Genomic DNA, 144,179 nt, shown 5'->3' on the forward strand with positions numbered 1-144,179 from the left:
ATTTATCTTACTTTTCATGTTTAACTTTTGACAGACATCAGGAAGCAGTAACATAATATAGTCCTTTGTTAGTCCTGCTTGCAACAAGGAAAATTTTCATATTTTGCCCCTGCTTCCCCAGTTAGCTCAGCATAAATATTTTCAGGATCCAGGTTTAGATGTTTTTATTTGAATGTGGGCTTATCTCTTTAAATTTGGATGCAGTTTTCAGGATTCAATTTTTGCACCTGAGACTAAGGATATCATATACACTGATAAAAACATTCAGATCCAGTAGATAAATAGGTAAAGAAAACAAACAGAACATTTATAAGACACTATTACTAGTCAAGATGTAGGAAGAAATTTAAACCTATTACAAATAACAACAACAAAATACCCTGTCACAGGAAGGGTGGGAATAAATAAACTAGAAATCTCATGTTGCTGGACCAATATAATATGGAACAGCCCTTATGAAGATCTTTTTGGTCCTGAAGTGTTCTTATTCTATGAGTATATCTTATGGAACTTATACTAAGAAAATGGCCTCAAACACAATGTTTTCCAGTGTACTGGATTACTGTAGAAACCTCCTCAGTGAGCTTCCTGTTTTTATCCTGGCTCTACACTGCCCCAACCCCTCACTTCCAGCACAGTCCATTTTCAACACAGCAAGCAGTGACCTACTCTTCTGCTTAGGACCCTTCATGGCTCCTGATTTTATCAGGGTGTGAGGCCAAGTCCTTACATGGGCCTACAAGGCCCTATTTGCTCTCTCTCCGTAACCTGTGGGACCTCATCTCTGCAACTCTGGCTGTTCCTCCTGCCAGTCGGCCATACTCCTGCTTCAGGGCCTTTGTTCTTGGTGTTCCCTCTGCCTCAGTGCTCTTCTTCCCCCAGACACCCACGTGAGCCCACTCCTGCTTCTCAGCAACCCTCTGCCCAGCTGTCGTCTTCCCAGGGAGGCCTGTCCTCACCTACTCCATTTAAAATTCCACTTCACACTCTTACCCCTGGACCCAGGCTGGATTGCCCGTGTTCACCTTACCCTGTTCTTGTTCTTCCATATACAATATAAATTACCTACGATGTTCATGATCTGTCTTCCCCACGCAAATGCAAGGTCCACAAGGGCAGGGACTTTTGTATGTCTTGCACTGACATAGCCGAAGAACTTGGAATAGTACCTGGCACATATATAGGTAGTCAATAAATAATTGCTGAATTTTAAAATAGCAAAAAAGAGGAAGCATTTCTAAAAACAGAGGGTTGGTTAAATAAAATCACTATAACCAGATGCATTCAGGATTGATGTAATTAAAGCCCTCTAATCTTTCGGCAGGCTTCAACCCTTTGCAACGAGGTACTCAGAAAGGGGAAAGAGTCCTTGATGTGTTGGGTGTTCCTACTAGAGAAGGGACGCACTGAAGCTTTCCTCTCGGGGTGCGCCAGGATACCTTGAGTCGTGGCATTCAGAGTATGACTGACAGATGCATTGTTGGTCCTGACACAGAGAGCTCAATTTTGACCGAAGCCAAGAGCAGCTTATGCCTTCCCTCCTGGCTGCAGTGGGCTCCTGGCTCCCTTTGAGTTGGGGGATAATATGAGAAGTGGAGTTTGTTCTCACAGGTCATCCAAATAGGGTAACGTCAGGTCAATGGCAGAAGCCCTGACCCGCGGCCAGCCTCACACATTTTACAAAGCTCTCGTCTTGTCGCCGCGCGGTCTCCGCTCCTGTCAGAGCGCAGCCAGCCGTCTCACTGCTGCGACTTCTCTGCGGCTGTCCCATCAGAAGCAGAAGCTTCTCTGTCACTGGGCCTTCAGAAGACAGGTGCCAGGTGTGGTGCTGGCGGGGTGGCCGATTCCTGTGGGCTCAGGCACTTTATCCAACCAGTTTGATTGATAACTTAGAAATCAAAAGTTATTCCCATCAGGTGTAAATTTTTCTGATTTGAAACCAAAAACACATTTAACACTAAACTTAGTATTAACTTTATTCCCTTTAGTTTTTTTTGTCTTTTTTTCCTACCAGGAGGCAATGATAACCTTCTGTGCACAAGCCCACTACAAAGGCAGACATCTAGTTTTCTTTCTCCTCTTCTTAGGGGAACAGTCTCAAACAGAACATCAACTGAGAAATCCCCAGTATGATGATCTATCCCTCGATTATCTAAACCAATGGGTTTAAAATTTGAATATATAAGACTCATGGGGATGAGGGGAAAACATGTTTGGGGCCCCCTTCCCCCAATTCTGACTTAACAGATTTTTAGGGAAAGCTGGAAAGATTTTTAAGAAGCATTCTAAGTGATTCTGAAGCTGGTGTTTCAAAGACCCCCCACAGGCGAACCCTGATACACACCTTGGACACAATGTACAAGGACGATGAAAAAAGACACTACCCAGAATTTATAGATGTAATCCACTCTATAATAAGATAGTAATAATAAGTAATAAAGATAAATGAGCAGTCACAAGACATATCTTTATCTATGACAATATTCCCTCTTCTGGGAATAAATCATCAAATGCTGCTCTTAATGAGTATACACACTGCTAAACATACATGTAGTCCTTGATGGAGAAATGGGTTTTATGAAATTCAATGCACTCCTTCTGCACAATGGGGTGAAATTAAATGTCCCATGTATGAAATGAATTCTGTCTGTATGTGAAAAATAAAACCTCAGAAAAATTTCAGATACTTATAATAACAGCAAGTTTGAGAAAAATGAATCATCGATAGTCTACCTCTGATTTTTCACATCCACAGTTACTGCTCTAGTAAGTGTTACCTAAACCCATCCACGGGTCACTTTTGGTTTCCTAATTTGTCGGAGGCAATTTTAACAATGATTTACTCCACTTTTTCCAGGAGTTTTCCTTTATAACTATATAGTATAAAATTTACTAATTGTTCCATGGGAAAGGGCTGGCAAAGATCAGATCAGCTAGTCTGGAAGACACTATGAAACAATCATGAAATAGCCATTCAATTAAATGTAACTGTCACCATTATAATGATGGCCATGTAGCAATGTAGAAAGATGCCTGTAAGAAAAGTTAAAATTCAAAATTATGTATTTATTAAGATTATAACTACGCAAAATCATATACTGTGAAGACAATTTTGATTAACCGTACTGAGGTCAGCAAGGCTCACTAAGTAGCATCTAAGTACTACTAACTTCTAGGAGGGGAGGAGTCCAGCAGGTGTGGGTTGCCCCACCAGACATGGCCTCTCTCTTCCAACTCTTGGGAGATTAATACACAACATGCCACAAGCCCATTAATTTGTCTTTTGATAACTCAGCTTACTGTTTACAACTACTGCAATAATAGTTGTTCCTTATTTCCTCTATGCTTTATTATTTCCACAACATAAAAAAATCAGTGTATCAATAAACTTAAAAACAACAGATTCTCTCCTCACATTCTTAGATGTCCTCCAAAGAAGTTTACATATTCCCAAAGATGTCTCAAGTGAACATTACTATGTCACTTGGGCTAATCACTTTAACCCTCTGTGCCTCTCTCCTCATCTGTAAAACAGGCATACTCTGAGCTTTGCCTACATCACAAGGCGGCTGTATGTGGGAAGCAGCATGCACAGCAGGGTGGAAAAACAGCATTTAGAGCCATACTAATGAGTCAAGAGTGTTAATTCTGGCTCTGAAACTGACTGTGTGACCTAGGGCAAGTTACAGAACTTCTCGGAGCCTCAAAATGAAGTGGGCAATCCCTACCTTATAGGGCTTATGCATGCATGACATCTAAAACCAACGACACAATAGATGCTCAAGAAATGGTAGCTATTGTAACAGCGCTTTGTAAATTTCAAAACAGATTATGCAAATAGAACATGCTCATAATGGTAACAGAAAGAGAAAAGGGGAAGAAAAGATCTGAACAGAACTGGCCAGAGCAGCACAGTAAGGGCGTGTGAGCAGACAAGATGTTCTTGGAGAGGAGTGAGTAGCGTGGCGTAGCTGGAGGGTGGGACTCCTGGGGAAATCAGAGGGTCTGATTCTTCTCCTCCACAACATGGAAAGCCATTGAAGGCATTCTGAGAAAATATAACAAGGCGAGACCTTTGCTTTAGGAAAATAACTGGCCATGTGGAGGATGGCATGAAAGGGAGAAAAAGCCAGAGGCAGAACAACTCGCTCAGGAGACAGGGGGGCATGAACTGGAGCTAGAGCAAAGGGGCTGAGGCGGAGGGCTGGATCCGGGGGCCATGGAGAGGAGCTGGGAGGCTCCAAGGATCCAAGTGAAATCAGGGGGGAAACCAGCACAGGGGCCAGAGGGAGGTGGAAAGGAATGGAGAGGGCCAAGAAACATTTAGATGATCTTCATGAATGAAGACAGAAGGAGGTTGTTCAATATGATTTCAAGGGTTTGAGTGGGGGGGCTAGGAGAATGTGAATTCCACTGCTGAAGAACGAGGGAAGGTAAGAGAGTTCAGTTCTGGACCAGAGGGGTTGCAGACGTCCAAGAGACATCCAAGAGACAGACCTCATGTGCGAGACCTGGGCTTCTTATGAAGACTTCAGCTTCATTGCCAGAGAGGTGAGAATTGAGACTAAGGGGCCTGAATGAGAATCAGAGAGTTTAGGCCCTCTAAAGTAATAAATTCTAGGAAAGAACCTTAATAAATGTAAACACATTACACAGGCCTAATAGAGGACAGAGTTTGGCTAAAGAAAGGTTCCACCAGCAACTTGAAAAAAGATAATGTGGTATGAAAATGAGAGTAATTATCCACAATAATCTAATTAGCTTACTAAATTTGTAATTTCTACATTAACCTACAGAAATAAAAGCTGATAAAATTGATGGGTTCCTTCAGCCACAGAAATTAGAACTGGTCAAAACTCAATGCTTCTAAATTTCTGCTATGAAATTAAACAAAATCTTCTTTTCATATCAATAAATATCCGAGTAATTTAAAAATATCAGTCTTTATTTACATATTGTATATCTCAAAAAACGCTGGGGGAAAAAAGTTTCAAGAGGAAGTCAGTAAATTCTCATAGATCTGCCTGTTGCTAGCACTTGGGGGAGAGGGAGTCGTGGAATTCTTGGAGATTGGAATCTTGATGGCAGAACTTCAAATGTTCGAATCACTTGCCAAGGAAGTGCCACACTTGCTCTGTGTTTGAAATGGGGAAGAGGGTGTCGGGGAAGGGGTAAAGAGGGAGGGAGGGAGGGAGGAGGGAAGACAAATTTAATTCAGACCTTTAGGAAGTATTTAGGCAGAGAAAAACAATCATAAGCTTGGTATGACACATTTCCCTATTTCAAGTTACTCCCCTTTAAACTCTTGTCCTAAGTTCTCTCATTTGGCTCAAGCCTTATATAAAACTGTGCTAAAAATTCCAGAGCCTTCCCATTTTATTCCCTTCATCTTTCTGGATCATTTTAGTCTCTACCGAATAACACAGAAGTTAGTGTCCTAGCTACAGCATGAAAGGTCTAGGAAAACCTTGTACTGCAAAATTTGACTGCCTGTCAAATATCTCAAAATGGGATAGTATTGAAAAGAAACAGTCTGTTAGTTTCCCATATAAGGAATACAGCTTGCTTTCCCATGAAATGTCTACAGATCTGCTCTTTTCTAAACATCATAGAACTTGACACAGTAAATAGTTCTAATTTTTCCTCCAATTTTGCGAGTTGAATGCTCTTCTAATGTTTTATATTAAAACAAAGGATCAAAAATCTTGCAAAGTTTCAAAGATGAATGCTTCGTGCCTATGCTTATATTCTGAAATTCTTACTACACAACATTTTTACTTGTTTCTCAAAACAGCTTCAAATAATGGTTAACAAAAAATACAGTATTTTCAATCCTACTATAAATTTTGATTTTAAGATATTTATTTAAAATGATTCATTAAAATGATGAGATAATAAAGAAAATCTCCCAAATTCAGGTATCTGGAGTCTCATTAAATTTATCAAAAGTACCTGAAACCTCTCAGTACTTCACCAAAAATGTCACTAACACAAACTATTTTCTAGCCTAGAAGTAATATATGTGCTCCTTCTCATTTTCTGAAATTAGGAAATAATTGATTTCATCTGAAAATTTTAATGACTATTTTAAAAAGTATTTTACTTGGTTTATATAACTTTTAAATTAACCTATTGTACTTTTTCTGGTTTCCACCATTATAAACAAATTTATATATCTAGCTCCTCAAGAACCAAAAACCGTACCTTCTTCTTTATTTCTTCCCTTATTTGGTGACGATGACACCTGAAAGATAAAAACAAAGAGTCCCTGTTACGAATATCTAGATGTGGAAACTACATCCACAATGGTTTTTTTTTTTTTTTCGTGAAACTATAAAACAAACTTTATGCGCAATGGTTCTCTAACCTGAGAAAAGTAAGTACTCCTCTCTGCCTCTAATTATCATTGCTTCTTCTTTGGGATAAACAAACCACAGACAGAGTCAAATAAAAAAAGCATGCTTGAAAATATTTTTCTCATTAACCCATGGGAACTACTGAGAATGCAGAGGAGAGAAAGAGGTTTTCTTTCAGTTGCTTCCCTGGCTGAGGACTAGAGGACAAAAATCCAACACACACATTCATAGACACATCATGCACATGCATACACACACACACACACACACACACACACATTATGTAATTTATTTAGCTGTCTTCTAGAGCATTTAATTTTTCTGTTTATTTCCATGACTGGGCCAAGATTTATAAAACAAATGTAGTATAATCTGTGATAGACAAGTTTGAAAGAAAGGCTTTTCTGAGATGCCAGATTTTTTTTCCTAATTAAGAACAATACATTTTTTAGTTTTTTTTTTTTTTTTTTTTTTAACATTTTATTGAGAGATCCCTCATCCATGGAGAGGAATGCACAAAGCCCAAGAATAAACATCTATGTAATCACCACCCAAGTTGAGAAATGGAACAGGCCAGGCCCTTCCCCAATCATAACTTTTTCTCCCCTCGGGATAACCACTACCCTGATTTTATAACACATTTGAGATTTCAAATTTAATAACCAACTTCTAATTCTCTGATTTTGCTCACCCTCAATAGGAAAGATCTGTTTCTAACCTTTGAGGTCTGGGACAAAGGTACAAAGGGAAGACCGCATACCATACATGTGAATACTTAAAAGTTATAAATCAAGCTAACAAAGTGATGAATGGAGTATAAAGTATGCTCCATCCTCCTATCTTGAGAAATATACTTTTGTAACGACTTGGAAGCCCTCGTTTGGCATTCTAGACACCCCAGAGACTGCCTGAATACAGCAGAGTAAGGAAGAGAGGCACGTGGCCCTCATCCTGCCCCACTTCTCTCCCGTTCGCAGGCTCCAGGCTGTAGTGAGGGGCCCCCCTTGCACAAGGGCAGAAATTCCAGCCCACACATTTATGTACTCCCTGCCTCCGAAGAGCCACCCAATGGACCCTGCAGAAGTAACAGTGAGCACACTGTTCACAAAGGAATGAGCATGGACTTGGGGAGATGCCCATGAAGACCCTAGAAACAGGCTTGCAGCTATGTGGGCAAAGGATTTTGAGTAGCTAGAGTGTGGTATGGAATGCGGGGGCTTGGCTCCTGGTGAATGCACAACTTTGGTCCCTTGGTCTTGCCTTATGGGGAGGGACATAACTGATGAAGGCCAAAGCAAAGTAGGGCCCTCCTTGCTTAGGTCTAAGGGCACTACTGAATAAGAACAAGTCAGTAGGAAGAAAAACTTAAATTTCAGCAACAGTAAATAGCCTCTGGATAATTAATGCGTCAACTTGGAAGGTGTCTGTAGCTGAGATTAACATTTAAATAGGTAAACTCTCAGTAAAGCAGACTGCCCTCCTTAATGTGGGTGGGCCTCAACCAATCAGTTGAAGGCGTGACTAGAACAAAAAGACCAGCCTCCCCAAGCAAGAGGAAATTTTCTGGCAAACTGCCTTTGGACTTCATCTGCATCCCTGGCTCCCCTCTGTCTCCAGCTTGCTGGCCTACTCAGCAGATTCTGGACTCACTAAGCCTCCACGATCACTTTTTACATATATCTATACATCCTATTGTTTCTTTGGAGAACCCTAATACATTCCTCTGAACCATAAATAGTGTAAAGTTATTTTTCCTTTTACTCTTTAAGAAAAAGGCTAATCAAATGTACTTTATGTTCTGTCACAGAAAAATGATGTAACAAAAAAACCTCTGTATAAATTCTATACAGAACATCCTTGAGATTTCCAAGTACTTCAAAAAAAACCAAGAAAAAATTCTATTCAGCTTCCTAGCACAAGAAAATGCTTAACGATGGTTGGTTTGGAGGATGACAGAACTTACGTAAACCTGGGTGTGAAAGTACCACCACAGTATAAAAATTATACTCACTGAGAGTAGGCCCCTGGGATTTGATGGCTGTTTTACTACACAGACAGTAAGAGTAACTTCTTTATTCTTTGCAATTGGTATGCTCTTTCAATTGTGCAGGACATCTATTACAAAGTTTGTTGGAAAGTTAGCTGTTTAGCTTTCCTGTTCAAAATGAGCATGTTTCTTGCTGGAGCTGCCAAACATTTCAGAGGAAGGAAACATGTGGTATATAAGCATACATCAGAGATATGCAAGTTTGGTTCTGCCACTGCCATAATGCAAGTATTGCAATAAAATGAGCCAAATGACTTTTTGATTTCCTAGTAAAGGTTCTGTATACACTCCATTAAGTGCACAATAGCATTATATCTAAAATAACAATGTAAATACCTTAATTTAAAAATTATTGCTAAAAAATGCTAACCATCACCTGAGCTTTCAGTGAGTTACAATCTTTTTGCTGGTGGAGGGTCTTGCCTTGATGTTGATGGCTGCTGACTGATCAGGGTGGTGGTTCCGTACGTTTGGGTGGCTTAGCAGTTTCTTAAACAAATAAGACAACAGCGAAGTTTGCCACATTGATTGACTTCTCCTTTCATGAATAATTTCTCTGCAGCATGTGATGCTGTTTGACAGCATTTTACCTACAGTAGAACTTGTTTCAAAACTGTAGAGTTAATACTCTCAAACCCTGCCGCTACTTTATCAACTGAATTTATGTAATATCCTTTGTTATTTCTACAATCTTTACAGCATCTTCACCAGGAACAAATTTCATCTCAAGAAAACACTTTGTTCATCCATAATAAACAACTCCTCATCCATTCCACTTTTACCATGAGATTGCAGCAATTCAGTCCCATCTTCAAACTCCACTTCTCATTCTAGTTCTCTTCCTATTTCCACCACATCTGCAGCTACCTCCTCCACTGAAGTCTTGAACCCGTCAAAGTCATCCATTAAGGTTGGAATCAACTTCTTCCAAACTCCTGTTCATGTTGATATTTTGACCTCTTCCTTTGAAATACAAATGGTCTTAATGAGGTCTAGAACGGTGAAGCCTTTGTAGCAGGTTTTCAATTTACTTTGCCCAGATCCATAGAGGAATCACTTATCTGTGGCAGCTATAGCCTTATGAAAGGTATTTAAGTAGTAAACTTGAAAGTCCAAATCACTCCTTTGATCCATGGGCTGCAGAATGCATGTTGTGTTAGCAGGCATGAAAACAACATGAATCTCACTGTACATCACCATCAACTGTCTTGGGTGACCAGATGCATTGTCAATGAGTAATAATATTGTGAAAGGATACTAGGTCTCAACAGTGGGCTTAAATAGTCAGTAAACCATGTTGTAAACATGTGCTGTCATGCAGGCTTTGTTGTTTCATTTACAGAGCACAGACAGAGTAAAGTTAGTAGAATTCTTCAGGGTCTGAGGATTTGTGGGATGGCAATGAAGTCACTAGCTTATGAGCCCCTGACAAGTCGGCCTGTCCTCTGAAGCTTTGGAAACCAAGCACTGACTTCTCCTCTCTAGCTATGAAAGTTATAGGTGGCATCTTCTTCCAATAGAAGGCTGTTTCATCTACACTGAAAATCAATTGCTTAGCGTCTCCACACTCATTAATCATCTTAGCTAGACCTTCTGCTGACTTGCTGCAGCTTCTTTTCCATCAGCACTTGCTGCTTCACCTTGAACTTCTGTGTTATGGAGATGGCTTCTTTCCTAAAACCTCATGAACCAACCTCTGCCAGCTTCCAACTTCTCTTCTGCAGCTTCCTCACCTCTCTCAGCCTTCACAGAATTGAGAAAAGTTAGGGCCTTGCTCTGGATTAGGCTTTGGCTTAAGGGAATGTTGTAGCTGGTTTGATCTTCTGTCCAGACCGCTCAAACATTCTCCATAACAGCAATAAGGCTGTTTTGCTTTCTTATCACTTGGGTGTTCACTGGAGTAGTCAAGAACTTTTCCTTTGCGTTCACAATTTGGCTTATTGTATGAAGCAAGAGGCCTAGTTTTGGGCCCGTCTTGGCTTTCAAAATGTGCCTTCTCCATTAAGGTTAGTCATTTTTTGCTTTTGATTTAAAATGAAAGACGTGGGACTCTTCCCTTCACTTGAACACTCACAGGCCATTGTAGGGTTATTAACTGGCCTAATTTCAATATTGTTTTGTCTCAGGTGATAGGAAAGCCTCTCTTTGGGCCACATGGGGAACAGCCAGACAGTGGAACAGTCTGAACACACACATTTGTCGATTGTGTCCACTGCCTTTTATGAGTGTGGTTTGTGGCGCCCCAAAACAATTACAATAGTTACCATCAAAGCTCCCTGATCACAGATCACCATAGCAAATATGGTAATAAAAAAGTCTGAAATTTACCAAAACATGACAGAGACACAAAGTGAGCAAATGCTTTTAGAAAAGTGGCACAGAGCCAACAGACTTGCTTGACAGTTACCACAAACCTCAATATGTACACAATGCAGCATCTGTGAAGCACAATAAAGTGGACGGCAATAAAATGAGGTGTGCCTGGACAAAACAGGGTCACTGAGCAACTTCTCCTTAACCTAAGAAGTATTACAGGACAGAAACAAACTACTCCAGCTGAAACATTTATCATTACATTTTATTTTAAAAATAATTTCCAGGGGCGCCTGGGTGGCTCAGTCGGTTAAGTGTCTGCCTTCGGCTCACATCAAGATTCCAGGGTCCTGGGATCGAACCCCGCATCGGGCTCCCTGCTTGGTGGGGTGTCTGCTTCTCCCTCTCCCTCTGCCCCTCCTCACCTCCCGACTTGTGCTCTCTTTCTCTCTCCCTTCCTGCATTCTCCCTCTCAAATAAACAAAATCTTAAAAAAAATAATTTTCAGAATGTTATTTCTTCATTCTTTTTTTTTTTAAAGATTATTTTTATTTTTAAGTAATCTCCACACAGAATGTGGGGCTCGAACTCACAACCCCAAGATCAAGAGTCACGTGCTCTACCAACTGAGCCAGCCCAGCACCCCCTTATTTCTTCAATCTTAAAATATATTTCTTGGTTAGAATATATTCAGTATGTACAAAGCCTTATAAAAAAAGAAAACAAACATCACCAATAAGTTGAACGCTCAGAGATAAGAACTCTTATAGTTTGGGGGTCATTTTTTTTTTTTTTATATTTTTCCATATTAACATATGCCAAAAGAGAGACCAACATTTAAATCTGAGAACAAGGGGTTCATGAGACACATCTGCTCTTCAATTTCTGACCTATAGTCAATGGCTTCCTGATTCTTAAATGTAACAACAAACTACACCTGCTTACAAAAAATGGAAGAATTAAGAGCAGCACAGAGGAGCACCTAAAAGTGACCCAATCCCAACTCTGTCAGAAGTCACCACCACGACGTTTTCATGGTAAGAAATGAAGAAAGCATTTTCAGTTACTTACAGGAAAAATGTGGGCACTCTAATCATCTAATATAAATTCTCCACAAAACAGTATTATTTTATACTCTTATTCTAAAAATGCCATCTCTCCTTTTCCCACTCCAAAAATACTTTCATAAACGAATCTGGAGTTTGCAGTACCAAAGTATTCCTCTTTCTTTTACCCACCAAAGAAAGCTTACTCTAGCCTCTGTCCCAATTCATGCTTAAACTGTATTTTAAGTTGATATGAACCATTAATACAACTGCTCTGTACTTAGTGCCTCTACTTCATATAACCCCACCAGGTCCCTACAAGCATCTTCCATTGCAGGTTACATTTGTTCAACTTAATTAACTAACATGATACACTGATTGAAACACTATAAAACTGTGCTTTCCTATATAAGAATTGATATTCTTTCACTTTATTATTAAATTAATAATAAAAATTAAAGGGAAAAAAAGTTCCCAGTTTTTCATTCAGGTATAGCAGGCTTGTAGTTGATTAATTTAATTAATTAAATTGATTTAATTAAATTAATTAAATTAATTAAATTATCTTGAATATTCTCTTCCTGCATTATATTTCCACAGTTCATAAGGCAATTGCTGTGTATTAGTTTTACTTTTACATTTCTTTTCTGATTTTTGCTTTAGAAACCCAGCAAAATATGACCAATTCTTAGTTATCCATAGACAAAATGCAGAGTATTTTAGGTTATGTAAGTTTAATCTACTTCCTCTTCCTTCCAATAATGTATATAATTGGCTAGAATCAAACAAAATGACCTTATTTTCATTTGTTTCACCTTTGAGTGGTGATGCAGAGTGAGCTTTTAAGAAGTCAAAAAGGAACATCTTTATGATAATTCATTATTAAAATTTTTAAAAATATCTTTTCTTGATAAATCAGGATCTGATTCTAGTGCACTGCCCTTTAACATTCAGCTGAGAAGTCCTGACATCAAATACAAAATCACCGTCCCAAATTTCACACAACACTGCAGATATCACTGCTTCACTAAAGAAATAAAGCCTACCAAGTGTAGTCAGTACATTTTTAATTAAAGTATAAATTTCCCCCTTACTCTTCTCCTTCAACGCACTACTCATGAACCCATGAACCATCATCACGGCCATCTCTGAGCTTTGTGTGCTCCAGGTTTGCCTGAGACTGCTTTTAGGGGAAACCTGGCCAAGGGAAGGCAAAAACAAAGTGAGACTGCTACTGCTGAGACTTCTCTGGGAGGTACTCTCTTCTCCCAGTTCCAGAAGTTTCTAGTGCTTTCCACCACTCCTGTGAGCTAAAGGTTCACAGTATCATGAGACTGGGCCCTGCAACTGAGTGGGAGTGTGCTACTTATTCTCTTTGCCCTGAATCCTAAATTCTAGGAATTTTAATCCCTGAGGCTACCAGGCTGTGTAGGGCCTGAGACAGGTCTGGGAATTTCTTTAGCAATGAGTGTGGTTCTTTCTCAGTCCTACATGCACTGAGTTTGTGTGTGCAACCTCACAAAGGTCAATTTTTTTTTTCCCCCAGCAAAATTACTACAGTCACCAAATAGTAAAAAACCTTACAAATTACCTAATTCAAACTTTGCCCAACTTCGCATGATGCCTAGAGATTTTTCCATTTCCTCACAGAGCAGAATACAAGGAAAGTGCTTAAATAGAAGCATGTGGGAAAATTCTGGGAAAAAAATTCCCAGATGGGAAAAGTGGTTAAGTATTAGAATAAGTTATGTTGTAGAAACTAAATTCTCTTTCCTCTTCCCTTTCTTCCTGTTCAAGTCTCTGAATATAGGACTGATTCTCACTGAATAATTTAAATTAGTCACAATGACTTTTCCAATATCCAACAATGGGATGGGCTATCTCATGAAGGAGTGACATCCTCATCACTGGAAGTATTCAAGAAGCTGGAATAGAAGGGATTTTTCTCTCTGTGGTCCATTGAATTCAACAACATTAATGCCAATAGTGATAATAAAACCCAACGTGTATTGAATACTTTCTAGCTGCTTCACATTTTACCTGAATTATCTCATCCAATTCTCTATAGTAACTCTTATAAGGAAGATATTATTCTTAGCTCCATTTTATAAATAAAGAAACCAGGCATAAATAAGTTAAATAATTTGTCTTAAGTTATGAATGAAAGACCTGATATTTGGACCTAGATGGTCTGACTCTGGAACTTTTTTTTTTTTCCCCATAAAGAAAGTCACGGGACTAACACCAACATAAAATAAATGGTGCACACTCTATTTATATTATCGTTTAGTAAGTTTTGACATATATACACAAAGTCATCATTGCAGTCAAGATAATAAACATATTACCCACTATCCCCAATTTCTTCCTGTCCCTGTAAAAGAAACTGCAAAATCTTTCCTCCCTGGCTCTCTCCCAAACTCTCCAACCAATGATGTTTTGTGTCACTATACACGAGCATTTGCATTTCCTAAAATTTTATATAAATGGTATGATATAATATGTATATGTCTGCCTTTATATACTCAATTTCCTAAATTTTTTAAAATTGTCAGCCATAAAAAAAAAAATAAAAAAAAAATAAAATTGTCAGCCATGTTATAAGCATGTATCAAATATTCATTTCTTTTTATTGCTGAGTACTCCCACTGCTGAACATACGGTCTGAATATACCACAATTTATCCATTCATCTGTTGATGGACATTTGGGTTGTTTTCACTTTTTGTCTATTACAAAGAAAGCTGATATAAACATTTGTGTACAAGTCTTTGTATGGACATATACTTCCATTTCTCTTCGGTAAATATATAAAAGTGGAATGGCTAGATCACATGGTAGGTCTATGCTTAACTTCTCAAGAAAATGCCAGATTGTTTTTTCCATAGTGGTTGTATCATTTTTCATTCCGATCAGCAGGCTATGGAATGACCAGTTCCTCCACATTCTTGCTCACAATTGAATGGCCAATCTTTTATATTTTTAGCTATTCTAAGAAGTGTGCATAAGTATGTCAGGTTTTTAATTTATATTTCCTTAATGACTAGTCAAGTTGAGCATCATCTCACGTGTTTTCAGTATGTCTTCTTTGGCAAAGTGACCATTCAAATATTTTGCACATTTCCTTTGGGGGTGAGGGGATGTTTTATTTTCTTATTAATGAATTGTGAGAATTCTTTATATATTCTAGTACAAGTCCCTTTCTCAGGTGTATGATTTTCAAATATGTTCTTACTGTATGTGGCTTTTTATTGTCTTATTTTTTTACAGAAGAGAAATTTTTAATTTTAATAAAATTCAATTTATCATTTTTGAAAATAGGTTACGCTTTTAGTGCCATATCTAAAAAACTTTGCCTAACTAACCCAAGACCAAAACAGGTTTATAGTTTTATGTTTTAAATTTTGGTCTAGGATGCATTTTAGACAATTATCATATATAAAGTGCAAGGTATGGATTGAAGTGAGGTTTCTTTGGTACCATATGGAATAACCAACTGTTCAAGTACTACTTGTTGAAAAGAGTATCATTTTGAAAATCAGTTGTCCACATACATGTAGGTCTATTTCTGGATTTGGTTTCATTAATTTGTCTAGTTTTACACCATTACTAAAGTCTCTTGATTACTGTAGTTTTATAAAATGTCCTGAGATCAGGAAGTTACTATTCCAACTTTCTTCTTTATAAAGTTGTTTAATTTATTCTAGGTCTCTGGTACTTATGAGTTTGTTACACGAGTTTGTTAATTTCTATAAAAAAGTGTATTAGAATTTGATTGACATTGCACTGAAATCTATATAGATCAATTTGAGAAGAACATCATAATTTGAGTCTTCCAGCCTATAAACATGATGTATTTATGTTTATAAATATATCTATTAATATAGTTCTCTGATTTCTGTCGGCAATACTTTAACAGGTTCTTCACATATTTTTTTCCAGATTTATCCCTAGGTGTTTCATATTTTTGATGCCATTATAAATATCATATTGACTTTTAGTTTCCAACTGTTTATTTCTAGCATATAAAAATATAATTGTTTTTTGTATATTGATCTTGTATCCTGCAACAAACTTGTTAAAATCACTTATTCTGGTCACTTTCAGGTAGATTTTATTGAATATTCTACACAGACATTCACGCCATTTTCCTTTATAAGCTGGATGCCCTTTCCTTCTTTTTATTGCACTGGCTAGAACCTACAATGCGAATAAAAATAGTGGAAGTCAGCTACGCCAAGTATTGTGTTTATGCAAAGATTTTAAGTACACATTTAATTTGTTTATGCCTATTTCTTCTTCAGTGAACTTTGGTAATTTACATATCTCAAGGAATCTGTCCATTTCATCCAAGTTGTCAAATTTACTGGTATGAAGTTTTTCATAGATTTTCCTATTGTTCTCCTAATAACTGTAGAATCAGCAGGGATGTCACTTTTCTCACTCCTGATGCTGAAAATTTGTCTTCTTTCTTTTCTTTCCTGATCATTCTGGCTAAAGAGGTAGCAATTTTATTGATCATTTCACGAACTAGCTTTTGGTTTTACTAATTCTCTCTGTTGTTTTCCTAGGTGTTCAAATTTTTTAATTATGAATACTTCAAACATGCAGAAAATGCAGAGACAATTATAACACATACCTACTCCCTACACTTTTAAAAGAGTTAACGTTGTTATTTCAGAAACTTTACAGAAGTCTCTTTTTCTCCCTACTCATCAGAAATTAAAATTGTATTTATTTCCCTTCTCAGAAGTAACCTGTAACCACCATGCTGACACTGGTGCTTACTGTTCTTTTTTTTTTTTTTTTTAAAAAGATTTTTTTTATTTATTTGAGAGAGAGAATGAGAGAGAGAGCATGAGAGGGGTGAGGGTCAGAGGGAGAAGCAGACTCCCTGCTGAGCAGGGAGCCCAATGCAGGACTCGATCCCGGACTCCAGGATCATGACCTGAGCCGAAGGCAGTCACTTAACCAACTGAGCCACCCAGGCGCCCTGGTGCTTACTGTTCTTATTTATGTTTCTAAAATGTGAACACCATTATCAGTTTGTACCCATAAAAATATATGGTACTGCTTTGGGTGTTTTGCATACTATGCACAATGTCTTGCTGCAAAAGCTTTTTCTGCCCGACACTGCACTTTCAGGTTTTACCCATGTAGAGTCACACAGTTCCAATTTCCATATTTTGCCTGTGGCACAGCATTCCACCACATAAATTTACCATAGTTTATTTACCCAGCTCTTATCCATAGACTTTAGTCAGTTTCCAATTTTGCCATGTCTGATCACATAAACACACATGTGTACTTAGAAGAGCAATTTCTGAGTAGTGGATTCTAAGTATCTTCAACTTTACTTACAATTACTTAATTGCTCTTTAAAGTAGTTGTGTCAATTTATACTCCCATCAAACATATCAACAAATATGAGAGGTCTCCTTTCCCCACTTGCTTAAAAACACCTGGAAAATCAGACTTCTACACGTTTGCCAACATGGTAACTACGAAATTATATTGTGTCTTAGTTTTTTTTTTGTTTTGTTTTTTAAGATTTTATTTATTTGACAGAGAGAGAGACACAGCGAGAGAGGGAATGCAAGCAGGGGGAGCGGGAGAGGGAGAAGCAGGCCTCCCGCTGAGCAGGGAGCCCGATGCGGGGCTCCATCCCAGGACCCTGAGATCATGACCTGAGCTGAAGGCAGATGCTTAACGACTGAGCCACCCAGGTGCCCCTATTGTGTCTTAGTTTGATCTCACTGATTATTGGTGAGATACAGCAAATTTTCACGTTTACTGGCCATTTAAGTATCCTCTTTTGTGAACTGTCCATTTATATTGTTTGGCCATTTTTTTTTCCTACGAGGTTATCTTTTTCTTGTTGATCTGAATAAGTTGTTAAATCTTCTGTCATTTATATGCAGAAATATATGCAATATCTTCTCCCAATCAATGGCTTATGTTTTACCTCATTTTATGGTATCTTGTAACTGTTTACAGTTTTGTTTTTTTTTAAACTTCATTTAAATTTATCAATTCTTTTTAGGTTATTCCCGGGCTTTACTACGCCAGATAAATTTTAGGATCATCCTGTCAAGTTCAATCAAAAACCTTAGTAGGATCCTGATTAAAAATCAAGTGACTTCATTAATTAATATGAGAGAAAAGGCCATTTTCATGATTATGTATATTCATCTTCTATTTTTTAAAAAATTCATTATGCTGTACTTCCCTATTCGTACTTTTCCATTTATTCTTGATTTAATATTGGTAATTTATATTTTAAACAAAATTGTCAGTTCATCTGTGTTTAGAAAGGTATTGCCAAAAGCATCTCACAGTATTCCCTTCTAATTATTTAAATATCTCCTATGTCCATAATTATGTCTTTAATTCTTGACATTTTCATTTGTGCTTTCTCTTTCATCCTTCCTGTAATAGTTTTGTCTATTTTATTATTCTTAAAAAAAGAAACCTAGCTTTTGTTTTAATTGATCCTTGCCATTATCTGTTTTCTTTCATTAAACATTTGCTGTAGGGGCGCATGGGTGGCTCAGTCAGTTAAGCGTCTGACTCCTGATTTCCGCTCAGGTCATGATCTCAGGGTCGTGAGATGGAGCCCTGTGTCAGGCTCCGTGCTGGGTGTGGAGCCTGCTTAAGATTCTCTCTCCCTCCCCCTCTGTCCCTCCCCCGACTAAAAAAAATAAAATAAATTGCTCTACTCTTTGTAATTATCTTTCTTATGTTAAAAGATAAAAAGAACGAGTAACTGTTGAGTTCAGAATCTGGCCTCTCAGTTTTCATTTCTGCTATATCATTTTACTGCTCTCAAAAACTGTTTTTGCTGCATTATGGAAGTTTTGACATATAGCAACCCAGCTGTCACTCAATTTTAAGGATTTTATGATTCCTTACAATTTGTTTTGTTGTGGTATAACTTATTCAGAAGTGTTTTTAGTTTCCAAACATATGGGTTTGGGGTTTTTTCTTTTAATATTTTCATAAGTGATAAGTAAACTTTATTATACTATAGACAAGAGAATGTTGTCTCCATGACATCAACTCTTGGGCTTTTTTTTTTTTTTTTGCAACTCTTTTTGTGGACTAATACTCAATTTTTGGAAGTGTCCACATGTACTAGAAAAAACGATGCATTCTCTAATTACATATGTCTATAAGATTAAGCTTATAAACTTTGTTTCAATCGACTCAACATATTTTCAAAAAATATTTACATACAGTAGAGGATCCTAAAAGTAGCATCTTAAATCCCAGTAGTCAAATAAATTGTCATCAATAGCAATTAATATATCTGGAAGGCAAATCACATAATGCGTGCACATACCTACACAAACACACATTTTTTGTTCCCTATAAATGCTCTGAATCTTGCTCCTGGAAATAAAGCTCCAATTTCTAGTCACACCATCCTCAAGAATTGCAAAGTCCCATATTTTCTGGCTCTAAAGTTACATATAAGTTAAAAAAAAAAAAAAAAGACACAATATCCCCAGACATGTAATTAGGTGGTCCTCTGGTTGAACTATTACAGACTGTTACTCTTGTTGCCAGAGACCCACGCTGTGGTCCGACTCCCAGAGTAACAGGGCAGTGCTCTCTGCCTCTGTGGATCCCCAGTGTGTTGAGATCTGCACAAGTCTTGCTTTTGACACAGCCTTGCCTTTCATGATTGTAAATAATTCAAACATCTACATCCAAAACAAAATCCCATAATTCTTTTGATCATTTCAATTCTCCTTATCCTCTTCAGATCCACTATCCTTCTTAAGACCTGACCTATGCATGACAAATTACTTCTATAGCTATTTTCTGTTTTGTTTCTCACATGCTTCCAAATAATACTCATCAGGCTGTCGGCTTTTATTTTATTTTTCTTGGTTATAATGACAATATTCTTCCTATGACCTGCACATATTGTCAGGTAACTACTTAATGATTTTTTTCTTAATATCTCAATGCTACTTACACTTAATTGCGCTTTCATCAATACATATTCACAAGTATATGCTTCCTGTAACAGTTCTATTAATCACTCAAAAGTTTAATCCATGTTTTTTCTTTTTGTATTTTAAAAGTATCCATTTGCCAAAGCAGTTAATTTATCCTAAAATCTCACCTAATCAACTCATCCTGAGTATTCTATCAATATAGATCTTGTTGATTAAACTTGTTAGAATGCATTCACTCACTCTAATAAAGCCCACTAATAAACTCTGGGGTTATAATTTGATTCTACATAATCCCAGGACTGATGTGGTCAGAATGTGAACAAGTTTGATGGATAACTTCAATGTCTTAAGTTATTTTGAGCAACCAAAGGGCAAACAAAAACTAATAGTACTTTGACATCAATGCAATGCTCAGTATATAGCAAAACAGAGAGATCTGGGAATATATACCTGAATAATTTTGATTCAAACATCTCAGTGTAGTTCTGAAGAGATGAAATGCCAAGTCAAAATACTCTGACTACAAAGAACTTCGTTATTTTAAGTTAGTAAAATTTTCACAAGAAAGTATTATCTAATCTGGGTTCCTGAATCACTAGATGCTGCAAATAGAGCAATTCTTCAACTTACACATTTTAAATGGTGAAATCCCATATACGATATGCTCCATTAGAAGTAGTGAAGAAGGACTGATTTCTCTGCATCTGGATTTTCTGAATAATCAGTTTAGCACTTTCTTCATGATTATGAAGCACAACAAAGTTACCACACCAAGTAATTAAAGCTGGATATTAATGTTTCTGAATTCTAATCTTACCTCAGATCTAACTATCTAAATCACATCCATGTCCTCCAATTATTCTTTTTTCCAAGAGGATTATTTTCCTACTAATATGATAGGAGGCAAATAAAAAACAGGATGTAAGATAGAAACTTTAATCTTGTAGCTAATTTTAAGACAAGAATCTATTATACCTATTATTTATAAATTCCAAACTAAAATGGAATAGTCTTAATCTGAGATTAGCGAGAGACTACTTGGGCAAAGATAAAAAGTTTTTTGTTTTCCTTTTTCTCCTTAAAGAATAATAAATATTGATGAGAACTAAGTTCAGAATATAACCTACATATATACAAAACTGAAAACTTGGGGAAAATAAACTGATATTGTACCCTGCATTAACGAATAATGGCTTCCCTGATCTTCCCTACCTCCCTATAATCTGTTTTCATCACTGCAGCCAGAGTAATCTTGTCAAAATCTAAGTCAATTACTCCTCTGCTTAAAACTAGCTCGTGGTTCCGTATCTCATTCAGAATAAGAAACAAATTTCTTAAGACAGTCTTTACAGACTATTTTACAGGGTCTTTCATAATAATTTGCCACCGCTTCCACCCCTCAGATCCAAACATTTCTGATCTCACCTCCTCCTGTCTCCCCTAGACTCTCTCTACTCCACCAGTCACTGTGTTTCCTTGGGTATTTCTTGAACATGTCAGGCATCCTCTTGTCTCATGGCCTTTGGGACTGTGGCCTGGGATGCTTTTCCTTCACTTGGCTAATACTCTTACCTTCTACAAATCTTGACTCATGTCAGTCTTCTCCTAGTGAGGCTGCCCCTGACTCCCTTTTTAGTAACTACAACTCTAATCCCACTCCTGGCACTTCATCCCCTCTGCCCTGCCCATTTTTCATAATAGCATTTATTGCGTTCAGACACACTACAGTTGATCCTTGAACAATAGGGGTTTGAACTGTGCAAGTCCACTTATAAGTAGATTTTTTTCAATAAATACAGTACAATACCAAATGTATTTATTTTCCTTATGATTTTCTTAGTAACATTTTCTTTTCTCTAGTTTACTTTATTGTAATAACACAATATATAATTCATATAACGTACAAAGCATGTGTGAACTAACTATGTTATCAGTAGTAGTTAAGTTTTGGGGGAGTCAAAAGTTATACATGGATTTTCGACTATGCAGGGGGCTCAGCACCCCTAACCCCCTGCATTGTTCGGGGTCAGCTGTATATATTTTCCTTGTATTTATTATCCATTTTCCCAACTAGAATGTTAGCTACATAAGGGCAGAGGTTTTTCTTGTCTCTTCTTTAATACTGCATGCCCAGTACCTAGAATCTTACCACACACAGCAGGTACTAATTCAACAGCTGATGAATTAGTGGGGAAAAAAATTCAAAGCAGCCACAGTGAGTAAACATTTTCATTGTTCCTGAAGTAAAGATCTAAATTCACTAGTTTCAATTTCATAATTAGTTTAAGATTAAAAAGAAAAAGCTTAATTTATAAATGGGATTTCTAGGCTATGACCAATCCTGAACACACTTTATATAGCAACATTACCTGATTATCTGAATATGAATTTTCTTATTTAGTAGTCTCCAAATCAAGCATTAATTTCCTAATAAATTCAGTTGCCTCCAGGCAGCCTTATCACTAAGATATGTAAAAATCCAAGGATATCATCTTAGCTAGAAGGAAAGCTTGCAAGACAGCCTATAAATGGGGAAAAAAAGGAGAAATAGTCTTCTTCCATTTTTCTTGAGGCAAAATGCACATGCACCAGCAGCCAATCATAATTTTGACAATGGATGGTGGGTCACTCATGGGAACAGGACAGTACAAGGAGAGTAAATACATATAAACAATAAATTGGTGATTTTAACAAAAGTAGCTTCATATGAAATTAGTTAAGTGGTTAATATACCTTAAGGGTATTTTTTAAATTGTTTTTGAGAGAGAGAACATGAGTGGGGGTGAGGGGCAGAGGGAGAGAGAGAATCCTCAAACAGACTCCCTGCTGAGCACAAAGCCATGACCAGGAGATCATGACCTGAGCTGAAGGCAAGAGTTGGACACTTAAACCAACTGAGCCACCTAGGTGCCCCAATGTGGTTAATGTACTTTAGAAAACAGAATTTAAAAATTCAACGAAAAGATTTTCAATTCTCCAGATTAAAAAAAAATAGATTCTAATGTTATTTTTTTAACTATGCTTCCCAAAAGACTTGATACATTTCATTGCTAGATTTTTCAGAATTTCTGCTAGATTTCCCTGTGACATTTGTAAGATTAAAGGATGCTTTGAATATTTGCCCCTTACCAGTTCAACTATTGATCTTGCTTCCTCTTGAGTGCAATGGAAAGGGCTGTCACATACCTGCACGTTTGTGCTGGAGAGGAAAAGACAGTATTATTAATTGGGATAAAAAAGAAGCAATTACCAAAAAAGGAAACCAACTCCAAATACTCCATGTTGAATGTAGAAATCCAGTGAAAAAGGACCTGAATGAATATAAACTGAGATATTTGTACATTCTTGCAGGCAAAGTTATAAATATAGTGCTCCACAGCACTGCACATTCTAGAATTTTTTTAAAATTTAAATAATAGTATACAAATCTAAATAATCTCCTGGTATATAAAAGACTGTACACCACAACTACACTTCGCCTTTAGTGAGGAAAAGAAAAACCAAACCTGACCCACGGAATGATGACTCTAAGGAAGAATTTTCATCTAAGTGAGGTGATGAACACTGTAGCTGGCCAGGGAAAGATGCTATGGTAGCTCTTTCTCAGACAGGTGTGGAAGGCTAGGCAAACCAAGAGTGGTGAGAGGAAAGCACATGAATATGCAAACTCGGTTTTCTTACAGGAGGGAAGGTCAGGAAGGCGTAGGCAGGAGCCCCTTCTATGGTCAAAGCCTTCCCACACAATGGGGAATGACAGGCTGTCTCCACAAGCATGTCGCCCATTGTGTATTTCCTACTTCCTGGATGAAAGCAGAGGCATCATTCCTCCCAAACATATTAAGAAAGATTTTTAAAAATTTCATCAAAGAAATCAGATTAAAATGGATACAGAAAGAGGCAGCAGAGGAGTTAAAGCCAAAGGAAAAAGTAATTAGCAGATCCCTAAAGAAGATGAAACCCACATACACACACACACACATACTTGCCCTCCAAGTAGACTTAAGAGATATATATTATCAAATGCATTTTCATAATGGCTTTTGTGAAATATTTTGGGATATATTGATAAAAAGATCTGTCTAGTTATTTATTTATCTTTGTAATTATATCTGTCTGTAATCAGACATTGGGTAATAGCAATTACAGTTAAGTGGCTGTTCTGCTTTCTATCCAGACTCACAATGTGGGATTTATTTTCATTCTTGGCATGAATAATATTTGATGCAAGTTGGCATAATATCTTTAATACTATTTTGTATTCTCTCTTCCACAGCCCATATTTAAGTAGGCTAAAAACTGAAAAAGGTAAGGCCTTATAAGTCAGATGTTTCCCTAAAGAATGTCAAACCTAAATTTTAAAAGAACAAGGCAAAAAATTAGACACTGCGAAGTCTTAAGTGCTAGTCCTCTAAGGAAAACATGGTGTATGCTAAATATGCCATATACAATGTTTTTAACATTATAACTAAACCAAAGTAAAACATACCTTGGAAATTCTGGGAAAATGATGGTAAGAGAACAGGGGAGTCTTCTCTAAATAGGGCTGCCAGATAAAATACAGAATACCCAATTAAATTTGTATTTCAAATAAGATCAAACTATTTTTTAGTATAAGTATGTCTCAAATATTGCATGAGACATTTATGTTAAAAAGGCATATTGCTCTGAAACTTAGATTTAACTGGGTATCTGGTATTTTATGTTAAATCTGATAACCCATTTCTAAAATAACCCTCTGCCCCTTACGACAAAGCAAACCATCAACAGATATGGGAGAAAAGAGTCAATATTAAAGCCAACAATGTAAATTTTTAAAATTCTGAGTAACTTTTTAAATATCTCCAGTAAAATATCTCAACAAGTAACCAATGTAACTGAGGAAAGCCAAGAGGCTCTGCCGTTTTCACCTTGGACAAATTATTAGTAATGGCTGTTTCAAGAATGAAATGTAAGGTATATACAAATAGACTTAAGAAATTCTTGCAAGACACACCAATATAAAGATGAGAGATCACAAAGCCTCTTGTTTACTTTTTCTCCAATCGGTTCTTCTATTAGCACTTTGTTAGCTAAAAAACAGTGCCAACTTCCTTATCGACATCCTTTTAGTTAAATAAACTATACAATCTGGGTTGTAATATATTTCCCTCAGGATTTAATGTACTTTAAATGTTTGAAGACATGTTCTCAGGAAACATTTTTATTTTCTCTAAATTGGCCCTTACGTAAAAATAGTTAATACTGATTCATATTTATTGATTCAAAAAATTATTCTTATACTAAATGTTAGGGACATGTCTAGATGCTGGGGATACAATATTGAATGATGGAGCCCCTGTGCAGGTTATAATATTTAGGGTTCTTTTTAGTCTTAAACTATGACTATGGCCTGCAAGAGGAGAAGCAGTGTAATCATTTAAAGGAAGGATGACTAAGGTGAAGGTGTCTATTATAAATGAGATTTAAAATAAGGACTAGGGAGAATGTGCTGCTTTCCTTTTTATAATAAGATACTAAATATTTTGTTCTAAAGTTACAAACATTATATAGCCTATACACAATCTTGCTGACCAAAATAAGCAGACATGACATTAGATGATCAGCAATACCAAAAATGTTGTGGATGACAAACCAAACTGCATTTAAAAATAATAAAAAGGTGTATTAATAGATACATAATAGATGCAAAATAACTGACTAAATAAAAAGATATAGAAATAAAAAATTACCTGCAAATAATAGACACATGAAATTTACAAGGCGAACAATATGGAACGTTTTAGTAAAGAGAAAATTATTTTCTTCAAGACAATCTCAAATCAAAGTCATGAGAATCCTCAAAGACAGTGTCCAGGATATAGATTTGCCAAGGCTTTTCATTCTAAAGCAAAGTAGTCAAGAAAAAAGGAGAGAAAAAATTTAAGGAGATAAGAATGACAATGATTTTGGACCACAGCCTCCAGAGTTTACAGAAGAAAAGTAACGTTGAAGTAAACCTATAGAAAGCTAAAAGAACTGGAATTCTCCATACATAGATCAAGTACACCTTCCACGAGAAAGGTAAAAAGAAACACTTTTAAGACCTACACAATTTGGAAGACATATTTGTATATATGTAATATATACAGTTATTCAGTAAGCATGTGTAAACTACTATGTGTCAAGTCCTGTCACTAAGTGCTCAGATACAAACTCAATTTAAAGCATAAAAAAATAATAAAACACTCCAAGTTCTACACAGAGGAGTATACAGCAATCATCTGAGAGTATAGGTAATCCTGCCCAAAAGAAATAAAAATTCGTTGCAGAACTGCTTCTTGAAGAATGAACAGGCATTCACGGAGGAAAGACAATGAGATAGGAGGGGACAGAACATGAGGCTGGAAAAGTAGTTTAACATATAGAAGAGCTGGATTATATTCCAAGATCAAAGGGAGCCACAAGACATTTTTAAGCAAAAATGACAATCACATTTATATTTGTCAAAGATAATTCTGACAGTACTATATAGAGTACATTAAACAAGAAAACAGTTGCAATATAAAACAACTTACGAGTAAATGACAAGTAACTGAATTAAATAAAGTAAAACTGAATTAAAACTGAATGAAAAATTAAATTAAAAAACTCAGACGCTCTAGAAGTGCATCTGGGAATCCATCAAAACTTGAAAAGTTTGGAAAACAGATGGGTCTGAATAAATAATGGTTAGGGAAATAAAATAACCTGGCACAACGAAGAGTACATTTCTGATTTCTTAAAAATAAGGTAGATAAATAAGCCATGGTGGAAGAAAGACCAAAAGGAGCTGGACAGTAAAACTCAAATGGTAAAAAGTCTATTTTTCCTACAACATAGTGGAAAGTTACCTTAGGGAAGAATAGAAATAATCAAATTCTCTCTGTTAAAAGAATATGCAGCTTTCAGAGTAAATACTAAGCAATGGCAAAAAAGAATAAAAATAACAACATAAAGAGACTACTCAAAGTATCAATTACAGAATTTAATACATGCAGGGATCCTGGAAGCAGAAGAGTTGCACTAGATTTGAGAAACAACAAATACCTGTTGGTTTTAAAATATTAGTCAACAATTTACTCCAACAGGTATTTACTGGGTGGCTACCACATGTCAGGCATAAGGAATATAAAGATGAATAAGGTAGCTTTATTCATCTGCTTTGGAGAAGCTTATGTTCCAGAAGAGGAGACAAATTCAAAAACCAAGCAGTTAGTAACTGGTAAATGCAATGACAGAAGTTCACAGGGAGCAAGAAACGCAGTGTCCTGGCATGCCAGCTAGCACGAGGCTAGTCTGAGGGAAAGCTTCCTAGAGAATGCGAAGTCAAAACTAAGTCTCAAAAAGAGGAGTAAGTTATCGAGTTCAAGAAATGAGAAGACAATCATGGCAGAGGAAACAGCATGAATGGCCTGGAAGTTAATCAGAGCATGGTGTTTGTGGGGTGACAAGTGTTTCTAACTTGTTGGAACTGAAGTAAGAGGCAAAAAGTGATGGAAAATGAGGGCAGACAGGTAGCAGGGGCCAAATCCTAGAAGACTTGTTTGCTCTTCTATTAGAAGTTGGGACTTTACAGTTCTTAAGCAGAGAGGCTTATCAGAAGCACCTATATAGGAAGCTTTAAAACATACAGATGCTTAGACCCTACTCCTCAGAGATCCTAATTCACTAGGTTTAAAGAAGAAGACAATGCACTTGAATTTTCCAAGTTTTCCTAGGTAATTACAACACACTATACGTGATTTGAGAGAAATGCTGTGAAAAAAGAAAAAAGAAATGTGGACCTAAACTCAACTGAGTAGGGAAAACAGGCTAAAAAGGAAGGGGGAGGTTGTTAATCACTAACAGTGTATATTTTAAGGAATTAAGAGAAAGAAGCAATTTACTAAGACAAAGGAAATAAAAACTTTACTACTATGAATATATTTTTACAAATCAAGTAGTGATAAAAATAAGAAAATGGACAAAACGAGTTAAAATCTGAAGATTCTGACTTTAAAGTATCTAGATGCATAAAATTTATGCCCAGAAACTTATGTCCTGAAAATTTTTAAGCTAAAAAAATTATTTAGTAGTATTTCTTTAAAAAGATAGAGGTAGAATATAGCTGGTAAGAGAGTAAGTTTGGAATCTGGCTTAAATCCTGGCTCTACCACTCGGTGTGACCTTAGACAGATCACCTAATCTCTATGTGGTCTCAATTTCCTCATGTGTAAAATGGAGATAATGATACGTATCTTACAGGACTCTTGTGAGTATTAATTAGATAACACATATTAAACACTTCAAAGATAGTACAAAGTTCAATAAATCGCAATTCTTACTGTTAACATAATCCTTATCATTACCTAGGAGGCTACAGAAAAATGACTCCAGAGAGTACAAATAAAGTTACCCTCAGAGTAAAGATAATTAGACTCAGCATGAAAGGAATGACATCAAGCGATAGAAAAACTAACCAAAGCAATAGTCTCTAGCTGTGTAGCTGAGGAACCTGGAAAACATATAAACCCTTCAAGGACTGCAAAAGCTTTTCAGAAAGTACCATAAGGAAGAAGACGAAAGCAAACAGCAAGCAAATACTTCTTTGGACACCGAGAGACCCCTTCTTTTTAGAGGAGCTCACCACATGAATAGCTCACTTAGACTATCTTAGAATATCATAAAGAATACCTAGGTCTACTAATTACTAGGATAGTCAGAACTAGAAGGCATTCAGTTATATCCAGTTTTGTTAATAAATTGTATTATTTAAATTAGAAACAACCACCTAAATTTTAAGACTATGCTGAAAAAAAGAGTGGTCTGCATAAGAGGTAAGGGGAAAGGAGAAGATCAACGAACTGACAGTATTACTTGAACTTACAAGAGAACAGAATCTGAAGGTATAATGCCCAAGCAAGCATTTGTGTTGTAGGCAAGATGACCCTCTTGATGACATGGATAAAATATTTCTTTAGACTAATTACTTACTCTGCCTGATTACGCTAATCATTTCTTTTTCTTTTTTTTAAGAGAGAGAGCATGCGAGCGGGGGGCGGGGGGGGGGGGCAGAGGGAGAGAATCTCAAGCAGGCTCCATGCTCAGCGCAGAGCCTGACATGGGGCTTGATCTCATAACCCTGAGATCATGACCTCAGCTGAAATCAAGAGTTGCTTAACCGAATGAGCCACCCACACACCCCTATTCTAGTGATTTCTTTAATGTCTTTCTTGATTCCCAGACTTCATGCTCCAAAAGGGCAGGGACTCTATTTATTGTAGTCACAGCAATAATCCTAATACCAGCACAGTCCCCAGCAGAAGACCCTCAAATCAGTATTTGTTGGAGAGTGAATAGCTTCCCAATTTCTCCTGATTCAGAGAAGGGGACAATGAAGTTGGGTAGTACGCTATAGAATCTGTGTTTGCTTCCTACAGTCAGGCTTATCAGAGCCCACTGTTTTTGTTTCTAAACCTGTTTATGTGAGTTGCCCTTGTTACTATTTCATAATTTAAGCAGTAATTATGCTCATCAAAGAAGGGAGTGTGGAAAGAGAGTAGGTTCTATAAGTAGGCTCTAAAACTACTAAGGCTAAAAAGCCTCAATAAAGGTGACTCACTATAATAACTTGGTGTCAAAGAAAACTGTAAAAAAGGTTTAGAAAAAAGAACCTAAAAATCTATATGAGTTTTTAACTGTAAGCGGTTTAAGGATTAGAGGATCTTATCTTGGTGTTCTATTCTATATTTTGTTAGAATATATATAATTTATTTAGAACCTATATAGAAAAGGTCTTAGCACTATATCCAAAGAGGAATAAATAAACGTACATTTAAATGTTCTAAAATAGGAATACAGGGGCGCCTGAGTGGCTCAGTCAGTTGAGCATCTGCCTTCGGCTCAGGTCATGATCCCAGGGTCCTGGGATGGAGCCCCGCATCAGGCTCCCTGCTCAGCGGGAAGCCTGCTTCTCCCTCTCCCACCCCTCCTGCTTGTGTTCCCTCTTTCGCTATGTCTCTCTCTGTCAAATAAATAAATAAAATCTTAAAAAAAAAAATTAAAAAAAAATAGGAATACAATGTTTGAGTTATGTATGTCACTACCATTTGATTCCCTTTCATCAATCAGCTAGTGATCCAGATCATGCTGGAAAAAAGGCTTATTACTATTTCATCAAGAAATGATGTGCTAGTTACACATAAACAAAATAACCATTTGCATACTGAAAAATCACTAATTTTTTTTACCCCATCTTTGCACATATTACAATGTATTATAATTAAAATGCCTGTTTACTCAACAGTATCCCCCACTAAACTATAAATCCCTTGGGAAAAGGGACCATGTCAATCCCTAGTTTCACAGTGTCCAGCACTTGGTATTGCTTTCCATAAGCACTCTTTAAATGAAAAAAAAAAAAATTGCAACTCTTTAAAAAAAAAAATCAGACGTGACTAGCATAATATGGCTGTTTAGTACCATTAATAATAAAATAACATTACACAGAAAGACAAATTCTTACCAATTTATAGCCCCTCCATCACACTTCTTCATAAGCAATGTTTTCCAACATTCATGAGTAGATTTAATAACTTCAAGAGCAAAAGCCTAGTTCCAAACCAAAAACAGACATAAAGATCACATCATTATACTTGCATGGAACTATTCTCACTATGACAGTTTATTTTTAAGAATATGAGCTCTGGAGTTAGGCAAACCTGAGTATAAATTCTGGCATCCTTTTTTATCAGCTGTGTGACTTTTGAGCAAGTTACTTAATCTCACTAGTCTTAACTTCTTCATCTTTAATAGAAGGTAATGGAGATAATGTAATTTGGGGTTGGCAAACCAGGGCCAACAGGCCAAATCTAGCTCACCACGCTTCTGTAAATAAGGTTTTACTGAACACAGTCATGCCCATTCATTTGTGCATGGCCTATGACTGCTTTAGCACTACAATGGCAGAGGTGGTAGTTGTGACAGAGACCATACGGCCGACAAAGTCTAAAATATTTACTATTTGGTACTTTACAGAAAAAGCTGCCAACACCTGATTTAAAATTATCCAGCTGTTGAAAGGATAAGTAAGTTGTATGCAAAGTGCTTAGTCCAGTCCCTTGCCTGTAAGTACGCTTATACCTATTAATTTCATCATCATCAAAACTGCAGTCTAACTGTATAATCATTCTAGAATATCCACTGTCTAAGTAAACCTCTTACACATTCTCAAATTTTTTCTTAGTATAAATTCATACTGTGTCCCAAAATGCAAAATCAACAATACATGCCTCTTGCTAGATACATATCTAAAGGAACACCTGCTTTGTTATTCCAAAGCAGCAAATTCTTTTGATTCCCCCCCCCAAATGTTGCTAGTTTTCCTTAAGGAGAGTCCTTATATATTAACCAATTCATACTACCTCCTTTCTCCTTCAATGACAACTAAACACATATGGTAAGAAATGAAGAAAATAAAGAATCTTGGGAACCAAGACGTAATGAGAAATTTACTTCTGAAAAAAAGAACGTTCTCTCAGCTCTATTGTTGCCTGAGTATGGTTCAATGAAGTGGTGCTGGGGAGTTCCACTTAAGAAATGGGACAAAAACCACAACAGCCAAACTATGGAAAGAGCCAAGATGTCTGAACAGGAAAAAAAAAAAAAAAAAGAAATGGGACAAAAAAGCCAATTTATTGTCTGGATAATATAAGGAAAGATTTTTAACCAAATCATTCAGATAATTATGAATATTTAGAATCACTTTTCCACTTGCTTAAAGGGGTCAGCAGGAAAAATCTAGATAGCACAGGAGTCATCTTTTCAAACATGGTGAAGAGATAGAACTTAATTTTCCTGAGTTAGGCACTGTGTTTTAAACAGAAGTGGTAAAAAGCAATGCATAAGACGATTATGTTCCGAAACCAGGTTCTATCAATGATCTAGTCTTCATTCAGAAAAAAATTAATGTTTATCAAAATCAAGCAAAAGAAAACAAAACAAAACAAAAAAACAACCACCCCCAAACCACCTCACTCTATAAATTCATGATTTAGCAATCTTACCCTCAGGAAATAAGGAGCCACAAAAGTTCAAACATAAACTATAAAATATAACATTTTTTACAGGAAAAAGATAAAAAATAATTTATCTTATAAATTTTCAATACTTTATTTTTAAGTAAGAGTATCTATTTGAAAATAATAGTTTTATATCTACATTTAATAAATCTTAGACAAAGCCCTCAAGATCTTAAGGATTCTTTGAATGTGCCTTTTCAAAAATACTAGGTCAAGCAATAAATTCTTACATAGCAAGATATTATAATTTTTAAGTTTCCATTAACATGGCTTATTTTACTTATAAAACATACTTTACTTATTAGTACCCACTTAAGTGTTGGTGTATAATGTGTAATTTATATAGTGGTATTAACTTTAAAAAAATATTCCATGACTTAGACTTGATGTCTTTGGCCCATTTTCTCCATTTGTGTCATATTAGAGACACTTCATGGTAACTCTGTGGTATTCTATTAGAAAAATCCTATGACAGTAAGATAATTCAAGTGTTTTCTTATTTGTTAAGCAGCTTACGTCAGTCATGGTAGAACGAACTTTTAAGGGGGAAGCCCCTCTGGATTTACATTAAGTAAAGTAAGTAACTTTTTCCTCTCCAGAATAGGAAATGGAAGCTTCTTCTTCATACACAATTTGCAGAGTTAGACTGAAAATGAAGGACAGAAAATGAAGGAGTAAATAAGTACTTCATTTTCTGAGATGAGGGAGATGTCAATAGATAAAGAGATGAATATATATATATGTATCAAACTTTTTAATTCACTTAGATCTCCTGAAAAAAAATCCTTTTAAATATGTATGATAAAATAATGTCCTTAAAGTCAGTATAAAGCACTTTTGTTACCATGTTATATATAAATATTCACATAAGAAACCCCCCAAACTAAAAGAAGTATCGTACCAGTATCACAAGGTACGTTTTAAAATAAAGATTATCATCTTCACCTTGTTCTTGAATTCTCCATTAAAAGCAAACTGGTTTTCTGGTTTTCCTTCTGGCACCTTATAAAATCTAAACCAATTAAGCGTAGCTTCCAAGTAACCTGGTTTGTATTTCTTAACATCATCGATATCTGCAAGGGAAGAAACAAAATACTTTTTGTTAAAAACTGAAATTCATTCTTTTTTTTTTTATTATGTTATGTTAATCACCATACATTACATCATTAGTTTTTGATGTAGTGTTCCATGATTCATTGTTTGCGTGTAACACCCAGTGCTCCATTCAGTACGTGCCTTCTTTAATACTCATCACCAGGCTAACCCATACCCCCATCCCCCTCCCCTCTAAAACCCTCAGTTTGTTTCTCAGAGTCCATAGTCTCTCATGGTTCGTCTCCCCCTCCGATTTCCCCCCCTTCATTGTGTGGTAGAGCACTGGACTGAGGGAATCCACCTCTGCAGCTAACGTGCAGCATAATCATCAACATGTATCATACCACCTCTGGACTTGAGATTTTTTTCATATGTAAAATATTACTCCTTCATTCTACAAACATTTCTTAAGCACCTTCAGATACTATGTTAGGCACAGGGAATAAGCAGATGAAGACAACAAAGTTCTTTTCCTCAAGGAGCTCAGAGGTCTAATTAAAGGAAAGAGACAAATAGCAATGTAGTAAGATTAAGTGAGATATGCTTAAGGATTGATGTCATTCTGTGAGCAATCGAGGGCTTAGAGTAAGGTAAGTTACATCAGGATCTGTGTTTCAGAAATATTAAGCTAAAGGACCACTAAAGATAAGATGGAGAGGACAGTCCCCAGAAGAGAATATACTAAAGTCAGATGAGAAGGGTTTTACACACTTACACACCAAATACTTAGTTTCTCATTCTGTGTCAGACATTGTTCGAAGCAATGAAGTAGAACAGTAAACGGAAATAAGCCCCTACTTTCATGGTTTATATAGTAAGAAGAGACAGATAACAAATAGAGAAACAAATATAAATGTTAAGTGGTAAAAGCCTGATGAAGAAAAATAAAGCAGAGTACAAAAGAGAATGCAAACAGGGCAATTTTAAACAGAGTGATATCTGGATGGTTCAGCTTTTCATTTCAAATTCTGTAATGATTTCCAGGATTTATTTTTAAGTTCTATTACCACAAAAACAGCTCAACCATCACATTTTGAGGAGATTCATTTAAATATAATAGGAAATACTACTATATTAATAACAGGCCCTTCCCCAAGAGGTCTCCAAAGAATGTATCCTTTCCAATAAATATCAATTCAAAAAATGTATGAGGAATAACTCGTTAAAACTAGAAATCTTTACTCTCCACAAGACTGTGACTTATGGGAAATTTAGCATAGTCCTTTATGCGCAACATAACGGACTTGACAGCACTTGAAAAATTAGAAACTTGTAACTAAAAATAGATGACACAATGCATTGGGATAATTCAAAGATCACTGGTTTCAGACTTGCTCATCCAAGTCTCATGGGAATCCCCACTCACTGGGCATGATAGGGAGAGGTAAGCATTTTGCAGGCATGAGTTAGACGGGAATTATGCTCTTGCTTGTTGTGCTTGCCTTTTGCCTGCTAAGGTTTAGTAATAGTTTCATATGTCTCCAGAAGCCAGATGTTTCACGTAAGTGAAATGAGTGTGATAAGGCAGACAGCATAAGAATGGCAGAAACCATGGCAAATGGAAGATTGAGTATGCTGCCTTAAGGCAATCAAATTAAAAATTTTTAAATACATCAATGGGCCACACATCTATCTCAAGTTATTCTGGGGGAAACAGAAATATTACAACTAAGGGAAAAAATAATCACTTGAAACTGAACACAGGGCACACCTATCTATTAATCATAGTCAATACATACTTTTTAAGTAATGGAAGAGGTTTAAGATAGTGAATTCTAAAGACTAAGATCTTTTTAGTATTATACATTGTATCTTAGGTCATAGAGTTCTTTGTCATGTCCAAAATAGAACACTCAGTATATATTTCATCTAATACTCATTGTTTCCACTTCAAATTCTGATTTTCTTCTTAGCGTATAAAAAGTGCTTCTTTCTAAAGTGGCTTTCTATTAATCGTTTTTCCACATTCTGTATTTTTGCAAAATATCTCTTAAATTGACTGAGTTCCTCCCACTCATTCTCTTCTTAGAGGGAAAAAGCAATCTTTTAAGTTCACTGAAGGTGAACAACCAGAAAAGCAATTTAATCAATGGTTCAAAATAAATAATTTTCTATTACTTAAATCTGATTCATCACTTTATCATTGTACCTTACCCAATCTACTGTTCTCTATCCCACTGCAATTTTTATTTTTTTGTAAATGTTTTTTTAACTCAGTCACTTCAAATAAGAAAGGAAAAGCTAAGTTATCCAATATCTAACTCGGCTTAGGCAGCTTTCTTTTCAGACGTTATAAAGAAGGCCTGTTAGGCAAAGACACCGATAACAGAAACCCTGACAATTTAATAATGCCCAATAAAACACTCCAAACATAAGATAAACATTTCCATTCTCAATTAATTATAACCTAGAGAAAAAAAGGTGTGTTTTCACACAGAAAAACAAAACAAGCAAAAAATTCAAAATACACAACTTAAAACATTTTAAAAACCTCAACAGCAAATGCCTCAAGCCAAAAATCTCCATACCAATAGCCAGTTCAATTAATTATCCTTCTGAAAATATGAAAAATTACACATACAATCTATAAACTGATTGAGTTTAAAAAAGACCTCATTTGTTCCTCATAAACTGAATAACTCATCTGTTCTTCATAAGACTGAGAACTGAGTACATTCATATTAAACGTAAGAAAACTACAGCTAAGAAAATGCAAAAGAACTGCCAAACTTTATCTAATACATTCATGGCATAATCAGTATCATATAAATACAAGTCTTCTAATTCCATGAATTCTGCTTTTTCTTCTATACTGTAGAGTTACATTGTCACAGGTTTTCTTTATGTTAAAAGAATGTAAGTGTAGATGTACTTTTTAGTTTTATTGTGGTAAAATATACACAACATAAAATTTATCATTTTTAAGAGTACAATTCAGTGGCATTAAGTATACCCACAATACTGTATAACCATCACTTTCATCCACTTCCAGAATTTTTCATCAGATGTATTTTTTTACAATATATGTTAAGAAAAGCAGCAATTCTCTAGGAGTTACTTATTTCCATTCTTGGAGTTAACTTCATATGGAAGTTTCTATTATAAAAATTATACAATGTATTTTCAAGATGAACTAACCCAACAATAAAATCAGAATAATCTAGAAGAGTTCTTCTATATAATCAAGCTAAACTTACTTCAGTTTGTTTTTAATTACAAATCAAACTCTTTTAACTGAGATCTACTTGATCAACTCCCTGGATGATTAGCAAAGACTTTCCACTTCTGTAAAATATTCTGACCGATGTCCATAGTGGTCTGTATGTTGAGTCTGGTAGACAACTCTGGAATGAAGTCCACACTTTGCTTGTACCAGTTAAGTTTCAGCTTTATCATGCATCAGGTATGTTTATTCCCAAAACATTTTTGCCAACTGTATCAGTAGTTATAATCATGAGAATTAGTAAAATATTATATAAGGAAATGATTTTACCAGTACAAAAAAGACTGTTTCTGCAAAAGTAATTTGAATGTTTTGAAAGAATTCAATAAAACATGTTGCTAAAAATATCTGTTGTCAAATTAGGCCTGAGTAAAAAAATACTTAAAGATGAGAAAAAGACATAAAAATCTACAATTATGTATCTAGCTCTGCAAAGAGTATTTTAGATATGAAAGGTCAGGGACAGCCTCTGATAAAATGTATTTTAGCAAATTTTTGGATGAAGTGTAGCAACAACTCATTCAAATATCTAGAAGAGGAGGAGTCCTGAGAGGAAGATAGGAAGTGCCAATATTCTGAAGTGTGAGTGTGCTTAAAATGTTTAAGGAAGACTAAGAAAGCCCTGTGTTTAGAGCAGAGTGAAGAAAGAGTGTTAGGAGATTAAATGAGAGAAGCAGCCGCAGACCAGTCACAAAGGACTCTAAGGGCCATCCTCCTTGAGATGAGAAGCCATTAGAGGGTTCTGGGCTGAGGAGTATGGGTTTTAGGAAGATCGCTCTTTTTGCTGTGTAGGTAAAAGACTGTGTAGAGGAAGAAGTAAAAGAAGGAAATCAAGCAACAAGCTACAGGAAGAATCCATACAGATGAAATATGATGAGGGTCTAGATAAATGGTAGTTGCATGGAGGTGGTGACAAATGGTCAATTTTGGGTATTTTTAGAAAGCAGAACTGAGAGGAATTACCAATGAAAGAAAAAATTAAAAACAAAACCCAGTAAAGATCAGACTTACATAAAATTTAAAGTATCAAAGAACTAAAAAGGAGTAATTGGCAATATTAAGTAACAATTTATAGTACAATTAAAAGCAGTCACCTAAATATTTATCACCCTAGTTTTTTTTTAAAGCTTCATAAAAGGTATCATACTTCCTACAAGTAGTATACAGCCATTGTTTACTTTATAACAAAGCTGTTTCCAAACATGAAAATTTAATTAACAAAGATTATATGGAGTTTCCTTAAGAGAATTTTTATATTAAAACTAAAGATATATAATTTATAAATAATCATAGCTCTACATAAATCCATTGGAATATTTATAAATCTCTTTATTAAATGCTAGCTATAAGGCAAAACAGAAAATGATGATGTAATATAATAACAAATTTTAAAGCTCAATTTGGCTTTTCCAAGTTCAGTGCTTTCCAGTTTAATTTAGTTTTTCTTAACTAATTTTGATTTAGGAATTTATAAAAGCAAAGAAATTAATCTAAAATATCTTAGTCAAAACCCATCATTCTCTTAGGGTGCCTGGGCGGCTCAGATGGTTAAGCGTCTGCCTTCAGCTCAGGTCATGATCTCAGGGTCCTGGGATCGAGCCCCACATCAGGCTCCTTGCTCAGTGGGAAGCCTGCTTCTCCCTCTGCCTGCCACTCCCCCTGCATGTGCTCTCTCTCTCTCTCTCTGTGTCAAATAAATTAAAAAAAAAAATCATTCTCTTTCTGTAGACATTAGAGGACCGTAATACTTCACATTTTTTAAAAGCAATTTTTGTGACTTATCGTTTTCCTTCATCAGAGATACTGGTATACATTTCATGTAATCTGGTTTCTTTTCAGTATAAACCAATTCACTTGTTTCTAAAACCTAAAAGAATGTCACAAATTGTGATCTACTAAGCAAAAAGAAAAAAAAAAGTGGTTTGTGAAGTTTCTTCTGTTCTTTTTTACTAAAAATACACTCTCACACTAGGGGGAGTTTCTAGTCACATGTGCTTGCCTAGACTTCAATTTTACCCAGATTTCGGAAATAAATGATGTAGAAGAGGTGAAAACTTGAGCTGATAAGGTTCATTTTATACAGACAGCTCATCAAGAATGAGAAACACCTAAAGTATGAGATCTTTTTAATCTAGAGACATTTTAAGGAATAATGAACTATAAAGATGATGCATTAAATTATGTACTAAACACAAACAGAACATAAAGAAATTTTAAGCATGAGAAAATGAGGACAACAGATTTAAGCAAATACAATAAATCTACAGATCAGCAATAAAAAATTTTAAATAACTCTCTTGCCTACCAAAAAAGAACCACACCCAGTCCTCTCAACTTTTTGTATAATTAAAAATTGGATATTGAAAACAAAAATATACTTTGTTATTTACTTAATGAAAACCTTTTTTGGTCCAAAAGGAAATAAAAACTCTTAAGAATATTCAGAAAATAATGAAAATAAGAACACTCAAAGTTTATAAGAAGAAATAAGGTAAACCAGGAAAAACATCCCATTTGGAATCAGACGGCATCAAGTTCAAACTCCAGTTCCGGCATTCATATAGTGCATCATCTTGGGAAAATACATTAGTCTGTGTGTTTCCTCAAACACAAAATGTAAAAATCATGGTTGTTGTGAGGATTAAATAAGATAACATATTAAAAATCATTTAATAAAAAAATAAGGGATAATTTTAAGAAATATTAATTATCATCCTTCCAATCCCCTAAAGCCTTTTCCACAGAATGTAGACACAGTTATATTCACAGGGAAACATAGAGCCTTAGATGCTCAAAAATAAATAAATAAATATGAATTAATAATTTAGAAAATTAATGAACATATTTTCATTAATACTGAGTTATTTTATGTTTAATGTGTATGACTCTACTGAGAAATCGAAGAAGCTAGGTATTGATATAAACACTGTAAACAAGCACTAAAAGTAACATAAAAGGCATCTGGACATACACACACATACACAAATGCGTACTTAACATAACATTTTTCTATAAACATACTTTTTCTTATGGTAAAGGTCAGGCCTCAAATGTACTTGTAATTAATCTCTTATTTAATGATGTACACATTTACCTTTATTTCTAGTATTACTGCAGTTTAGTTCTTATAAAGTTTTTTCATTTCTACCATGTTTAAGTTAAATCTAAACAACCATTTTTTAAAACATTTGGAACAGAGAGGAAATATATAAATAAAATTCCTTTATTTCTAGAGTGAGACTCACTCAGTTCAAGTACATTACCTAAATTATCAATTGAAAACAATGCCCAACTATCTGAAGCATTTCTCTTTACAGAAAACAGAAACCTCTGACAAAGATGAGGGAGTGAATTCATGTTTCAACAAACTCCCTCAGGTTTAACTACACCAAGATAGAAAACATAGAAACAGAAAACCAAAAGATAAGCACCTTGCAGACTCAATATGGAACAAAAATACCTGTCAGGTAAAAGCAAGATGACCATTTGATTTATTGCACATACTAGAATATTTCTGGGACTCCTAATCAAGAGAAAAAAAGAGCCAACAGAAATCAATCCTGAGATGACCCATGCAAACAAGGATTTTAAAGTACTTATTACAAAAATGGTCAAGGACTTTCAAAAAAATACAGTTATGAAGCACTGAACATGTGGAAATTTCAGTTAAGGAGGAAAAACTATAAAACTATCAGAAAAAAGAACCATATGAGGGAGTATATGAAATGAAAAATCAGATGGATTTAATAGCAGAACTTGGATACGGCAAAAAAAAAAAAAAAATCACAGAAGTAGAAGAAAAAAACAATAGTAATTATCCTGTCTGAAGAAGAGTAAGGAATAAAGACTGTAAAGACATAAAAAAAGCTTTAGTGACCCATGAGACAATAAAAAGTGGTCTAAAATATGTGTATTAGAAGTCTCAGAATGAAGGTGAGAGAATGGGGTAAAAAAATTATGGTAAATAATCTGGGTTTTACCCAAATGTGTTAAAAACATGAACTTGAAGATCTGCAAAGTTCAATATACCCTAAGCAGGATAAATATTAAGGAAAGGACACCTTAGCATATCACAGAAAAACTGCTGAAATCCAAAAACAGGAGAAAGATCTTTAAAATAGTCTGAGAAAAACATTACATTATATACTGGGTAACAATACATTAACTGTTGATTTCTCATCAGAAACAGTGGAGACCAAAAGAGAATGGAACATCTTTACAAAAATCCCTTTAACTCAAAATTCTATATCCAGTGAAACTACACTTCCAAAACAAAGGCAAGAAAAGACAATATCAGATCAATGAAATAGAGAGAATTCATCACCAGCAGAACTGTAGTACAAAAAAATGCTGAAGTTTTCAAGTTGAAGGTAAATGACACCAAATGGAAACTACAGATCTTCAGCTTCTTTTTGTTTTCTGTAACAAAATATATGGGTATGGACATGGCAAATACATGGGTACATGTAAAAAATTACACATGTGTGTGTTTCTTCTAGTTTCTTTAAAAGATATTTTATTATTTAAGACAAAGAATAGAGAGAGGTTCTGGGAGGAACAGGATCTCTCACAGAACTGCTGGTAGAAGTGCAAAATGATACAGCCACTTTTGTAAACAGTTTAACAATTTCTCACCATGTTAAGCATGTAATTATCATCTGACCCAGTAACCCTATTCCTAGGTATTTCCCTAGGATAAATGAAAACATACGCTCACACAAAGACTTGTATTTAAATGTTCATAGCAACTTTTTTTGTATTAGCCCAAAACTAGAACCCAAATTTCCATCAAGGAGATGAATAAACTGGTATATCTGTAAACGGAACACTATTCAGTAATCAAATGGAACAAACTATACTGATTACACACAATAATACACATGAATCTCCAAAGCAATAAGCAAAGACTGCATATGTACATGTATAGAAATGTACACAACTCTAAAGAAAATTGCAGTTGTTAAAAATGCCAGAATTTTTAAGTATAAATATTTTCTCCCTTCAAAATAAGTGAAAATTCACCTTTTTTGGAGTTATTTTCAGACTTTGCTCAATACACACATCTTTTTATTTATCAATAACTATAAGCATATTCACTTATTCATCAATTTTAAAAAAATTATTGAGCACCTATAACATGCCAGGCACTGTACCAAGCTTTGTAATGGAAAAATTAGTATTAAATACCTAGACACAAACCTAACATAAAATGTAACAAGATCTTCACAGTAATCTACAAGTACTTCACTAAAAGAAATATGAGAAAGCCTGAATAAGTGGCAAAATATATATATTCATTGATGCATTTAATATTTTAATGATAGCAGAAATCCTTGACAATTTGATCCCAAAATTTGCAAAGAATAAAGCATAAGAAAAACCAAAACAAGTCTGAAAGTTTGTTCCACAGAACAAAAGGAGAAAGATTTGTCTTGTAAATGCTTTATTATGAGGCTATAGTAATTAAAATAAAATAACATGGCACTGGCTCAGGAATAGATCACTGACACTAAACAGAATCCAGAAACAGACTCTTTGTATAAATAAGAATGCAATATATGATAAAGGAGACATTTCAAAACACTGGGAAGAGAACAGATTTTTCTGTTAAATGGTGATGGGAAAATTGTACATACGGAAAAAATAAAATTCCATACAGATTAAAAATCCAATTGTAAAAAAAATTAAAATACAAAATAACAAAATGGAAATAAAAAGAAAAACATCTTTCTGACTATGGGGTAAGAAATCCTTCAATAAGAATCAAAATGTTAAAGTCGTGTATAGAAATGATGGATAAAATGGAATACATCAAAATTGAAATATCTAGGGCGCCTGGGTGGCTCAGTCGTTAAGCGTCTGCCTTTGGCTCAGGTCATGATCCCAGGGTCCTGGGATCGAGCCCCGCATCGGGTTCCCTGCTCAGCGGGAAGCCTGCTTCTCCCTCTCCCACTCCCCCTGCTTGTGCTCTCTCTCTCTCACTATGTCTCTCTCTGTCAAATAAATAAATAAATAAAATCTTAAAAAAAAAAAAAAAAAAAAAAAAAAAAAAAAAAAAAAAAAAAAAAAACAAAATTGAAATATCTAGAAGCCAAAAGGCAACAATATCTCTGCAGATGCGGAGAAAATATTTGCAACCTAAATTAATAAAGAATTAACTTCCAAAATATCCAAGCAATTTCCATATATCAACTCAATAGAAAAATGGTGAGCAATATGCATAGGCAATTCACATAAAGGAAGATACAAATAGCCAATAAACATATGAAAAAGACACTTTATCTACTTAGCATTAAGTAGAATAATGCAAAATTAAATGAAGATACCATTTTTCATCTATCAGCTTGGCAAAACAAATTTTTTAAATGCTCGGTAATAGTATGTCATTGAAGCTTCAAAATTTGTAAATTAGATATTATTTATTTCCTTCATATAAATTAGGAAATTGGGGTTACAAAATTTACTCAGGATCTCAAAGGATACAGAGTAACCTTAATATAATAGCTTTAAATACGGGGTGACACCTGTAGGTATGTGTGTGGTGGGGGAGGGATATCCTCAAATTTGATTAGGTGATTACATCTCCCACTTAAATGTATATCAAAACTATTATCAATTATTCTAGATTCAAGACTTGAATATCCAACCAGCAGAGGATAAGCTAATAGAATGATTCTCAACTTGGATAAATCTATCAGAATCACCCAAGGAGCTTTAGCAAACTATACAGACAGATGCACATTTCTTACTTCACATCCCCAAACTGAGAACCACCTGTACTTCCATGAAGAACATCTGGAGAAAAAAATTAAAATGCTGTTTTTATCTGGATTATTTCCACCAAACCATAACATGAAGGGAAGGAAGCATATAATCAGCTGAGGATTTTTTTAAATTTTTAGATAAAAATCAGTTACATAAATGTAATACCATATCTCTTTGCTCATATTATTTAAAAAAAAAACAAAACACTAGGAAATGGTCACGTGCTTGAAATTTTGTCCAGAGAGGATTAAAAAAAAAAAAAGGAAAAAAGAGCTCCCAATTCTATGGGACTTTACCAAAGGAAATGATGCAAACGCACAAAGCTCTCGTTCCAATACTAGAACTGCTGCACTCACAGAGCTAAATATGTGCACAACTGGCCTCTAAACAAAATCTGTGGGAAGCAAGAACATATGTTTCTAATGATAGCTTATAAACATTCACAAGAAACAGTTCCAATTCCATAACATGCACTGTATTTTCTGCATCACAAAGAGAGGCTCTAGCTCAGTGACTTAATAGTTTGAAGAGTTTGTTTACTCAGATCCCTAAAAGACTTTGTTTTTCACACAGCTCTACACATCTATGCTTAATAGTACACAGACGGAGGGGCAGTAACCCCGATTTTGTTGACCTTTCCTTCTCCATTACCCTTTTCTACCAATTCTACTCTTATCAACACCTGTACCAGTATATATTAATATCATGAAAAACAATGGCAATGAACACACATCAAAGTAGGTTATACCAAACAAGATAATTCTTTTTTTTTTTTTTTTTTTTTTTTTTTTTTTTTAAAGATCTTATTTATTTGACAGAGAGAGACACAGCGAGAGAGGGAACACAAGCAGGGGGAGTGGGAGAGGGAGAAGCAGGCTCCCCGCAGAGCAGGGAGCCCGATGCGGGGCTCGATCCCAGGACCCTGGGATCATGACCTGAGCCGAAGGCAGACGCCTAACGACTGAGCCACCCAGGCGCCCCCAAACAAGATAATTCTACACAGAGGCCTATTTGTATTGTATCAGAAAAACCTCTTGGAAAAGAGCTGGTAGACATTTTTTCCCGAAAATATAAATATTCATTGCCATTTCACAAAAAACTTTATATGACCAGTAAAATAAAAACCATCCAGGTGCCTTGTACATGGCAGAAATTCAAATAGTTTTCTAATTTAATTTTAATTTGAAACATATAACAAAGTGGCTAAATACTCCAGTTTGGGGTTGGAAAGACCATCAATGAAATTACAGCTCCATCATGTAAAAGCTACCCTAGAGTACTTAAAGATGTGCCAGGCGCCCAGGTGGCTCAGTGGGTTAGGTGTCTGCCTTTGGCTCATTTCCTGATCTCAGGATCCTGGGACTGAAGCTCCCTGCTCAGTGGGGAGTCTGTTTCTCCCTTTCCCTCTGCCCCCCACCCCTGCTTGTGCATGCACGCTCTCTCAAATAAATAAAATCTTAAAAACAAAAAAAAAAAGATGTGCCAATGTCCCCCAGAAATCTACCTCATAATCCTTTAATTTAAACTGTTTCCTTCAGCATTATCTTTGAAGACAATTTATTTAGGTGTTTCTACTTTAAAAGAAGGCTGAAAATAATGAATTAAAAATATTTCCTAGAACCACCAAAATTTAGAGATTGGTAAATGATCCCTAGGGTTTTTCCCATTACAGGATCATTCCTGCACCTTTGGAGATGAAGAAATTAAAGCTTCCAGAGGTTACACGACGTTTCCAAGGTCAGTAACTTACACAAGAGGGATTTTAGAATTTAGGCCTTCCCTACTCTTCACCACATCTTCACAGGAATATGACTAAAACCTAAAAAGCACTGAAAGAGGTCAAGGTTTCAAAAAGAAGGAAAAGATTCCCAGTAATTTAATTCTATTCTTAATTATAGTACATTTCACTCAATTCATCCCTGTTCCTCAAACTGCCTCCTCCCACACCCCATCCTTACACACCCAAGCCTATCCCAATTAATGAAATCAAAGGAATGAAGATCAAAAAAAGCCATCTTTTTATTGGGACCTCTAATCTTAAGTGTCCCACTGATGTGAAATGATTTAAGAGCAAATGGTCAGTACTCCCAGAAAGCAACACTGCCCAAGGCCACGGATACATTCGACTACCCCAGTACTCTTCAGAGGGGTGGTGGAATGCAGTGAACAGCATGAGCTCTGGAGCCCAGTTGGATTCCAGTGGCTCCCTGTATGACTTTAGACAAATTACTAACCAACCCCCACCCCCATGGCACTGCCTCAGTTTCTTAATCTGGGGGAAAAAAAAAAAGAGGGGGAAGACATTACCACAGTTTGCTTGAGCTTGTGTAAACATTAAACAGATATTCCAAAAGAAGCACTCGGCAAAGTTACTAGACACACAGGAATTGCTGCAGAAATGTTAGAGCTTTGGGGATGACAATGGTGACATGCAAGCCCTTTCTGTCCCAGAGAGTACATGCACAGAAAAGCAAACTGAGCTCCAGTCCACCTGGTTATAAGGTTAACACAAATATCTTCCTTAAGATTTCTATGCTATTCCCTATTTTTCCCCCTAAATAACACTATTAAACTGTCTTTTATAAAGTACAGAAATCAAACACCATGTTAATTTGCTTATTTTTAAAATAATAATTGCAGGGACACCAGATGTTCTTTTAGCAAATGAAAATTTGAGCCAAACAGATTTGGTTTCACATGTATATTACTGTCTTGAAAGACATAAAGGGAACTCTGTAGTTTTACTTGACTTTTAAATTTCTCTAAATGTAAGTTGAAATTCTACGTATATCAAATACATATAAATTATGATAATTCTAAGACAAGTACAATGCCAGCCTTTGAAAAATGCCCAACTGCCTCATTTTAAATAATCCCTTTTCACTCATGCGATTTATTCATCCCAGAATGTATCTACATCAATATAATTGTTCTGATTTCCATTTTTGTTTCCTAATTTTTCATTTTATAAAACAGTATCACTGCACAAGTAACAATTTAAAAAGACAACAAGAGACAACAGTTGTCATTTATTTAACACTCTGAAAGTTGAAGTGGCTTCTGGGCCTAAATAACCTCCTATAATGTTATGTCACCTGACATAAGGTCCTTAGGCATCACTGGCAGGTCTGAAGAGGCTCAAACATCTGTTTGGAGAATATATGAAGCTCTACACTATAGAAGGTGGTTAATTTAGCCAAAGGAGAAATTTACACATGCCCTAGCATTTTAATCTTCTTAAAAAGCTCTGAACTTGGTTATTTCATAACCAAGCGCTATTATCCCTAATGGCCAAGGCATTCTCTAGTAACAATTTAGGAGCCCTGGGAGTCTTATTAACTCTTTCAGGCCATTAAGGTACCATTAAGAGCATGAGAGCCTGGAACCTAATTACAGTGTATTAAATGGTCTTAGTGCTCTTCAGGTGTTAATGAGCCAGCCAAAGTGACCGATTTTCTATCAGGGAGTACAAAGAATTTGTTTTTAAATGTTATTTTAGACTATTTTTAGATTTTCACAGCGGCTACTCCAGTTTCAGAAGGCAAAACTTGAAGATTTAAATAAGATTAAACTTACAGAAATACAGCCAGCAACCACAGCTTCTAAGTGAAACATGGTCTTTGATGCAATGGCTAGTTTTAGTTTAGTCATGTCAAAGTTAAAAACTATAAATATTAAAACAGGATATTATATCAAACTCTGCACATACATTCATTTGGATCAAAAAAGTTATTTTATAATAAAATAACCCTAAAATGTCCTTGCAGAATCATAATTAAATGAATTAATATAGAAAAAAAATTAATTTTAAAAATATATATGAAAATATGGAAGGACATGCTGTCTATAAATTAAAACAGACTTCTCTACTTTCAAAAAAGAAAAAATAGGTACTGATCATGTCAAAAAACAGCTTCTTTTTCTTAAGGTAGTGGAAATTAACAAGAGGGATTTATTTTTTAAATGTCTAACAATGAAAATGTGTAAAAAGTAATAAAAAACTCTCTATGAATTTCTGTATTACACACATCCTCAGAAAACTACAGAATCAAGAAAATTCCAGATAGCTACTCTTTCCTACATGGTTTTAACCTTTCCTTCTGTTGATCCATCTAATAAAAATGCCAAGAAGTATAGATAACAAATGTTTAAACTGTTATAAAATCACTCACTCCTCTGTGATTAAAAATGCCAATTCATACACACTAATTTATATTTAAAGTTACTGCATTATATATCAAAGTTAATTATTAAAGAGAAGGTGACCAAAAAAAAAAAAAAAAGACATTTCCAACATGTATGGACTCAGAATCAATCTCCCATGCATTTTCTGTAAAAAAAAATTTGGGAAATGCATACTGGCCAACAATGAAAATGGAAAACAAAAAAGAGGACATGAAAGAATCTAAGAAAAAACAGAACTCTTAACCCAGGGCAATGAAAAGAAACCCCATGATGATCACTGTGCAGCAAGCTGTTCTTTTGTGTCCATAACTGGTCTTTCAATAAAAAGTATGATAAAGGAGGTAACTAATATTCACATAAAGACTGTAACTGCTAGTTGTTATTTTTCAATTTTCAGATTCAAGAGACCAAACGTAAAAAACAGTTAAAGAACAGAATTTAAACATTATAAATTTAGACACACAGAGCTAACGTACAGTTCAGAGAAGCTGGTCTGTAAAGGACAGAGAGTAACAGAAACCTCAATGCCCTCGTTCTATACTGGGCAACCACAAGTTACTGTTCAAAATTAATGAAGCAATAAATAGAGCTCAAAGTGTATTAGAGTTATTAAGATAATCAAAGATGAAATATGGTAATAAAATTTAAAGGTTTAAGAAGTTAAATTCCTTTGGTTTTCAAAGCAGCAACCTGAGTCAAAAGGGAAAAAAACATAAATTAAGAAGAGAGGTGTAAAATGCTTCGAGTAGAGAAGCAACCATGCAGGAGAACTAAAAACATAAGGAGGAAGAGATGAGAAGTCAGACAGGGAGTGAGAAGGGGGAAGGAGAATTTTACTTTTTATTTCATATACCTTTTTATTACACTTCTGAGTTTTTATTTCCAAGTATATGATTATTTTTATAATTAAAAATGCCATCCACAATCCTGTCGTCGTGATTTTAAAAGGGACACATAATAAAATTTTTAAATGTTACCAAATGTAAGATTAAATATTGTTAATTTTCAAAGATGTACAGTAGAGACAGAACAGCAATAAATTTTTAGTATCTGTTAGCTAATATTGTTAGCTAATATTTATTTAATCATATGAATCGAAATATACATTTTTATCTGGGGTGCCTGGGTGGCTCAGTCGTTAAGCGTCTGCCTTCGGCTCAGGTCACGATCCCAGAGTCCTGGGATCGAGTCCCACATCGGGCTCCCTGCTCCGCGGGAAGCTTGCTTCTCCCTCTGCCACTCCCTGCCACTCTGCCTGCTTGTGATTCCTCTCTCTCTCTCTGTGTCAAATAAATAAATAAAATCTTTAAAAAAAAAAAAAAAAGAAATATACATTTTTATCTTACTGTAATAAAATCATAGGTTGTTGTAATAGGCATTTCATCTAACCTCAAAATCAAGAAATGATTCCTTTATTTCTAAGGTCCCCTCCCCCTGCCAAGGTCTTAAGCTCCTACTGAATTATAAGTTAGGTACCTTTAGAAGATAAATTATTATAAGAAAACCCTATTAAAGAGTATAATTAAATCATACAAACTGATCTTCTAAAAAATTCCTACACAAATTTAGGAAGCTTTCAACCCCTGTAATTCCTGAACATCTCTCCGTTCTCATCCCTAATACCCCCCTTTAGTAGGTGCTAATGAAAACACAGACAACACCAGGCTAAGTAGTGAAGAAAAAAGTTAAGATTAAGAATGATTTCTGTCCATTAACATCTGCTTAAGCAGGAAGACAACAAAAACTCTCTTTTGTCTGAAATAGTTGAGAGAACAGCTGGATGATGTTTGAGAGATACAGTAAATATAAATCAAAACTTGAGTTTAAATTAAAAATAAAGCCTCCTATGTAGGGTCATCTAGTATTCCATGATTCATGATTTAAAAAAAAAAATACTTATACTACAATTTTTTCAGCCTTTTACTTTGTACCTATATCTATTTTTTCCTTGGGTCACTGTAAAATAAGAGAAAAGAAAATTCAATAAAGATATGTAGAATATATTACAATAATGTGAAGGTAAAAGGAATGAGAAGTAATAAAAGAAAATACTTCTAATTCTTAAAACTATAAAACCTACTTTACAAAATCTAGATATTTGAGAGTTATTACTTCAGGTACTATCCAGAGTGAACAACATGCAAATATCCTTAAAGTAAATAATATCCATTTTCCCTCTGTATACCTTACTCATTCAGGAAATAAATACAAAAGTCAGCATACCATTTCAGAGCAAAATATGTCAATAACACTCATGTAATCTTTTAATTTTAGGATTTTAAAAACGTATTTTGAAAAAGCACTGTTGTATTCTTCATGATGAAGGTATGTGTTCCTTCTAGTGGAATGGAAAAAAGTCCCTTTTTTCTTTCAAAACAAGTTCTTGTTGTAATTATTCTAGTCTGATGTCACCTCAACCCAAATAAACTTCAGAATTTCTGCATGTCTTTTTGTACAAACATACACCAAAAGAATTTAGAAGATGCCAAAGGGCAAAGTCATCTCTATTCAGCAGAATTAAAGTCAAAACAGAGTTAAAATTTTTCATTCTAACCCTTAGGAAACTCAAGAAGGAGGTAAGGTACTTAGCCTTATGTAATCTGGTTTCAATCCTGCTAGTTACAAAAACCATATTACTATAATCAAGTATGAATTGCTCAGTACAGTACTGTAGGTGGACAATGGACTTTATAATCAGACAGAAATGAGTTCAAGTCATGGGTCTACTATTTAATGGATGTGCAAACTTGGGCAAGTTATTTAAATCCTTGGAGCACCTTTTAGATTAAGAATAATAATATGCACTAGAACAGGTACTAGTGCTTTGCATATGGTGAGAGTTTAAAATGTTAAATCACATCTCCAACAGGACTGGGCTAAAGAATAGTGTATTCCACCTAATAAACAGTTTCTTTCAGGCTTGCGGCCTTTCCAGTTTAAAGGGGGAATCCCTTAGCAGAGTTTCATGACTTCAGTGTGTCACATCACGAATCGATTAGTTAGTGGATTTGTTTTGGCTGGCTTCGGCACCATTGTGTTATCAGTTCTCATCTGAGAAGCAGTTAACGCATTAAAAAAATTTTAACTGTGTATTTTACTCTCCTTACATACGTGTATCTGAGAAATATGGTAATAAAGAAACCCAGGGTAAAATAATAAGACAGACAAGAAATACACATGGATATGGACTCAAGTCTCATATTTTAATTGTAGTTTTTATGCTTTAGTTTTGCCCCTGAGGTTACTTGTACTTCACCTTATCAGACCCTTTCTTTTCTCAATTACATGCAAGAATGGCATAAAATCTCTCTCTGGCTGTTTCATGTGCAAGAAAAGGTTTTAAATGCACATAAATTAAGAGAGGTTAACACATAAGTGTTAATGAGTTTCAGTCAATTCAGAAATGATATATCTTCCAGATAAGAATTGAGGTCTAGAGGGAACCAGGAACCTGAAAAAGAATGAAACTGAAAGAAAAAAGGTTAGATAAATAGGGGGGAAAATAGTCAAAGAATAATAATAGTAGTCATATTTTTAACACTCACTACGTGACAGATGCTTTAAGTAAATCATCTCTTATTGTCAACAAGCTCACAAGTAGGTAAAACTCTCTCCCTTTATAGGTGACCAAACTGAAACTGAGAAAGGTTAAATGATCTACCCAAAGTCACTCAGGTAGGAAGTAGTACAGAACTCAAACTGAGGTCTGTCCAATTCCAAAGAAAGTCAACTCTTTATCATACGAAGCTATTTCTGGGACATCAAAATTTTGTCCAAGAGCAGTTACCTTTCCCCCCCTTTTTGCAACACAGAACAAAAACTAGGTATAGAAACACCTTATGTCCTTGATGAACACTTCTCCCTTAGTCTTCTTCCTGTTACCCAAATGAACAAAAGAGAGATTTAAGGAAAAAAAAAAAAGGGAAGGAAGGAAGGGGGAGGGAAGGAATGGAGGGAATAGAGGGAAGGAGAAAGGAAACCCATAGTATGTACTTTCTTAGTCTGAAGTACCACCTGTCTATATCCTTTTCTCTTTTTTGTTCTTCCCAGCAATATGACACAACTCAGACACAATCAAAACGGACTGCCCTTTATATTCTGTGGATGGAGAGAGCATAACAAAATAAAACACATAAATTTAACTCCAAATACACACATTGTATTTTAGATGAGCCCTTTTTAAATTCTAAGAATTCCAATGCCACACCGATTTACTTCTATTTCTGGAAAGTTACAGACTTACCCTGAAACTTTGAGGCTTCAGGATCATTCACATTGATAGCAATTATTTTCCAATCTGTTTCCCCCTGATCAATAAGAGCCAAAATTCCAAGGATCTTCACATGAATAACCTCTCCACAAGAAAGAACCTTTAAAGAGAAAAGAAATTCAGCATTTGCAAGGCTTTGGGGAAATTTACTCATATATCATAAAAACCCATGTGAAAGATTAAAAGCACTATAGACTGAAATTTAATAAAGCTTTAATAATTAAAGATAATGTAAAAACAGTCATAAAGCCTTTTATGGTATCCCTTTTAGAATTAAGTTTCTGGATCCCTTTTGGAAACTGAAGTTATTTATAGATCTTGCAATTTAATGTACTAGGCCTAGAAACTCATACTAAACAGAAAATAAACCTATGTATATCATTGCACAGTATAAACCTCGCTTTCGCTGCTTAGGGATAAAAAAAGAGACCTGAGAATCCTTCTAAATTGTTTTACAAACCACATTTATCAGTCACTAGTGAAAAGTAAATTTTTAACATATTAGAATACAGCCTTAAGATAATGAATGACAATGAAAGAATTAACATGTTAAAAATACAGATAAAACAGGTTTCACAAAATGCTTTAAAAAGATTTTATTTTATTTTTATTTTATTTTTTTTAAGATTTTATTTATTTATTCATGAGAGACAGAGAGAGAGAGAGGCAGAGGGAGAAGCAGGCTCCCAAGGAGCAGGGAGCCCGATGTGGGACTCGATCCCAGGACCCTGGGATCATGACCTGAGCCGAAGGCAGACGCTTAACCATCTGAGCCACCCAGGTGCCCTTTAAAAAGATTTTAAAGGAAACCAAGAAACTGCATGATGTTGAAGCAGATGTTCCATGTGTTAAAGAAAGTTATTTCAGTGGTTCCCTCAAGTTGCCAATGACAAGTTTATATGCATGCATTCTTTCTATATCCTTTTATTTTTAAAGGTTTGGTTTGCTCTATAGAATTTCACTGCAAGTTAAAATTTGAACACATGCTTCAGAACAAATTCCTTCATGACTCAAAATGCAGCTTTTACATTTGGAAAGCAAGGTATGCAAAAGAAAGTCACTTTTATGTCTTGAAATTTGAGAAGAAAAAAAAACCAGATCTGAAACCATGAAGTCAAATAAATCCGTTCAGAACATTTGCAAAATGAATCTAAAATCTTAATATAATTCTATGTGAATTTGTAATTAGTTACAACTAATTACACAAAAGATTAGTGTGACTTTATAAAGTAAACCAAAATCTCACTTTTAGGGAAATATGCACAATTATATTAGCCAGACTCACATGTTTAAGCTCTATTAAATACCCATCACTATATTAAACACTATGTATACAAAAAGAAAGAATCTCTGTTCTCAAAGGTTTCCAGTCTTACTGGGGAGACTTACACACCTCATGCCAGGAGATCCTTTATAAAACAAAAATGTTCAAATTTGAAGTTATCATATAATTACCAGTGTAAGGCTGGCCACACTGGTTAACTCAGTGATAAACTAGATCACTGGTTCTCAACCAGGTGCAATTTTGCCCTCTACAGACTATTTGGCAATGCCTGAAAACATTTTTGATTGTCAAAAATGGGGAGGTTTTACTAGCATCTAGTGGGAAGAGGCCAGGGATGCTGAACAGGACAGTCCCCTATAATAGAATTATCCATCCAAAATGTCAACAGTTCCAACTGAGGACCCTGCAGAAGACTTTGGTGGCAGGGGCGTCTTATCAGAATTCCTAAGAATCATGTGTAGTTTTAAAAAGCACATTGTAAATTTTATTTTTATTCACAAAAATTAATAATTTACTTTGAAACTTCATACAACATTAAGAGCAGATTTGAGATATTTATGGTTACAAGGGCAAGCAGGAAGCATGTTTGGGGATTATCAAGTTTCATCAGAATGATACTTGCTCTCTGATCTCATAAGCAACAGAAAGGGATTAGATAAACCACTGTCTTGCTATAATACCTTTAAAGACTGGAAAGGAAACTCTCAGGCAAACCAAAAACTCAGAATAAGATACTTAAGAACAAATGGTAAAATTCTTATGAACCTTCTACAATTCAATTTATTCTAAATCAGTTCAACAAATGTATGGAGAACACACAGTGTTAGACACCAAGTGAATAATACATAATCCCTCATGGAATTTCAACAACCTTAAATTTCTATATATGTGGTTCTAACTCTATTATCAACTTCCAGGACTTTGCTCCCTTCCCTTTGTCCATTTACAACATAGTGTTCAAAGACGCTTTCTACTATTATGTTCCTTAGATGATTTAAGGACTCTTCGCACAGCCAGACACAAAAGAAAGGAGCACTGTACCAACAACAACCAACCTGTTCTTTAGATGGTGATTAACACTGATTTCATATTTACTAAATGTTATTTCAGGTCTCATTAACTAAAGGAATAAACTGCACTGGCTACAAGATGAAACTTATTTTCCCAGTTTCATTATAAAACTATCAATCTACCCCCTCCAAGGAAATTAATGTGTCCAGTAGAGTCTATCACTGAAAAATGAGTTGAGATTCTGAAACAATGTAGGTTTGCCTCAAAGGTTTTAGGCAGAATCAGACTAGGGTTATCACCAACTTTTCTAGCTATTATGGAAAGCTTTCAAAAGATAGGATTTTTAAGTCATAAATATTATGAAGCTGAAGTCTTTCTCCACCATTCCTAAAGGTGGCATTAGGCAAACTACTTCACGCAATTACTTTAGAACTTGGTTTCTCAACAGTGAAATGGAGATTGTATCACTTACTCCTTGAAGTAAAGAGCAAAGGCTGTAACACATACATGACCTAGAACAGAAGAGGTCTTCTACAGATATTAATATTCTTTTTCTCTCTGGGCTCTACATGTATTTATCAGCTCACACTTGTCAACTGCTAACTTCTCAGGGGCCTGGTATGAGCAGAATATAACAGTGGTCTACAGCAAAAGTTCTACGTTGATTCTGAATTTGAATGAGGTAAAACCAGCTGGACCCAATCCATACAAGGAAACCATGGAAAGTAAAACTGCTTAAAGCCTGTTATCCCGTGTTTCTACTGTAGTGTAACGAACTATGACAAACCTAAAGGCTTAAAACAGTGTAAATTTATTGTTTCACAGTTCCCACAGGTTAGAAGTCCAAGCACAACATGGCTAGATTCTCTGCTTACTAGATTCTCTGTTTAACAACCTGACGAGGCCAAAATCAAGGTGTTGCAAAGGCTGGGATCTGATCTGAAGGTTCTAAAAATGAATCCACTTAAATTCAGTTCCTTGTAGTTGTAGGACTGAGGTCCCCACTAACTTGCTGGATGTCAACTAGGGACTGCTCTAAGCAGCTAGAAACCAAGTGCATTCCTTTTCATATGCCCCCTTCTCCATCTTCAAGCCAGCGATGAAATATCAGTACTTCTCACACTCTGAACCTCTGAGTTCCTCTTCTTCTAGCAACAAGAGAAAGTTCCTTACTTTTAAGGACTCATTTAATTACACTGGATCTGCATGGAAAATCCAGGATAATCCTTCTTTAAAGTAAACGGTTATATAAAATAATATAACCAAGGGAGTGACGTATTACCATATTCACAGATTCCAGGGATTAGGGCAAACATCTTTGAGAGGCCATTCTAGAAACCCTGCCTCCTATAGCCAGTTCTCCCAAAAGAAATTAAAAAGGAAAAGCTATATTCAGGAAAACCTTTAACTATACTAACTGTGTAACAAAAAATAAAATGGAAAAAATGTCCAACAAAATCAAAATGTTTATATATTTACCCCAAGAAGAAGAAAACATGGAAAGATAAAAACTATATGACTGGGCGCCTGGGTGGCTCAGTCGGTTAAGCATCTGCCTTCAGCTCAGATCATGATCCCAGGGTCCTGGGATCAAGCCCCGCATTGGGCTCCCTGCTCTGTAGGGAGCCTGCTTCTCCTTCTCTCTCTGCTGCTCCCCCTGCTTGTGTTTTGTCTCAGTCAAATAAATAAAATCTTAAAAAAAAAAAACAACTATATGACTTATTGGGATAGGAGGATTGTGAGGGAAGGTTTATGCTTGATTTTATTTCCATAATATAACTACAATTTTCTTAAACAATAAAAAGTCCCAAATGTTGAAGAAATTTAGGTCAAAGATAAAAACAAAACTAGGCAAAAATAAAAAAAAACCTGTTCCCAAGGAAGAAAAATGAAGGGAGATCCAATTAGAGAAGAGCTGGACAAAGGCACAACCCTCAAGCCAAACAATACTTAAGAATTAGAGATAGGAGCCTGAAAAGAAACCAAGAAAGCAGCAGAATTAGAGCACAACCACGATAGTATGATACAATCAAAGTCAAGTGAGGAGACTGTTTCAAGAAGGAAGAGTGAACAGTATAAAATGCCACAGTGAGTTCAAGTTAGACAAAGCCTAGGAAACAAGCCTGCTAGGTCTGGCTAAAAGAAAGTTAGCAGGGACCTTTCTGAGAGCAGTTTCACGGAAATACTGGGGGCATGGAAACAATTTTGAAATAGGTTTGAAGATTACATGGAAAGTAGGAGATGCAGATGAGTGTTGAAAACTCTTTTTATGAGTCTTCATGTGAAGGGGAAGAAGGCACAGGGGAGGAGGCCAATAAAGAAAGAGAAGTTGTGAATAAAGAACAGGGAAGGGGTGAGAAAATACTGTTACAGGTGGAAGCCCAGGTCTTACGTAAGAAAGACAGTTCTCACAGTAAGAGAAGAAAGGAAAGAAATGTTTGTAAACCCGGGTAGTTTGGTAGTCCAAAAAGAAAAGATGAGGGAGCTTTTATCCGCTGGTTCCTATGGGCTCGACAAAATTTAAAGACAAAATGTTCTACTGTTCAGTTAGAACAAAGTGCAAGGAATTGAATGTCAACAGGGAACAACAAGTATTAGCAATAAATGCAATAGAAAATAGAAAAATGGACCAAAAACACAAAGAATTCTATAAGTAGCAGCACCCTATGAAATTGCAGGTTTTGTTCTTCCCCAGTAGGTCTTGGCAAACCTGGAAGCAGACATAAAGACAAGAATCCGAGTTGGCTTTATTCAGTATTGAATTTCCTGTCTGGATAATGGGCAAGGAAGCCAAAGACAGGACTCAGCAAACTTTTTCCGTAAAAAGTCAGTCAGTAGTTACTTTAGACTTTGTGGATGGTACGGTCTCTGTTGCTACTCAACTTCGGGACAGAAGCAGCCACAGAGAATACGTAAGTGAATGGGCATAACTGTGTTACTGATAGAAACAGGTGGTGCACTATATTGCACTTGCCATGGGCTGCAGTTTACCCACCCCTAGCCTAAGAGAAGGAAAGAAAGATACAAAAAGGGACTCGTATCAGAGGGAGCAATAGGCCAGACCTTGGGAGAGCTGAAGAGCTGGTGCCTTCCGAAGAGAACTGAAATTTTATGGCATGAACAAACTAGAACACATTAGAATAACAGGGTCCAGGAAACAAACCTTTGAGCCTATTTCACAAATATCAATAGGATCATTATCTCCACAGCAGTCTGTACTCTTATCTTTTCGATGGGGATCTTCCCAAGTCTAAAAAAAAAAAAAAAAAAGGGAGGGGGAGGCAGAAATGTAGGTTAATGCTCACTATAATGTATCTTAATCTTTCCACATGATCACAGAAGTTTTATAGATAGTCATAATCCAAAGGGAAAATTCTCAGAAATTTCACAGGCTCCACACCCACATGCCAGTACAACCCTAAACATCATAATAATTAAGACAGATTTATAGTATCTCCTCCCTCTGGTCTCTCATTTTTCTGTATAATCACATCTGAAAGTGGGCAGTATTTCCAAACATACTCTTCTTCCAAGTTGAGTCAGCATGTGAATTCATGCTCTCTTTTCAAGTTTCAGTTCAGAAGTTTCCACTGTCTGCGTCACTTCCACGGGCTGCCTAAACTGCTGCTTCCATCATTCATTGCTTCCTTTGACACAGTAACAGCATCGGGTCTGGCTCTCTGTGTCTGAAAATAAACAACTTCTACTAGAAAAAACCTAGTTTTCCCTTCATAAGCTAAAGAACAAGATAGAATCTACACCAAATAAAAGAAAAATCTATTTTTGTCTCATTTCATTCCATTTAAAAAATGCGCTACTTTGCCATCAAATCTCAAGACCTTCACAAAAGCATGAAAAGGTGTCAACTCTTTGGTTTACTGAAAAGAGTATACCCTGCTGGTTACAAAATATACACATGAGCATTTCTATAAATGAACAGTATACCAGAAATTTGCTATCAAATTTAAATATCCGTTAGGCACCATCCTTCTCCAAAAGCCTCATAATTACCTGATTCTAAATGGAACTGTAAAAGTTCCCTAAAATTATTTTCCTCAGATATACATTACAACATGCGCAGAGACTGCGTCACCTCAAGACCGTTATGTAGAAATAATTGCAGATTATTCAAACTTAGTTCCTCTAATTTTATATTGATAATTTTAAAAGTATACTCTTGTTTACAGCTAAACCCTAGATAAACTCCAATATTTTCCTTCTGGTCCAAATTATATTTAGGAATAAACTGAACCCCACCTTGCAAAAAAAAAAAAATCAGTAAATCTACATTTCACTACCTCAAATACTAATATTAATAATAAAATATAAGAATAAACATAATTGTTAACTTTACATACTGGTTACAGGGGAGAGACACTTTCCAAGTGATACACACAACCACACACACACACACATACACCTACCTATACCCCATGAGGAAGGTACCCCATTTTACAGACAAATAAACTGAAGTACACAGAATTTAAATTTGCCCAATGCTCACATTTTCTAAATGGTGGCAATGGGATGAGAACTCAAGGTATTCATCATTATGTTATGATGCCCAAATTTTGATAACGACAGCAACCGAATGGCAATTACTTTCAGATATAACCTTATTCTACTTCACGGTTCTCTTCTTTTAAATACCTTCTCTTACTCACAGAATCTCCTAAGTAGGCAGCCATTCACACAGCAAACATTATTGAGTACCTACTCTGGGCCGGAAGTTAGGAACAGAGATGAACAGTCACTACCCTGGAGAATGTCAAGTTAGCAAATGGTACAGCATTTGTCATAAATGCTACAAAATTAATCTTGATGCGCTGGAGAAACCAAGATGGGACTGAGATAAGACTGAAATCAGAAAACCCAGAAGCAGAATCAGAAAATATCTGAGAGGTTCTTCCTTCCTGATACAAGAAGCCTCTCTTGAATTTCCCTTAACTTTACTCCCACCCTCAGAAGGGGACAAATGTGTTAGCTAAAGTCATTCTGACCTAAAGGAAGATGCCTAGACCATAGTTCTACCTCCATCACAAACTACCTTGGCCAAAACATCCAGATCTCAGTTTCCTCACCTATTAAAAAAATGGCCTATGTAAGACAATTGCTAGATATGTCCCAGCCCTGAGTTCTAGGACTGTTAATGGTCATTCAACATCCACATGAATACTACCAATGAACAGGAGGCTTACAAATTCATGAGATAACTTAGTCCATTTTGATCAGCAGTAATTTTAAGAAACGCCTTCCTTGAACTGAGGCAAAAACAGTCTTCATATAAGCTATACTTCATTTGGTTTTGGTGGGTATTTCCCATTTATTAATTGGTTGGTCTATATTCCTCTCAGAACTCCACTTTCAGTACTATCTATCAATTTATTCCTCCTGTCAAGGAAGTAAGTACATAAGTGCAAAATTCTAAAGCTATACAATCTTGATACTTTTACGGCAAGTTCTTCACGATTTCCCTTACAGCAAAAACACCAGAATGGTTCTAGTTCCAGTCCTGCCTCTAATACTTTATGCACAGGCCTCCACTGTGATTACAAAAGAGATTCACGCTAAATGACTTCTAACTTAACTTGAAAATACAATATAATTTTAAGCAAGCACCAGGAGAGGAAATCTTGACAAATTTAAAACTTTGATTACGCCCCCTTGTGGAGCTTTAACTGGATAGCTAGGCAGAGAAACAACTAAAAAAGCTCTATATCCACAAGAGGAAATTCCAAATCTTAATATTTGCTTCACAAAAGTAAGAAAAAGATTAGCATCCAAAATTTAGAAATAACTTCTACAAGTAAATAAGAAAAAGTGCAATCCAATACAAAATGGGCCAAAGACAGGAACAGGTAATTCAAAGAGGAAACATGAGTAACTTATAAATATATGAAAAGATACTTAGTCTGATCAGAAAAATAAAAATTAAAACTATAATGAGACACTATGTCAAAAACCTAAAAATCTGATAATGCCAAATACAGCTGACCCTTGAACTACTCGGGGTTAGGAATACTGAACCCCTACACAGTTGAAAATCTGAGTATAACTTTTGACTCCCCAAAAACAACTACTAACAACCTACTGGTGACAGGAAGCCTTATCAATTACATGAACAGCACATATTTTGTATGTTACATGCATTATATACTGTATTCTTAAAGTAAGCTAGAGAAAAGAAAATGTTATCAAGAAAATCATAAGGAAGAGAAAATACATTTATTGTAGTGTACCGTAAAAATCTGTATATAAGTGGATTCAAACCCATGCAGTTCAAACTCATGTTCAAGGGTCAACTGTACTGGTGAGGATGTAAGGCATCTGGAATACTATATACTGCTGGTAGGAGTGTATATTGTTACAATTTCTTTTGTAAGCAATTTGGGCATACCTAGTAGAGTAAAAAAAGTGTGTAGCTCACAATTAAGCAATCTGACTCATAGGTATATACCTACCAGTACATACCTAAATATGCTACGTATAAAGAAAAATTTTAGCATGGACCCAGGAAAAGCATAAAAAAGAGAGAAACTATCAACAGAAATATAATGTTAATCTCACACAAAGAATGGCTATAAAGCTATGAAAATAAATAAATCAGAATACACAGATTACTGATCTAGCCTAAAACAAATCTTTCTCATCCTTGTGCAGGTGTTTGAGATCATTGCTTTATAATCTACAAATATTAATTAATACATTTGTAATCACCATGCTCTGGTCTTTAGGTGAAAAAAGCATTGAATTGTACAGAGCTGTACACACAGGTGCTTCCTGAGAACTACTTCCTGATTAATCAGGATTCCAGTAATCAAGTCAAGGGAAGGAGGATCCACCTAGCCACTACCTGTGCTTTTAACAGATTCAATCTGGAGCAAAGGCCACTGCCAGCTGTCTCACTGGTAGCAGCTAGTATCAGTGACAACGGTGTCATCGTCGAGAAAATATCACTGAGAACTCACTACGGGGCTGAACACTTCGCTCTGATTATCTCATTCAATACTGACAAGAATCTTGTGGGGTAGGTGGTATGATGATATAGATGTACAAATAGGCCTCAAGAGATTTAGTCACTGGTCCCAGGTTATAAAGCTAATAAGTGGTACTAAATGCTACTTGGGGTCAATGAACCAAATTTATAATGAAGTTCAAAATAAAAACACAACAGTATTACATTAAGACTGAAGAAATCTTAGGGGGAAGGCAGAGGGTTGGCAAAACGGGTGAAGGGGGAGTAGGAGGGACAGGCTTCCAATTATGGAATGAGTAAGTCACAGGGATAAAAGTACAGCATAGGGAATATAGTCAATGGTATTGTAATAGTGTTGTATGGTAAGAGATGGTAGCTACACTTGGGGCGAGTGTAGCATAAACTACGGAGTTGTCCAATCACTATGTTGTGCAGCTCAAAGTAATATATAACATTGTGTGTCAACTATACTTCAACTAAAAAAAATTTTTGCATTACAAAAAAAATAAAAGATTAAAGAAATCTTAAATTTCGTGATTCTAGTCCTTTAACATTATCCAGTCCGTTAACATTAATGGGTCTTCTAAATATTCACTCAGAAGATGTAACACTGAGTAATCGACTATACAAGGAAATATAACTGGGGGAGAGGAATGAAAATTTTTGCTTAGGCCAAACCCAAACTTTGGGGAAGGCATTACTGCTAGTGAGGGAAAAGTTATTAAGGTTTAACAGTCTAGACAGCTAAAGATCTGAAATAATGACAGCACACTGATGAATCACGAGCCGAGGAAGAGAGACTGCTACTTAAGCAATCCTCTGCTGCTTAATGTTCTTCCAAGCACGGTTGGCTTGGTAACTATTCTGAACAAACGTCCCTCTGTTACAGGACAAATCATAAGAAAACAGCAAAATCTAATACCCACACACACATATGAAACAAGTGTAATACACACAATGCATTCATTCCCCAAATATTTGTTAATCACCTATGCCGTGCCCGGTACTAAGGTAGGCAGTTAGTTGGAAGACGTCAATGAACAATAAAGACAGAATCCCTGTCCTCCTGGAGTCTGCATTCTAGCTGGAAAAAATTAACAATAAACATAATAAGTAACTAAATTATAGAACATGTTAGAAGTTGGTAGGTTCTATAAAAAAGGGAAAAAAAATAAAGTAGGGAAGCAGGAGGCAGAGTTAAAATTCTAAAGGATTTTCAGGGCAGGCATCATGAAGAAGGTGATTTATGACCAAACGTAATTTAAGGACGTAAGCCATGTGCATTTCTGGCAAAACCTGTTCCAAGCTGGAGGACATGTAAAGATGAAGACCTGCGGCCTGAGTGTGCCTGGAGAACAAGAGGAATCGTGAGAAGGCCAGTGTGGGAGTGAGGGAGCAAAAGAAGGATGAGAAGCTGGAGATGAAATAAAAAATATAAACGGGACCAGGAGCTGGCTATCATTTTAACAGACTCATTCTGTCTTGATAGTGACAATGAAGCGAAAAGATATTAGGTACAATTATCCTTTCCCATGAACAATTGGCCTAATTTCAATTTTTCATAAACATTAATCAGTTCACTTATTGTTTGGTAAATAACTTCTATGCAATCTAGTGTATTCTTTTGCTGAAGACTAACACACACACTTTAAAAAGATGGTAAAGATCTCTGGTTAAAAATGGCAGAGAGACTACAGGTCTATTTCCTCCTCCTCACATCCATTCTAGCCACTGGTCTTTCTGTTACTCAAACACTAGGCCTACTTCACATTTCCTGTTTCTTGTTGGATTCCCCCAGAAGTGCATGGTACTTGTCGCCTCACTTCCTGAAGGTCTTCACTCAAATAACCCCTTCTCACAGAGGTCTTCTCCTTATCAAAATTGCAATATTCCCAATATATCCTAGTCCCATTCCCTGCTTTACTGTTCTCCAACACACTTACCACCATTTGACACACTATACATTTTATTACCCTTTTTTTTGTCGGTCACTCTGTCCAGAATAAAAGACCCAGAAGGATTTTTGTCATTCTTATCACTACTTTCCCTCCAGTACTTACAACATTGCCTGGCAAACATCAGGCACTGATATAGTGTGTACTGAAGGAACAGCTCTGTGATGCCTTGGTATAGAAACAAGGGAAATCAGAAACACTAAAGAAGTCACTGTGGTGGAATGGAAGCGAGGAAACACAATTGCTAAAACGGAGGCTAGAACAGGAAGCAGAGACCAGATTAGTCAGGGTTAAGGAGCCATGCTAAGAATATTATATTTTGGGGCGCCTGGGTGGCTCAATTAAGCATCTGCCTTCGGCTCAGATCATGATCCCAGGGTCCTGGGATCGAGCCCCACATCAGACTCCCTGTTCAGCGGGGAGTCTATTTCTCCCTCTTCCCCACCCCTCGCTTGCACGCTCTCTCTCTCTCAAATAAATAAAATCTAAAAACAGAATATTGTATTTTAGCCTTTTGAAAATAGGAAACCACTAAAGAGGTTCTCATATGAGCAAAACATTAGTAGATTTAAGTTTTAAAATGCTATTTTGGATGCTAGATGGTTATTAAATTTCAGTAGGCAATAGTTCAGGATGAATTAAGAGACTGCTAGAGTCTACAGTAAAACTACTAGACCTAACAGACTACTATAATAGTAGGTAGGGGCCCCCTGAAAATTCACACACATCCAGAGGAGTACAAAAATTTGTCAGGACTTTAGACAGAAAAACTACAAAAGCTCAGAATTAGTAGATGAATTAGTAAACTTACCATGCTCCATGGTAACCAGTGGTTTAGTTGTTGATAACCCCCTCTAAATTCCTTCAGAGGGAAGACCATATAATAAAAGTACCAGTAGCTATAATAATGTGATCATTATCCTCTTGGCACTCGTCTAAGATCACTGTGCAATAATTCATTTAACTTCAACATGACCATATGCACTAGGTACTTTATCATCTCTATTTAACAGAGGAAGAAAGTGAGGCACAGAAGGACAAAGCAACTTACCCAAGGTCACATTACTAGTAAGTGCCATCTGCTCCAAAACCCACATTCTCAGTCACTTACTATGCTGCCTTCATCTTATGTATGTATATCATTTTTCTTTGTATACCCAACACCTATACACTGCCTAGCACAAAAATCCTTAATAAATGTTTCATGAAATAAACAAATATATGAACTTTAGTTTATCCCCTGCCTACTCTACTTTATATGTCCCTGTTTTGTCTTTCTCCAATCCAACTGCTTCTTCGGCCTTCCCCTCATCCATACATCCTCTCCTACAAACAGTATCCCGTAAGCTTAAAAAAATTGTTTTTTACCCTCTTACTGCTAGGTCAAACAGAATGTCTACTTAGGCACCTGGGGAGTCAGACACCTGCCTTCATTATTTCAACAGACATTCTCATTCTTAGTACATCATTTTAGAAGTGTTTGTTTTAACCAAGAATGTATCCATGTGGGTGGTCTAAATGCATCAAAGGCAGGCTGACCCCTTAGAAAACAATTTTCTTTCTTCTTTTCCTGTAAATATTTATTCTACATGGGCAGCTGTTTGGTTTTTTTTTTTTTTTTTGAGTGGGATAAAGCCAGACTCCCTTTTCTCAGTTATTTCCCCAAAAGCATTTTGGAATTTCATGCAAAATATTAAAATTAATAAATAAAATAAAATATAAAACTTAAATATCCAGACAGATGGTCTAATATGATGGCTTTTGTAATCATTAAAGACAGATGCTTCTCTATGTCTCCTAAACCTAGACTTTTGATTCTGCATACTCTGAGTTTTACTCACTAAATAATCTGGAAGGAGATACCATTTCCCAGGGGTGAGGAAATATGAGAAGAAAACAAAAAGGGATAAGATAGGATGCTATCATACATGAATATATACAAAAACATAACTTGTCACATTCAAAGAAATGACTGAAGGTAAAGCAGGTAAAACATTTTTCACTGACTCTTAACTGCCAAGCCCAGAAAAAGAAATGTGTTCAAATGCCAAATATAAGTGTTCTATATGCCTAACTCCAAGAACTTGAGTACAGATATATATATAGTTGGAAAAAAATTTATTGCTACAATAAAACTCCACATTAAAAAATTTTAAATTTACAAATCTCTCAAACTGACATGCCCTCAGAACCAATTTAAATTCAAGTAGTTCACAGGATTTACAAGGCAATTTTTTCAGAAGACAGAGAAGTTTTACCATTATAACAAAAATGTTACCTGTGGGAGGGCACCATAATTCCAGATATAACCCTTGTGAGGAAAGATATTCGCCACATAGCGTAGCTTGCCATCCTTTGTATCTTGTTTAATGGGATTCAATGGCTCCTTTGTGGCAATCTAAGTAGATCATGGAAAAAAGGGGAGAGGAGGATGAGCAATGATTAATCCTATATTCAAACTGTATATTTTAAATCTGTCTGCTATTATCGGGCTAAATATTTATATTCCAACTTACTGATCAAAGATACTTTAAAATAAATTAAGCTAACTCTTATTTCTACTTTATAGTACTGTGTAAGAAAAAATGTCTGAAAACATCGGATTATATATTTAGGCACACTATTATATATGCACTCGTTTCTAACACAAATAATAGAATGACTGAAATAGCAAAAGGATAAAGATTAACCTACTTTTTTTTTTTTTTTTTTTTTAACCTACTTGCTTTTTGATACTAATTTGGGTGTCTTACCATCAACCTTATGATAGTGAGTTTAACTTAAAGATTTTCACCGAGTCATTTCATTTCAGTTACCTTTCTATCAAATATACTCAGACTACCTTGCAAAAAAAAAAAAACTATCCCATAAAGTATAACTGAAGCTATTTTTGAATGAATAAACACTGCTTAAATTAGGTAGACTCTCACAGATTCTTGATTCTATACCTAACTGAGATAGAAAGTAGCCAGAAGGCTGAAATATTCTGAAGGAAGACCAAAAAAAGAATCTATTTTTTGTACTTTTCCCTATTAAAATATTAACCAAAACATGCTACTAGGACCTGGTGAAATTACTGGCAATTCTCTAAATATAAATTCTGAAAAAAATAAAATAAATAAATAAATAAATAAATATAAATTCTGAAAAACATACATCTATATAACAATCCTTAATTAAAATACTTGAGGGGTGTCCTGGGTGGCTCAGTCAGTTAAATGCCCAGCTCTTGATTTTGGCTCAGGTCATGATCTCAGTATCCTGAGACTGAGCCCCACGAGGAGTCTGCTTGAGATTCTCTCCTCTCCCTCTGCCCTTCATCCCGCCTGCACGTGCTCTCTTGCGTGCGTGTACGTGGGTGCTTGCATGTTCTCTCTCTCAAATAAATAAATAAGATCTTTTAAAAAAAAAAAAATACTTGAAATAATACTTGCCATCACACCCAAAGCTATAGGACAAGACTTAAATAACTAAAGAAACTAAGTACCATAAATTAAATTTCACTCAGAACTATAAGGAATCTTACCTAACTGAAGATGGAACAATAAAATTCTGAAGGGCAAAAGGGAAGTTCCTGATAGGCTCATGTCTCAAGGAAAAGATAAAAAAAAAGGAAAAAAAAAAGGTAACCAGGGGAACAGCATATGCCCTCAGATATAGCACTTACAAATCAAGAGTTGGCCAGGAAAATGCTTTCATTTCTGGTAGAGTAAAATCTAAAGGACAGGTTAGTGCTTAGAAACTAAACTTGCCATCAGTCCCAAATAAATATGTTTCAATTATATCTGTGAACAAAATACATCTCAGAATCTGTTTAAATAAACCTTGAAAATGTTTGTTCTTTTCAAAGACAGAGGAGTCAAAGAAAATTAAATAAACATGTGTATAACAAACAAGAGAGACAAAAATGGAAAACACTCTTTTTTAAAGTGTAAATTCAGCCTTGAATAATATTTTGCTATTTGAGAACTAGATTCGAAGTTCACAAAAATGTTTTCAATTGTTTTTACCATAAAGAAGTTTGTCGACCATCCCAAGTTCAAAATATTGCCAAACAACTTGAAACAAAGTTTTTATACCATTAATTATAATTTCCACTTGATGGTAAAAGAATATATCCATACCTCCATTTTAGCATTTGTCCACCGAGGTACTTCTACAACCATATTAAACAAATTCTGCAGTTAAAAAAAAAAAAGAGATAATTTTGAAAATTTTACCTATCCTTTATCACTTATCTTTTGTGCAAGAATGCTGTAGTTTCTTTCCCCACAAAAACGTGTGGAGACTACATCATACATCTGCATATGCCTTAAATTTCTTCTGAAAAATTAGATAAGTTATCTACACCACAGCAGGATTTAAGCCATCATGTCACATGAACACTACTGCACTGATAGAAGTTGCTATATTTCACCTTCACAGTGTAGTGACAGAACTAGAATGGAGTCAGGTAACTTGTTTCAATTTTTATTTTCCAACTAAAACAGAAGTGAGAGACAGGGTCCATCATGTAAGCTAAAGTCTCATTTTTCCAACCTGTAAAGTAAGTGTAATAATCTGTCCTACTCACTACACAAGGTTGTAATAAAGATCAATTATATAATTTAAATGAAAATACACAAAAAATTATGAAGTAAAATATTTTGAAAATCACAAAGCAATATTTAAAGACAAGTTATTATGATCATAATGTAAAATTAAGGCGTTTGGCATAGGTAAGTATCAAGTTTAAAAAGAGTCAGACTGATGCCTTTCTACACTTAGCTTATCTAGGATTTCTGATTCCCTAAAGTTACAAAAGGACCACTGCTTTTTTTTTTTTTTTTTTTTTATCATTTTTGAACTTTGCAGAGTATTTAAAGCAAAAGAGACTCTAGGTCAATGGTGAGTAAAAATAACTGTCTACAGTACTTAGGAATACAAGTTTATAATTTCCTATAGTTTAGGCCTTACAAAGAGGAAGTCTCAAGGTTAAAGTTGACTTGCATGCCACTTGGATATCAGTAACTAACAACTTACCATCGGAAAGTAATGGTTTAAAACAGGGCTACACCAAGTGTGGCCAAGAACCAGAGCTAATCTGCAAGTTCACTGCTACTGGTTCATTTAGAAACATTTATAGCAATTTGATGGAGTCATTTTTAGGTGTACTGAACCTTGAATTACACTTCCCTAATAATTCATTTTTATTGTATTTTTAAAAGTATCAGTTCACAATAGATCAGAAATAAACCAAAAAACGAATCCTTTAGCACCGATCATCTGAGAAAGCAGTGATTAAATACACTTATTCTCAATTGTGCTATGCATCAAAATCACCAGAAGAGCTTTGGTCAATTAAAAAAAAAAAGGTTTTGTAGAGCCCACCTCCCACATACTTGAATTCAATAGTTTTAGGATGGAGCCAGGGCACTGCTTATTTTTAAAAGCTCTGTAAGCAATTTTAATATGCAGCCAGAGTTGCAAACCTCTGGCTTACAGCACTGCTAAACAATATCTGGGGGCTTAGTGAAACATGTATGCTATTAATTCAAAGAATGCCATTTACACAATTAAATATAAATATAAATTGAGCCACAAAAGTAATGATGGTTGTTAAGTTTTTCTAGTTAAGACTAAAGTTTACCAATGACAGAAATGCATATCCATGACGAAATAAAGAACAAAGCCAAGAATGAGTTCTCAACAATTGCTCCTTAGAAGTATGTCTCATACCTATCTTAGAAACCTTATACACAGTCTTGCTGTTATGTTTCATTTTCTATGCTCTTTTATGAGGTACCCCAGCACCTGCTTAAATATGTCTCAAGTAGCTGTTAAAAAGAAAAACCTAAGTAAATGGCAGATGTTCACATAATTTATTCATCCCTGAAAGCCTGGCTATAAGAGAACAAATGCATACAGATGAATCCTCAGAGGTGACAGAGAAGACCAGGCTAGTCACAACTGTTTTACACAATGACACCCACCAAAACCACTCACAGAGACTTGAAATAGGCCAAAAGAACAAAAGATAAGGTCTGAATTTTAAGCCTGCAAACCATCTCTCCTTCATCACTTGTTCCTGATCTCTGAAGAGCCAATCTCCAGCCTGCTTTTCTTCTCTCCAGCTAAAATGCATATTACCTGTAATTTTTTAAAGCCAATGTTAGTCTGGTTCTCCTAAGATTACTGTTAATTATAAATCAGTAATGGTCTGCTGAAATTTACTGGAAAATCACAAAGATACGAGGGGACACATTTCAAGTGAGAAAGCTGGGTACGAGCAAGAACCATTTACCTCCTCCTTCAGGGGTTTTCTTTCTCTACACTTTTCCCTTCTATTTTTATTGCAAAAACCAAAAAGAAAAACTCATTAAAATATGAAAAAAGTCAGTAAATTTTATATACTTTGGGAAAAAATGGGAGGAAATCACCATTCTTTCCTCTAACTCTTAAAAGATCAAATAAACTTTGCACAGCAAAGGCAACAAAAGCAAAAATAAACGAGCTAAACCATCAAACTAAAACCTTCTGCACAGCAAAGGGAACAATTAACAACATAAAAAGGTAACCTATAAATGGGAAAAAATATTTGTAAGTCATATATCTGACAAGGATAAATATCCAAAGCACAAAGAACTCATGCAACTCAACAGAAAAAAAAAAAAAATATGTATCTGATTAAGAAATGGGCAGAGGGGGCCCCTGGGCGGCTCAGTCAGTTAAGTGACTGACTTGGTTTCTGCTCAGGTCATGATCTCAAGGGTCCTGAGATTGAGCATGGCGGCAGGCTCTGCATTCAGCAGGGATTCTGCTTGGGACTCTCTCCCTCTGCTCCTCCCACCATTTATGTGAGCACATGCATGCACGCTCTCTTTAGCTCTCTCAGATAATCTTTTTTTTTTTTTTTTTTAAAGATTTTATTTATTTGACAGAGAGAGAGACAGTGAGAGCAGGAACACAAGCAGGGGGAGTGGGGAAGGGAGAAGGAGGCTCCTCGCTGAGCAGGGAGCCCAATGTGGGACTTGATCCCAGGACCCTGGGATCATGACCTGAGCCAAAGGCAGACGCTTAATGACTGAGCCACCCAGGCGCCCCTCAAATAAATAATCTTTAAAAAAAAATGGGTGGAGGAACTGGATGGATGGTTTTCCAAGAGACACAGTCAAAAGGTACATGAAAAGGTGCTCAACATCACAATTACCAGAGAAATGCAAATCAAACCACAGTGAGGTTATCACCTCACACCTGCTGGAATGGTTGTCATCATCCAAAGACAAGAAATAACAAGTGTTGGTGAGAATGTGAAAAAAGGGGAATGCTTGTGCATAGTGGGTGGGAATGTAAATTGCTGCAGTCACTACAGAAAACAGAATTGCAGTTTTTCAAAAAAAGAAAAACAAAGCTATCATATAATCCAGCAATCCCACTTCTGGATATTTATACAAAGAAAATGAGGGGCACCTGGGTGGCTCAGGAGATTAAACATCTGCCTTTGGCTCAGGTCATGATCCCGGGGTGCTGGGATGGAGCCCCGCATTCCTCTCCCTGCTCAGCAGGAAGCCTGCTTCTCCCTCTCCCTCTGCCTGCCACTCTCCCTGCTTGTGCTCTCCTGCTCTCTGTCAAATAAATAAATAAAATCTTTAAAAAAAAAAAAAGACAATGAAAACAGGATGTTGAAGAGATATCTGCACTCTCATGGTCATTGCAGCACTATTCACAATTGCCAAGATACAGAAACAATCTAAATGTCCGTCAATGGATGAAAAGATAAAGAGATATGCTTCATATATACAATGGAATATTATTCAGCCATGAGAAAGAAGGAAACCTGCCATTTGTGACAACCTGAGTGGACTGTTAGGGCATTATTCTCATTGAAATAAGCCAGAGAAAGACAAATACTGCATTGTACCACTTTTATCTGGAAGGAAGGGACGGAGGGAGGGAGGGAGGGAGGGAGGAAAGAAGGAAGGAAGGAAAGAAAAAAAGAACGACCGAGAGAGAGAGAGAGAGAGAGAGAGAGAAAGGAACGAACTCACAGAAACAGAGAGTAGAAAAGTTGTTGCCAAGGGCTTGGGGTTGGAAAAAATGGGAGAGAATTATAAATAAATAAACACACAAACTATAGACTCAAATCAGGTAGTCTCTGACATATGAACCATGTTCTAAGAATTAAATTTTAAGTTGGCTGTATGGACTCAGAATACATTTTTCCTGCCAAAAAAAAAAAAAAAACCTACTTCCAGGTTAATACACAAAGTCTCCATGAACCTATAAAGCCTCGAAGCCCTCAATATCTATTCACCCCCATCTAAGGTAGTGGTTCTCAAACTTCAGTGTGTAGAGGATGCCCTGAAACACTTGTTAAATATGTGGACTAACCAGTCTCCATCAAGCAGATTCTGATTTAGTAGATACGGAATAAGCCCTGGAATTTGAAATTTTAACAAGCGTTCTATGTTATTCCAACATAGACAGTTTAAGGACCATTTTAACAGACACCAATTTAAGAAAATACAATATGGATGGCAGGCAAAGCTGGTAGGGATTAAACAGCACTCGCAGCTATTTCTGGAAGTAGATTCAAAGGCTGGGGTCCTAAGTTTTAGTTGGAGTAGAGAAAAAATGGAAATAAGGTTAACGGGAAAAGAAGGCTGAGGAAGGTGGCAGGAAAAACTGGCATCAGCAAGATAAAAAGGCATCAACAGCATGAGATGGGATGACGGGCATCAATCAAATGTTCAGGTCCTAAGTCAAGAACTATTAAAGGTTTGACAGTCACATATTTAAAAGATATATTTAGAACACATTTATTTTAGCGTATAGTTGGTGTAACTTTGTTTCTCCTCTATCCCCAAAAGACTTGTTCCTGAATTCTAAAACAGCCCCTCAAACCACCTTTTCCCTTAAAATAAAAAAATGATAAACTGACTAATTCTCATAAAGTACCTTTACTTTAGACTATCTACCATGATAAATAACTTGCTACTAAAATCTGGGTTCATTTCCTGATTCTCTCTGGCTCTTCACTTATAAAATGAAATGGTAAGGAGGTTCCTAGAGTAGTCAGATTCATAAACAGAAAGTAGAATAGTAGTTACCAGGGGCTGGGCAGAGCAGGGAATGGAGAGTTTGTGTTTACTGAGTAGAGTTTCAGTTTGGGAAGATGAAGAAGTTCTGGCGATGAATGGTGGTGATGGCTGCACAAGTGAAAGTATTATAATTAAACTGAACTGCACACTTTAAAAACTGTGGAATAAATGGTAAATTTTATTTTAGGTATATTTTACCACAAGAAAAAAAAGTGAAACAGTAAGATCATCCCTAGCTTCCTTAAACAGATACTAGAAGCAAAAAAAAAAACAGAGAATGCACAGAAAAACCTTGTAGGGGGGAAAACCTTAGAAGCATTTTACAAACGCAAACTATCATCAAGGTCTTGAATGGACAACAGAAGTGACTCACAAAAATAAAAACCTTTAGAGATATACCTCATATTCATCATTTCGTGCTCTCTTTGTAGGAATGCCATTTTCCTATAAAAGAAAAGATGGTATTTGTAATTTTAATATTTCAGCAAAGAATACAGCTGCATTGCAAAGCAGTGAAAGTAAGCCTACTACAGAGACATTCCACTACAGAGGCTACCCAGAAACCTGATTCAACAGAGAACCTACCCAATGCCCAGTTCCTTTTCTCTCAGCATTTGCATCCCCAGTGCCTGAGCATTAAAGTGTTTCATAAAATAAATTATCAGAAAAGCTAAATCTCTTTCAAGTATATTTTCCTAGTTTTTATAAAACAATCAAAGGCTCTGTTTGGTCTTTAAGGAAAGACTATCAGTTTCCAGTGATTACACTTAAAACAGTCATTTCATTATTGAAATGAAACTCTAGGGAGTGTGACTAACAAGCCATGAAAGTACTCAGCTGCACCTCCTGCCTGTGGATTCCACCAAGGTGTGATTACTACACCTCCATCAAGCACTTCCAAATTAAAACAGAGTATGTGATGGGTTGGGAAGAAAAATTATGCCATTCACAAATGCTCACACTTCTATGTAACTTTTACACACCAAAAAAACCACTACTGAAGGAAAAAATACCACATCCCAAAGTACAAGGTGCAACCATTATGGCTGAGGATGGGGGAAGCCTATCCACACAACCACTGTGTGTACCAATCTCCACATGCCCAGAATTCACTGGCTTATCCTGTTGTTATTTTGCCCCGCCCCACTCTCAACTTTGCCTAACCCCAATCTCACATTCCCCAAACCCCATTCTCCTTAGGCAGAATATCATGCCCAATGGGATGCTTCTAGTCCACTCTTTGCTCCAGCTCCACCCCTACCTACTCCATGATTCCCAAAAATGTTAATATTACTATTATGCTAAGTAAACAGATTTTGTCATGGTACACCCCCACATGAAGAAGCACCGACCAACCCCTCCTTCTTTCATTACCCTATTCTAGTTTTATAGCACTTAACATTATTGATTGACTTGTTTTCTGGTTGTCTGTCTCCTCCAGTTGAGTGCGAACGAGATCTCACAGCTATCTAATTCACCACTGCAGCCCTAGTGCCTGGAATGCTGTCTAGTTCATAATGCTGCAATGACTGTTTATTGAAAGAATAAATTAATTAATAAATGAATAAATGAATGCATGCACTTTTGACCAAAAGCGAGGTGAGGTGTTAGGAGACATGAGATACTCGGGTTGGACTGTTCATTGGCCAAAACAAAACAAAACACATGGGGGGAACACACACACACACAGTAAAACGGGAGTTCTTTCTGCTCTGTCTTTGGCTTCCCTCTCTCTCCAGATTATATGTCCTCCTGTCCTGTAGCTAAATACTACTTAGAATTAATGAGCTGGAAGGATTACAGAAGAGCAATTAAGAATGCAACCTTTGCAGTCAGAGCACCTAATTTCATATCCCACCTCCCACCTCAGAGAACAGATCTGTGACCATGGGCAAAGCACTGAACCTCATTAACAAAGTAAGTGTAATAACAGTAGCCCTAGCCGTACTCAGAAAATGCAAGTCAAGCTCTGAGCACAGTGTCTGGATAAGCACCATGAGCATTCAATAAATCTTCACTATTATTTTCCCTGTTTGCCATCATATTGACAGTCCAGTCCTCTGAAGGGCTGGAAGCAGCACAAATCCCACCTCAGTGTTCCATAATCTTCCTCCTGGAAGGATCCTATTCTCATACTAATTCTAATTCATGAAGGAGGCTTACAATCCTGTTATGACAACTCTGTTGTCCTTCTTGACTTCCAACCTAATTCTTTCCTTGAGATGCTTCCAAAAAGCATTTTGTGATATTAGAAGTATATATATTCACCCCCAAAGCAAGTTAAAACAATACCTCTGTTGAGTCCACCTTCAGAGGAATATCATGAAAGGGGGAAATGTAGTGACCAGCTACATTCTCTGCAAAGAAAAAAACAAAAACAAAATAAAAATACAGAATTAAAGCATTAGAATATCCCGTTCTTTAGAACAATTATATCCTTATCCACTTTTAAACTTTTTAAAAAATTGTTTAAAGATTTTTCAAATTAACCTTAACTCTGAATTTAAAGTTTAATTCAACTTTTAAAATTTGCCCCAGTATGATGACCAAAGAGAATACATTCCAAATAAACCGTATTTTGGTTTGCCGAAATAATTTACAGTTGACCCTTGAACAGCGTAAGTTTGAACTTCATGGGTCTACTTATACACGGATTTGTTTTTTAGATACAATACAGTACTGTAAATGTATTTTCTCTCCCTTATGATTTTTTTGTTTTTTGTTTTTTTAAGAGTTTATTTATTTATTTGACAGAGAGAGAGAGAGAAGGAACACAAGCAGGGGGAGTGGGAGAGGAAGAAGCAGGCTTCCCGCTGAGCAGGGAGCCCAATGCGGGGCTCGATCCCAGGACCCTGGGATCATGACCTGATCCCAAGGCAGACGCTTAACAACTAAGCCACCCAGGCGCCCCATCCCTTATGATTTTCTTAATAACATTTTCTTTTCTCTAGTTTACTTAATTGTAAGAATACAGTACATAATACATATAACACACAAAAATGCATGTTAATTGACTGTTTATGCTATTGGTAAGACTCTTGGGTCAACACAAGCCATTAGCAGTTAAGTTTTTAAGGAGTCAGAAGTTGTACACAGATCTTCGACTGTGTGGTGGGCAGGTGCCCCTAACCCTGCCTTGTTCAAGGGTCAAGTGACTTACCTCTGTAGCTTAAAACATCCAAAGCAGAAAAATGTCTGAAATTGACTATCACCCAAATATGAAAAATCTCACTTTTGAAAAGAGATTCATTAATAAGTGATTGGATTAAAAGTGACGTCAATTTCCCTAGGAGAAACCTAGCAACAGAATTCCCAATTTCTGCCTACAATTCACATGAACAAAGATTTAAATGTTCTACCCAATTAAAAGAAAAGAAATAAATCATTGGTTCCCACTCAGTGATAAGGATGCTTATATTAGGGTAAGCTTAAAACAAAAAGGAACTTTAATAATAGAAACTATCTTATCTTCATTGCATACTGAAATGCATATTTTAAATACTTTTAAAAGTATATTATTTAAGGGACGCCTGGGTGGCTCAGTCGGTTAAGCGTCTGCCTGCGGCTCAGGTCATGATCTCAGGGTCCTGAGATCGAGTCCCACATCGGGCTGCCTGCTCGGCGAGGAGCCTGCTTCTCCCTCTGCCTGCCGCTCCCCGCTTGTGCTTCCTCTCTCTCTCCCTACTAAATAAATAAAATCTTAAAAAAAAAAAAAAAAAGTATATTATTTAAATAAAATACAACTTAATATGCACTTTTATTGGAACGCATCTATTTCCAAAAGCTGGGCTTAATAGAGCCATAAAATTTTTTCAGTTTATAATTTCCTAAGTCAGGGTATGTTTTATTTCTGGCCTGCTACCTCTTTGGCATAATTTTCAGATTTAGACTTTAAAAATATTTTAACAAAATAAAACATGGACTGGCTGACAGCCCAATAGCAATGAGTACACGCAGCACCCAAATTTTGGTTTTCAAATACCATTCTCCAATAAAAAAGAACTAGAGCTTCTTAAAGAAGGGGCTGATTCTAAGGCTGGGACAAAGAATATACAAGATAAACCTGATGGATCCTGTAGTACCAACTATCAACCAAGTGCTGAAAGAAACAAAAGGCTGGCGATATGTGAAAAGGAAATGCAGCCAATCTGTAAGAGCTCCCAAAGGCCAAAGCTGGAACAAACTGAGCAACAGATAATAGACTATTTGATTATAAGCCAAAGGATAAAATAAATATACATGAGACCACACTAATACAAATGATTGTGTAAATAAATAAATGAGAGAGAGAAGAGACAAACTCTCCTTATAGAAAAATTCCAGGCAATAAGGCAATATCTATAGACGTCCCCCTCCAAGAAGTAAAGCTTACTGTGCTGCTCCTGAGTGTAGACTGGACTTAGTGCTCACTTCGAAAGAATACAACACAGAAAGGGAAAAACAGTAACATTACAGTAGAGAAGCTTGGCAAACAGTACCCTTAGCCAAGTGATCAAGGTTAACATCACCAGTGAAAAGTCATGTTGATACCACGTACCTCCTGATACGTTGTGATGAGAAAGGTACTTCACTTCTGTTGTATTTTTCCCCCAAACCCATAACCCCAGTCTCATCACAAGAAAGACAGCAGACACATCCAAACTGAGGAACATTCTACACAATACCTAACCAACACTCTTCAAAAGTCTCAAGCTCATAAAACAAACAAGGAAATACTGAGAAATTGTGAGACTGGAGGACAGTAAGGAAATAAAACGACTAAGTGCCATGTGGTACCTTGAACTGGATCCTGGAACAGAAAAATGACACTAGTGGACAAACTAGTGATTCCCAAATAAAATCAGAGGAGTTAATAGTAGGTACCAATGTTGGTTTCTTAGTTTTAACAAACGTACATTGGTAATGAGAGATGTTAACATTAGGGGAAGTTTGGTAAGAGATATATTGGAATTCTGTACTATCTTTGCAACTTTGCCAAATCTAAAATTATTTCAAAATACAGTTTATTTAAAAAAACAAAAACAAGCCATGCTTCAGCCCACTAAAATTAGAAGCAGGTAACTTAACAATGGCCCTCACTTCACCAAAATAGTATTTCTTCTTCTCATGTTGTGTAGGTTTCCTTAGCACTTACTACTAAAGTTCTCCAAGGAAGCTTTTGTTGTTTGCTTTTGTTTGTTCTGCTATACTCTCCACTGGGTCCCCAGCATCCAGGAAGTACCTAGCATTTAGTAGGTATTCAATAAATATATCTCTATTACTATTTCATTTTTCCCTCCAAGCAGTTCATGAAATTTTTCTTTTCCCACTTTAGCAACAAGGTAACTCCTGAAGGACCCATTCACAGGGTAGGATAAAGAAGAGAAAGAGCACACAAGTGGCAAAGTATATACAATCTTGCTATGATCTACAAAGTTCTTTTTCATTAGTTTTTTAAAAAATGCACCTTTAAAAAAAACCTTTGGCATACCATTCAAATTCTCTGCCTGAATTTAAAATCATCTAGGAGCAACACAAGAACAAAATTATCAGTTTGTTGCATGATTATTTACTTTTCTATAAGTAATACAGATACTTAAATGGGTAACATTTATTTTCTATTAAGATATGGCAGTGGGAATTGAAAATGATATAGCCACTTTGGAAAATAGTTTGGCATTTTCTTATAAAGTTAAACATTTGACCCAGAAATCCTACTGTTAAGTATTTGACCAAGAGAAATGAAAACTAATGTTTACAGGAAAACTTCTAAGTGAATGTTTATAGGTGGCTTTATTCAAAATCACCAAAAACTGGAAGCAAACTAAATGTACAAATAGTAAATGGATAAATGAACTCTGCTACACCCATATAATGGTATTTTGCTCAATGATATACTAGTACCCAATAAAAAAGAATGAACTATTGATACACACAACAAAATGGATAAAACTAAAATGTATCATGCCAAGTGAAAAAAGCTAGACTCAAACAATTCCATTTGGATGACATTCTGGAAAAGGCAAAACTACATGCATAAGAAGTAGATCAGTGACTGCCAGGAGTTGAGGGTAGAGGGTGAAGGTGACTTGAGAGACCACATGGAAACTGTTTAGGAGTGGTGAATTGTTCTGTGTCTTGATCGCAATGGTGTTTAAACAAATCTATATTCTATCAAAACTCAGAACTGTTCATGAAAAAGGACTGAATTTTACCGTATATCATTTTAAAAATAAATATGAAGCAAAAAAAAATAGGTTAAGAAAAATATGTATTAAAGTATAAATGTCAGCTCTTGTTCCAATGAACAGTCACCAATCTGTGATTCTTTTCTCAGCTTTAAGTCACAAAGACAAGGTAGTTTTGAGAAAAATACAATCCTTTGGAAGATTATGTCAATTATTACATTTGGGACCCATCACTGTGATGGGAATTAACAATAATCTCAGCTCTAAGAATTCAGGTAACCGAGTAAACCAGGGAACTTCGTTATTACAATTATGGAAGTATAGGAAATTTGACAGAATAGTTAGGCTGCCTTTGTAATTAAGAATAAATGATACCTCTAACACATTGATTTGGTGTTAAACTTCTCTAAAGCTCCAATGTTCTTGTTAACTGGAGACAAGCCCCAACAAACTCAGTAAGATTAGGATGAAAGCATATTACTCAAGCCTGAGGAAAAAATGGGACCAGCCTAAGCTGTGATCACTAAAAGCTAAAGATTTATGAAGTGTGCTGAGGTAGCTATCTCTTTAAATCAGGATCTAAACATGATATTCAAAGACTATGGTAATGCCAATACATGGGTTTAAGTTGTTATCTAACTGGCATCTTGGAAAGTAAAAAGAGTATTAGTGAGTGAATGGTCTGACTCAGATAACTACTACCTACTAGAAACCATCTGGATCACAAAATTGTATAGATAAAAATGTATTAATGAAGAAAAAAGAATAGAAAGGATTATATCTGCAACAGTAAAAATAAAATATGGCTTTAGATGTCAGATAATGAAAATGCTTTGATGGGCAATATACCAAAAACTCACACAGAGCAATGAATACAGAGACCAAGAGCCTGACTTCTAGTTACTGAGCTTGATAAAGTCACTCAATTTCTCTGAAACTTAATTTTCTCATTTTTTTTCCATTAGCAATATGTAATTTAGTTTGTAAAAGGTAATGTAGTAGATGCCAGAATACAAAAGTGCTAAAAAGTGAGCTATGGCCACAGCCTAGATAGGGCATGCACTACATCATCCGCATCAGCATCATCCAGTAAGTACAAAGGCAAAGGAGTCCTCTTGGCATAATCAGAAAGCTAATCACTGACCTAATGCAGAAAGGATGAGAACCCATTAAGTTTTCTAGGGTCAGCGCTATTAGTATGCCAGCATGCTCCATATAAAGAGTGTTAAGACTCTCCAAAGGTAGATGTAAAGATAGATGCTATTTATCCTGATCCTCTGCAAAATGAAAAGGGTAATGTGCATTTACATACGAGTCACAGAGAGATGTGGTATATGCGGCAAGCTCTGGGGCAACACGTACCGCTCTATGAAGAGGACAGAGCTGAAGCACACGGTATAGACAGCCCTTTCTCAGAGCCTCAGAATAAATCGGTAATAAATCCTGAGTCAGAACTTCATTATTCAAAGCTCAGACTGCTCGTGTCTTTAGATTTGAAACCAAGTTATTGCCGCCAATTTGCTTTTTAAAATACCTGTTTTGCTGTTTAAACAAAGCAATTTATGTACATGGTTAAAAACCTGTATCAGTCTCCACCTCTCTCCAATCCAGATCCACTGTCAGCAAAATTTTCCACCTCTTTAACTTACTTGAGGTCTAGTGATTATCTACATCTCTCCAAATAATATATTTGTATGATTAGTTTTTACCTTATCAATTTTAGAAATTATCTACTGATTCCAATTCTAAGAGATAAGTTTAGTTCATTTGACCCCCAACCTATTCCTCTTAAATTCTCTACTGACCAATCTTAACACTTTATAGCTTTATTCCTTGTTCCACCAAACACATATAGTATTTGACCGTACTAACTGGCTTTTTACTTCAGTCCCCTCATCCTTCTCTCTCCTACTTCTTATCTTTTGCACTTTTATTTTTTCATTTCAAGGTTGATAAATGTTCTATAATCACACTGAATTTTCTATGCTCTTCCTATTAGTATAGTTCCAAAATTTTTCTAAGGATAGGAAAAACGTGGTTTGTTAAACAGGTCTCTGGACCTCCCATACCTAGGGAATCAGAATCTTAAGAGAAATCTGGATATCTAGATTTTTAGCAAGGACCCACAAATACTTCTTACACTGAAGTAAGTTTGAGAAGTATTGTCTATGTATTGATTTTTGGCCAAGTATAATGTTATAATTAAATTTCTTCTCCTGTTCAGCTTCTGTTTTGACTTGTGCTTCTAATCATGTTTCTTCCATTGTCAGTCATAATCATATCTATAAATTATTCAAATGCCTCACAGATTCCACAAAGACTATGGAATTCTCTCTACACACAAACAGCTCCCTTTGGAAATCTCTATCCTCTTGCTGCAACATGGACGGGATGATTTTTTGGCATCCTAAGACTTTGCTTCTTTGGTCTCCAGCTCAGATCTGTTTTCTGGATCCCATGCATTCATCTTTTTTGGCTTACTTACTCGTTTTGCAGGAGCATATCCCTAACTTGTGTTCTGTAAGAAAGGATGCATATGAGGTAAATTTCCCAAGTCCTTAAATGTCTGAAATGTCCTTATTTGGTCTTCACCCTAGATTGATGGTTGCCTGGGTAAATTCTAGGAGGAAAGTTATTTTCTCTCAGAATCTTGAAGGCTTTAAGTATTCTTTTGTGCTCATAAGTCAAATACCAGTTTGATTCTCATTCCTTTAAGGTGACCTGTTCTCCCTCCCTCCCCTGCCCTGTGCCCCAAGACTTTCAGGATCTTCTTTATAAAAGCCTCAGTTTTCTGAGATTTTGCAATATGTCTGGGACTGAGAACACTACGGTCCTTAAATTCTTAGATCTCTTCTACTATCTCTTTGATAATTACCTCTCCGTTCCTTCTGGCACTCATGTTAGTCAAATATTGGACTTCCTAGATTAAACCTCCATGTCTCCTCTACCTCATTTTTCTATCTCTTTGACATTTTTTTCTACTCTCTGTAGATTTCTTTACCTTATATTCTAACTTTTCTGGTAGGTTTCTTTACCTTATATTTTACCTTATATTCTAACTTTTCTGTATTAGTTTTCCAGGACTGCCATAACAAATGATGACAAACCTGGTGGCTTAAAACAACAGATCACCATTTGTCTCACTACACCTTCTACTGAGTTGTCTTTACAATTGCAGTATTTTAATATGCCTGTGATTACGTTTTCTTCACAGCTTCCTCTTCCTTTTTAATGGATACAAGAGCTTCTAAAATCTCAGAGGACACTCACTGGACTTTTTAAAAGTCAAATTCTCTTCTACTTCCTTTTTTCTATTTAATTTATAAGATTTCCTTAAATTCATTCATTCGATATTTACTGAACACATAAGTCCTGGGTATACAAATTCCCTGTTCTTATGGAATTTATATTCTAGTGGGGGGGCAGGTATAGAAGCAATGAATATGAGTATGTTCTTACTATATTGGGTACAATAAGCACCATAAAGGAAAAGAAATGAAAGCAAGAAAGGAATGAGTAAGGGAAGAGATAAAATTCAAATGGAAAGGTCAGGGAAGATCTCACTGATAGGTAACACTTCAGCACAGACCTAAATAAAGTGAGGAAGCAGATCAAGCAGATGTCTAGGGAGGAACAGTGCAAGGAGGCCAGGATGGTTGGAACACACTGATCAAAAGGAAGAGTGGCAGGTGACAAATTCAGGGAGGAAGTCCAGTATTAGTCACACAGGACCTTGTATACTGTGGTGAATATTTGAAATTTATTTTGAGCGAAATGAAAAGCCACTGGAGTTTGGAGCAGAGCCTGGACGTGATCTGACTTACATTTTAAAGGATCAAGGTGACTTCTGTGTGGAAAGCAGACTACAGGGGGATCAGGGTGGCAGCAGGGGGGAGAATCAGGAGGCTACTACAATTGGTCAGGTGGAAGATGGATAAAGTGGCAAGGGTGGAAGTGGAGAGAAGTAACTGTCTTCTGGATACACTTCAAAAGCACAGCTGAGGGGCGCCTGGGTGGCTCAGTCGTTAAGCGTCTGCCTTCGGCTCAGGTCATGATCCCGGGGTCCTGGGATCAAGCCCCACATCGGGCTCCCTGCTCAGCGGGAAGCCTGCTTCTTCCTCTCCCACTCCCCCTGCTTGTGTTCCCTCTCTCACTGTGTCTCTCTCTGTCAAATAAATAAAATCTTAAAAAAAAAAAAAAAAAAAGCACAGCTGAAGGGAGAAACTACTGAATTAGAAGTGGGGTTAAGAGTAACAAAGGCACCAAAAATGATTGTTGAGTTATTGGTTACAGATGTGAGGACAGAAAGAAACAACCGAGTGGGCAGAGGAATCCGGAGGTCTGTACATGGTAACCTTGAGATGTCTCTGAGACATTTAGGTGGGAAGAGAGAATATGTTTACTGGATGTGTCAATCTCGAGTTCAAGAAGAGATTCAGGCTGGGGGCACCTGGGTAGCTCAGTCAGTTAAGCGTCTGCCTTCAGCTCAGGTCATGATCCCAGGGTCCCGGGATCGAGCCCCACACTGGGCTCCCCGCTAAGCGTCTGCCTTCGGCTCAGGTCATGATCCCAGGGTCCTGGGATCAAGCCCCACATCGGGCTCCCTGCTCAGTGGGAAGCCTGCTTCTCCCTCTCCCACTCCCCCTCCTTGTGTTCCTTCTCTCGCTGTCTCTGTCAGAGAAATAAAATCTTTATAAAAAAAAAAAGAGAGAGAGAGAGATTCAGGCTGTTGCAAATCTGGGAGGCATAGATGGTATCTAAAGCCACGGGGCTGAACCGGATCACCTCGAGCAACAACTACAGTCAGCAAACTTTGGCCCATGGCCTGTTTTTATTTGTGTAAATAAAGTTTTCTTGGATCAAATCCATATTCATACTTTTACTCTCCCTGGTTACTTCCGTGCTACAAAGGCGGAGTTAAGTAGTTGTGGCAGAGACCCTACGGCCTGCAAAGCCTACTATTTACTATCGGGGCCCTTTACGGGAAACATGAGCCAACCCTAGCCTTGGAGAGAGAACAGACAGAGATGTGGGCTAAGTACTGAGCCCTGGGGCATTTCAAAAGTTCAGAAATCCAATGATCCAGCAAGGAGACTGCTAGAGAAGCCATCAAAATCAAAGAGAGTGTTGTCCCAGAGACAAAAAGAAAAAAAAAAAAAGTTTCAAGGAAGACAAAAGATCAACTGTGAAAAGTTCTGGTGATAATTCACGTAAGAACTTAAAACTGATCATTATATTTGTCACATGCAAGTCGCCTTTTGACAAAAGACTTTGGTAGAGTAGCAGCAATAGCAGTAGGAGGGAAAGCCTGACTGAAGGTGATCTTTGACAATTTGGTTGATATTTAAGAGTAAGAGCCTAGAAAGACTGATGTGTACACAGGAAAGTCTTGTTGAAGGGTCAGCTTCCCGTGGAGACACAGGGGTAAGAAGTTGGCTATTACACTGGGGGCTTCCTAAGTGAGAATGCAGAGGGCTCTGCTGGGGCAGCAACACCAGCGGGTTGTTCTACGTCTCTCCACTTTCCTCAATTTCTGTAGAAGAAACCAACCAGCCCATTCCACAAGCCCCAAGCCTCCATGATAAACATCTGTGTGCTATTCCATAATAAAACTTACATCAACCCCCTGTGTAAGCTCCACTTCCCGCTCTCACCCTCTCTCCTATTGAACATCAGCACACCCACAACCACTCCGAGGTTCTGCACAGCAGTTTGGCTTCTTTTTATTCTATACACCCCTCAGCACATACACTTACACGCTGGGACTTCCTCCAAGCTGTTTCATCAATAACCATACCTCTGCCTGTTTTTATGTTCTATAAATATTTTGAAATCTCCAGCTCTGATGGGTCCTCCTTATTCATTGTTTTAGGATTCTCCTTTTTTATTCACTTACTATCACTGTAAAAGGATATTCACTAGGAGGCAGATCAAACAACTGTAGTCACCCTGCCATTTTGTCTCAGTATTTCGCTTTGTCAAAAATAATAAACTAATGAATTGTTTCAGGCCCATCAATATATACTGGACATGGCCAAACTGTGTCAAAACTTTCCCTTCGACTAGACTGGAATGAGATTTTATTCTATTATTTTGTAAATTACCTACGTTTTTCTCTCATAACAGCAAACTGTATTAGGACCAAAGTTTATTAATGGTATTAGCAAGTGAGAAAGTTGAATGGAGTACAAAACCTGTATTTGATAATATGTGTATACACCAAATAGCTACCTGTATGCCAACTACCATCATACTATTACATATTATTACTAAAACCATTTAGAGAGATTCTTACTGGAAGCTTTAGCAATGACAAACACCAAATAAATACAAGTAATTTTTCAATATTCACACAATAACCATTATGTTCTATATGACCTCTATATAATTCAAATTCTATGATATAAGCCAACTTAAAGGTTACAGGAACTCATATATTTAAGACTCAAACACATATTGTGTGGATTATTCACAGGAAATTTTATTAAGTCCAAATGTATGGTAGAGTCAATGACACATCCCATCACCTACTCCTCAAATGATATCCTATGAATGATAAAACAAATTCATTGTTAAAGAACTGTGATTCATTTTTATTCTAAATAAAAGCAACATGAATTACCTACAGCACAGTGACTCCAAGTGAATCAGTCACCCGTCCCATAGTAACAAAATGCAAACTATGAAAAGCATAGCTTCTACTCATCTTTGAGAAAACATAAAAAAACAAAAATAATGATTTTGTGTGTGTGTGTGTGAGAGAGAGTGCAAGCAGGGGAAAGGGCAGAGGGACAGAGAGACAATCTTAAGCAGGGCTCCATCTCAAGACCCTCAGATCATGACCTGAGCCAGTATCAATGATATCAAGAGTCAGAGGCTCAAACCACTGAGTGACCCAGGTGCCCCATGAATTTTCAAGTTATTAACAAAACAAACAAAGAAATGCAGGCTATCCAAGGAATACTGACTTACAGTGCTGTCTTTGGTCCCACATAAACAAGTCTAACTTCATTATGATCTCACAATCAAAAGACTGCAGAGCAATATCCATTAAAACTAAGACCTAGGGGGGCGCCTGGGTGGCTCAGTTGGTTGAGCCTCTGACTCCTAATTTCGGCTCAGGTCATGATCTCAGGGTTGTGAGACTGAGCCCTGCCTGGGGCTCCTCACTCAGCAGGGAATCTGCTTCTCCCGTTATTTTCTCCCTTCACAGAATATGACAAGAATTTTGGTTTTATGTCTTGAAGTCAAAAAGAAAAAAGAAATAACATATATTAAATATTTACCATCATGTGTGACACACTGATAATCTTACACACCTGATCTCATTTAACTGCCACAGCAATTCTGTAATATCATTAGTACTATCAATTGAGCTGAGGGATGTCAACTGATGCCCAAGACAGTCAAGCTAGGCCTACAATCTAAGTGTTTTGACTACTAGTCTAGAACTGTTTCTTTGACACACTTGCTTTTGGAAGTTTCAGAAATTACCTCACCCAGTGCTTCCCCAGCTGAATTCCATGAAACGCTAGAGTCACTATGATGTTAACAAATGTTCTGAGAAATAAGGGCTCTGGGGTTCAGCAGTTTTGGACAAGTTACTTTATATCAGAATTTCCCAGAACTTTAATATGCACACTGTGACTCTCCAAGAAGGTAATAAAATGGGAAGTGTTCTGCTCATTTATTAAACCATGAAGCACTTTGTTTAAAGAAAACCTAATCATATACTATGGTATGTTTGTGTTCAACTCAGCACAGTTTGGAAATGACCATCTATTGCCATCTCCTCTTTCCATGGTTTAATAAAATTGAGATACAGGTGAGTTAAATGACTCAGTCAAGGCCACAGAGAAAGTTAATAAAGGGCCAGGGCTGATACCAAGAACTGATGATTCCTGCCAGGATGTTCTTTCCCCTATATCATCCCATCTCACTTCAGTACTGTTTCTACAAAGTCTAACACTAATTAAAAGGAAAAAAAAAATGTTAAACCTATTATTCTGATTCTTCTGAACGGCAGTACAGAGAAACCATTTACAGAAATGAAGCTCAAAAATGGTCCACCTCCCAGTGCAGTAGTATTTTAGAGAACTACGATATATTTGGAAATGTGGGAAATGATTCCACTGTAATAATGCTGAATAACACTTTTCAGCCAAGTAGTGTTACACTCATGTTTTTCTTTGAAGTGACGTACAACTACACGCTAGTACTGCATTAGACGCTGCCAACGCTCAAAATATCCAATTTGAGACCATCTTTATAAGAAGCAATTTGTTCACTGTTTTCCTCTTTCTCCCTTACCCTGAAGGGGCTTCCTTTCATTTTGTCCTCCCCTTGCCAGCAAGCAGTAAACAGTGCTGGGCCAAGGATGCCACCTGGCGTTTTAGATCAGGAACCGTTTAACCTGACATACCTTCCACTCAGTATCTCACCACCTGGCCCCTCTCCCAAACCACACTCTTCCAATTCTTGCCCATTTACCTCAGTAAAACCTTCTCTCTTCTTTTTTATCATTTATCCTAACTCAGTGGAAAAAAAGACATTTTTGGCATTCTAGTTATAGAAAAATCGTTGAGTCTGAATATACTTGTAGCTAAAGAAAGAAACCACAGCGTAGGGCCAATATAGCCTTGGAAATACCTTATAGAGGCCCTGTCCCAGTACAGAATGTTAAAATATCTACTGTTTATCCAATGCCTTCAAGGAAGATCAGCATCAAGGACCTTGAAGATCACTGCTGGGTCAACTGTATTATATCACAGCTAAAAAAACGTCCTGTAAGAAATGAAGGAATCACCTGCCCAAATAACACACAGTGAGAGCACAGGGCAGAGTCAGGATGAAGGCCTAGGAGTCCATTTCAAAGCCTACGCTCTGTCAATTATCCCATATGCCCCAGGCTCCTTGAGACTGTTTTTTCTCAGTTAACATTCAAGTAAAATATTTTTCAGTGTTTTTATATCTTTCCTTAATTACCTATACTGACATTATGACTCTCTTGAGAGCAGGGCCCATAACTAAAATCTCCTCAGTGCCATGGCTAACTGTTTCTAGCACACTTCATAAATATTTATTGACTTTCTTGGTCTATTACTACTGTACTTACAGCAAATCCAGAATATTTTCACCATGTTATGCGTTTAGACAAGCTTTTATCTGCTCAAAAACCTAACTGCCATTTAACACTCTATAGAAAACTGTGCCCCAAATCATCACATCATACATAACCTTTTGGAACACAATCCACTCAAATTTGGGACTTCTTGTTAAGGGTTCCTCTCCACCTGCTGAGTCTTGACTAAACAAGGATGGGAAAGAATATGCAGCATAGAGGAAAAACAAAAAAAAAAAAAGCAACCAATTTTGAAGAATATGGATATTTTAATATCAGTTGCATCATAATCCAAAAACTAGACTAATTCCGTTTTCTCTCCCATAAAATACTCTTCGACCCTAAGTTCACGTAAGATACGTGTAAATATTTTATAAATTACAGATATCAAAAATGAATACAGGTATTATTTATAATAATTTATGTTGTAGACTGTCTGACTAATCACTTTATATACACTTTATCATGAAATTCTTACAGCCCTGTTCTACAGATAAGAAAAAAACAGGGCGCAGCAGGTTAAGAAACTCATCCGGGGTCACGGAGCTAAGAGCTGAAAAATCCAGGACTCGAGCTTAAATCTGAAAGTTTCCAAAGCCGGTGCTCTTAAGAGATGGGCGGTAAGGCAAGGCCTTTACAAAAAAGGTACTACTCCCTTCAGGGCTCGGAAGTCAATGAGGCACGAAGGCAACTCAACCAACTTCCCTATTTTCACCTATACAGTGTAATATGTGGGTGCAAAGAAAAATGAGAATAAATAACGGAGACCGGGGTCCTTTTCTGACTTAGCCGGCCAGCTCAGTGCCCCGCAATTCGCTTCGTCCTCTGGGGCTTGCTCAATGTGAGGAGACAGGGCTAGCCGGAGCCAGCTAGGCTCTTGATCGAGCATCGCATTCAAAGTGCAAACCTGTGAATATAAATTCATGCTTCTGGGAGATCCTTCGCCAGAGTCCCCCCAGCCCTAGCCCCACCCCCAAAAAAGACCCACTGGACTAGGCATCTCCAAAGTTCTGCCCGCCTTTCCAACTGTAGGCGGCCCTCACTAGGAGGAGCGTGGTTACGCCCCCCGAGGGAGCCGGCCGGCTGTGGACTCTGCCCTTCCCTCGCACAACTAAATTACCGGAACCCTGAGCGGCAGCAGGGCCTTGCCTAAGGCTGCCGGGCGCGGCGCGCTGACGGCGGGCGCCCCTGAGCCTCTGCCGCTGTTGGGGGAAGGCGGCTGGCCTCGCCCAGGGCGACTCAGCGCGGCGCTCCCTGCCGCCCATCACCCTGCGTCTCTGCGCTCCGCGTTTGGGGGCTCAGTGCGCCGCCCCCCTAGCTGGCAGCTCCCGCGGCTCGGCGCGGGCCCCCGCATGCGGGGAGGTGGCCTGGCCTGTTCGGCCACCACCGCAAGCCCGAAGGAAGGAGAGTGGAGGCCGCGGACCGCACAGGCCCCACCCCGAGCCTCCTCCTGGCGCGCCGCCCGCCGGGGGCCCCTCGAGCTACTTACTGAAGAAGAGGCGGTAATCGGGGGAGTAGGGCTGGCCGCGCTCCTCCGTACGGTAGAAGGCCATGGCGCGGTGCGGCCCGGGCCCTGCACTCTTTCCCCGGGGCAAGCGGGCGGCAGCGGGGGACCCCGCGCGCCAGCCCCAGCCGGTGCGCAGGAGCGGCAGCAGCGCGCGCATGGCGTCGACGGCAGTCGGGCTCCGCGCAGGGCGGCGCTGGGGGACCCTGGCCCAGCTGCGCGCCGGTGCCCCCTACTGGCCGGAGCCATCACTCCCGCCCGGGGCTTGGAGTTAGATCCCCGCCCCAGCCAGTCTCGGGCCCGCCCTGGAGACCGATAAGAGAAAACAGAGCGCCCAGCGAATTGACAGTGATGCGCGCTGTCCAAAGCGAGGCCGGGGTTCAAAGATGAGCGAGATAACATCCACCACCCCTGAGGAGCTCACGGCCACTTATTAATGCAAATATGCATTCGTTACTTCACTCATACGGTTAATATTTACTATCATAATATTATTTTTATTATAATGATATAAAATTGAGCGATTATTCTATGCCATGCACTATTCTAGATCCCGTCCAATGTAGAAGACAAGCATTACACACACACACAAACATCATAAGACATGAACAGACCTCCTTGTGAAGATTTTACCTTGACACTGATTTATAGAACAACAACAACAACAAATAGGTAACTTCTTCAAATGCTATTTCCTCCGTGAGGCCTTTCCTATTTTACCCAACTAGAAGTGATTTATCCTTTCTTTTCTTACATTTTCACTTCTACAATGGCACTTGGTACCGTACCTATATGTTTGTTAACCTATCATGTTCTCTATCACCCCGACCAACCCAATGGATTGTTAATGAGCCAAACACCCAGGAATTAAGTTTAGTATCCTTGCAGGATGTAGCAGCATGCCCAGCATATAATAATGGCTCCTTTGCTGTGGAGTTCAATTGCTCCTGGAAGTCCCTTTTACCAGATTTTTCTATGAGCATAGGAAATTCTGTTTATCCACTTTCCAGAAAAACTAGAAACAGTTTTCCATAGGCAGTATCTCCACTTCATATTCTTTCCCCATCTCAATTCAAATGAGCTTCCTCCACCTTCTAAGATCACCAATGACCCCCAGTCAATATGAAGTTCAATTCTCACAATAAATCAGAATGAGAGAATCCAGAAGAAAGCAGTAAAAAAGATTTTTTCATTAGAAATTAAAACTTTTAAAGAAAATTAAATATCTGTTATTCAGTCTAAAAGTGAAAGCAAAAATAGTAGCGATTTTACAGAAAGAGGCAAAAAAAGTTCACTTACGCTCTTTGCAAACACTAAGTGAAATGGTTTTAATTAAAAGAGGAGGCCTGATTTAAATAATCTCTTAAAGTTCTGTAATAAAAATTGGCTTCTCAGTGAAATGTTAATATGGACAATGAATACATAAATTCATGAAAAATATAATTCTAACTTAAAATCCTGGCTCTTACAACATAAGACAAACATCTTTGCAAAGATTATATTAATTAATTTATATTAATTAAGTCATGATTATGGATCTGATTCTAGTCTAAACTAGTTTCTGTCTCTCTCTGTTCCATAGCTACAAATTACATCTTCTGGTTCTTAATGTTAACAAGATAGACAAGATTTTTTAAAATTGGTTGGAACAAACCTTTACTTACAAAAATCTGCCAGCAGAAATCTTACCAAAATGGCACTATAGCCGACATATAACTATATCTAGATGGTGGTCAGGATTTTGATCAACATAAATGTCTGGAGGTGGGCGATACAGGGATCTCCCATGTGAGAGAACCAAGTTATTTCTGTCTTGTTGCTCTTATGTTTGATTTCCATTGCTAAGGTCACCCTCATAGTTCAAAATGGCTGCTACAGCTCCAACCGTCACATCCTCATTTCACCTAGCAAGCAAGCAAGCAAGCAAGCAAGAAAGAAAGAAAGAAAGAAAGAAAAAGAAAAGAAGGGTGTGCTCCTTCCCTTAAGAACACATCCCAGAAACTGTAACACTACTTTTATTGCATTGTGTTGGGCAACACTTAGTCTACTGGCCACAACTAACTATAAACTAGCAGCCTATTTTTCTGAGTCAACAGAGGCCCCAGATAGAAACTAGATGCCATAGTACTACAGAAAAAGAAAAAATGAATATTGGAGGACAACCAGACATTTGTCTGCCACAAATGTCATTTTCTTTCCCTATATAGTCCAACTTCCTTAGAAAGGTCTGTGAGAATTCTACATATTTCTACTCCAACTGTGAACTAGGTTCACATTCTTCCCAACTAGGCACCTGGGTTCTTTCAATTTTGCCAATTATTTCATGACAGTTAAAATTAAGAGCCTGGTCTACTCAATTTCCAGAAAGGATCATAGGAGATATTGCCAGTAACCCCTTAGATTCTACTTAGATTGCAGATCCTAAAATGTTTTTGTCGACAGTGGAGGATTTGTAATGTGTAATCTTGATTAGGCTAAACTGTAAGGCAGACTCTCCCATAAAGATGGGCGGGGGGATTTCTTTTGTGCATGTATCATAGTGGCTATATAATTTTGTTTCCTCATGTAGGAAAAAAAAGCTTAATTGTTCTATTCACCTTTGAGGTTCAGATGTTTCAATAAAATAAACCCTACTGAGACAACGTTGTGGGCTAATTTCTAATGATCTATAGATTCTTAGAATAAGACCAAACCCAGCAGAATATTCTAGAGCTTAAGCTAGAGTTGTCCATTATAGGGCCAAAATCACTGCGCCTTTATAACCCCAGTGGTCAGATATGGGCTCCCTAGAAAGGGCATGACATGGACAAAGCAGAAGGGTCCATCCCTGAGAAGGCTGACAACTAAAGCAAAAGTCTTTCATTAAAAGTGGCACAAAACCAGCATCTCCCATAGCTATGAAACTGTGGTAGAGATAGGAGTTGGAGCTAGAGAAAAATTAGTTAATTAGTGAATCCCAATTCTGTTTCTTCTTTTAGCATTGGTAAGTGTAACACAAAATCTAACTTGGATGGAGTTGTCATTTTCTGAAATGCTAGATTATCCTGTTAGGAAATAAAAGAATTTTGGAATTGTGGAGTAGTCATTTATGTGTGATATTTTGTAAAAGCAGCATATGTCTCTAAAATTAATTGTTCTCCTTACCTATAACATGATAAATAAACAAATTTAAAAATCTGCTAATTGCCATTGCTCACGCTTACTAGCTAGTGGCTGACTTTAGGGGCTGGGCCATGAAATATAGTAGGAGTCAACAAAAGTAAGGAGAATTTTAAAACAATTTTGAACATTTACTTATTTATCTGTTTAGGGAGACACAGAATATTTCACTGGCTTTTTGAATACTTTATCTAAAGAGCAACTTTGAAAATATTTTCATCTTACCAAACATTTAAAACATTTGTCATATTATCAAATAAATGTTACAAAAGTATTTCTAAATGTTACCTAGAGTTCCTGTTCATCCTCTGTTTGTGAGCCACATATTTTCCTTCTAAATACATGTCAAAGTTCCAGATCATTTCTCACTAAAATATTGACTATTACTCTACTGAGGAACAAAGTTATTATCATGACAATGCAACAAAACAACAGGATTTTTGTCTGTGAACTTTAGAACTTGAAATATATTAAATGCTGTTGTGTATTCATATACTTATTTTTGTAAAAGTCACGATACCTCAAGAGAATAAGAGAAGCTGCAGATCGGAGAAAATATTTGCAAAAGATATATCTGATAAAGTACTGTCACCAAAATATACAAAGACCTCTTAAAAATGAAAGATAAGAAATAAACAATCTAATTTTAAAAATGGGTAAAAGAAAGAAAGAACAAAGTAGTGAGAGATACTGCAAAGTGATTAAATAAGTTTGTGGGTGACAGAGCCTAATAGTTGTCCTCCCAGCATCAGTACCCCCCCTTCTTTTATAGCGGGAGAATTTCTGACTTTTCCAAATAAAAACTGTACTTTCCAGCTTTCCTTGCAATAGGTGTGACCATGTAACTAAAGTCCACCAATGGGACATCTAGGAACATTCCTTAGGAAAATCTGATGTATCTATGCAACAGAATATTATTCAGTCATGAGAAAGAAGGAAATCCCGCCATTTGTAACAACATGGAGGGAACTTGAGGGCATTAGGCTAAGTGAAATAAGTCAGACAGAGAAAGACAAATACTGCATGATCTCATTTATATGTGGACTATTAAAAAAAAAAAGAAAGTAAGAAAGAAAAGCTGAATTCATAGAAACAGAGTAGAGTAGTAGTTGCCAGGGACTGGAGGGTAGAAGAAATAGGGAGATATTGGTCAAAAGGTACAAATTTCCAGTTGTAAGTTCTAGGGATGTACTGTACATCATGGTGACTATAGTCATGCTAAGAGAATAGATCTTAAGTATTCTCACCACACATACATGCAAAAAAGGTAATCATGTCAGGTGATGAAGCTATTAATTAACATTATTTTTGGTGATGATTTTATAATATTACATGCATCAAGTCATCACACTGTACACCTTAAACTTACACAACCTTAAATGTCAATTATATCTTAATAAAGCTGGGGTGGGGAAGAGAGAGAGGCAGTTAGCTCATCCTTTATCTCTTCCTCTTCATCATTTCTTACATTCTGTTATTTAGAACTTGGATACTACCTTGTCCATGAAGATAAGGGCCATGGCCTTGATGAATGGAACTTTGAGCTGAAACAAGCTTGCACCCCAGAGGACTTTGTGGAGCAAAGTGGCCAGATAGCTCCAGAATACATACCTTTGAACTTTTACATGAAAGAGAAATAAATATCTATCTTATTTAGCCACTAGTATTCTTTTTGTCTGTTTGTGTCTGTTTTCTCTCCCAGCTGAATTTAATTCTAATCTTCATTTTCTTCTTCTTTCATAGAAAATATGTTAGAAGAAATTCTCACTAATTGAAAGCCCCCTCTTTACTACCTATATAATTTCATTCAAAATGTTGTGAAAATATTCCATGAACTATTACTTATGAAGTACTTAAATTAAGTCACTTCTATTAGTAAGCAAAAATATGTAGTAAGTTCAACTATAAAATCCAACTGAAATGATATTAAAAGAGAATTTTAGTTGAAATGTTAAGCAGATTGGAAGGAAATTTTTGCAAAACTCTTATCTAATAAAGAACCGGTATCCAGAATATACCCAAAGAACTCTAAAAACTCACTAACAAGAAAATAAATGACCCAATTTAAAAAATAGGAAAAAGCTCCGAAGAGACACCTGACCATAGAAGAGATACATATGGGAAATTAGCATATGAAAAGATACTCCACATCATTTGTCATTGGGGAGATGCAAATTAAGCAGCAATGAGATATCACTACACTCAAAATGGCTAATATCCAAAACACTGACAACACCAAATGCTTCCAAGATGTGGAGCAACAGGAACTCTCATTAATTGCTAATGGGAATGGAAAACGCTACAGCACCTTTGGAAGACAGTTTGGCAGTTTCTTAGAAAACTAAACATACTCTTATCATACAACCCAATAGTCATGCTCCTTGGTATTTATCAAATGAACTGAAAACTTATGTCCACACAAAACCTGCACATGGATGTTTATAGCAGCTTTATTCATAATTACCCAAACTGGGAAGCAACCAAGATGTCCTTCAAGAGGTGAATGGGCAAATAAACTGTGGTCCAAAATAATAATAATAATAATAATAATAATAATAATAATAATAATAATAATAAATAAGGTCCATCCAGACAGTGCTAAAAAGGAAATGAGCTATCAAGCCATGAAAAGACATGCAGAAACTTTAAATGCATATTACTAAGTGAAAGAAGCCAATCTGAAAAGGCCACATATTATATGATTCCAAATGTATAAATTCTGGAAAAGACAAACCTATCAAGACAGTAAAAAGATCAGTGGTTTCAGAGATTGGGAGTGGGGGGAGAAATGAACAGGCGGGGCACAGAGGATTTTTAGTGAAACTGGTCTGTATGATTCCATAATGATGGCTACATGTCCTTATGATGCCACCTCAGCCCTCCAGCCAACCTAGTGGTCTTCCAGACTTAGCAAGCTCCCTTAACCTGCGTGATTAATTAACTAACCTTTCTTTGTACATCTGTAGATCATGCATTCTTTCATAGAAAGAATAGAGCACCTCTGCACATCACAAAACAGAAATCAAACCCCCCAGGCACAACCTCCCAGCACTCAGATAATGTCTGTAGCTTGTACCATTGAGTCTGTACAAATGTTAACTGCCCTAAACTCCTGTAAAACCCTTGGGGCCCTCAGAAGCCTCAGAGTTGGCCACTGGATGGAGTCTGCCTTCTCCCCAGGTGGCGGGTGTCTTGAATAAAGCTCATATTCCTTTCCAATGAAAACTCATATCTTAAGTATTGGCTTTCTGAGCAACAGGTAGCTAGCTGAACTTGGGTTTCTGTAACAATTATACATCTGTCAAGATGCATAGAATATCAACCCCAAGAGTGAATACCAATGTAAACTAAGGCATTTAGGTCACAATAATGCATCAATGTAGGTTTGATTTTAACAAATGTACCACTCTGATGAGGGTTATTGATAGCGGGGGATACTGTGCATGTGTGTGGAGTAGAGAGTAAAAGGGAAGCCTCTACCTTCTGCTCAGTTTTGCCGTGAACCTAAAACTGCTCCACAAAATAAAAATGACTCCAGGAGACTTAACATCTCAAAAACTTTTGAAACAATATCTAGCATGGTAATTTAAGAAAATATATAATTTCTTTTGTTAGTAACTGTATTTTTCTTTATCATCTAATGAAAATCATGTTTTATTTTGACTTCCTAACTAATAATGCCTATAAGAGTGTCACTAGTACCTTTAGTATTTATAAAGTTTGCTCTTAACTTGAATTGTTGTTGCTTTAGCGTGGGCATAAAATGGTACATTTGTAGGCTAGCCTGCAAAATCATTAATCATTTTATGTTAGGTGGAAGTAGGTTCACCTGTGGGCATTCCATGAACAATTTTGCTCTTCTAGAGATCCTGCATACCCTTCCTTATTGTTATTGGACATTTTTGTATCATTTTATTTTTAAGCAAGTGTCCTATCTAATTTTTACCTTAAACAATTTTACCCACCTCTTTCACCACCCCCAACTCCAATATCTTAATTGAAAAGCTTAAATGCTCAGAGGTCCTTTTCTGAAGACTTACTGAACACCTACTTGGAAATATACATTGTTTCCCCAGATATACAGCTATTAAAGAGCAACAAATTTTAGCTCCCACTTCGAAGGCTTAATATAGATAGGATGGGCTTCTGAATGGGCAATAGTTCACTGGTAATCATTTCTCTTCATATTTCACAAATATCAGATGTATCTGCCAGATCCACACCTGTATGTAATTCAGCAGGATGTTTTTATGCAAATTCTCAAGGAGATTGTTCAACTCAAATATTAGGACATAGCTCCGGTATCTTGAATCAAGAAAGTATACTATATATTTGGTCCAAGTGAAAAAGAAATTCCCACTGGGCCTGACACCTCTCACCACCTGACCGAGAGCAAATGGCAGCCGGGTTCTGCAACCTCAGTCTTGGTGGCTCCGCCTTTAGGACGCCTAACAGCAAATTGTACATTTTTTTTTTTCTGAAGTGACATAGTTTCAACGTTCTTTACCTGACTTTCCACTATCAGAAGAGTCCCTGAGAACAAATCTGTTTGTTTTAAAGCAAGTTTTAAGCAACTACTTGGAGAAAAGCACTGTGGGGTTTCAACATCACAGTGGCTTGGCTTGCACATCAGAACAAGCCAGGGGCTGGGCTGCAGAGGACAGATTCCAAGGCCCGTGTGTTCCTAAAGTCTGTTCCTAAAGCCCAGAAGCCTCAAAAATGAAATCCCAGGTACCCAAACGCCTTGTTCTACCAGGAAACAACAAAAGGAAACAAATATCAAGATACCTCCTAAAAGAGTCTGCACCCCTCCGGAGGGAGGGACCAGGAAACTTGATCACAGGATTTTACTGTGTAATGTTTTTTCTGTTTGGTGGAGCGTGCTAAGGCACGAGATTTACAGAGAACTGTGGAAAGATCTGAAGCCAGTCTGGCTGGAAAAGCTGAAGGATAGATATTTGGGTGGGGAAAGAGAGGGACTTTGTAAAAAAAGCAGAGATTTAAAATGGATTGTAATGAAGTTTTGCTGTAGGTGAAGACTTTCTTTGAAGCTTACAGGGACATCTATGTCACTCATGAAGGTTCTTGGAGTTAGACTTGTGCTTTAGGAAGATGCAGTATACTCAGACTGGTCCCCATGCAATTCAGATACATGAGAGTTACATATATATTCAAACAGGAACACTTCCTTTGTATCACAGAACACAGACATGCATTTAATTTTAAGGATAAAACATGAGTCTTCAGAGAAATGTCAAGATTCAGGGAGTAAACTTTGGGTCACATGTTCTCTGTGGGTCACTACTGCCCCCAAAGAGGTCTTTTTGAAATTGCCAGGGTGTTTTCTGATGTCACAGTGATCAAGGAACATTACTGCCATTTAGTGATACTGTACATGGTACAACACATAAGACAGCCCTACCCAAGAAAGTGTTGTCCCGTGTTCTTCATTGCTCTGAAATGTCCCATCAGACATTCGTGTGAGTGTAAAATCTGTTTTCTAAAAAATTATGTCAGCCCAAAAACTAATGACATTTCATATATAACACAAAGAATTTTTTTACATTGTTTTAAGATACATGCATGGTATTTAAGACTCTGATACTATACACTGTATTAATCTACATTTATAGCTCTTAATTCATGGTGATTCCTTATATGGGTGCAAGCATATGACTATTTAGTATGTCTTTAGTACTGGTGCCTGAGCATTTTCATATTGAAATACATATAATTTTATTACAAATTATTTTTCTTTTGTGTTTTCTTTATAATCATTACAATGATTTTTTGAAATTATGTGTAGTAGGTTTTATTATCTATCAATTTCATTTCAGGAGAGTAAAGACACAAAAGACTTCTTATTAAAAGAAAAATTTAGTTTATCCATTCATCCATAAGAAGAAATGAAGTTCTGATACATCCTTGGATGGACCTCAACAGCATTAATGCTAGGCAAAAGATGCTAGACACAAAAAGTCACACGTTGTATGATTTCTTTTTATATGATATATATAGGATATATATCCAGACTAGGCACATGTGTAAAGGCAGGGAAAAAATTAGCAGTTGTTAGAAGAATGGGGCAAAGGAGGAACGGGGAGTGATTACTTAAAGGGTATGGGGTGTTTTTCTGAGGTGATGAAAATGTTTTCAAACTATAGAAGTGGTGATTGTACAATATTGTGACTGCACTAGATGCCACTGAATTGTACACTCTAAAATGGTTAATTACACGTTATGTGAATTTCACCTCAATTCTTAAAGAAGGGGAAAGTTAAGTCTAATAACTTTGAAAATAACTGCGTTAGGAGTTCTTGACCCTTTCTGTTCTATGGACCCCATGTAGCAGCCTTATGAAGCCTATAAAACGCTTCTTAAAGTAATGTTGGTAAATACTTAAAATACATTGTTAAAGAGCAAACCAACTATATTGAAATATATCTACAAAAATACTTTGGGGAAAAAATGTTGTGATCTAATAACACACTTGCTTCTTCACTGAGGCATTAAGTGACTAGATCCAGCAGCAGATCTAATAACTACCATCATTTTGAAGTAGTGATGGATGTCAATGAGAGACACCTGTAACATTGAGAAAATGAAATGACAATTATATATCATTTCTCCTGGAGAATAAAAGCGTAGATAGTACTCACACTACTGTAGGGTTTGTTGCCTACATTTATAAATGCTAAATGTTAGTTAGAAGTTAAGTGAAAATAAAGATGCAATCTTTTTTTAAAATCCAAGTTTACTGACCCCCTAAATCCTCCCTTAGAACCCCTGGTGGTAAACATCTAGTAAAGGGAAGGGGTATATATTCTTTCCCTGCTGTCCTTAGAAGTACTTTGTTGGATGGCTAAGAGCTGAACAGAAGAATAGAGGACAAAGAAAAAAGTATGTTGGTGTTCTGGATTTCTCTTTAAGACTGTCATGATTGGGGGTGCCTGGGTGGCTCAGTTGGTTAAATGGGTGGCTCAGTTGGTTAAATGGCTGCCTTCAAGTCAGGTAATGATCCCAGGGTTCTGGGATCAAGCCCTGAGTCAGGCTCCCTGCTCAGCGGGAAGCCTGCTTCTCCCTCTCCTCCCCGTTCCTGCTCTCTCTCGCTATCTCTGTCTCTCTCTCTCTCAAATAAAATAAATAAAATCCTTTAAAAAAAAAAAAAGGCTGTCATGATTGGGGCACCTGGGTGGCTCAGTGGGTTAAATATCTGCCTTCGGCCCCAGGTCCTGGGATGGAACCCTGCCTGGGGCTCTCTGCTCAGCGGGGAGCATGCTTCTCCCTCTGCCTGCCACTCCCCCTGCTTGTGCTCTCTGTCTCTCTCTGATAAATAAATAAATAAAATCTTAAAAAAAAAAAAAGACTGTCATGACTGAAGAACAGGTAAGAGATCTGTCTGTCCTTTACTTATTTTATAAAATGTTTTTCTTCCTGATTTTAAAAGATATTTTGATCCAAATTTTGATGAAACAAATGACCCAGGAAGCAGCCTCACCCAATAGAAAAATGGTTGGTTGAAAGATGAGAAATTAGTTTTATTCCCCTTTGTCTGGGGAAAAAAAAAAAAAAGTTGTTGTTAGCATGAAGAAATTCTTTTCTGAATGATTATAGGTATATATGTGACAATAAGTCCATGTTCTGAGGCCCATATATCTCTTAAAAGAAGGAAAGAGGAAAATCGAGTTGTTTTTAACCAAGTCCCAATGATATGCAGAATACATTTGGTATTAAGCTTTCAGTCTTTCTGGCTAGTTACTAAATTGGATGTAATAAAATTCATCCATCATACAAAAATCACATGTGATTTAACTACACATTGTTAAATGGCATAAAAAATAGAAAGTTTTGCTTGATTAAGTATTATTACTGCTTCTAGGCTAAAATAATCATGAGAAATTTCAGCTGCAAATGACACATTATAAATCCCTTGTAATATTATAAATATAGTAATCATGGTAATACTCTAATCCAATTCAAGGGTGAGCTACTAAATTGGTAATAATAGGTCCTGAACAAAATTTAATGAGACAACCCATTTTGTCTGCCCACTTTCTAGATTTTCCCTTTAGGCCTTGAGCAGTGGGAATTAATTTTGTTTTTAAATGGTTTAACCATAGAACTCCTATTTTTTTTCCTCATTTATAATATTCTAATTACACAGAATAATGGTTTTAAAATTGCATTCAAAAGAACCCTGGGTTCCAAAGGCAATCCCTTGAAATACATTTCAAGTAATCCATTGCAAGAAAATATGGACAGGATTAATTTATAACCAAACCTCAGGCCCACACCACAGAAGAATTTCAGGACCCCAAAAAATAATGAAGAACAGTTTCATAATTTCAATTGGTGATGTTTGTGTTAGAAACCCAGTAGCCAAGGAGTTTTCCTTGTTTGAAAATCATGTTTTTGGAGAAAGAACTCATTCTTGCCTTCACCGCTTTATTCTTCATTCATTGAACTAAAATTTACTAAAGATGTAGTATATGTCAGGAACTATGATAGTAACTGAATATAGAATGATGAAAAAACATTTTTAAACATATTTGCCCTCATGGAGTTTGTAGTCTGGTAAAATATTCAGGCTTTCAACAAATAATCAGATAAATCTATTGATAAGATTGAAATCTGAGGTAAGTGCTGTGAAAGAAAATATAAGAAGCCATGACAGAAAATAATAAGAAGACTTGATTTAGGCTGAAGATCAGGGGAGGCCTCGGTAAGGACATGACATCTTAGCTGATACCTAAGGAAGTAGGAGAGAGCCAAGGGGCAAATGACATAGGGAAAAGAATGTGCAAAGGTCCTGAGGCAATATTTGCTTGAGAAAATTTTCTAAGAAAATATTTGCTGCAATATAAAATATATATTTTTCACAGACTGGATTCTCCAGGAAGCAGAATCTGAGACATAATATATTTTTTTAGGAAATACCCCTAGGATCAATCCCTGTGGAAGGCAGGGGAAGGACTCAGGAGTTGGCTGAGGGAAAAGTCCAGATGCAATGCAGACCCAAACAACAGCTTTAGCTGACCACACAGGGAGGTCTGGAGGTAAAATGGTCTAACAGAATTGCCTTCTAATGGGCCAGAATGGCTGGACCCTTATAGCCTTTCCTCTATTACATCAGTCCTCTATTGCATATGGATGTTAGCTGTTATGGTAGAGGGTATGACCTTGGGCAAGGTGGCTCTGCAGCCGATGCCATCCCCGAAAAGACTAACAGTTGATGGCTTTCTGCTAATGGTGCTCCTAGCAGCTGGGGAAACAAGTTCCTCCTTGAAGGGGATCTGAGCGGCCCCTCTCCATGAATATCACAATATTCAATTTTATGAGAAGCTTTACAAATCAATAAAAACAAAAACATCCCAATAAAAAACAGAGTGGAAGACAAAAGTGGGCAAGTCACAGAAAAATCACAAGTTATCAATAAACGTGTAAAAATATACTCAACCACTGTTAGCAATAAGAAAAAGGCAAACTAGAATGAGAAGCCTTTAGCTTTGTTGTGCATTGCTTTGGCAAAAATTTAATGACTGACGGCAGTAGTCGTAATTGGAGATAATAAATTTTATGTAATAAATAACTCTCCTCAGACCCGTCTGGCTCTCAGGTTAGAAGTGCCCCAAGGGGAGGTGTCCTAGAGCTTAGGATGTGTACTCTTGAAGGACCTGGAGCAAGGGAACAGCAATTACATGTCCGATTCATGCTATGGAAACCAGCTTTGGTTATCAGTGATTAATGGGTCCTGTGTTCACCAGCACTTCTCATAAGAGACCGACTGGGGCTCAAAACTGCATATCAAGCTGCTGCCAACAAGATCCTTTTTATCTACCGGAGGAGGCAGCCTCTCGATGAGCAGTGACATGTGGGCTGTCTGAGCTGCCTAGGACTGAGTCTTGCCCCATCTGAAGAAGGGCAAAGGGGAATGGGCAACAGAAAAAAGATGGAGGCCTTGCCCACAAAGTTAAGGAGACCATAAGCCGCCCAAGTATCTCTGGTAGCTATTCACTGCCTTTCGGGTTTGACAAGAATTGAGTAGGTATATAATGGTCTTTAGTGATCTTTTTAGGAGAGTATGCAATCAGCTAGAATGTTAATCCCATGCATAATTCTAGTATATATACATATATATATATGTATATATGTATATATATATATATATATATATATATTAGGATATATACTTACACTTTATATAAGTATACTACTTATATAAAAGCTCTGACCTAATACTAGTATGTATATTTATAAAATATATGTATCTTATTTATATAGCTTATGTGGAATATTATTTACTATATAATTTCACTTTTTATCTTATTGTTTTACATTTTCTCTCCTTTAAAACAATTTTTTCCCCTAAGCTTTACTCCAAATGAAAATAATATCAAAATTACCTAACTAGTCTGCTAAGACTCTTTTTTGCTGGCTTTGATGTCACAGTGCTATCCACTTTATCACATGAGGTTTCCCTAGAGAAGAACAACCACTATGCCTTTAAGAAAGAAAATGCTGGTGCTGATTAGCTCCATTTGCTGAAATCACTTTCCTTCTTTTTAATTATCTTTGTTTCAAGGACTAAGAAATCATTTATTTTTTGAAAATAAAAGAAAACTTCAAAGAAAGTAAAAAAAAAATAACTTCCTTTAGCTGTCTCCAAGATTACAAAAAGAAAAAAAAATGTGTACGTAAAAAATAGTATCTTGGTAATTGAACCCTAAAAGATAAATATAAAAGTGACAATTGAAAGTGCTTTTCTCATGACTTTTGGAATTCTACAGCTGGTCCTTAGCTATCAATATAATTATCTCACTTAATCCCTGTTGGCTTTTCTTTTAACTGATCACCAGTAAAATTCAAATTTCCCCACCCCAGAAATGAAGCTTGAGTCTTTCCTCAGACACTGGGCAAGAGAGATGATAAAGCATTTAATCCCATTCTTAAACATTCAAATGAGTATTTATCCTGCATTTGCAGCTGTCATACGGTTATTTCAATTTCCCTGCCTTCTACCAAAACACTTTCAGTAATATTTTCTTGGAAATGTCATCTAGACCAGGTTACCAGCCACTTTAAAAATATCAGTCTCATCATATTATAATGGTATCTCATTTTAGACCCCAAAATGTTATTACCCAGTGAAATCATATGTCCTTTTCCTGCTCCAAATGACCTTCACATCTTTCCAAAAACCAAATTATTCAGAGGACAAAGATTTGACATTACTGAGAATATTCCAAAAAGAATGCCATAGGCTCTGAAAAAAAAAGATAATACCCATAGAAGTTTGCCCTTTCAAATTTTCAAAATATCTTCAAGCCTTTCATCTCATTGATTCTTCATGACTTTCCTTAGGTATTATTAGTCCCAGGGAAAGAAACTGAAGCCTGAAGAAGTCATTCTAGGCCATTCATTCATTCATTTGATATTTATATTAAATATCAGATCAGATAATGTCTAAAGTTACGTAGCTAGTAAACAGCAAGCCAGAGCTGGAAGACAGGTCCAATCTTCTGCTCTATCATACGGCCTGTGGCAGATTATATTTTCTAAACTGAAATCTCCCATTCCATGTGCTCTAGAAGTTTGCCACACCTCTGTCAAGAAGTAAAATCTACTACTCCTCCCTTTGAGTCTAGGCAGGCTGTGACTCACTTGTAACTAATAGAATACAGTGGCAGAAGTGAAGTTACAGAAATTCCAAGGCTTGCTTCAACTTCATGACCTAGACTACTTGCTCTTAAACCTTGTTTTAAAAGTTAGCAGTCCATGTGCCCTAAGGTCAGCATGTCGTGAGGAAGCCCAAATTTACCCATGTCAAAAGATCACATGGTAAGTCTCTGAGAGCGAGATACCCAGGCGGCACCCATCTGCTTCAAAGTTCTTTCTGTTCCGCTCCAGCCGTCAACTGACTGCAGCTGTTTGAGAAGCTGCATGAGCCAGAACCATTAGGTGAGCCTTTTTTGAGCTTCTAATCCACCATGATAATTAACCAGAACACTGTCACTAAGAAAAATCGTTTGTGATAACTGTCTGTGTGGTAGATGGCATTAATCGCTCCAGATTCTTCATCCTTTCTGTCTCCATGCCCTTCCCATGTATCTTTGCAGCTCCTTGAGGCAGAGTATATTTGACGACCCCCTTGACTGTCAGTTCAGCTATGTGATTTCTTTTGGCCTAAAGTATATTAGTAAATATAACACAAGTAAAGGCATAAAATGAGCTTACATATTTGGGGTTGTTCTCTGTCTCTGCCATCAACATGAGAAGACTATGCCTTGGTTATGGCCAGTCCACTGGTCTGAGGAGGCCAAATGACATATGCTCTAGAGCTAGCTCAACTGAGCCCAGCCTAGATCAGCTGACCCTCAGTCCTTCTGCAGATGCATGAAAAATAATAAATTGTTATTGTTTCATGCCATTGAATTTTGGGATGATTTGTTTTGCACAATGGTTAACCAATACACTGAACTTCTTTGAAAAATATATATCCTCTTTAGACAAGCAAAAATACTTGTTACTATGCATAAGTCCTGATTTGTTCTTTGAAGAGTTATTCTTTATCTTATAGTCATAATTCACTAATCCTCTGTTTTGGAAGGTGTGGCTGAGATTAGCTGGGGTGTGACTCCTGTCTTTGTTATTCTGCTGATACTGCTGCTGATCTGGGCAAGATTCGAACCTCTCTAAACTTGGTTTCTCACCTGTGTAAAGGGAATAATAGTACCTACCACAAAAGATTGCTGAGAGAACTGAATGAGATAATCCATGGTGTTAGTTCTATGCTTTTGTTGTAAGTGATAGGAATACAACCTAAACTAATCTAAGAAAAAATGGCAATTAGTTGACAAGATATTGCATAGAATTGAAGGAAATATTGAGCAATGGAACCACAAGGACATAGCTGGTCCTTAAAATCATTGAAAGTCCTACATTCCCAACCATGAAAGTAACAAGTAAACAAAAGGCCTCCGAGCTATCAGACTCTGATATCACACTCCTCCCCCTCCCCCTCTTAGGAAAGCAGTAGATGTTATAAATAACAGACAGATTTTCCTGATCTTCCTCTGACGAAATATTTGTCACTCTGGCTAGTTCTCCAAGAGGTGGGTCAAGAGGAGATAATGAAGTCTTCAAGTTGTCAGTGGCTCAGCTGGGACCCAACTCTCCTGCCTTTCTCCTTTCACTGTGAGTTGGATGGGACCATTTGGGGATAGTCTAAAACTCAGGTTTTATAGGTATTATAAGTGTTTCTTTAAAACCCTGAAAGAGTTTTCTTCCCCTCCTCCCTGAGTATTAGAATTATCTCAGCCTGGAAAGGTGAGGTTCCTCCAGTCAGAAAAAATCTGGAGGTTCTTCCCGAAATAGATGTAGTAGACATTAATTGGTGTGATCAGTTGGCTTATAGGGATCTCCCCAGTAGTCAGTCTTTGATACTCCTCTTCTTTAAGGACTAATTCTTCTGTGCCCCCTCCCACTCTAGCATATGTTCCAAAGGAAGCTGTGTGGTCTTGTCTCCATGGCTAGGGAAGGCTAAACACAGGTTTACGACTCAAGCTAGGCCAGTCAGAGACCTTCCCTGGGATTGTCAAAACTGGAGCAGTACGTAATACATATATGAATCTAGAGCCATGGCCCCACTACTCTACAATATGAAGAAACCTGTCTGCAACAGTGAGAAGCAGAAAGAACAGGAAGCACTGAGGGAGAGCTGATGGTTCCAGTTACTGGAATTCCTGGAGCTGCACTAATCCCTGTCTTTTGGAGAGGTGGTTGCTTTATCTTTCATTGGCACTGGGAGATTCACCAGTACCCTGCCAACAAATCCTCTTTATTGTTCACATTTTAGTTGCATTTCTGTCACTTGCAACTAAGAGTCCTAACTCCCTAGAAAGCAAGTAGATACCTCTGATTCAAACAAACAATGTGAGAGTTTAGTGTGTTCAGAGCCCCAAACCTTGGACCTTGCCAAACCTCTGTCACCATCAGTAAAATCAGGGATCACCCTCCCACATGTAACCACCTTGCACTGGGTAAACTACCATGAATCCTAAGGGCCCCTGTCTATAATCAGCTCCTTATTTCAGAAGAGGAGAATGATTTGTCTAATGAATTCTTTTCCCTCATAAGGTTGAAATTACTCTTCATTTCAGCCCTTTCACCATTTCTTTGCTTAGTGACTTCAATTGTTTGGAAGAGTTCTCATGATGGTGTGCCCTCTTTCAAAAGTCACTGGCCACTACAGACTGAATGTTTGTGTCACCCCAAAACTCATTTGTTGAAATCCTAATGCCTGATGTGATGGTATTTGGAGGTGAAGCCTTTGGGAGGTGCTTAGGTCATGAGGGTGAAGCCCTCATGAGTGGGATTAGTGCCTTTATAAAAGAAGCCCCAGAGAGCTTGCTAGCCCTTTCCTCCATATGAGGACACAGTGAGAAAATACCAGCGACGACCCAGGAAAAGGGCTTTCTCCAGAATGTGACCATGCTAACACTTCAATCTTGAACTTCCCAGTGGCCAGAACTGTGAGAAATAAAAATCTGTTTGTAGATATATTATATCTGTTATGTTGTTTATAAACTACCCAGTCTGTGGTATTTTTTTTTAAAGATTTTATTTATTTATTTGACAGAGAGAGAGAGCGAGAGAGGGAACACAAACAGAGGGAGTGGGAGAGGGAGAAGCAGGCTTCCCGCAGAGCAGGGAGCCCGATGTGGGGCTCGATCCCAGGACGCTGGGATCGTGACCTGAGCCAAAGGCAAACGCTTAATGACTGAGCCACCCAGGCGCCCCTGTGGTATTTTGTTTTAGCAGCCTCAATGGCCCAGGACACCAGATATCACCAAAAACAAAACTAATGGATAAGCATTTTTCTCCTCAGAAAACTGAATAGTCTTTTGATTTTTGTTTCTCAGATAGGAGTGCCTGTGGGAAGAAAATAAATATTTATATTCTCTTTCCAGAGCCCCAATCCTGCCTGAGGCGCCTGCTGACCAAGTATAAAGGAAATTATTTATTACCAATCCCTGCAACTTGGCTTGCTGGGTTTTGACTTTTTTGTAGTAGGGGGCAAGGATGAGGGAGGTAGAGATAGGGATAAAATTATATCTGTATCAAATTTAGTTCTCCAAATATGAACTAGTATCTTCCAACAACCCTGCTATTTGATTTTCTATTCTGGAAGCCACGAATGTTGTCTTGCTCACTGACTTCTACAGAATGAATCTTACTGATCAAGAGAATGCTGGAGGGGGGGAGAGGGACCAATATTCATCAAAAGTAGGTCTCTTTATTCTGGCTACTTATGGCTAAGTCTCTGTGAGTGATTAATAGTGTTGCTCCAAAGGAGCATGATTTGTCCAAACTGTGCTCCATAAAACCTTGTCTTGTGTTTCACTGCAGGAGTCTCTTGTTGCACATTTGTAGTAATATTTTCTCCTTTCTGCTGATGCATGATCAGAAACTTAACATGCAACTTTTAGCATCTTCCCATGTAACTGAAAACCTAACTCCTTTCACTGTCGTTAAGGGCATTCTACCTACAGAGAAGGAGGCGTTTAGGTACCAGATCCTTGGTGCTTCAAACAATGTCTGACACATAGTAGACTCAATAAAAATGTGGCAATGAATGAAATTAATGTTTTGAGACTGTGTATAATTCTTAATGCCGAAAGAGGCCCAAAGGAGAGAAAGCAGGCTATATACATCTTATTTTAGAGTTAGTGAGCTCAGTCTTTTGAGAGTCACAGACCCATTTCAGAATCTGATGAAGCTAGAGACCCTTCCTCCCACAAAGTGCACAATACACATAAAAGTTGGCTTAAAATTTTAGGAGGTTTGCTGACACAAGTGTCTGTGGTCTTTATGTTGAGAATTTCTTTTAAAGTAGAAAATTAAATAATGTAGAAAATACTCATAATTATTGGGGAATGGCTTTGGAACTAATTTGTGTTCTGACAGCCTTATCAATTTTTCCTAGCCTGTTGTCATGATGATGTAATTGAATTAAGCAATCTTTAAACAGTCATTAAAAAAATAGAAGATCTCTATGCATTGGACAGTAGGAAAAAAGAACACATAGAAAGAATATTGATTCCTCCTCTGCATGGACTCCCACCCCTTGACCCAATTTAGAAGATTCTTATCATATCCACACTGTCAAGCTGGCTATGACTGTCAAGATATGTGATGTTAATGACCTTCTTATAACAAAATTAACTATCTGAATCTGAACATTTACATGGACTGTGCCCTGTATTTCTTTTAAGGGTAGGATAAGATGGAGGAAACAAAATATTTTATAGGGGAAATCCCCTGATAAACCCGCTGACATCAGTTTTACCCTTCTTCGCTTCAATCAAAGTTCAATAAATCTAATCAGTACTTAAAAAACAACAACAGCAAAATTTCTCTAGTAACACGCTTCAGTATATCTCTGTTCCCTGAGAACCAGGAAGGAAACAAAATGACATAGAATTAAAGCCATATAAGTTAAAAGTTAAAAAGTATAGGTCATCTAACCTGACACTTTGGTTTCACAAATTAAATACTGAGACACAGAGAGGTTAAAGTAGCCTTTCTATGATCTCTATAACTTTTCCAGAGTTTCCATAACAGAGGCACTCTCTCCCTGTTAGTAAATTATTTACTCATACACATTACCATGTGTAAGTGCAATTTCTTTCAATAGAGTTAAGTCGAAGTATATTTTTCCATCTAATTGATGTTGAGCTTGGTCATGTGAATGAAATGCCAATGAAATGTTAGCAGAAACTTTAAATGTTTGTCTGATTGGTTTGTCTTCTTGCACGTCTGCCATTCCATCATTTGAAGAATATAGTTCAGGTAGCTTCTAGACCCAGATGATAACATGTGGAGCACACCTTATCCTGACCTGGAGTCTGGTGTTTAGTCAAGCCAAGCCAAAAGCATCACCATGTTCAAGATCAGATGAATAGCAGCCAACATATAGACCCATAAGGAAGGAAAGTCTGATGTTTTAAGCCACTGAGATATTAGAGATTGTCTGTTATGCAATACTACAGTGAAAAAGCTAATAGAGTCTCATAATTAGCAAAGGTAGAATAGTCAAACACTTTTTCCAAATGATTGTATTGGTGGCAATTTGAGGTTTGGAGGCAACTGAAGGTTTGTGCCTTTTGACTAACTATCTTCCTCCAACTCCTTCTCTCCCTCCCTCCCCTTGTCTGCCTCTGGTAACCACAAGTCTGAACACTTTTTCTATGAGTTTGGTTATTTATTTGTTTGTTTGTTTATAGATTCCACATATAAGTGACATAATATAGTACTTGTTTTTCTCAGTCTGACTTATCTTACTTAGCATTATGTATTTGAGGTCCATTTATGCTGTCGCAACTGGCAGGATATCCTCCTTTCTTATGGCTGGATAATATTCCATTGTGTGTATACACCACATCTTAACTATCCATTCATCCATTGATGGGCATTTAGGTTGTTTCCATATCTTGGGTATTGTGAATAATGCTGGGATAAACATGCAAGTGCATATACCTCATCGAAATCCGGTTTTCATTTCCTTTGGTTATACACTCAGAAGTGGAATTGTATGGTAGATCTATTTTTAATTTTTTTAAGAACCTCCATATCTTTTTCCATAGTGGCTGCACCAGCTGACATTCCCACTAACAGTGCATGAGGGTTCTCTTTTTTTTTTTTTAAAGATTTTATTTATTTATTTGAGAGAGAGAATGAGAGAGAGAGAGCACATGAGGGGGGGGAGAGTCAGAGGTAGAAGCAGACTCCCTGCTGAGCAGGGAGCCCGATGCGGGACTCGATCCTGGGACTCCAGAATCATGACCTGAGCTGAAGGCAGTCGCCCAACCAACTGAGCCACCCAGGCACCCATGAGGGTTCTCTTTTCACCACATCTTCACCAGCACCTGTTGTCTCTTGTTTTCTTGATGACTACCATTCTAACGGGTGTGAGGTGATATCTCATCGTGGCTTTGATTTGCCCGGTTATTTTCTACAGAAGCCCTCAACAAGTAGCTTTTAGAAAGTTCTATATTCAGAGAAATAGTATTTTATTAGATCAGAAGGAATCTAAGTGAAATATTGTTAGATAAAGAGGATACTAAGAGGGCCCATTCCACCATTAACATCTAGTCCTCTCCATTTCTCACAATATTCATCATCTATCACTCCTCCCAGCCATTCTCAAGCCCTCATAATCTATTCCATTTTTCTGGATTATTTAACTAGCTTCTGGTGGTGGAGGCTTATAACTACCTACACAATAAACATTCCAGTTCTTCGTTAATGACAAAACCCCAGATTTATTTGGAGTTACACGTGCCCAGCTGAATGAATCATTTCCCAGCTTCCCCCATAGCTAGGCTTAGCCATGTGATGAAGTTCTGGCCAATGATATGGAAACAAAAGTGTTGGAGGAGAATTCCTGAAAGTCATTTTGAAGTTGCTGAGAAGTGAACCCCTTCGGCCCCCTTCCTGCTACCTAGGCAGTGAAAGTACTGGGCTGTGTTCCAGTAGCCATCTGGGTAGCCAGCACTGATATGGTGAAGGAAAAACTTTCATATTAGCCCCAGACTGCCAACTTCCCTGACCTCTTTTACTTGAAAGAAAAGTAAACTACTGAGTTTTAAATACTATTATTGGAGTTTTTTCTGTGGTACACAGTTATGATTTTAGTGGCGAATGGATGGCAGGCTCAAACAGGGTTAGTGAGGACAGTTTACTGAAGGGTATGGGCAGAATGAAGGCACAATAACATGCTTACTAACTGCAAGGAAGCCTGGTTATAGCCACTGTGCCTAATGACTCAAGGAGAGCGCCATTATTGGACCCCAGGCTGCTTAGAATTAGTCCTCCTGATAGGAGTGCTGGTCTTCAAGCAGATGTGCCCATCAGGGAATGACTCAGGATAACAACTCACTCTGTCCACACTCTCTCCCAGCTCTCTTTTCTCCTGCCATGTCTTCTGTTGGACAAATTCAGTAATAAATTAGAGGATAGAGACAGTGTGTTTTAACAGTCCATGAAAGTCCGCCTCCAGGGACACCAGGCAGAGTGGAGTAGGATGGGCAGTGAATCCAGAGGAGCAAAAGGAAAATGTCCAGCGCCAATGCCTACTTACTTTCCTGCTTTCAACTCCCTGCCGCCCACCAATCCACCCCACATTCCACAGCTATCTTCTTAAAGTTGAGACTAATATTATCATTCTCTTCTTTGCTTAAAATTCTTCAGCTTATCCTAGTTGCCTATCAAGTCAAGTCTAAGCTAACTGAACATCCAAGGCTGTCCCCATCTTGCTCCGTCCCACTTTTTTAAGCCTATTTCTCTGCAATTTGCAACGATTGTATATGTTGCAACCAAATTACAACAATCACCATTGCAAACAATAGCCCATGCCATTCCATTTCCTTTGCCTTTGCACTTCCCGCTTAAAGGGCAGGGCACTCCTTTCTCTCTCATCTGTGAAAACTTCATCTATATATTAAGGCATAGCTTAAAAACATGTACACAATGGAACCTTCCCTGACATATTTAGGCAAATAGTCTCTACCTCCTTCTTGTGAATATTGGCACCTAGTGTTTGCCCCTCACATGAACAACCAACTACCAATTCCCTCCTCCACTGCTCACAACATATTCTTTCTCAGTGAATGGCCTGCCAGTTGCCCAAGCCAATGCTCAGGAATCTTCTTTGGCTCCTTTTTACTTCCCATTTCCCATATCCAATCCTCCAGCAAATCCTAATGCTGGTATCTTCAACATATATCCATAATTCCAACCCCCCACCCTGTCACTCTCCATTGTTGTCCAGCTACTATCCAGTTCTGGCTGTGCTACCATAATAGTCTCCTTTTCATCAGTCCTTATCGGTCACCACTCCCTTTTCTTTTCTTTTTTTTTTTTTAAAGATTTTATTTATTTTTATTTGAGAGAGAGAGAATGAGAGAGAGCGAGTACATGAGAGGGGGGAGGGTCAGAGGGAGAAGCAGACTCCCCGCCAAGCAGGGAGCCCGATGCGGGACTCGATCCAGGGACTCCAGGATCATGACCTGAGCCGAAGGCAGTCGCCCAACCAACTGAGCCACCCAGGCGCCCACCACTCCCTTTTCAATGTGACAGCAGGAGTCATCCTTTTATTTTTTAAAAAATACTTCCTTTATCTGAGAGAGAGGGAGCATGAGTGGGGGGAGGGGCAGAGGGACAAGCAGACACCCAGCTGAGCAAGGAACCCAACGTGGCACTTGATTCCAGGACCCTGGGATCATGACCTGAGCCGAAGTCAGATGCTTAACCAACTGAGCCACCCAGGCGCCCCCCCATCCCTTTTTTTTTTTAGGAGTCATCCTTTTAAAATAGAAATGAGATAAGATCACTCTTCTGTTCAACCTTCTCCATTGGTTTTTCATCTCATCTAAAGTAAAAACCAAAGTCCTTCCAATGCCCTACATGATACAATGCCCCCCACCCACCACACACACACACACAAGCTCTCCTTACTTCCTTGGTGCTTTCTTTTAACTCTTCCCCTCACCGCCAGCATTCCCTCCTCTTTTTACCACAGCACTATCCATATCCTGCTGATTTTGTATGTACTTGCTAGTGTACATGTTGTTTGTCTCCTGTCACAATATGTTAGCTCCATAATGACAAGGACTTGACTCGCTGCTACCTTGCCAGTACCAAGATCAATGCCTGGTACACAGCAGCCACAGACTACATGAAATAAGTAATCACGGAAGTTTCTCTTCTTTTAGTAAGGTTATGTAATCCCCATCTCTTTCTAATAGAAATATGATGTGAGCTGCACAAGTAATCTAAAATTTTCTTATTGCCGCATTTTAAATGCTAAAAAGAAATAAAATTAATTTTAGTAATATAGTTAATTTAACTTAATATACCCAAATAATTTTCATTTCGATATGCAATCAACATAAAAATGATCAATGATATATTTTAATGCTTTTTTCACACTAGGTCTTCAAAATTTGGGGTGTTTTTTACACTTATAGTATATCTCAATTTGGATGAGCCAGGTCGTAGGTGCTCAATGGCCACATGTGGCAAGAGGCTACTCTACTGGACACTGTAGCAGGATAAATATAATGGTGAAACTTGTGAGGAGGGGAGAAAAATGCTCAATAATCCAGGATTTCTGAAACATGTAGCAAGTAGGAGAATGCAGAGCTTTCTGAAAAAGCCATAAGGAAGAGGGTAGCTGGGATCAGTTAAGGCAAGCAGGTTGTTTTGTAAAACCTCTGAAGTTGTATGTGGTTGTGGTTATTAGGAGATGGAAGTTCCAGGAATAGAATGGGAAGAGTGGTGGGGAAAGATAGGAATGGGGACAAGAACTCAGGATGAATTGCGAAAGGGGAGGCCTGCCTTCTGGGTGGTGTGTAAGGTCAGAAAAATGAGAAACCTTGCAGGGCTACCTAGTCAAAGGTTCCCAATGGAACTCTAGTGAAACATTTTTTTCTTTTCTTTTCTGGTATCAGTAGAGGTTTAACGGATGGTCCAGGGAGCAAATCACAGACCTTTATTCAAAATTACAAGTTAATTTTTGGTCTCCCAAAGCAGGTTCACAATTTGAGAGGAGTGTTGCCCTAGAACTACAACTCAATGGGAGAGAGCAGACTGGTCAAATTTATCTCTAATATTAAACTTTTAATATCCTATAGAAAGCTTCTTTACTCATTATTTAACCAAAGAGTGTCATAGCAAAAGAAATCCAAGGTAGTTTTTTGAGTGATTCTTTCAAAAGTCTTGGCAAAAAAATATATATCTTTGCATAAAGAAATAATCCAATAATAATATTATTTGAAATAATCCAAATTTGAGAGGATAAGAACATTTTATTACTTTCCTACTCACTGTGCTGCCCATGGCTTTTCCAGAGATGCTATGGTTGGAGGGAAAAGAATCAAAGGCAGAAACACTGTGATTAAGCTCATATAGTTTTTGCCATTTGGCCTGCCAAAAAGCTAATGTTTTCTCTCATTGGGCAATTTTCTTTGTTTTTAAGAGACCTTCAACTGGGGTCAGCTCACCTTCCTAGGAAGTTATCTTGGGCGAGTCCCTTTCAAGACAGCCCAAGTGATCCACACTTGGCCCATGTGATTTGCATTCATCCCTGCCCTACCAAATTGTCTCCTCTTAGCTCTTTCTTCTTTCCTCAGCCATCCCAGCTCCCTTCAGCCAACCTCCCCTCTCAACATCTGTTGGAACTGAATAAAGTGCCAGTCCCCAGGACTTTTGGCTATAGGTAAGGGCCAAGTAACCCTGTTCTGTCCCCAGGCAGGGGAAGGGGAAATGTCATAGCAAAGATCTGGAAATAAATGCAGGTCATCTAAGTAAGAACTGAAGCTGTGTCATCAGAACCGCTATTGGAAGGGAGTCAGGACCATCATTTTCATTTGGCAGAGACTCAAAGGCAGTCAGGGGAGTGGGAAAGCTTGAGCATTAAGAAAGGAAAGCATTCACGTGTGCTGCGGTTGCAGGTGTTGGTGTGGGGAAGTTGGAGGAGAGCTAACTAGATCAGAGCATCTGAGATGATGGGTTTGAGAAGCATATTTGGCTTTTTCTGGCTGGTCCTGAGTTGGAAGCTGGGGCAAAAAATAGGGAAGCTGGCAGTCATTGACCAAGTCCTAACTGTTCCATCTGATTGCCACAGAGGTTGTGGTTTGGCTCTCGATTGCTGCAGAGGATGTGTGTCACAATTCTTTGGACATACATGGTCTGGTCATTGTCCATTTGTATATTCAATCTGTCACATTTATCCCTCTAAAGAAGTACCACTTAGCCATGTCCATTAATTTGCAAACCTCCCCTTAAAATATCTTCAAGGTAGGCTAAGGCTGAATCACCTGATTAGTTTTTTTTTTAATTTTATTTTATTATGTTATGTTAGTCACCATACATTACATCATTAGTTTTTGATGTAGTGTTCCATGATTCATTGTTTGCATATAACACCCAGTGCTCCATGCAATACGTGCCCTCCTTAATACCCATCACTGGGCTAACCCATCCCCCTACCCCCCTCCCCTCTAAAACCCTTAGTTTTTAGGCTGCCTCTTTTGAGTCACCCCTTGTTTTGAAGAAAGAGTCTTCTCTTATATAAAGGCTTTCTTTATATAATTTGTGGGTAATAAAACATTTTGTTCTCAGTTTACAACCTAACCCCAAACCGAGAAAATACTTTAACATCCTGTTACATAGGTCTCAGGATAGAGGACTCATTTGAGAGGCTTGGCAGCAAAAGGAGGAAGAGAAATCGGATAGCGGCTAGAATGAACCATCAGGCAAACAAGAGTCCCTTTTCTTTCTCTTCTCGTCTTTCCCTTCTCTTCTTTTTATCCTTTTCCTCCCCACCCCACAAAAAAAATAAGGCCTCGTAGTAAGTCCAGGTTCCTTAGCATGGCTAGATCCTTCGGTCCTCAAGACTTAGTCCAGCCTTGTCCTTCTCATCTCGCTTTCTACGACTCCCAAACGCTATCTTGTATTTCCACTACTAGCAGGTGCTGTGGAAATCAGCATGGTAAAGAAGACAGGAAGAGAGTATGATGTATCTAGATTAGGAGAGTGTCTCAGAAATAAAAAACAGAGGGTCTATTAAGAATATAAATTGGGGGGTGCCTGGGTTGTGCAGTAGGTTAAATGGTGGACTCTTGGTTTTGTCTCAGGTCGTGATCTCAGGGTTATGAAATCAAACCCCACGTGGGGCTCTGCAATCAGTGCAGAGTCTACTTGAGTTTCTCTCTCCCTCTCATTCTGCCCCTCCTCCCATGCTCTCTCTTTCTCTCTTTAAAATGAATAAATAAATCTTTAAAATATATATGTGTGTGTGTGTATATATATATGTGTGTGTATATATACACACATATATACATTGGCTTAATCCATTACGGCAGCAATTGCTGCAACAACTTCCAATTCTTTTGTTTCTGAATTCAATAAAATAATAAAGCTGGTGACCCCTTGCTCAGCCTAACCTAATATGAGAGTGAAGTGTGGAAAAAATTATGAACTTCAGTAAATTGTTACAAACATAGAGTGTGAACAGAGTATTTCACTTGGAATTCCAGAGAAGGGTTTCTAGAGTTCTCAGTCTTAGTGTTCTGGGGCTCTGACTTTGAAATGAAGTGAAAGATCCTGACCTTTCAAATCGTGAAAGTTGTTATAAAGTTGTGATTTATTCTTGGTGCTGGGGGACTTTACCACAAGACCTAAGTATTGATATGGTTGTAATCTAAGTAGCAATTTGAGTGATATAGTATTATGTGTTCCCATGTTTGTTTTCTCTTAGTTCTGAACAATCACAGGCAAACTTAGTGGAATTCCCATAGATATTAGTCCAACAGAGGCTTTCTCACAATTTACCATTATTTAGAAAGGAAACATTCTATTGTTTGACAAGTTTGTTCATCACTTCTGAAAGGCTATCATAGGATGCAAACAACCCATTAATACAGTCACTCAATAAATATTTATTAAACACCAAGTATGCACAGGCAGTATTCTAGGTAGTGGAATACTGAAGTATACAAAACAGAGTCCATGTCTTCAATGAACTTTTAATCTCTTGTAGGGATTTCAACAAGTGTGAAGAGCTAAGAAGATAAAATGTAGAAATGCCATTCAGAGTAAGGGGGTTGCTTTAACTAAGGCCGTGGCTTCTAGGTAGTTACATTTGAGTTTAGACTTGAATGAGGAGGAGGAGGCAGACACATGGAGATCCGGGGGAAAAGCAATCCACACATAAGGAAAAGCAAATGCCAAGGCCCTGAGATAGAAAGGAGCTGGTGTGTCTAAGAGGCAGCAAGGCCAATGGAGATGGAGAATTTGGAACAAAAGGGAGCACAGGGGGCAGGAGAATGATGACAAATAAATCAGCAATGATCTCATCATGTAGGGCTGGTGGGCAGTAGAAGGATAGTGGATTTTTTTCTGGTTGTAAAAAAAAAAAAGGCATTGGGTGATTTTAAACTGAAGTGTGTACTCCTGAAACAAATAATACATTATATGTTAATAAAAAATTAAAAAAAAGAAATTAAGATATTAAACTGAAGTGTGACATGATCTGAATCATACTTTAGAAAGCTCACTTTGGCTTCTGTATGGAGGATGGACTATTAAGGAGGCGGGAGTTCTCAGAAGTACATGATGTCACTATTTGAAAGATTTGTTCTGCTAGAAAACCAATTTAGAGGTTATTGCCACAGTCTGGGCAAAAAATGATGGCTGAACAATATTAATGGCAGGATATATTTTGGAGATAGAGCTTATAAAACCTACTGAATGAATTCAATGAAGTTGTGTTTAAAGAGTAGAATCAGGATGACTCTTAAGTTTGGAGACTGAGCAGCTGGATGGATATGTAGATACCATAATTGAGACTGAGAAAACTGTGGATAATTGAATTTGGAGGGCAGGCAGAGAAATCCAAAGCTCTCTTTTGTCTAGTCCAGTTTAGGATGTCTGTTAAATTTCAAAGGAATATATTAAGAAGGCAGTTGGACATACACAGTGAGAAATACCAGCTGAGTCATACAGCAATTTGCATTTCAATCCCATTCTTGCCACTCAGAAGCTGGTTTTCTTAGGTTGACTTAGTTAACTTTCTGAGCTTCTAGTCCTTCATCTTTAAACTGGCATAATGGTACTGAAAAATGCAATATTTAATCCCAAATCTCCCAACTCTTAGTTCAAAACTCTTCACTCCACTGTTATCCCCTTATTCTCTGGCTGCCCACTTCTGCCATTATTTGAACACTCTTCAAGTATGTAACCAGTTTGCAAATGTGATCACATTGTTTTTTTTTGCAAGCAATCCCAAGTCTCCACATGCCCATCAGCCTCTGTCACCCCTAGTTATTCAGGCACTCCAGAGAGGTGTGTAGCCCACACTCCAACTCGCTCATGCTATTTGTTCTTATCAGCTCGTACTGTCACCAGTTGAAGATTTGTTTGGTCACTGGCATATACCACAAGAACAACCTGCTCAGGTCAGTTTGATGGCCAGGCCCCAGGGGGTCAATGCTGAGCACCAAGGTCATCAATTTTTAGTTTATATGCAGGCTGAAATATTTTTCCTCAAAGCTCAACCAACTGCTAGGTCAGAGTTGTCAGATCTAGAGAAGTTCGCAATGTCAGCCACTCACTGTACTGGGTCCCCTGCAGTCCCACCACTCACGGAGACATCCCCCATCACTCCTGGACTTGGTCCTTTTAACTCTTGCACCCTGTACAGTATTCTCTTTCTGGGACCTTCACAAAAGTTCCAAACTCCAGTTTCCTCAAGCGTATTCACGCTAACATGTATAAGTAAGGGACGACAACCACATTAAGCATTTTGTCACAGAATAAAAATCTGCACAAAATTGACATATAATCTCCACCCTTAATTACAGGGAGGCCAGCTTTATTTTTAAACACACCCAGCGCAAAGAATCTTATTTAGACTCTGCCTTAACTGACACCTAATTTCAATATATTGAAATGTATTTCTATTTTCTTTGTGTTTTTTTTTTTTAATATTCATTTGTTTGTCTTCTCATCTAGAGTTCAAGTTCCCAAGAAGGCATGTTCACACATAATTTATCTCTGGATTCTCAGCCCCAGACACTAAATCAAAGATTGATGAAAGAGGAAAAAAGGAGAAAGTTTTTGTGTTTGTTTGTTTTTTTTCTGGGGGTGGGACAGGGAGCGGTACCCAGCTAGTTTTGGTTTTCTGTGATATCTGTCATTAAATAAAACTCTTTTTTCTATTTGATACGAGAAATATGGGTCATTGGTAGTGATCAGAGAGAATCACAGAGGATGATTTGTGCTGAATTTTATACATTTTGAGAATCACCAGATTATTGCAACCACAAAGCAAAATATGGTGTACTGAACACGGATGTTACAAAGAACCGCGAATGTCACATTCTCTAGCCATTACCCTTTCCCAAGTAATCACCATTCTTCAATATTCCATTTTTATTGCTTTATCCCTTCATGTAAATCTTTCTACTGTTCTTTACTAACACTCCACATATTGTCTACTAATATAACACCTAGCTAATAACTTGAAATGAACTTTTCAACAATTTTGAGTTTCTCTACTAGGTGTCAGTGGAATGTCAGGTAAATACATTGATAATAGTTATTTAACAGTATTAATATCTGTCTTGAAAGATTATGTAGTACATATTTTTAGATATATAACTCTTGTGTATTTTTCTGGTAACAAAAAGTTATATGCCCACTGTAAAATACCTAAGCAATATAGAATATACAAAGTTGAAGGTTACTTTTCCATAGTTCCACTCCCAAGAGATAATCCCAGGTTTTCCTTGATGTACACTCTTTTGGATTTTTAAAAAATATATGTCAAGATTAATATCATGTATTTTACAAAAATGTGATCAGTTTATATATATTTTGGCAATTAAAAAATCACTTATCTGTTATCTTTCAGTATGTACAGATGTAACATTTTATTTTAGTGATAGTGTGATATTCAAAAGATGACTGTTACATGCTTTTTAACTAGACTTAAATTGATAGACAATTAGGTGGTTTCCAATTTTTTATATGAAACAGAGTTGCAATGAAAACCTACATACATATATCTTTCTACAATTGTGCAACTATTTCTTCAGGAAAAATTCTTAGAAATAGAATATCAGAACAAAAAGTTATGAATATTTAATTTTGAAATTGACTTTACTTTAAATAGGTATTTCCAGCTGCTTTCAGTGAAGTGTGTTAACTCATACTCCCACCTCCTAAAATGGTATGTTTCCATCACTGGCATCATCACTCATTTTAATCTTTTCCAAGAAAAATATCTCATTGTTTGAATTTGCATTTCTTTCTTTTGTAGTCAGATGGAACTTCTTTTCATATGTTTCTGGCTATTTATACTTTTTTTCCTATGGATTATATTTTATGACTTTTGCCCTTTCTTTTTCTATTTAGTTATTTGATATTGATTTTTAGTATTTCTTGTAATTTATGGCAAATAGTCTGTCAATCATATATATATAGTAAATTTTAATTCCCAGTTCATTGTTTCTGTATCTACCTTATTTAGAGTATTTTTTATGTATAGTTGACCATTGAGCAACATGGATTTGAACTATTTGAGTCTACTTTTATGTGGATTCTTTTCAATAAATACAGTACAGTACTGTAAATGTATTTTCTCTTTCTTATGGCTTTTTCTTAAGATTTTATTTATTTATTCTTTTTGAGAGAGAGAGAGAGAGAGCAAGAATGAGCAGTGAGGAGGGGCAGAGGGAGAGGAAGAAGCAGACTCCTCGCTGAGCAGGGAGCCCAATGCCGGGCTCGATCCCAGGACCCTGAGATCATGACCTGAGCTGAAGGCAGATGCTTAAACAACAGAGCCACCCAGGTGCCCCCTCTTATGACTTTCTTAATAACATTTTCTCTTCTCTAGCTTACTCTATTGTAAGAATACAGTACGTAATATATATGGCATACAAAATATGTGTTAGTCAACTGTTTACGTTATCAGTAAGGTTTCTGGTCAATAGTAGGCTCTTAATAGCTAAGTTTTTGGGTAGTCAAAAGTTATATGCGGATTTGCAACTGGTCAGTGATCTTAATCCACATGTTGCTCAAGGGTCAACTGTACAGATATTTTATTTTCTATGTAGTTAAATTTATCTTTCTTACAGTTTCTGATTTTTATGTCAGGCCTAGATACCATTTCATACCAAGTTATAAAATGACTCAACCATATATCCCCCCCAGTACTTTATTCTCCCATCTTTCATTTAACTATGATTTCATATTTATGATAAAAATATTCTTGCTTACATATTTGATTTCTATCAAATAACTGTAAATTTCCAAGTAATAAAACAATATATAATTTGTGATTATAACTTTCAAAATGAGAAATATTTAAAAAGCTATGTCTGAGAACTCAAGACAATACTTCCAGAAAAAAAGGTGCAAATTTAGAAAACAAGTGAATAAATTATTATGTATTTGCTAATATTTATAAAGAGTACTTTGTTCCTTATAAACATTGAGCTTTTTGATATCCTGCTGAATGTTTTGTGAGTTGATTATCTGTGGAGATGCAGATCTTAATTAAAGGCTTTCACTTTGCCCAGGAGTACAAATGCCCTCAGAAAAAGAGATTTGCAAGAGCCTTCTAAAGAAAGAGGTTTCCTCATTTCTTTCAAAAAGGCTTCTGTGCCTCCCTGTTCATGAACAAGGGAAACATTAAACTTTGAGTATTTGGTAACCACTCGACACCACAAGGGGGAGCCAACAGTAGAATGAAATTAAACTGACCCCCAGGGATTGCAGAATTGAGGAAGGAGAATTTGCCATAGGATGTTTTTTAGCTGCTGAATCAAACCTATCCTGATCTCTCTTTAAATTTACAAGTTATTTGAACTAATACATCCCTGCAATTGTTTAAGCAAGTTTCTGTTACTTATACCCAAAGGTATCCTAACCAACACAGTGGTCCTCTTTTTTTAATTTTTATTATTTTTTTAAAGATTTTTATTTATTTGACAGAGAGAGACACAGTGAGAGAGGAAACACAAGCAGGGGGAGTGGGAGAGGGAGAAGCAGGCTTCCCCGCGGAGCAGGGGGCCCGATGCGGGGCTCGATTCCAGGACTCCGGGATCATGACCTGAGCCGAAGGCAGACGCCCAACGACTGAGCCACCCAGGCGCCCCCCCCCAGTGGTCTTCTTAAGTACTGCATAAGTACTATGCACTTCTCTATACTGACACTTTTCTCGTGGTGTTGTGATTATTAATTTATTTGTCTGTATCCTTTTAAAATTTCTAACAGGAATTTTATCTATCTTTTATGCCAGTCTATACCTATGCAGTTCAGTGCCAGGGAAGTCTAAACATCTCAGATATTTGTTGAATGTGTGAGAAGAAATGATGCTGTCAAAAGACCTTACATTATTTGATTTCTTAACTTCCACTTATTATGCAGTTTTCCTTCATCCATTTATTCTTTTTTTACAATAAAAATTCACAAAAGCATTCTGATCCATGTATATGCCACCTGCAATAAACAAATTATTTATATTGCATATCCTCCATAATCCCCAATTTCCTCTTTTTATTGAGAAACAAATAGTATCATTATCTACCAAATGGGCAGACCAAGTTTTTAAAATAGTATTGTTTTGTATGGTTTTTAAAATGTATGCAGAAAGAATTAGACTGTATTTCACATTTAGCAACCTACTTTTGACACCCAACATATGTGTTCTTGACATTTACCAGTATTCATTCTTATGGATCTACCTCATTCGTCCTAACTGCTGTACAGGTTTTCATCGTGGGAAGATACCACATCTTATTTATGCAGTCACCTGTTACTGCATATTTGCATTGGTTCCAGTTTTCACTATTAAACAATACTTCAATAAATACCTGTTAATGTCTCCTGTGAGAGGTCTTCTATGGTAACAGGCCTAAACAAGAAATTGATGGTCATGGGGTATGCACACTTTCAAATGTACTGGATATTGCCAAACTCCCTTCTACAAATTTTCAAATTTTTATGTATTATAAAATTGCCTTCCAAAGTAGATGTTCCAATTTATACCTTGTACCAATTTATACTTCCACTAAAAATCTAAAAGAGTAATCATTAGTCCATATCATTGCTAACATTTAGAATTATTAGAATGTTTACATTTTTGCTGATCTGATGAATGCAAAATGTTACTTCATTATCATTTCAACACTTTTGTGCAGATTACTCCTGACATGATTATCTTTTTATATATTTAATAATCAATATGTTTTCCGGGCGCCTGGGTGGCTCAGATGGTTAAGCGTCTGCCTTCGGCTCAGGTCATGATCCCAGGGTCCTGGGATCGAGCCCCACATCAGGCTCCTGGCTCAGTGGGGAGCCTGCTTCTCCTTCTCCCTCTGCTTCTCTCCCTGCTCGTGCTCTCTCTCTCTCTATCTCTGTGTCTCAAATGAATAAATAAAATCTTAAAAAAAAATAATCAATATGTTTTTTAATACTTCAGTGACTTACCTGATCATATCCATTACCTGTTGTCTACTTTGGTTTGGGGGAGGGAGGGTAGATTTTTAAATCATTTTTCTATTTACATGTAATAACTTATTATATATGTTTGATATCAATCCTTTATTTTTTATGTTGTGAATATCTTTTTCTTGTCTGACAATTATCTTTTAGATATGTTTATGGTAATTTTTACTATTCAGAAGTTCTTCATTGTACAGTAGTCGTTTTTTCTTGTCTTAGTTACTTTTCACCCCTACCTCAATGTAGTAAATACATTCTCCTTTTTCACAAACCTAATAATTTTAAAGTTTAATTTTTCACATTTAAATCTTTAATCCACCTGAAATTTATTTTTCCTTAAGGTGTAACTTAGGGACATTAATTTTTTTCATATAATCAATCAATCACACCCTTTTCTCTTTGGCCTGTAATGCTTCCTCTATGATACATCAAATTCCTTATATGCTTCCTGTTTCTGGACTCCTTATTCTATTCCACTGATCTATTTGTTTGTCTCTGAGCCAATGTCACATTGTCTTATAAGTTTTATGATATCCTATTGATATCTGGTAAGACAAGTCCTTAAAAATTGTCTTGCATATTCTTTTTTTCTTAAAAAAAAGATTTTATTTCTTTATTTGAGAGAGAGCGAGAGACAGCATGATCGAGGGGGAGGAGGCAGAGGGAGAGAGAGAAGCAGACTCTTTGCTGAGCAGGGAGCCTGACATGGGGCCTGATCCCAGGACCCTGAGATCATGACCTGAGCCGAAGGCAGACAGACGTTTAATTGACTGAGCCACCCAGTCGCCCTTGGATATTCTTTATGCTTAATTGTCCCATATAAATTTTAAAATCAATCAATTTCCACAAAGAAATATCTTAGTGGGATTTTAATGAAATTTAATTTAACATACAGAATAATTCAGAGGATAAGCACCTTTCTGATATTCAGTATTCCTATTTATTGACATCATATATCTTGTAATATAGTTAGGTCTTTTTCAAATCTTTCAATAATATTTTGTAATTTTCTCTAAAGAGATCTTACACACCTTCTATTAGGTTTATTCCTAGGTACATTTTTGGTTGTTCCTGCTTTTGTAAACTGTATCTTTCCAAGTTACTTTTTATAATCATTATTGCTAAATATACAGTAAGGCTACTAACTTTTCTATGTCAGTTTTGTATTTAGCAAATTAAAATTAATTTAAATTTTTTGGAGAACCATATCACCTGAAAATCACAAGTTTTTTTCTTTTGTCCTAATACTTAGACATATTATTCATTTTTGCTAGTTATTTATTTACACCTTCTTGTATAAGATGAGTAGAAGCAGTGATAACAGCCATGCTTGACTTGTTCTTGCTAAAGAGTATTTGTCAAAAGGGTAAATCCTGGCTCTCATGCACATAGAGAATGGATACCTGCCAAGGATTTTATTCAACTGATTCATGAATGAGGGAACCAGGATACATTATATTTAGAGTTAAGTTACTTATAGACATTTTAATAAAGGAACTTTAGGATAAGATTGCTGGGTTAGATCCAGAACTAGTTAACATCCTACAGAGCATAAACCATACTCTGGGGTTATAATTTTCACTAGACAGAAATTACTTTCATCTGCACTAGACAAATGTCTACAAGTTAACCTTTGCATCTATACAACCATAAAATAGCATAGCCAATAGAAAAATCAACCAAATGTGTGAACCCAGTTCTGCACTAAAAGAACACCCACTATTCTCTTTTGTCTATTTCTAAGTTTCAGATAATTTTTCAGTCATTCTGGTTTAAAAAAAATGTTTATAAAGTTTCACCATAATTACAGTGTTTATGTTTTTTTGGTAGACACTTTTTTTTTTTAACAAATTAAAGAAGCTCTGTTCTGGTTCTAGTTTAGCATAAATGATTATCCAGTATAGTCCAATAAATACTCTTCCTGTTCAATTAAAATGGTTGTTTTGTCTTTTCTCCTTTTCATGTGTTAATGAGATGGAATATATTGATAAACTCTGATGTTTAAAGATTTTATTTATTTATTGGACAGAGAGAGAGAGAGTGTGTGTGAGAGAAAGCACGAGCCGGGTGGAGGGTGGGGCGCAGAGGAAGAGGGACAAGCAGACTCCCCCGCTGAGCAGGGAGCCTGACGCGGGACTTAATCCCAGCACCCTGGGATCACGACCCGAGCCAAATGCAGCTGCTTAACCAACTGAGCCACCAAGGCGCTCCTGATAAACTCTGATGCTTAGATATCATTTCATCCCTCAGAAAACCCTGCTTGGTCATAATGTATTATCATTGTTAGTTATAAACAACCAACATGTATTTGCTAATACTTTATTTAGCAATTTTGCATTTACATTCATAACTGAGATTGCTGAGTCATCTTTTTTCTGGAACTGTCTTCAGACAGTTTTTGTAACCAAAGTGATTTTCCTTCTTTTTCTACTCTTTAAAAAGTTTAAAAACAAGATGTAGAACAACTTTTTTCTCAAAGACTTGGTAAAAATCACCTGTAAGACCATCATTGCCTTGTTTCATTTTTGGAGGAGATATTTTTTTACTACCGATTTAATTTTTTAATGGTTATTGGTATTTATACCTTATTTCTTTTTTTTAGAGAGAGAGAGTACACATGCAAACAGAGTGAGGGGCGAGCAGAAGGAGAGAGAAGAAAGGACAGGCAGAAGGGGAAGGCAGAGGGAGAAAATCTTAAGCAGGCTCCACACCCAGTGCAGTGCTCCACACACTGACCCCGAGATCATGACTAGAGCTGAAATCAAGAGTCAGATGCTTAACCTACTGAGCCACCCAGGAGTCCCTATACCTTATTTCGTCTTGAATCAATTTTTTGAATCAGTTTTTATCATTTATATTTTCTAGAAAAAAATAAAATTTGAACATTTTCAAATTTATTAGCATAGGGTTGTTCAGTGTGCTCTCTTTGACTAAAAACACCTCTTTCATTTTTTCCTACAATTGTTTATTTGTGGCTGCTTTATTCTTTTGATTAGTTGTATTAAATGATTTATTTTTATTAATATTTAAACAATGTATTGGTTTTATTGATCAACTTTGTAAAGGTTGATCCATTATTCATTAATTTTTGTTCTTATATTTAAAAATATTATTTCCTTCCAATTAGTTTCACTGTTATTTTTATAGTTTTATTTGAATGCCTAACTAATTTATTTTAAATGTTTTTGATGTTTTTAAAGAAATGTATTTAACATTATAAATTTTTGCCTTAGAAATAGTTTACCTGCACTCCATAAGATCTGACAGCTAATATTTTCAATATCAGTTAGTATTTTGCATTGTTTTTGTTTTTTTCTTCATCCCATACAAATTTGTATAGATTATTTTTTTAAGTTTTCCACACTTAGTTTTCAAAATTTAAGCAGGACTTTTAGCTTTAAAAATATTTAATTGCATTGAAATTGAAGACTATGGTAAGCATCTTATCAATTTTTTGAAAAAACAGTTTATGGTCTTGTATGTGGCCATTTAAAAAATGATCCATGCATGTATGCTATTTTTGGGTGCATGGTTTTCTATTAAGGTAAATAGGTAGAAATATATATAAATAGCATAGATGTAATATAATATTTGGTACATTACTGTGTATTCTATTAATATCAATATATAGATATATTTAATATAATTTAAATAGCATAAATAAATATATGAAAATACTATATAATATAAATAGTATATAAAATAGAAAGAATATATAAAAATACAATAAAACCTGATAATTTTGTTGTTTGGCTCTTCCATATCTTAACTAACTTTTCATCTCCTTGATGAATTTTTCTTTAATAGAAATGTATAAAAATCTTTCTATGATTGTGTATTTTTTAATATCTTCCTATGATTATGCACACATTTGCTTTTAATTGTTCAAAACTGTACTGTTTGGTGCATACAAGTTCATGTAGTATGATCTTGTTGGATTGCTTCTTTTATTTTTATGTAGTATTTTTTTCCTATTTATGCTTATATAATAAAATGCTATTATGTCTGATATTGATAACACTGTACCACTTTTCTTATTCTTTGCATTTGGTTTTCTCCCCCTTATTTTGTGTCTTTAATCAGTTTAAAACTGCTTTTGTAGTCTCTATTCAATTATTCTATAACTTAAAATCCCAAATATTCTCTAATTTTAGATTTAAAATAGAAAAAATATAGAGCAGAGCAAGTGGATTTGTTAGTTCCACAGTAATGATGGGAGTGGTTGCAAAATAAATGAGCTGTCATGTTTGGCTTCATTGAAAAAAATGGAATTTGAGAGGCACCTGGCTGGCTCAGTCTGTAAAGCAAGCGACTCTTTATCCAGGGGTTGAGAGTTCAAGCCCCACATTGGGTGTAGAGGTATTTGAGCAGGTATTTGAGCAGAGACTTAAAAGAGGTGAGAAAGTGAGCCACATGGCTCTCCAGAAGAGTTTTTCAAGCTTTCGTGAGGAAGCATCACTGGCATCTCAAAGGAACAGTAAGGAGGCCAGTGTGACTGTAGAAAAGAGAATTTGGGGAAAGTTGTCTAAGTCAGAGAATGTAGAGGGTGTAATGGGTAGGCAGACTGTGTGGGGCTTTGTAAGACATAATAAGGGGACATTGGCTTTGAATATTATTTGAAAATAGATTAAAGGGGCCAACAGTGGAAGCATGGAGGGCATTTAGGAAATTACAGCAGTTATCTAGGTGAAAGATGATGATGGCTTGAACCAAAGTGGAAACAGTAGAGATTATAAAAATTGATTAAATAAAAATTATAGGGGCACCTGGGTGGCTCAGTTAAGCATCTGACTTTGGCTCAGGTCATGCAAGATCTTAGGGTCCTGGGATCAAGCCGTGAGTTCAGGCTCCCTGTTCAATGAGGAATCTACTTGTCCTCTTCCCTCTGCCCCTCCCCTCGCTTGTGCTCCCTCTCTCAAATAAATAGATAAATAAATAAATAAATAATACTGAAGGTAGAGCCATTAAATTCCCTGAAGACTGGATGTACTGTATGACAGAAAAGAAGAGTCAATAACTCCTTCAAAATTTGGGGCCTGGCCACTTTACATATGGAATTTCTATTAGGTGACCATATAGGCTATGCTTTTTTGGTGGGGGATGAGGAGGTCAGTATTGGACATGTTAAATTTGAGGTGTCTCTTAGACATCCAAGTGCAGATTTCAAAAGGACCAAATGATACATAAGTCTGGAATCCACAGGAGAGACCCAAGCTAGGGATTTAAAATTGGGAGTCATGGCATATAGGTGATAGTAAGCCACAGACTGGAGGACATCTCTGTGAGAGTGTGTACAAATAAAGTCCAAAGAGAGTGTTGGGGCAGTCCAATGTTGAGTGGTTGGCTGTAAAAGAGGGAGGATTAGCAAGGAAGACAAAGAGGAGAAGCCAGAGAGATAAGAGAAGAATCAAGAGACAGTGGAATCCTGGAGTTCAGTGGATTATGTTTCCAGGAGGTGGGAATGGCCACTTGCATCAAATGCTGTAGTTAGGTAATGTAGGATGTGAACTGAAAATCAATTCTTGGATTTAGTTATAGGGAGACCACAAGTAACCACAAGAATAGTTAGGATGGAGAGGATGGATCAAAAGCCTGATAGTAAGAGGAGAATTGGAGTCAGTGAGAATAGACGATTTTTTTCTAGGAGTCTAACTGCAAAAGTTCAGAAAAATGGGTCAGGATCTGGAGGAGTAAGTGAGGTCAAGAGATCTTTGTGTGTGTGTGTGTGTGTGTGTGTGTGTGTATGTGTGTGTGTGTGTTCTAAGATGGGAGTGACAGCATCATATTTGCTACTTAAAGTGGCCCTGAACAGAGAAAAAATGATGTGTAGGAGAGGAAAGGGAAGATTACTGAAGTGATGCCTTCAAATAATCAGAAGGAGATGGAGTCTAGTGTGTAATTCGAAGGGTTAGTAAGGGTTAGAACAGTCACCTACATAGAGAAGAAAGAAGGCTGCTAATCTGACAAGTGTGAATAGATAGGATGATGGAAGTTTGTGGAAATGTTTCTCTGACTGCCTCAATTCTTTCAGAGAAGTAGGAAGCAAAGTCATCATCTGAGAGGACGGGAGAGAAGGTGCTGAGGGTTTTAGAGGAGAGAAGGTATAGAACATTGGTGTAGAAGAGAGGAAGAATGGAGAATGGCTAGGGATGTGTAGTTTGATTCCTTGGTAGTATGAAGGGCCACTTGAGGTTCTAGATCATGAACTTAAAGTGAGACCAGTCAATGTTTCAGTGTTATTCTCAGCCATATTCAACTGCAGTATGCAGGTGCAGAGAAGACAAGTGGATTTAATAGGGTCACTGTTCTGCGCAGCAAATACCTTAAAGGCAGAAAGAGGCGATGCAGTCAACAGTATATACCTAATTTTAATGCCTGCCCATGGGATTCAAGCCAGGTAAGGAGAGGAGTGACTAGGATATCTAGGGGGTGAGGGGTCATGAGAAGCTGATAGGATCAATGAATCAGAGATCCTGGTAGAGTTGAAGGATTTCTGGGTTCTGGGTACTAGAGAGACTTGAACTGGAAAGCAGTGAGAAGACTGACCTCATTTAAAGTAAGGCATCTCTGTGGCAGTCCTGTATGGAGCATCATAAACTCCCAGAGAAGTCTTACATAGTCTTACATTTGTTCCCATTTGGACTTTGGAGGGTATTGCCACCTGGATACAGTTTATGTTAATTTCTCAGTTTAACCCCAGCTTTGTTTGAGGGTAAACTGAAATTTCAGTTTCTCAAGGGAGACTTTGAAAACTCCAGTTCAGAGTCCAGGCCAAACACTGATCAGCTTTTAGGTTGTCTCCCTGTGCTAATGGGTGTGGCTCTTCTAGTTTCTAGCTCTGTGTAAGCTGGTGGGGTTTTCAAATCTGTATGCCAGCTCTCCTTCTTTATTGAATTTAAGCTTTTCACCTGACTGAAACTCAAGTTCTTTGGTTATTGGTGATGGAGGATGATGATTTGTCCAGGGACAGCCACATATTTTACCATGTAGCTTTTTATTACTTATTCCTTGTTTTGTAAGCTCCTGAGTATTTCTTGTAAACAGAGCTATATATTTAAAATGATGTTTGGGGCACCTGGGTGGCTCAGTTGGTTAAGGTCCAACTCTTGATTTCGGCTCAGGTCATGTTCTCTGGGTGGTGAGATCGAGCCCTGAGCTGGGCTCTGAAATGGGTATGGAATCTGCTTAACCTGCTCTCTCTTCCTCTTCCTTCGCCCTTCCCCTGCTCTAAAAACATAAATAAAATAAAATAAAATGATATTTATAATACTTTATCTAGCAATTTCAGATATTTTGTAGCAGAAAATTTTACAGGTTAAATAAATGTTAAGTTGCCAAAACAGAAGTCCATCACCTTTCTTTTGATTAGAATTTGGTTGGTGTATATACTTTCCATTCCTCTGTAATCAACCATTCTTTGTTGTTGATTTTTCCCCCAATATGCATCCTACAAGGAGCTTGTAGCAATTTTTTTTCTAGTAGCTAGGTAATAATCTCCATCTTTAATAAGCAAATTTCCATTTCAGTACCCTTTGAGTACTGATATACTTGGAATTTTATCCATTACCTTATTTTATTGTTCTGTTTATTGTATTTATTCTTTGTTTCATTAAAAAAAATTCCCTTGCCTTCTGCCATATTAATAAAGCTTTTAAATATTTAATTTTCCTTATATTGGTTCCAAATATATATATATATATATATATATATATATATATATATATATATGTTCAATTATATTCTTAAAGTAATTATGCTTACATTTTTAAAAAGTTTTTATATTAATTCCAGTTACTTAACATACAGTGTTCTATTAATTTCAAGTGTATAATATAGCAATTCAACAGTTCCATACATCACCCGACACTCATTATGACAAGTGCACTCCTTAATCCCCATCACCTATTTCACCCACCTCCCCTCTGGTAACCATCAGTTTGTTCTCTATAAATAAGAGTCTGTTTCTTGGTTTGTCTCTCTCTCTTTTTTTTTCCCCTTTGCTTGTTTGTTTTGTTTTTTAAATTCCACATATGAGTGAAACCATATGGTATTTGTCTTTTTCTGACTGACCTATTTCACTTAGTATTATACTCTCTAGCTCCATCCATGTCATTGCAAATGGCAAGATTTTGTTCTTTTTTTATGGCTAAATAATATTCCATTTTCTTTATCCATTCATCAATTGATGACACTTGGGCTGCATCCATATCTTGGCTATTGTAAATAATGATGCTACAGACATGAGGGTACATGTATCCTTTTGAATTAGTGTTTTTGTATTCTTTGGGTAAATACCCAGTAGCACAATTGTTGGATTGTAGGGTAGTACTATTTTTAACTTTCTGAGTAATATCCATACTGTTTTCCACAGTGGCTGCACCACTTTGCATTCCCACCAACAGTGCACTAGGCTTCCTTTTTCTCCACATTCTTGCCAACAAGTGTTGTGTCTTGTGTTGTTTTTTTGTTTTTTAGTTTTTTTTAGCCATTCTGACAGATATGAGGTGCATGTCATTGCAGTTTTCTTTTGCATTTCCCTGATGGTAAGTGGTGATGAGCATCTTTCTGTGTGTCTGTTGGCCACCTGGATGTCTTCTTTGGTGAAATGTCTGTTCATGTCTTCTGCCCGTTTTTAATTGGATTATTTATTTTGGGGGTGTTGAATTTTATAAGTTTTTTATATATTTTGGATACTAACCCTTTATCAGATATGTCATTTACAAATATCTTCTCCCCTTCTATAGGTTGCCCTTTAGTTTTGTTGACTGTGGAAGATTTTTATTTTGATATAGTCCCACTAGTTTATTTTTGCTTTTGTTTCCCTTGCCTCAGGAGACATATCTAGAAAAAAGTTGTTATGGCCAATGTCAGAGACATTTCTGCCTGTGCTCTCTTCTAGGATTTTTATGGTTTCAGGTCTCACATTTAGGCCTTTAATCCATTTTGAACTTATTTTTGGGTATGGTGTAAGAAAGTGGTTCAGTTTCATTCTTTTGTGTGTCGCTGTCCAGTTTTCCCAACACCATTTTTTGAAGAGACTGTCCTTTTTCCATTGGATTTTCTTTCCTGCTTTGTCAAATATTAATGACCATATAGTTGTGGGTTCATTTCTGGGTTTTCTATTCTGTTCTATCGATCTATGTGTCTATATTTGTGCTAGTACCATACTGTTTTTGATTACTACAGCTTTGTAATGTAACTTGAAGTCTGGAATTATGATGCCTCCAGCTTTGTTTTGCTTTTTCAAGATTGTTTTGGCTCTTTGGGGTCTTTTGTGGTTCCATACAAATTTTAGAATTGTTTGTTCTACTTCTGTGAAAAATACTGGTGGTATTTTGATAGGGATTGCATTAAATGTGTAGATTGCTTTGGCTATTATAGACATTTTAACAATATTTGTTCTTCCAATCCATGATCATGGAATATATTTTTATTTCTTTGTGTCATCTTCAATTTCTCTCATCAGTATTGTATAGTGTTCAGAGTACAGGTCTTTCACATCTTTGGTTAGATTTATTCCTAGGTATCTTATTATTTTGGTGCAATTGCAAACAGGATTTTCTTAATTTCTCTTTCTATTGCTTTATTATTGATGTCTAGAAATGCAAAGATTTCTGTATGTTGATTTCGTATTCTGCAACTTTACTGAATTTATCTATCAGTTCCAGCAGTTTTTGGGTGGAGTCCTTCAGGTTTTCTATATATAGTATCATGTCATCTGCAAATAGTGAAAGTTTTACTTTTTTCTTGCCAATTTGTATGCCTTTTATTTCTTTTTGTTGTCTGATTACTGTGGCTAGAACTTCCAGTACTATGTTGAATAAAAGTGGTGGTAGTGGACATCCTTGTCTTGTTCCTGACCTTAGAGAAAAAGATCCGTTTTTCCCTATTGAAGAGTTTATTAATTAATAGTTGAGGTATGTTCCCTCAGACACCATTGTTGAGGGTTTTTATTATGAATGGATGTTTTACTTTGTCAAATGCTTTTTCTGCATCTATTGAAATGATCATATGGTTCTTATCCTCTCTTTTATTAATGTGGTGTATCATGTTGATTGATTTGCAAATATTGAACCACACTTGCAGCCCAGGAATAAATTCCACTTGATTGTGGTGAATGATAATCTTAATGCATTGTTGAATTCAGTTTGCTAGTATAGTTTCTATATCATTTATTTCTACTCTAATCTTTACTATTTTCTTCCTTCTGCTGGTTTTAGGTTTTGCTTGTTTTTCTTTTTCTAGCTCCTTTTGTGTAAGATTAGGTAGTTTTTTTGAGATTTTTCTGGTTTCTTGAGGTAGGCCTGTATTGTTAAAAAATTCCCTCTTAGAACTCTTTTTGCTGTGTTTTCCTTTGTAAGTTAATGACTTCTTTTATCTTACTACTTTTAAATTGTTTTCTTTATCTCTATTTTGCCAATTTAAATACAATATGTCTTGGTGTGGGTCTGCTTTTCGTTGATTTTGATGTGCCTCCTGGACCTGGATATCTGTTTCCTTCCCATATTAGGGAAGTTTTCAAGTATTATTCTTTCAAATAAATTTTCTGCCTCCTTTTGTCTCTCTTCTTCTTTTGGGACTCCTATAATATGAATGTTATTATGTTTGATGGAGTACTGAATTCCCTAAGCCTATTCTCATTTTGCATAATTTTTTTTTTTCTCTCTTTTGTTCAGCTTGTTACTTTCCATTGCTCTGTCTTCTAGGTCACTAATTTCTTCCTCTGCTTCTTCCATCCTGCTGGTCATTCCATCAAGTGTGTTTCTCATTTCATTTATTGAGCCCTTTATCTCTGTTATGTTGTTCCTTATCTCTGTGTTAAGGGTCTTACTCATGTCTTCCACTCTTTTCTCAAGTCCAGTGAGTGCCCTTATGATCATTGACCTAAATTCTCTGTCAAGCATATTACTTATATCTGTTTCACTTAGATCTCTGGCCATGGCCTTGACCTGTTCTTACATTTGGGATAAATTTCTCTGTCTCTTCATTTGTCTGTCTCTCTATGTCTGTTTCTGTGTGTTAAGAAAGTCAACTATGTGTTCTGCTCCTGAAAGTAGTGACATTATGAAGAAGAGGTCCTGGAGTGACCTGCAGTACAGTGTTCCCTGTTCACCAGAACCTGACACTTCAGGAGAGTATCTATTCTATGTGTGTTGCTTACACCTGGCTGTTAGGTCTGAGTTAATTTTCCTTTCAGTGCAGTCGTCTGCACTGACTTTCTGCCTCTTGTGGGCTGTGCATGGTCTCTGTGTATTAGTGGAACCCAGGCAGGCCATCTCTGATGGGGCATGCCCACTGGGTAACTTGGGAGCTTGGCGGTTGTGTTAGCAAAATTTGTACTAGGCCACTAGCCTATGCTGGGTTTTCCAAAGTGTTGCGGCAGCTGGGGGCTGCATGCTAGGGCAGCTGAGGCACATGACTGGGCACTGTGAGGCAGCAGGGTGTGGCGCCAGGCAGCAGTTGTGTAGGGGTAGCTGGCAGTAGTTGTGTAGGGGCATGCATGCTAACAAAATTTGCCCTGAGCCCAGGACCGAGGCTAACAGGCTCGGAGTGGGCGAGTCCTCAGTAGAACTTGTGAGTGTGGCATGCTATTAGTTTGTTAGATAGCAAGTGTCTGTGCAGTGCTGCTTCCCTCAGGTGGCTCTCTGTTTATGCTGGGGGCCAGGAGAGTAAAATGGTGCCCACCAGCTCCCAGATTTTCAGAGAAGCCCCCCAACAGGCTCCAAAATCAGTATGAACAGATGTGTCTCCCCTTTGCCTCTAGCATTGATGTTGCCCCTCCACACAGGTTGCTGTCTCTGTGTGTGTGTGTGGGGGGGGGTGTGACCCAGCTATCATTGCCTTCCCGACTCACCCAGTGCTGAGTCAGCTGGCTTTTAAAGCTCCAAGCTCCAAGTCCCACTGGCTTTAAAAACTCATGGAATTCAGGCCCTCTGGTTTTTAAAGTCAAACATTATGGGGATTAGTCTTCGCCATGTAAGCTCTCTGGTACAAAGACCCATTTCTTTGCCCTCTTTACAAAGTGCCTGCTCCTGCAGGCAGCCTACCTGCACCTTTCTGACCTTTCTAACCTTTCAGATGCAGCTTCTCTACATTTAATTGTGGAGATTGTCCTCCCAATCCAGATCGCTCTCCGGTTTCTTGACTTGGATGTGGATGATATCTAGTTGCAAATGTGGGCCAGAGAGAGCTCAAGGTCCTCTTACTCCACCATCCTTCCCCAGACTCTCCCTGCTACCCTTACATTTTTAATTAACAGACTCAAATATATATTTTCCAATAAATTCCAAAGTTATTTAATATTTCTATTCTCCTTCAGAGAAAGGTGATTTTAACATGTTTCAATTACCCACTCAACACTCCTCCTAACTTTCTTGTTATTATTGTGTCATTTTGTCATTTCACATTTAAGCACAAAATAATTATCATTTTTACAATAAATTTTTAATTAGAGTTACAAAATACTTTGCTTATTTCTTGTACTATTTTTTTATATGTCCCTCCTTCCCTCTAGAGCATAGGCTTTTTCATGAAATACATCTTGTAGTAATTATCATGGACCTAAACATACATTTTACCCTCACTCTTGAAACCCAGTTGAGACAGGCACCTTTATACTTGATTTCCTTCTCTCCATCAGACTTCAATGATGTCACTTTTCTCTCAAGAAAAAATGTAAATTCTGCCTGAGTTCCAATGGTGAGAGTCTTTTCAATCTTATTCACTTAATTCTGAACAATTTCCCACATTCCCATCACTGAACTTCAATAATGATCAATGTTCAAGTTTTCACTTACCTCACATACATCATAATTTTGAAATAATTCTTTTGAATCAGAATCTAAATAAGGTTATAACATTGCAATAGTTAATATATCTTCTAAGTCTCTTTAAATTCTTAGGTTTCTCCTGAAAATCAAGGTTTCTCTGTAATTTTTTGTTAAATAACTCAAGTCCTTATTTTCCTGCTTGCTGTTGTAATTTAACATGTTTCTTTGTCACCCTTATTTCCTATCAATTGAACCAGATTTGTTAACTTTGTATGTGTGTGGCAATGGTTAGCAGTCATTGATGGTCAATGCCTACATCTGTTATGCTTTTTCATTAGGAAATTTTAACATATTAAGGGCCTAAACATAGACCAGTCATTTTATCAAATTTCACTGAAGCATTTATAATTTACCATTCTCATAACCTTAACAAAAGAATGGTTGTTTTGTTATTTTTTTTCCAGCCCCTGGCCTTCCAACAGGTTGGCTACATGGATGCCTGAACCACCATTCAATATATCTTTGTGATTTGAGCCAACACACTAGTGCCCTCATGACATCACAGTGGATGAATTGGTAACAGGCTGGGCTCAGCTACATCTAAAACTTCCAGATCTCTGCAAAAGCTGTCAAAAATGCACTGAAAATTGATGTCAAAGCAAATGCTGAGAAAGTTTTTGGCAGCAGTGTAAAAATGGGGAATGTAAAAAAGGAAGTGTATTCTGGCGAAAGCTTGAAATGTTACATTTTCAAGGTAAAGATATGTGGGCATCTATTTTGGCAAATTGAAAATGCTCTCACTTCATGAAAAACAAAACAAAACCAGTTAATCCTAGATTGACAATGCCAATAAACTAAAGTTTGGTTCAAAAAAACAAACCAAAAAATTCCCCCCAAAGTAGATACTCCGTTTCCTCCAAAATAAGAAATGGAAGAGACGGAGGCATGCTGTTGGTTTCCTTATGGGGAAATTGGGATAAAAAAAGTGGTAACTGACCTTCTAGTTGGAAAGAGCAACACAGAGAGCATGAAGAACCAGAGAAACAGTGTGCTTATCACAATAGAAGAAAAAACAAAGAAGCAGAAAGAGAAACAACCAGAGAAATGCTGAAAGTAGGAAAATTTGGAGAGAAAAAAGAGATGACATAAATAATAAGCTTGAAGTAAGAAAGAAAACAAAGGTAAGACATAATTCAACCTCCTTGGGAAGTAGTATTGCACTATTTAACAAATAATGAAAGTACTAATATCCTTCAATTCAGTTATTCTACATTTAAGGAGCTATCCTAAAAAAAAAGTCTGAAATTTGAAAAAATAACCATGCCCAAGCTGTTCAGCATTTATAAGTACAAAATTTGGAAACAACTACCCCAAGGTATACATCTGGGGAATGATTAGAGGAATAACAACATAGAGTGTAAAAGCAGTCATTCAAAATGTTGTTTGTAAAATATTTCATAGTGTGGGAAACTGGATATGCTATAGCATTAATTATTTTACATATATACATATATATATAGAAAACTGTGCATGATACGGTATCTGTGAATGTACATAATGATAAAAGATGTGTAATGATACACCCTGAGATGAAGTGAGGGTGTGGCTGTACAGTCCTTCGGAAAAACCTCAGAAAACTCTAAGGGGAAAATTTCTACCAAACAAGAGGCTTTTAAGAAGTGTACAGTATTTTTCCTAAGCAGTCTTAGCAGAAGCCTAAGGTAGAGAAGGGTTTATCTCAAAAAGATTTTTGTGTGTGGCTTTTGTCTAACGAGGCAGATCCCAATAAGATTCATGGAAAATGAAACAAAACAAAATTTTAAGAGAATTGCATTGCAGAAATACCACCAGTTTGAATGGAAAGGGATAGAAATAGCACAAAATGAAAAGAGGCCTTACATTATCTCAAATTTCTAGAGAAAGATGATATCTCATACCTCATAAAAAAAATAAAGGTATCCTAGGGGTGCTGAAAGAGAATTCTCTAAATATCACTATGTTTCTGGGTGGTGGGACCCTGAGTGGTGACTTCTTTTCTATTTCCTCACTCTTACGTGTATTTTAAAAATTTTCCGTTAAGTGTGAATTACATTGATGAGCCCACCAAAAGGCATAAAAACAATCTAAATGAAAGGTAAGAAGTTTAAACAAGACCAAGAGTCAGTATCTATTAGACACGTGGATCAGTTAATAACCATCCCTCCTCCTAGCTCTTGTCCCCTTTCACTACCTTTGATTGACAAGCTTCATGAATGTGTGGTCTATATTTTATCCTGGAGTTGCTTCTCACAATTTTCTCTTTGAGCCCCTGAAATCTGGCTTGAGTCACTCCAGTCTTCTGAAAGTGGTGTCTAATCCTCACTGCTTTCCAATTAACATTCTCTCAACTTGTGATAGTAAAACTTCCTTCCTCTTAAAAAAAGTAAGAAGTACTTAATCTCAAAGAAAATGGAGCTAAAAATGTTTTCATCAGGAAGTAAATATGATTCTGTTGTAGAAAAATTACTCTGCTATCCATTGGGAAGGTAAATGAAAGGGAATAGCCATTTGCATATCCATATTTCTTTTTCTGTGAAATCTGCTCATGACCTTTGGCCAGATTTTATTATTGAGGCGTTGGTGTCCTTGTCAATTTGCTTGAATTCTTTCCATTATGATGTTATTAAAGATCTTATTTCTTTTTCGTATGTGTGATTAATTTTCTTCCAGTTTCTTATTTGTCTTATGATTTTATTTTTATATCTTTGGGTCTTTGTTTTTATTACAAATGTAATAGATAGTCCCTGTAACAAATTCAAACAGTAAAGACATGCATAAAACATAAAGCAAAAGGTAGGGTAACATGGTATAAAAAATCATCCTGTACTTAAACCCCCCTCATTTCATGCCTTCTCAGTATGTTCATAGCATTTTAAGATTGTGTGATGTATCTGTGTATTTTCAAGAGATTTTTATCTCTAGGACGCCTGGTGTTTTGGATTTGAAGAAGAGAAGGGGAGGCTTGTTTCCTCCTTTGAAACCCCAGTGTCCCTTCTGCTCAACATTCTGAGAGGACAAGTCACTATTTCGGAGAGGAGAACTTACTGATCCTAAGTCACACTTTTCTAGAACTTCCATGGCAAGATATTTTGGTGCCTGAAGGGACAATATTAACTGACCTTTTAGTTTCTGACAAAATCTGATAAATCATCTAGAGAACAAAGAACACAACCTTTAAAAAGTATTAGGGAAAGCCATATTAGCACAGCTTTATTAATACAGCTCCTCTACCAACACAAACCCATCAGACAGCTGTTTCCACGAGAAAGCACTGATGCGCTTCTTAATACTAGTATCTACACTTCCATACAACGCATTGTTTTCTGCAATGTAGGGAATATTCTAAAGCTTGGCAGACACATAAAACCAAATATATGATAGTTTTAGGCTGCTAGTATGTTCTGGTCTTTGTTTTCTTTGTGAAAGGAAAAGGGGGGAAACACAGATTTGTTCAAAGAACCCAGATCAACAACTTTTTGCTTAGGTTTAAAACCTTCATAAATTTTCTAGTATGATGATTTGTGTTTGTATCATTGAAGTCTGTATTGTCTAATTGAGAGATTGTATATCAAGTTCCTGGACACAGTGAGAGCCGTTGCAGTCTGCTTTTATGACTGCAGACATCGATAGAACTTTCTCTTTTTCCTCTTTTTCCATCCTCCACTTCCTCCTTCTTCTTTTTGACAGTTCTTTCCCTTCAGGCAAAAAAAGCTCAGGAGTCCAGGCAATAAATTCTAACCTTTTCCCCTTGTCCCTAACTTTCAGAACAATAAATATAACCTCTTTTCAGAAATGGTAGGCTTTGCCATTCACTTATTCATTCTATAAACATTTTTAGAATCATTTTTATATGTTAGTTCTCTTTTAGTCACCAGAGATAGAGATGAATAGAGTACAGACCTTGCAGTACAGGCTAATTTTCTAGAGGACAAGTCAGAGCTACAAAATACTGTTGCAGTGACATCAAACATATAGACACAAAGGCAAGAACCAGGATTCGTAAAAAGTGGCTGAGAGTACACACACACAGAACCACTACAAACACCTGAGGAGATGAGAGAAAGCTGCCTAGGGAGGTAATCTTATAGTGAAGTGTAAATTTGGAAGGCTGAATAAGATTTACTCAGGTAGACAAGGCAAGAGTAAGGAAATAGCAAGAGTGAAAGAATAATGTGTAAGAGAATTTTTCCCACTTTTTTTGTTTCTCTCTCCTCTCAGTCAATAAACTCTTTCCTGCCAGTTTCTTTCATTCCTGTCATTTAAAAAAACTGACCCATCGAACAACAGGAAGTAAGTTTTAATGTATATAAAACTGCTCAGAATGCTCAGAGGAAGGATGTTCTATAACTATAAATATAAACAGTTTATAAAATATCAATGGGTTAACAGATTAGTGTTTCTGGAATCAAATTCTAATTTTCAGGGGGCGTCTGGGTGGTGCAGTTGGTTAACATCTTACTCTTGGTTTCAGCTCAGGCTGTGATCTCAGGATTGTGAGATCGAGCCCTGCGTGGGGCTCCACACTCAGTGAAGAGTCTGCCTGGATTCTCTCTCCCTCTCCCTCTGCCCCTCCCCTCTGAGCCCTCTCTCCCTCTCTCTCTAAAATACATAAATAAATCTTTAATTTTTTTTTTTTTTACTTTCTGGGAAAATTAGTCCATGGAAGGGTGAAAGAAGAGCATACATTCAAAGATTTATGTGCAAGGATATCTAATGTCATATTATTTATAATGAAGAAAAAATGGGAATATTTAAATTCTAACTTGAGACAACCATTTATATTAATTACACACATTAATGTGATATAGAGATAGGCCCGTTACATATTCTTCATTGAAATAATTACAAGACTGCGAAGTATGGTCTCACATTTATATAGAAATGTATATAAAGAGACATATAATTAGAGAAATCATCAGAAGGATATACTATCTGTAAAAACAAACAAACAAACAAAAAACCCAGTATTCTTTCTAGGTTTTGGATTATAGATAATTTTAATTTTATTATGTTTTCCATATTTTCAATACTTTCTATAAAGAACGTGTCTCATTTTATAATCACAAAAAACTCACAGTAAAATGCATTGGTAGGATTTGGAGGATTGACATATCTATTAATAGTTTAATGAGCATACAATATTTCAATTCTAACCTTTGTTTTCTAAATTAAAGGTCAAAGCTAAGTACAAGGAACACTTGCTTGTCTCATAAAGGAGAATCATGACATTTAATTTTAATCTGTTGGATAAACATTTTTAAAAAGTAAGTGAAACTGTTATACCGATTCAGATACTTCTGCTTGAAATCAAAATTTCAAATATTTCACTGCCTTCAACTTTGAGTAAACGACTTTTTAAAACATAGCACATGTCTTGAATTAAACATGTTTACCTTTGTATGAACTTCAAGACGTAACTTTAAGAGATTTCTGTGATGAATAATTGAGATTGAATTATTATTGGGTTAAGGACAATTTTTTTTTTTTTTGTACCGTACTCTTCTGTACCATGGGCTAGCAGCCAAATACAGATTAGCATTTATCAATAAGGTGACTTTTGCTCTGTCAATAGTGTTGCTTAGAAATAGGCTCTTAAAATTTGCTAGTAACAGTATCTGTTCTGATTTTAAAAATAAAGTTCCAAAGGCACCTGGGTGGCTCAGTCAGTTGAGCATCTGAGTCTTGGTTTCAACTCAGGTCATGATCTCAGAATCATGGGATCAAGCCCCAAGTGGGGCTCCGATCTCATTGGAGAGTCTGCTTGAGATTCTCTCTTCCTCTGCCCCTCCCTCTGTTCACGCTCCCCCCCCCTCTCTCAAATACATAAATAAATCTTAAAAAAAAATGTGTTTTTTTTTCAATGATGTTGTGTGTATGTAGCATAATGGTTAGAAACTTATACCCAAGTTTGAATTCTGACTCCATCACTTACTGTTTGTAATGTTGGGAAATTACTTAATTTCCCTAACTTTAGTATCCCTCTCTGTAAAACAAGAGTTGTACCTATCTCACAAGGTTCTTGTGAGGATTAAGTGCCATGATCCATGAGAAGCACTCAGAGTGCCTTGCATATAGTAAGTGTTCAATAAATGTTACCTAGTAATACATTTCCATAGCATCTTTGCCACTGAATACAGAAAGAAGCAGAAAACCCTCCATTTATGTTTTGACTCTCTTATAGTCAATATCTACTTACAGGATAACTTTTCTCATTCCTTGGAATGCAATGTACTGAATAGGAAAGGTAAGATATTAACTTTTTGTGGCAAGTATTAAAAACCCTTGTGATTTTTCTCAATCAGATGTTCTTAAACCTGAGTTAAAAGATTTAATATCTTCAAACCATCCAAACTGAACTTACTCAATGTGTAACAGTGTTGAATAAAACCCATAGGGGTATGAGAATGTGCTCCTAAGATTGTGCCATGATGTAATCTTTTCCACCAATTAAAAAATAATAATGAAAGTTTAGCTTACCTTACAGGCACATTCTGTTCTTATATCTATTTTATATATTAGGTGCACAGGAATTTTCTTTGGGAAAAAACTTGCCTACCCTCCATCCCACACCAAAAACAAGCAAATAATTCAATAAGTACTCTAGCTCAATAAATTGCACTTTTGGTGCCAACTTGAAGCTATGTATTCAAGGGGGTGCTGAAGCTGCAGTGGAGACGTATTCCTCTTTCTTATATTTAGATGCTTTGACTGACAAATCAAGGAGAGCTTTGGAAGCTGCGTTTTACTGATAGGAGGTTTTTTTTTTTTTAAATTACAGATTTGATGTAACAAGATAGCTGAGCCATACCAACTTTTATTCATTTCTATTCTATCTTGAGCTTTCATAATTGTCCTAAGATTCATCACTGCTTTTGCCCAGGAGTCAACTCAGATGGTATTTCAGATAATATTTAATTTTCTTTCTTTTGAGTTCATATTTAAGTCTATGTCTTGGTTTGTTCATCTGTGGACAAATACGTGGAGAACATACCTTCAAGTTACAAGTTGAAAAGAAAGAGAGTTACTAGCCTGACAACCATTTTCTTCTCCATTCTGTTTACAGTTAAAACAGTGCTTTCCTCTACATTGTTAGAGGGAGGAAAAGAGAACTTGGCAACTACTCTGGGGAATAAATCATCCTATAGAAGGGAATTCTTAAAATTAAAAGTTATATTTTAATGTGAAATGGGATTAAGTAACCCAGCAATTGTATTTAAGAGAAACATTTTATTGACTAAGAAAAAAGTTATTGATTTGGATTTAATATAATCAATATACTTCTGGAAATGTTTTAACTATTATGAGGGTTATACATATTTACTGGTAGAGTTGGATGTACCCCATTTTATCTGTTTATTCTAATATTTTAAGTAACTTTAAAAATATAACTTAAGGGCAATTTAATCATCTAAAACTGTTAAGCTCACTCTCCTAGTTCCGATAGCTACTAATAAGTAGAGGTGGGGAGGTTTATAATGAAAACAGGTCCTACACCAAATTCTATCACACAACACACACACACACACACACACACACACACATTTTATCAAACAAAATTTATTAGCAAGCAGGCCAAGAGCAGTTAATACGGCTTGTATAAATTGGGTATGTCTACCTTATCTCTATTTTGGGCGCTCCTAACACATGCATTAAAAGTTTACTGGAGGCAGATGCACATATTCTAAGGGCAAGATTCAGTTTACTTATTATCTGCATAAAACAAGCAGAATACAAGAATCAATGACTGGATGTGATACTATCTAGGGGCCAAGCCTCAGGCACCATCACTAAAGATACTAATTCTTACTTGCTGAAGACCCTGGACAATTAGTCCTATGGAATGCCCTTGCCTTCCAAATTTTTCTCTTTCTGGTGTCATTTATTTTGTGCCTTCACCCCTGTGAAGTCTATAATCTAGAATTCAAATCTAAAGTCTTGGTTAGAAGCAATCATTGGTGATGTTGTATTTTCCTTTTTGTATCACATCTTACAGGAAATTCTATCACACACACACACACACACTCACACTCACATTTTATTAAACAGCAGGTATTGGTAAGCAGGCCAAACTATGACCTAATATTTGGTCATTCTACCAATAGTGACACTAAGACTGAATCAAGGTGGTGACAGTGTGGCCCTAGAGTAATCATGGTAAACAAAGCAGAAAAGATCCCTGCTCTCACAGAGCTTACATTCTAGTGGGATAGAGGTATGATAAATAAGTAAGGAAATAAGAAAATACAATAATTTCAAATAACAATAAAGTTATAAATAAAACAGGGTAATTAGTGAGTGAGATAAAGAATGTTCAAGGTGGTCCAGGAAAGTCTCCATGAAGAGATGGCATTTGAGCACAGCCTGAAAGACAAGAAGAAGGCAGCAAAGTGAGGGCCTGGGAGTGGGATTTCAGGGAGAGTGGAAATAAACTTCCACTTATGGCATAAGTGAGTTTGGTATGTTTGGGAAAAGAAAGGAGACTTCTGGCTGGAGCATTAGTGGTTAGGGGAAATGTATTTCCTGCTATGCGGTAGACCAGATATTATAATCCTCTGCCACCAAACACACAGAAATAATAAATATAATATTATATGTTTACTTTTAAGTGGATTTTTGTCAGGAGACTAGAAAAATTTCCCCACCAGCAACACAAAGACATTCCACCAAAATCTAACTTTCATGAGAGAAGGGGCTT

General features: G+C 36.8%; 1 protein-coding gene across 3 annotated transcripts; it reads right to left on the reverse strand.

Moving 5' to 3' along the window:
* Positions 1-2,329: 2,329 nt before the first annotated feature.
* PPA2 (inorganic pyrophosphatase 2) lies at positions 2,330-88,635 on the reverse strand. 3 transcript variants are annotated; one of them, XM_032400934.1, is made up of 12 exons: positions 88,428-88,635; positions 73,943-74,007; positions 72,050-72,094; positions 66,695-66,748; positions 64,849-64,968; positions 56,803-56,889; positions 51,317-51,443; positions 32,751-32,878; positions 30,251-30,336; positions 22,858-22,927; positions 6,205-6,244; positions 2,337-5,134 (listed from the first exon to the last, which is right to left on the reverse strand). In XM_032400934.1, exons 1-12 carry the CDS (start codon positions 88,600-88,602, stop codon positions 5,106-5,108), a joined length of 1,026 nt encoding a protein of 341 aa, XP_032256825.1. In that variant the 5' UTR covers positions 88,603-88,635; the 3' UTR covers positions 2,337-5,105. The 3 variants fall into 3 exon arrangements, with proteins under 3 accessions (XP_032256828.1, XP_032256826.1, XP_032256825.1); XM_032400937.1 differs by lacking the exon at positions 56,803-56,889 and having other exon boundaries at positions 2,330-5,134; XM_032400935.1 differs by lacking the exon at positions 72,050-72,094 and having other exon boundaries at positions 2,334-5,134.
* Positions 88,636-144,179: the final 55,544 nt, after the last annotated feature.

The sequence above is a fragment of the Phoca vitulina genome, unplaced genomic scaffold, assembly GCF_004348235.1.
Source record: "Phoca vitulina isolate PV1807 unplaced genomic scaffold, GSC_HSeal_1.0 scaffold3, whole genome shotgun sequence".
NCBI classification, from domain to species: Eukaryota; Metazoa; Chordata; class Mammalia; order Carnivora; family Phocidae; genus Phoca; species Phoca vitulina.

What these genes read in the sequence shown, in the direction of transcription:
- PPA2 (XM_032400934.1), bottom strand. Translation starts at nt 88,602, where the DNA reads ATGCGCGCGCTGCTGCCGCTCCTGCGCACCGGCTGGGGCTGGCGCGCG. An exon ending in TTTGTGAAATAGGCTCAAAG is followed by an intron (nt 51,444 to 56,802) that starts GTTTGTTTCCTG and finishes TTCTCTTTAAAG; the next exon opens with GTTCTTTCTTGTGGAGAGGT. An exon ending in GATGGAGGGGCTATAAATTG is followed by an intron (nt 22,928 to 30,250) that starts GTAAGAATTTGT and finishes TTTCCTCTCCAG; the next exon opens with CACAAACGTGCAGGTATGTG.